General features: G+C 38.4%; 4 protein-coding genes and 2 long non-coding RNA genes across 12 annotated transcripts; 2 read left to right on the top strand and 4 right to left on the bottom strand.

Moving 5' to 3' along the window:
• The first annotated feature begins 3,018 nt into the window (after positions 1-3,018).
• On the top strand, positions 3,019-11,939 carry stk25a (serine/threonine kinase 25a). 5 transcript variants are annotated; one of them, XM_079627906.1, is made up of 13 exons: positions 3,066-3,386; positions 3,832-3,883; positions 5,538-5,707; positions 5,853-6,083; positions 7,945-8,001; positions 8,105-8,213; positions 8,302-8,459; positions 8,640-8,825; positions 8,968-9,113; positions 9,205-9,313; positions 10,525-10,596; positions 10,709-10,845; positions 11,054-11,898. In XM_079627906.1, the coding sequence occupies exons 3-13, from the start codon at positions 5,612-5,614 to the stop codon at positions 11,091-11,093; spliced, it is 1,341 nt and encodes a 446-aa protein (XP_079484032.1). In that variant the 5' UTR covers positions 3,066-3,386; positions 3,832-3,883; positions 5,538-5,611; the 3' UTR covers positions 11,094-11,898. The 5 variants fall into 5 exon arrangements, with proteins under 5 accessions (XP_079484035.1, XP_079484034.1, XP_079484032.1 ...); XM_079627907.1 differs by lacking the exon at positions 3,832-3,883 and having other exon boundaries at positions 10,935-11,939; XM_079627905.1 differs by lacking the exon at positions 3,832-3,883.
• Positions 11,940-14,481: 2,542 nt separating this feature from the next.
• On the bottom strand, positions 14,482-65,392 carry farp2 (FERM, RhoGEF and pleckstrin domain protein 2). Of its 3 annotated transcripts, none has more exons than XM_079627904.1 (28): positions 65,272-65,392; positions 62,609-62,868; positions 45,001-45,105; positions 43,170-43,212; positions 43,003-43,081; positions 42,818-42,915; positions 41,932-42,046; positions 37,569-37,716; positions 37,235-37,330; positions 35,939-36,102; positions 34,731-34,799; positions 34,536-34,593; positions 34,202-34,412; positions 25,596-25,783; positions 24,381-24,470; positions 24,041-24,174; positions 23,836-23,917; positions 23,463-23,700; positions 23,248-23,378; positions 22,601-22,669; positions 22,431-22,520; positions 20,222-20,242; positions 19,865-19,947; positions 18,766-18,884; positions 16,934-17,073; positions 15,466-15,573; positions 15,197-15,348; positions 14,482-14,617 (listed from the first exon to the last, which is right to left on the bottom strand). In XM_079627904.1, exons 2-28 carry the CDS (start codon positions 62,810-62,812, stop codon positions 14,524-14,526), a joined length of 3,129 nt encoding a protein of 1,042 aa, XP_079484030.1. In that variant the 5' UTR covers positions 62,813-62,868; positions 65,272-65,392; the 3' UTR covers positions 14,482-14,523. The 3 variants fall into 3 exon arrangements, with proteins under 3 accessions (XP_079484030.1, XP_079484028.1, XP_079484029.1); XM_079627902.1 differs by lacking the exon at positions 16,934-17,073 and adding an exon at positions 18,445-18,608 and having other exon boundaries at positions 65,272-65,391; XM_079627903.1 differs by lacking the exons at positions 16,934-17,073; positions 20,222-20,242 and adding an exon at positions 18,445-18,608 and having other exon boundaries at positions 65,272-65,390.
• A 164-nt stretch (positions 65,393-65,556) lies between these two features.
• On the bottom strand, positions 65,557-80,128 carry LOC307006996 (rho guanine nucleotide exchange factor 19). The gene is made up of 8 exons (XM_079628547.1): positions 79,997-80,128; positions 75,943-76,030; positions 75,305-75,848; positions 75,012-75,172; positions 67,443-67,610; positions 67,182-67,252; positions 66,378-66,482; positions 65,557-66,272 (listed from the first exon to the last, which is right to left on the bottom strand). The coding sequence occupies exons 3-8, from the start codon at positions 75,482-75,484 to the stop codon at positions 66,079-66,081; spliced, it is 879 nt and encodes a 292-aa protein (XP_079484673.1). The 5' UTR covers positions 75,485-75,848; positions 75,943-76,030; positions 79,997-80,128; the 3' UTR covers positions 65,557-66,078.
• A 2,076-nt stretch (positions 80,129-82,204) lies between these two features.
• Positions 82,205-89,480, bottom strand: LOC307007476. The gene is made up of 3 exons (XR_013799627.1): positions 89,213-89,480; positions 85,245-85,292; positions 82,205-83,591 (listed from the first exon to the last, which is right to left on the bottom strand). It is a non-coding gene; the product is annotated as an uncharacterized lncRNA (long non-coding RNA).
• hdlbpa (high density lipoprotein binding protein a) lies at positions 89,313-108,572 on the top strand. The gene is made up of 29 exons (XM_079629529.1): positions 89,313-89,337; positions 90,036-90,204; positions 91,399-91,470; positions 94,058-94,172; positions 94,261-94,424; positions 94,514-94,729; positions 95,000-95,206; positions 95,313-95,528; positions 95,689-95,895; positions 96,067-96,174; positions 96,771-96,875; positions 96,974-97,052; positions 97,132-97,271; positions 97,598-97,702; positions 97,794-97,907; positions 98,767-98,853; positions 98,936-99,067; positions 100,430-100,648; positions 100,838-101,059; positions 101,160-101,378; positions 101,490-101,628; positions 105,646-105,794; positions 105,882-105,986; positions 106,126-106,260; positions 106,359-106,502; positions 106,589-106,768; positions 106,896-107,012; positions 107,112-107,252; positions 107,378-108,572. Exons 4-29 carry the CDS (start codon positions 94,097-94,099, stop codon positions 107,468-107,470), a joined length of 3,819 nt encoding a protein of 1,272 aa, XP_079485655.1. The 5' UTR covers positions 89,313-89,337; positions 90,036-90,204; positions 91,399-91,470; positions 94,058-94,096; the 3' UTR covers positions 107,471-108,572.
• LOC307007477 lies at positions 107,176-119,061 on the bottom strand. The gene is made up of 3 exons (XR_013799628.1): positions 119,012-119,061; positions 118,848-118,904; positions 107,176-107,282 (listed from the first exon to the last, which is right to left on the bottom strand). It is a non-coding gene; the product is annotated as an uncharacterized lncRNA (long non-coding RNA).
• Positions 119,062-120,557: the final 1,496 nt, after the last annotated feature.

Genomic DNA, 120,557 nt, shown 5'->3' on the forward strand with positions numbered 1-120,557 from the left:
ACTTACCGTAAAACAGTCAGAGTAAAAGGGACTCGTTTTCCTTGGAATAACACAGAACTGATTTCTCTGTTTAAGCGAAGAGATGTTGCTTGTGCCAAATTCCGCCTAAAGCGATTGGGAAATATACAGACAATTACGTAATAGTAGTAAAACTAAAACAAGGAACGAAAAGTCAGAATATTATAAAAATAGCTTAAATAGAAAGTTTAAGAATCCAAGACAATTCTGGAATAAATTTAACACTTTACTTAACCGTAACAAAATAGGGCGGATTAATCAACTGAATATCAATAATGAAATTATACAGAACTCCACAATAATCTCACAAACTCTTAATGAACACTTTGTTGCAGTCTCTCAAGCTAATGAGACCCCAAATTCACATGCAACTTTTAAAAAAACTGCCCCAACATTTTTTTTCTTTTAAACCGATTTCACCTATGTTTATCAAACTATAGGAAAATTGAAGTTGTGTACTGGTGCTGCCTGATGGAATGGAATCCATCCACTGCACGCTCTATGAAAAATTGGACTAACTCCAACCTAAAGAAAGAAGAAGGTATCACTGGTATATGTTTATTTTTAATTGCATTAATTATGCCAATAAATGTCCCCCTTATCTTCAACAATACTTTGTCAGACACATCTCAACCTATCCTATACAACACTTGCTACATTCATTTTTTGCTACACCAATAATCCATCGGGAAATTGGGAGAAGAGCATTTTGTCATTAAGCTCCTACATATTGGAACAACCTCCCATTGTAATTGAAATCTATCACATCTTTACATTTATTTAAATTGGCACTATTTGCATATTTAAAGACACCATGTACATGTTTTAATTGAGGATTCTTTTTTATCAGCTTATATTGTAAATCTTGGGCTCAATAGAATGCTGTAATGTCATGTGAACAGCCTATTCATTTTTATTTTTGTCAATGTAAAATATGTAATTTATTGTATAATTTGGGGAGGGGGCTTAGGGGGGAACATGCTGTGAATGATGTCCTGTTGATTTTGGTCTTTATTTTTGTGCTGTTTTTCTTTTTAAATGTGTTATTGTGTATTGTCATGTTTTGAGCATGTGTGGCTCTTGTTGTTATTCAGTGATTTAAAGGACCCCCTTGAAAATGAGATGGTACATCTCAAGGGGCTATCCAAAATAAAATAATAAGAATTTAATTTCCAGTGAATAATGAGACACTGTGAAGAATCTTCAGTAAGTTTTAACACACCACACCTCTGCTCTGAGGAATAATAGTTTTCTGCGGAACCCATACATGCTCCTACATGCCTGTCACATGACCTCCCATCGCGTTTTTTTTTTTTTAACAATCAAAATACAGGTAAGACAACTGATCTTCATAGATATAAATAGAACCGCATAAGTTTGCAAATCAACAATTACTCTGATCCCTAAATAAATAGGCCTATATTTATTTTGGCTTGGGGCAATATTTTTGTACAATCCTGCCCCCTACAGGGACAAAGAGGAAGCTACATATTAACAAAAAAAAAACTTATTTTTTTGCAGGTGTCAATTTGACAGCTAACATAATATTTGAAACAAGAACATACATAACTTATATGACAACTGAAGGGACTAACAATAAATGAACAGAACAACACAGACTCAAAGAAAAGTATTTCATCAATGTGAAATGCCTCCTGTTCGAGAGCAGCACTTTGACCTCCTTTTACAATTTATGTCAGAAAAAAAAGGACCAATTACCGTATACATACAGCCACAATTTTTATTTTTTTTTCAAAATTGGAATCCTAATAAGAATAATGATTAAAAATATATTTTGGCTACAAATCATTTAAAACATTAACTATAGATTTAGTCAGTTATAACTATGAAATGAAGCCATAATACAAAATGTATAGGCCTTTTTATATAAAAAAAGAAATATATTTAAGATGTCAAACAACTTGAACTAAACAGGCCAAATTGGAATGCTCACTAATAGAGAAGAAAAATGGCAGACTATTTAACCACTGTGACCACTAAGAAAATTCATTCAGACTGAGAGAACATAGACAGGCCAATTCAAACTGACGACCAATGCAAGGGTCATGTTCTGACTGAACACAAAATGAACCGAAAACAGGGATATTTAATTGAACCCCCCCCCCCCCCCCCCCCCACACACACACAAATCCTACTGCATGATATAGTCTTATCATAAGAAAATGACGACAGTGCGACAAAAACCTCTGACCGACACTAACCTGCATTTTGCACATAATGCTCAATAAACTTTTGTGTAGCCTATACAATGTATAGTTTATAATACAATAATTTATAATAGCCTAGAAATTGTTGATGCTCAAAATAACTGAAATGCCCACACAATGAGGGAAAATCTGAAACCTCCTAGTTATTTTCTTAATTCAAAAGGCTTAATTAAAGGAATTCAGTAATATTTCATTAAAATGATGTGAGGGTGCGGTTTAGAGGAAGTGTAAAGTAAGAGCATTGAAAATAGCAATGTTTTGCTCAAAAAGGTCTTCAAGTTAACATACCTGCATGCTATGTTTGTCATAGCCTATTAATAAAACGACCTTGAATTAAAAAAAAAAAAAAGTGAGGAAAGAAGCGGCTTAAAGTGCAACTGTTGTAGAATAAATTAGAAATGTTTAAGCTAAAAATATAGAAGATTTACAAATGAAAGTCCCATTCCTAAATTGTGAATATCTAAGGTCTGGTTTCACAGACATGGTTTAGATTAAGCCAGGATTAGGGCTTCAATTAGGATATTTAAGTAGCTTTTATAAACATGCCTAAGAAAACAAAGCAAAACATTGGTGTAGCCTATGGAGACACAACAATGGAACTGACATAAGTTAAGATTTGTCAGTGCAAGTTACCTTCAGTTAAAACAGATGCATTTATGTATGGGATAGAAGTAAGCCTTGTCTGTGAATCCGGGGGTAAACATTTTATTTATTTCAGAGCATCTATGTGTAGTGTACACAGCCTTGTAGCTCAGAGTGAGCGAAAAACTACGATTCCCAGCAGTCTTTGGGCTTTAAAGGAGATTGTCACGCATGCGCGGAACACAATTCCTCTCTCTTAGTCAAAAATAGTGGGGTTGCACAGGGAGTCTCCTCTGCAGACCATAAACCGCAAAGATTCACACGAAAGACCGATTGTCTGCGCTTATGGATGGACGAGAATACAGATTATAAACCTTATAAACCCTACAGCGGGCCAGTCTGGTACACGGGGATGATTTAGAGAGGCGTGTATTGGGAACAAGCTGTTCCATTGGTGGGTGACTGTTCAAGAAGGAGAGAAAGAGGAAAAATCTGTGAACCCCGAACTGGAGGTATATCTAGTTGGACATGGCACACCTTCATAACATGCGGAACCAGGTAATCCAGAGAGACGAAGATGACACCTGAATACATCCTTGCATTTCTTTCATACTAAGACATAACAGTTGGGCTAACTGTTCTTTTCGGATGATTAACTTTACATTACTGTGTCTTTGTAACGTAGCCTACTATAATATACTATATAATATATTAGGAAGCTTTGTAATTAAATTGGTTAGTTTTACTCAGCATTTATGTAAATACATTAATGTAAATTAGCCTGTGCCTAAAGTGTATGTGATGCTTAGGATGTTCCTCTTAAAAAATAATAGTAATTAAAGGAATAAAGAAAATCCAGTCTCTATTTCTAATAGTTTTTTAGTATGCACGTTTAAATTTTGGCCAATGCAACATATATTCTAATATGTTGATTTATTATCAATGTTTGAAAGAGTTGTGCTGCTTACATTTTGTTTTATAAAATGTGATACTTTTTTTCCAGGAAAAAAGAAAAGAAAAAAAGAACAGCATTTATTTAAAATAGAAGTTCAAAGGTTTGTAATTTCAGTGTTTTTTTCCTTTCTTTTTTTGAAATAAATGAATACGTTTATTCAGCGAGGATGTTAAATTGATAAAAAGTGATAGTAAAGATTTATATAGTTAGAAAATATTTCTATTTTGAATAAATGCTGTTATTTTTAACTCTTCATCAATGAATCCTGAAAAAAATATCACAGTTTCCCAAAAAACTATTAAGCAGCACAACATTTCAACATTGATAATAAATTGGCATATAATAATGATTTCTGAAGGATCACGTGACACTGAAAAAATCAGCTTTGCATCACAGAAATAAAATATATCTTAAAGTATATTAAAATAGAAAACCAATATTATAAATTGTAATAATATTTCATAATATTACTGTTTTTTTCTGTATAATTGTTGATCAAATAAATGCAGGCTTGATGAGACATCTTTCAAAAACAAAATGATTTATGAAATGTAAACCAAGTAGACTTGTTGTTTCTAATTAAAACTATTTTCATATTTTTAAATGATTAACTAATCACTAAAATGATATTATCACTAATATGTAACTAATAACAGTGGTTACTAATAATAGCTAATATTTAGCTGTCCACATTTTGCACACAACCCTGTTACCACATGGTATTTTGAAAAATTGTAACTCCCAAGAAATTAGATAATCATTTTCTCAATTTTTCCACAAATTGTACTGTGTGAACTGCACTTATCAAGTTTTTTTTTTTTTTTTTTTTAAAGTTATGTCAAATATAGGTTTATCACTAAACCAACATTTTATTCTAAACTAGCTGGGACTTTCTGAGAAACATCATAATTTGGGCTAAAATTTGCAACCCTATTACCCATACACATTTGTTTTAATGTGTAAAACAATTTAATTTTTTAAAATGTGCAACCCTATTACCCATACACATTTGTTTTAATGTGTAAAACAATTTAATTTTAACATTGATTTAACATTAATTGCAAGAATATTGCTAAATTAAAGCTTTAAATACTTAAAGCTAAAGTATTTAGGTGTCTCATGTGTTGGTAACAGGGCTGCTAAAATGGCAACGTCCATGGAAAATGACCATGAAATTCAGTCTGAAGATCAACATTTATTCATACTGAACATCCTTCATCACATCGATTTTATTGAGAATCTTAAATGATGAATAGAGGATAAAGTGTAAAAATGTTATATTACATATTAGACAATGTGGGTATTTTGTACAGATTCAGATGATAATGGATGCCGTCTATTCATGATAGTTAACAGGTTTATGTTTTGCAGCCAGTGCGCGTGTTTTGTATGTCAATATGATAATTGCAGCGTATCGTGTGTTTTGATGAGCCTCTCAGAGTATCTTGACGAAAGAGTGGCACACCCACAGATCACGCAGGTGTAGAATAGTTGGCAGAATAATTAACTTTGTTTCTGAGAATGTTTAGAAAGCATATCTGCTGATCTCATATTATGAGGCTTCCAATGGGCGGTACTACCAATAATAGTAAAAGTTCCGTGTTTTGATTGCTCAGTTTTTAAAAAAGGGTCAATGTGAGTGTAATGAATGTGGAAATCGGATTTTGAGCTGATACCAAGAGGAGTTTTTATCTCCTGAACTTTGAGTCTTGTCAAGTGATTGTTGTGTTTTGATAAAACGGTGTCACTTCCAGATGGATTGTCAGTACAAGTCATCTTTATCCCATACTGAACGAGGAAGCAGAGGCTCGGAGTGTTTTCCTAGAAAATGAAAAAAGTGCTTAAAACGCTACATGTGATTTCTAGCAGTTCCCTCGATAGATTCCCATCACCTCCGGACCTTCAGCAGCGGAGCGATGACTGGGTAGATCTTCCTGCATTTGTTAATCTGTTGCTTGATAAAAGGACAACTCCTAGAGTCCGTCTCCTGTGTAAAGAAAATACACTATGCTGGATCTTGCCATTGAGAGCTGGTAAGAATTTTTAAATAAATGTTTTTCTCCCTTCAGAATCCGCGTTTGAATCCTGAGGAATATTTCACCAAATTGGAGAGAATCGGTAAAGGCTCTTTTGGAGAGGTCTACAAGGGAATAAACAACCGCACGAAAGAGGTGGTGGCCATTAAGATTATTGACTTGGAAGAGGCAGAGGATGAGATTGAAGACATCCAGCAGGAGATCACAGTACTCAGCCAGTGCGACAGCCCTTATGTCACCAAATACTACGGCTCCTATCTGACGGTTTGTGGGGATTTCCTTCTTTCAGACGCGGCTTTTAAAACATCACAATATAGTTCTGTATTTTTAAAGGAATAGTTTAAATTCCACCCTTCATAAACATATGACTTCCTCATAACACTTTACAATGGCATTATTTTAGTTCATGCACTAGGTATCGCAAACTAACAATAAACAATATATAAGTGCTATACATGTTAATACTAATACATTTAAAAAAAACTTAAGCCATATAAATGAACATCAGTTCCTGTATTATGAACTAACTTGAATACACAATGTTCATTATTGGTTCCCAATACCTTATTGTAGGTACAATGGTGGCCAAATGTGATGTCTGGCCCTAGGATAATCTCCTTCAAATATTATTAAGAATTTGTGAGCATATTGCGTAGTTGTGCTTGGAGTCAGGAGTCGATCATTTTATTTGTGAGATAATACAATGAAACATTCCAAATTGTGCGGACATCATTTTTTGGCCAGACTGTCATACAAAGAAATTATGAACATATGCAAGTCAAGTCACCTTTATTTATATAGTGTTTTTTACAAAGCAGCTTTACAGAGATAACAGGACAATAATGGGACAATTTCCTATAGATAATGGGACAATTTCCTATAGATCTGTTGTACAGCAGAAACTAACTAGTTTCTGCTGTACAACAGATCTATAGGAAAAGAGTGTCATAGCTTGAGTAATTTCAGTGATGGCTCATTTCTGTCATAAAATTAAGTTCATTTATCTATACAGCCGCTCTGGAGAAAACAGTGATGTCATCGTCCAGCTCAGTTCAGTTCTCACATAATGGTGTCAATGCAGGCAGATCAATAATATTGTTGAATATTAAGTGTCCCCAAAGGCAGTTCTCCTCTGGCCAACGAACGAACAAGTGTATGATTATGATTCAGGCAGCATTACAGGTCAGAAGTCAGATAGGATCGGAACATTCAGAATTATGTATGCTTTTTTCCTGTGAGGGTTTTGTTTTTTATGCTTTTATTGTTTGCATAGTAAAATAAAACCTGTAGCAGTAGTTAGCATTTTTTTTGCCAAATAATTTTGTCAGATTATCACGGAGCTCCAAAAGGAATATGGTGATGGAAAAAAAATATGAGATGCGAGGGGAAAATGATATATCAGTGCTTTTTGCGTTCTATCGCAAATGTTTTGCGTTCCCCCGATAACCTTTCCGTCCGCTTGCAAAAAGGTTTGTGTTCTTCAAGAGCAAATGCAAACTCAGGGGAACACAAATGTTTTCCAGAGAATGCTCAAGGTTTGTGAGCATTTTTTGAGAGACCGCAAAAGTTTTGTGAACAAGAGTTTCTCAGGGGAATGCAAATCTTTTCCATACAATAAAAGTAGACAGTGACCAGTGTGTCTCAAACCAGTGTTGTTATTGTAAACGAAAAACTAATAAAAATGGTTTTCTGTAATTGAAATAAAGCTGAAATTAATTAAAATATAAATATTAGATTTATATTGAACTAATATAATAGAAAAATAACTAATTAGAAATAGTAACTGAAATAAGTTTACATTGAAGTACTAAAACTGAAATAAAAATTGATGAAAGCTATATATATATATATATATATATACATACCGTATATATGAAAAAACGCACATAACAAAACCCAAACTAAAATCAAAATGAAATAATCAAAATAAAAGCTAAATTAAAATATGAATAAATAATTATAAAAATAATACTAAAATAGGTCTCCAACTCCAAAAAGGGCAAAAGTGCATCCTAAATGTGGTCATGCTTTGATGAACTATTCCTTTTAGAAATGATCAAATATCTGTTGATTTTATCAGACAAATGAATGGTAATTTAATTGACTGGTTTATTGTGTTTCTCAGGGCTCTAAACTATGGATCATCATGGAATATTTGGGAGGCGGATCGGCGCTGGACCTGGTGAGTTAGTCTTTTTTTACCATGCTTGCGAGTTCTTTACAGTGAGGCAAAAAAAAAAAACCCTCAAAGGATATTTAACATCCTCTAATATGTGTTTGAACAGTTGAGGCCGGGACCTCTGGAAGAGGCGTATATCGCCACCATCATCAGAGAAATACTGAAAGGACTTGACTACCTCCACTCAGAGAGGAAGATTCACAGAGATATCAAAGGTCAGTATTTAAAACTGGCCTCTGTTTGATTGATTTTAGTCCTGTGAAGTGTCCCCATATGGATAACCCTTCTACTTTTTGGCTACAGCGGCCAATGTGTTACTGTCTGAACACGGAGAAGTCAAACTGGCAGACTTTGGAGTGGCCGGCCAGTTAACGGACACACAAATTAAAAGAAACACATTTGTAGGAACTCCATTTTGGATGGCACCTGAGGTCATCAAACAGTCTGCGTATGACTTCAAGGTACAAGTACTTCCTTGTCTCGTTTGTCATTCAGCTAACAGGTATCATGTTCAAGTCCTCCACGTGGACATCTGTTAACTAGCGAAGATTGCACGATGAAAATAAGCTCAATGAAATATTCAGAGACAGACAGATGGCACAAGCACTAACCACCATTTTTTTGTCTTCCCTATGTTTTAGGCTGACATCTGGTCATTGGGGATCACAGCCATCGAGCTGGCTAAAGGAGAGCCGCCGAACTCAGAACTTCACCCCATGAGAGTCCTGTTCCTCATCCCCAAAAGCAACCCGCCCACCCTGGACGGGTCCTACAGCAGAGCCTTTAAGGACTTTGTTGAATCTTGTCTCAATAAAGAGCCACGATTTGTTAGTAGCTCTCTTTATAATACCTTTATTAAAAAAACAATTCTATTAAGAGATGTATTTTAATTATAAAAATAATAATTAAACTTTAAAACCTGAGGCAAACTGCATTTAATTCTTGTAATATGATGTTTGCACATGACAGAGACCAACAGCCAAAGAGCTGCTGAAACACAAGTTCATCACCCGCTACACCAAGAAAACCTCATACCTGGCAGAGCTCATTGATCGATACCGCCGCTGGAAGACAGAGGGACACGGGGACGAGTCGAGCTCTGACGACTCTGACATGTACGTGTCCGGTCCGCATTCCTGGATGAGCCATCTGCGATACCTGTGATATCAGTGTACGGTGTGTTTACTCTGTTTGTTTTTCACTCAGGGACGGGGAGGGGGATGACAGGGACCAGTGTCCCATGTGGACTTTCCCCACCGTGCGGCCCAGTTCCATGAACAAGTTACAGAGAGGCTTCAATCATTTAGAAAATAAGGTAAATATGTCTTTTAAAGTCTTTACACTGCAACGCCAACACAAACCTGCATCTATAGATGCCATAAAGGAGGTGTTTAAACAGGTAATCACAATTGCGGGTAATGATAAATCGAACAGAACTAAACTTGCATCAGAGCTGCTTCTGATACTAGGGGTGAAATGGGACAGATCTTGCAATGTAAAATGACATTACATATTTGCATAGAATTCAGTAGCAGCTCAGAGCATCCTTTAAAAATGCAGTTAGTATGTTTTTTAGGCACATTTAGGCAAAGAAATGAAGCTTAGTATACTTGATTTTAACACTGTTTTAGTTTAAAATTATGTACAATCGTATAGTCGTTTCATTGGGGCTGCAATTTTGTGATCACATGACTTGCTGAATACTATGGAGTGTAAGAGTGCCCCTTTTTTTCAGCGGCGCTGATTCCGGAAGTACATTTTTCATTAATTTTTCCCATAGGGATTTTGAAATAGTCTTCGTTATAAGCCATGAACCAAGCCAATCAGCTACAAGGTGAATCACAACACTACAAACTTTGTTTTGAAGCAAAAAAGTTTTTGAAAATCGGACAAAAAGACAAAGGTACAGGACTCTGTACTTGACAGTTTTAATGAGGGAAAGAACTACAATCCCATGAAGCATAATCGAATTAAAAATGATGAGAAATGTAAAAGTATACGTCTGTATGGATTATATGTATAACAACAATTTTATTGAAATTGTTTATTGAAAAAAATGCATATATATATATATATATAGCCAACAGTTCAGTATTTTGAGAGCGTAGGGAAATCAACTTTATTACGTCATTCGCAGTGCTTCATGGGAGTGGGTGGAGCTTAAGAGCTTTTTGGAGTGTGTTGCTTTTTTCGACTCTTTGGTGTAATTTTCTGTACAGCACCATGGGTAATGTAGTTTTTCCACAGAATTCCACTGTTAAACATGATTATAAAAACATTTCAAAAAAAATAAGTTATAGTTCACCCGCCAGCTGACGGCTTCAGCAGAAGAAAATACTATGGATTAACAACCTTGTATATCACAGTACGTCTGCCTTATGGAGAAAATGAATGGAGTTTGTACTTCTGGAACCCAACTGTATAATATATATGTATTATGCAAATTGTACTAAGTTCAGCTTACCCATGCCATTTATTCAAAGTGATCCATCAGGTATCAAAAAACCCTTGTTTTTTTTATAACAGACATCAGACGCTATGAAGAGGCAGCCGAAGTCTCCGTCTCTGACAACATTCATCTCACCCATCTTCAGAGAGGTAAGGAATTCAAAAATGTGTTAATGTCAGCGAGCCTCCATCACGGGTGCACCTGTGCTTTAGCGTCGGGTCTCGACACGTGGATTAGCAGACTGGTATGTTCTGAATGCAGCTGAAGGAGAAGCGGCGTGCTAGCGGGAACGGCGTATGCGCCCTGGAAGAGCTGGAAAACGCCTTCAGCCTCGCCGAGGAGTCCAGCCCTGGAATCTCGGACCGTTTACTCAATCACGTCATGGAGAGAGTGTGCAGGTAAACGGGCCTTACATTTAACGGTCTCATCCACGTTTCTGTACACACAGTATCTAATTGTATTTGATGTAATTTTCTGCTTATGCCAGTTTTTCAGGTCATGCAGACTCTTTGCTATAAGATTTTGTACTGCACTGTGGCACTTGCATGCAGCACTGAATCATCCGCAGGAGTGAACTTTGAGACTTCCTGTGTCTCAACCCTGCAGGTTCACACTCAACGGAAACAGCATGCCTTCGAAACGATGAGGTCCATCGGACTGCTGGCCAGCTCCACGGAAAGACTATCCTGATGGCTCACCTGCTCCTTCTGCTGAAGACCACCAGGCTTTCCATTACTGCTTGTATGAGGAGATGTTTTTACAGTTTCCTTTATAGAATTTTAAAAATGTCTAAATCAAATGTAAAATATGAAATGACAAGTCAAGTTTATGTGCGTTCCATTAAATGACAAAGTACATTTAACTATAAATATACTAGTGTAAGAAGAAAACTGCGCTGTTTTCTTACTTTTGCATAAATCACTGTAGGAAATGCAGGAAAGGGCTTAAAGGCATAGTTCACCAAAAACATTTTATTCTTTAAATGTATTACTTTTTTAATTTTTTCAATGAAACCTGTAATCTGAGATTACTGTCCCTACACTCAAAGTCCTTTCCACCAAAACTTTGACGCTCCAAAATAATCATAAATATATTGTAAGATTAATCTACATGAATCAAACGGTTTTATGGTGAACATTTTATGATGAACAGATTTAATTTACCGTTTTATTCACATAAGCATTGATCAACGAGCGTACACTTGTTTGTTTACCATATCTGATGTGCTCTGTTTGTGAATCGATCAATTTTTAAATATGAAAATAAAAGCCTAAATTAAATCTGTTCATCATATAAAATGAACTTGAACTGACTTGGATTAAACCACTTGATACCAAATTATATATATTCATCATATAAAGCAGTAATATTTGTATAATATAAATCATTGTATTTATTCATATTTTGAACTAGCTTTTATTTTTATATTTTCAGTTTTCATTAAAGTCTTAATGTATTTTTTGTCATTTTTATTGGTTTATTTTTAACTCATTCATATTTTAATTAAGTTTTAGCTTTAGTAAGTTAAATACTTGAACTAAAATGAGAAATGTTGCCTCGGCAAATAAACTGAAATAAAATGAGTTTAAGTTTGTCATCTAATATTTTATTTGAATTCAGCTATATTTCAATTAATAAAAAAAGAGTTTTACTAAATAATACATTTATGTAACTGATAAAAAGCGATCATGTCTCATCAGAAGACTTGGAATAAACCGTTCAATTCTTATGTATTTTACAATGTTTATTCACTTTTTGAAATGTGGAAGTTTTGCTGTAATGTTCTTTCAATGGAGGGACAGAAATCTCAGGTTTCATTAAAACTATCTTCATTTATGTTTCAGAGATCAACAAAAGTCATCTCATACAGGGCACTTAATAACAGAATTTTTAGGCGAACAAATGTTTAAATGGGACAAAATGAAGAGAAGGAAATGTTTACACAGTTCAGTTTTATTTGATATCCCTCAATATCATAACATGGAACGTACTACATGCGGTGTGTACAGGAGCAACGCCTCGGCAACATGCTACACAAAATAAATAGTAAAGTCAGAGAGTTAAATATTAAAGTCAGAGAAAAGCGATTTAATCAAAACTCTGTTTAGCGCCTCTGAATGAGAAATGAAACTGAGGACTTTGAGTAAACTCCCTTTTCTCGGCTTTAGCAATCCGGGATGGGCAACAAAAAAAAACGTATTGCCAGATACAGAAAACGAGGAAGAAAATAATTCCAGTCCTTGCATAAAATGTTCAAATGTGTGAAGACCATGATCCCACAGTGCATTATTGAATTAAGAGGGATTTGAAACACATCAGACAAGCTGAGCTCAAGTCGAGATGATGGCTGCTTACAGTATATTGTTGAGTACACAAAGCAACACTGCTTATTGTGTGGCCGACTAACTTTGGCCAACCTTTTCAGGCTTACGCGATAACTTTTCAGGTCTTTGGTTGGACCCTGTACAGCATGTTGAACGGACAAAGCCAAAAGCCTTATAAATACAATCAATAATCCAAAAAGAGCAAGAAAATAATCTCCCAAATCAGATATCTTACAGATCTGTCTTCGTAAAGTGAAGCCGATAAGTAAACGAAACACTGTGGAACTCTTCTTCATCATCATGCTACTAAAATAACAAATAACTCAACTGGTCTTGACAATATATATATATATATATATATATATATATATATATATATATATAGCAAGATATGCATCGCAAAAAATATTGGTAGTTAAAAAGAAAAAGTTCGATTGTTGATCAATGGATCATAGGCAAAGAACTTGTAAATTAATTATTAATATACTTAAAAGAAAGGGGAAAAAAATCACATATACAGTATAATAAAAAAGGGAACTGGCAGTTTTAGGCTGCTGATACTAACTTACATTTTAGCATTTAGAGTCTGACCGAAAACATCTTGACTTGCAATTTTGTTTTTGTTTTTAACTTCCCCAGAACCATTTCCTCTTAAAGTGTGTAAATGGCAGAACGCGAAAGAAAAGTGCAATATTACACTGTGGATGACCCAATTTGCCCTTATGGGGGTCAGTTTAAAACTGTTATCCATCAAGTATCCAAAAATCCAAACTAGTGACATTTGTGAATACATAATTTAAAACATTACATTTAGTTTGGTTAGCAAATGTTTTTTTGGTCAGTCTTCACTTTAAAATAAATAGCCGATTAGTTTTCAGATTTAAACATAAAATCAATGCTGTGAGATCAAAATCAACCGATCAGAACTTAAAATCCCCTAAATAGTAACGGTCACACAATAACGACCTTCAAGACATGCTTTGACCTATGATGAATGAGGAAAAGCCAATACGCGATGCAATGATACAGCTGCCTCATCGTCAACATAATACAGTCCTCTCTCTGATTCCTTCCTGTACCAACATCACACCCTCGGCCGTTCAAAGGGATCAGACATGCTCTCTGACCAACATTACATCAGCGAGACACATTTTATCCTTCATCTCACTTACTGCACCAGCTAGACTTAATACAAACCCTCTGCTTGTCAACACTCCCCTCAGTAGTATTCAGTCATGTTGTCCCAGGACCAACAATTGAAATCATTTTTCTGTTCATGTGGGACAAGATTTCCACTGAATAACTGGCATAACAAAAGTCCGTTCTGACAAGAATATTAAATATCGTCCTAAATGACAGATTCATAGCAAAGACCTTAAAAACCTGAATACAGCAATAATAATTGAAACCTTAGCAAGATCAATATCAAACATAACTTAATTCAATCTAATGTGGTTCTAGAAGAGCAAGATGCCCGCTTTATGTTTCATTAAGGAGAACACCAGATAAAAAGAAAGAAACGTTGGAAGAGAATTACAGAGCGCTGAATCTTTCCTCCCAAGGTTTCAATAAGCTGCTCGAAATCCCGGGATGCAGAGAGCGAACAGTCCAGAGTCAAGAATCAAGTTATGATGATGATGATGATGATGCACCTCTTAGAGCCACAAATCAGAAAAGATCAAGATGATGGTGCGTTTGGTCCTGGCAGACAGTGGGCCCAGCCCTCAGCTCCAGGACATCAGTCTGACACACTCAGCTCCCCCCGTTCATCTCTGCTGGGCCTTTGGGTACGAGAAGACTCATGCGTCCCGTGGAGCTCGCTGCACTTTTGATCACCTCCATCCATCTGCAACGCACCACAGCACATCAAACATTACTTCAAAATAGTGTTCATTTCGTTAACAAAATCTATGACCTTTTTTTGTTCCATGACTAAGACGAGATAACGAGACAACATCAACGTCATTTAACGAAAACTGTGACTATATCAACATTGACGAGAAAAGACGAGACCAAAACCTCTCTTTGTTTTTGTCGGAAAAAAGAGACGACAAAATATTACATAAAGAAAAGTCAAATTCATTGAAAAGAATAAATTGTATTATCTGTTATTATTTCTTAAGGGGAGAAAACGTTTTAAAAAAAATTAAATAATGTGCAAATATTGTCGTGAAAAATATAAATATAAATGTGGTGTAACTAATATATATATATATATATATATATATATATATTAGTATCATGAGTGACAGTTGAAGCATACACTTATTAATATGCATACATTCAATATTATTCGGATGTCTCATGTAAAAAACACAAAACATTTTTTAACAAGCCGCTACGAAATTTCATGCTTGTGTTTGGCAGATGTCAAGATTTTAATTTCTTATAAATTATTTTAAAACATTTATTTAAATAACATTACCTTTCAAATGTATACTCGCTCTCTGCCCTGAAGAAGTAAACATGGGATTTGAACTGCAGCTTGAAGACGTACTCCTTATGGATGCTATCCGATTCCCCTGGGGTGCTGACTGTGTAACCTAGCAACGGGAGACTGGCTAGAGGGAAGTCATCCTGGGACAAAAACAAGAATTCATTATTACCTCTAGTCTAGACCTCCTACAGGAAGTTTAAACTTTCAGAATGAACATCAAATACATGAAATCAAAGGGATGGTGCATAGTTCAATACCTGATGCGTCTTGTAAAAGAACAGGCAGAAGTTGGTAAAGACGACCCAGAGTTTCTGCCAGCCGTTGCTGTTCTTGAACTTCCTTAGAAGGTAACCGGACAGCTGGTTCTGCAATGGAGCGTATCAGGAAGTTAAAACATCAACTGCTACAACAGCGCAAACCCCTCGTTCACAAAGGACCGTTAGTGCTGTATTAGTGTTTCATGAAATGTGCACTGAATGAGTAAGCTAAGGGAGAGTGCCAATTTTCCAAATCAGTAGTAAAAAAAGAAGAATGCAAAATATAAAGTCTCCATTTCCCAGTGGAGCTTGTACTCTATACCAGGGCCATAACCACCATAGACCTTGAGGGAAACAAGTCAAGCACCGCTCTGTGTTGTAAGGATGCCAAAAAGTTTTAAAAGTTGCATTTTGGGCCTTGCCTCAGCGCTAAATGTCAAAATGATTGAGATGGCCGATTAAATCAAAGAAGGCCTTACTGTTCAAAGAAGACGGGTGCGAAATCCAACGTGACTCTTTTTTAAGATACAAGTAGCTAAACATTTAATATTTGACAATGTTTACGCTAGAAATGTTCAGCGATCGACAGTAATATACAGTGATGCAAACTATGAAATTTCACCGTTTTGAATTGAACATATGCTATTATTTACTTCAATCATGTAATTCTTAATTAAATGTGAAGAGATAAAAAATGTTTCGTGTTTTTTACATGAGACATCCGAATAATATTGAATGTATGCATATTTTAATATAAATATTATTAGCAAATAGTTAAATTGATTACTTAACTACGTTCTTATTGCTTTTTCTTTATTCTTTTAAATCCATTTTAATCCTTTAATTATATAATTCCTTTAAATAAAAAGATTTATAGCACTTAAAGATTTGGCGATCCATTGTATGAGCGACAGAGTTCATGAAGCGTAAAGATCTTAATCATAATTATATTTTAAAAGACTAATAATATATATATATATATATATATATATATATATATATATATATATATATATATATAGTTGCACCACATCATTTATATTTTTCACAACAATATTTGCCCATTATTATTTTTTTTAACAGTTTTGTTAAAATATTAGTTTTCTCCCTTAAGAAATAATAATATTAATAACAGATAATACAATTGATTCTTTTCAATAAATTTGACTTATTTAATAAAGACTTTTCTTTATAAGGACAGGTGTATCCTCAATGACGCATCTCCAAAAAAAGAAAAGAAAAAAAGATTACATATTAAGACCATGTTCTTCATTAGAAGAGGCATATTGTTTTTAATGCATTTTTGAATAAATTAATAAAACATGAAGCATGATGTAAAAAGAATGAAAAATGATATAAGATGGATTTTGAATTGAGTAGCCCTCTTTAGAGAAAACTTTTAATTTGTGAAGTTTTCATATTCAGATGACCGTGACTATTACTGGAGGGGTTTTGACCGCACTGGTACCTGGTTCATGCGCAGGTAGTCATTGAGAGAAAGGTTCTGGTTTCTGTACCAGCACACATGTGTGATGGTGTTGGGTCTCTGGCCCTGACCGAGCAGGTACCGAGGGGGGAGCTCTGGAGACACAGCTGGAGAACTGAATACTGAGAGCAGGCAAACAGAGCACAGGCACGGGACAAGACGTAAACAGGAAGAAGGACAGATAATGTGGTGGACAGAGAAAGTGATGAAGAGGAAAAAGTGCAGAAGAGCAAAAGAGAAGAAGAACAGAAGTGTGTTAGAATGTTAGCTTTTAATCCTTGAGTGGGAGAAGAGAAAAAAATGACAGACTGAAAATTCTTCGAAAGGAATCTGTAGAAAGGAAAATGTTAGGAAGCCATGTCCATTAATTCAGTCACTTTCATTCCAAAAGGCAGTTACTGTTAACACAGAAGAGAGATGAACAAATAAAGAGGAAAAAAAATGTTACAGACATAAAAGGAAAAAACATGGAAGGGAGAGGTGGAGAAGCTACTGGATGCGGAAAAACTGGAAAATGAGGGTGAAGAAAGGAGACAGACACGCACAAAAAAGATCCACGAGTCTTTGCCCCTCATCCACAAGCTTGGTTGCAGTCCAGACCTCAACATCCAGGTTCAGAGAAGTGTGTGTGTGTGTGTGTGTGTGTGTGTGTGTTCTTGTATATATATAGTTTATGAGTACATGAATGTGTATAATAATGACATAGTTATTAAACGTAAACATGATTTATGGGCTTAAAAAACAACAACAAAAAAACATACTGCACAGTGATTTTTCATTTAAAAAAATGGCAAACCTTTTCTGTGATAGGTTGGTTTAGGGGTAGGTTTAGTGTAAGGGGATAAAATATACAGTTTGTACAGTATAAACTTTCATTATGTCTTTAGAGAGTCCCTGTAATAAACCACATATTCGTGTGTGTGTGTGTGTGTGTGTGTGTGCGTGTGTGTAAAGCTCTAAACAGGTGAATCTCATAAAACATCTCAATTCAAAGTTTAAAGAATCTCATTATCTAAATTAATTCTTAACATTTTTATTTAAGCTATTCATGATTACTTCAACTTTAAAAAATAATGATAGTATTTGTTGTACTGAATTAGCAAAATGTTTAATTAATTGACAATTCAGGATGAAAATGTGCATAGCTGACAAATAATAATAATAGTAAAAATATGTACTGAATTTGTTTATGATAAAAAGGTAAAAATGTACAATAAACTAAAATAAAACCAAACAAATAAATAAATGCAGGATGAATGCATTCATTCTAAACAGTCCTAAGGTACGCTTCTTTTTTGATTAAATACTTGGTTCTTCTGATTTTGGTGTGAAATATGACCCACACATTTCTTTGTAAGATTGACCCAAACACATGCTAGACTCACATTCCTTAATTTCTACACTGCAGCTGTAGTCAAGACCTTCACAATCAGGCTTCATGAAGATTCACACAAGTGTATGTGTGTGTGTGTGTGTGTGCGTGTGTGTGCTACCTCTACAGCTAGGCTGTGGTCAGACATAGAGACGCTGGTGTTGCGGTGCCAGCACACATGCATGGTGGTGTTGGCCCTGTGGTGGCTCTGCTTGTCCAGAGAGCAGCGGGAGGAGTTCATGTCATCCTCCGACTCCTGCTCCAGAGACATCTCATCGGATGACCCTTATGATTGTGCGGAGGGAGAGGAGGAAAGGAGCAGAGAGGGGAGGGGTGGGGTTTACATCTACTTCAGGACCAGTGATAAGGAGGCTAAGGGATAAAAACACACGTGTGGACAGTGGAAGAGTGTGTCGCAAGCCGGTTTCTTTGAGGTACTTACTGTTGGAGCGATCACACAGGCTTGGGTCCAACAGAAGATCGGATTTCTCCTGACATTTCTTTGACATTTCAATAGCCATGTTTAGATCTTCGATCCATTTGTTCATCTCTACTTTGGAGCTGTGGAGGAGAGAGAGAGAGAGATACTTACTGAAATATGAACAAAAGGCAAATAGTAAAGTATATGTTTGTTTGAATTTAATATAATATACCGGTAATATAATATAATATACAGTTCAAAAGTAGTTTTTTTGCTTATGCTCACCAAGGATGCATTTATTTGACAAATACAGTAAAAACAGTAATATTGTAAAATTACAATTATTACAATATACAAAATAACTATTTTATTTTAATACATTTTAAAATGCAATTTATTTCTGTGATGGAAAAGCTGATTTTTCAGAATCCATTATTCCAATCTTCAGTGTCTCATGATCCTTCAGAAATCAAATATGCGGATTTATTTTATTTTATTCTCATCAACGTTGAAAACAGTTGTGGTGCTTAATATTTATGAGAAAACATGATACTTTTTTCAGGACTCTTTTATGACTAGAAAGTTCAAAATAACAGATTTTTATTTAATAATAATAATAATAATATAATGTAATAAAAGGTTTCATAAAAAGATAAAATATTAAGATACTAGGGTTGTAGATTTACGATAGATCAAAAAACTGGAACTGAATGATTTATGAGGTTTAGTTTTGATGACATTTGCATTATTGTGGTGATGAGGATGGAACAACATACATTATACATGCATCAACTTATAAGATGCATTATACATGCATCAACTTATAGATATAACAACAGGTTTTCCCTAAGATTTTTATAAATACATAAATTAATAAATGGCAAAAGCTAAAAAAGTGCAAATGTATTTGTTATTACTGTACTGTTGAAATATGAAGTGATCTCATTAACCCAACAGTCTGCTAAGAGTAGTGCATTTCCAAAATATTGTAAATGGAACCGTTTATAGAATAATTAAGGAATTAAACCCCAAATCTTTAAATTCATCATGATTCCCAAGGCCTAGTTAAACACATTGTGAAAGCTGTACCGAACTGTCCTTCACACACTCTATGTCTCACCTGGCTGCCACCACAATGGTCCGCTGAGCAGAATATATGGTGAAACAGTGAGGGACAGACCACTCATTCTCACTCTCCTCCACCTGCCAAACATTTAAACACACGGTCAAGAGAGAGGCCTGCCAGTCAAACCAAAGGAATCTGTACGACTAGCATTCTAATGGCATCACGTGACTAATCCCATCCCAATAAATATAAATAATCTACTTGGTAACATCCTGACTACTGGTAATCCTAATTTCTATTGATGCCGGGAAGGGATAGCAGAAGGAGCCGAGAGGGAAGTGCAACTGTTGTGGGCAGACTTTCGAGGTGTTGTTTGGGAGTGGGGGGTTGTGGGATTTTCCTCATACTCACCGGAGCGTCCAGCACAATGAGCTGCGGGTAGGAGCGAAGCACAGACAAGTCCATTGGAACATGTATTGTAAATGTGTTTCTCATTAGGTAATATGCTACCGTAAAAAAGTTTAGGGTTAGTAAAACTTTGTTTTTAAGTCTATTATTCGCACTAATGCTGCATTTATTTGATTAAAAATACAGTAAAAAAAAAAAAAAGTAATATTGTGAAATATTATTACAATTTAACATTTATTTTGAAACGTAATTTATTCCTGTGCTGACAAAGCTGAATTTCAGCAGCCATTACTCTTCAGTGTCACATGATCCTTCAGATACCATGCTGATTTTGTGTTCAAGAAACATTTCTTCTTATTATTATCAATGTAGAAAGTAGTTGTGCTGCTTAATATTTATGTGGAAAGAGTGATACATTTTTTCCCAAGATTATTTTATAAATATAAAGTTCAAAAGAACAGCATTTGTTTGAAATAGTTAAATCATGAACAACTTGACTTTTTGAATAAAGTGGATCTAAGTGAATGATTCAAAAACTCACTATATAGTAATATAAAAAACATAAAAAACTGGTGCAAAGTAAAAAAAAAAACAGAATTTATTTGAAATATAAATATTTTGTAACATTATAAATGTCTTTTACGCTCATTTGATCATTTTAACAGTATTAAAATGTATCCTTTCTAAATAAAGAATAAACATTTCTTTAAAATCAAAACCTTGACTTCAAATTTTTGAATGGTAATATAGTCAATTATTGGCTATGTTAATAGACAGCATGACATAAGGTGGAAAATAACAGAATACTTCTCTCCTCCATATTCCAGTCATTAACACTTGTAAACAGTCCTTGTAAGAGAAACTTTGAGCGTGAGTCTCGTATGAATTGTGGTCCACATTCAAATTCGAGTTAACGGTTGATACTGCAAATAAGGCCTGAAAGATCACTGCTCTACGAAAACAAAGCTAAGATGTGAGACAGAGCAGATGTTTAGAGAAAAATGCCAGTGTAAACGTCATTTATCACCGCCTGCCTGTGTACTTTCATCTGAGAGAAACCCAGCAAGCCACATTAATTCGAACTTCGCTTAAAAACACCATGTTACTGAGAGAGCACTCTTCTCATGTTTAAAGATGGGCAAATCCTCTCAGCATAGCACTTGTGCAGACTGTTTGACAGAGTCATTTATCTTTTCAGGCAAGAGAGAGATGAGACTTATTGATGTGATAAAGATTCAACTGGTTAAAACTAAGTTGAAGTGTGTGTACTTTTTGCAGGGTATGTGGGTAAAAATAGCCATTAAAAAAAAGTCACGTTGATCAGTCGAGTAATTATGATTAATTTAGCTACCATCTCTTTAAACAAGTATATTAAAATTAGTGCAGTTATGTCATGAACTTGACTTTTTAAATAAAAAAAAATCTGTTGAGTGAATTATTAAAAAAACTCACTAATAATATTAAAAAATAACACTTATTAGTCTCCATCTACTGGTGTAATAAATATACAGAAAGAGTCACCAAATTAATCACTGAACAAATCAGTCTTTTTGCTGAACTGAATCAAAAGATTTGAGTAACTGGGATGAATCAAATGAAGGGCACTCACTTCCTCTCAATATGCGTACTTCCCGACTAAATGTGAAAGACTACAGCAAAAGAGTAGTATGACCAAATCTACAGTATTTGAAAAAAAAGTATGCAAAAAGCACCCGGATGACCTACTACTTCTGCTGGAAGTGCACATTCGATGAACACTTTACTATCCCATGAGGCCACAGGAAAGCTCACAACAGATGCAGCAGGTCAACATCACAAAGGCAACATGGAGGATGTGGTATGCATACATACTATATAAGACATACTTTTTTTTTAACGGTCGCAACTTAACCTCAAATGTATTACCTACTCAGACAGTATCTGATTTGGGACACATTCGTTGTCATGTAATGCCCAGATGTGTCAGGCCCTTTAGTGGGGTTGATTCAACTTTTGGAGTTGACTCACGATTCTCAAGGCCTTTGAATCAAATCTTTTTGGGGTAGACTCTCAGCCCTAACTGAACATCACTTGCTGAATTGAACATAACATGAGATCGTGTTTGAAATGTGTATCACTGCATAATGCATACTTTTTTCGCATGCTATAGCCTATTTTATTCAGTATGCAGTTTGAGAATTCCATTCCAAATGTAATTCCTGGGAATACTCACAATCATCCCATGCAGAGGAAGCTGTCCATGAACTTTGAACTGATTGGTTGCAGTCACCCCTTTGCTCGTGTACAGCAGCATATCTGAAAACTTAAGATGCAAATGTTTTGGTCAGCACAGACCGAAGTTAAATTAAAAACCACCAAAACAGACTAAAAGTTCAATCTTACAAGAAAAAACATCCTCTGCTGCAGACCCTTCTTGGTGAGCTTGTAAAGACAACCTTCCCTGACAAATTCCTGGAGAAGAAGCAGAAAAAAAGAAGGGAAAAACAAACAAATCAATCAACTGTCATTCACAGGGCTGCAGATTATCAACTGTACTTTGATATTGTATTCAAACAGTACAGACAATAAATGACTGTAATTAATTATAATGCAGCAAACTGCAACTCCAGTTTCATTGATTCTCAGGAACTCTTCATTTTGTAAGATGGCCATATGTGAGACTGAATCTATGATGTTTGCAGTATTGATTCAGAGCCCTAACCACTACATTACTATCATCCTGCAAGTGGTGCACCACTAATCTTAGGGACGAGCAATGAGACAAAGCAGTGATTGTTTGTATTAAGGTCAATTAGCTTAGCCAGTGATGGACAACATGCATCCAATCATTTAGGTTATTTAACCCTCTTAAATACTTTCCTCTATATTCTGAGCTGAAACAATATCTTCTAGCTTATTGATTCTTCTTTTATCTTATAGATTTCTGCCATTTAAAAAGTGTAAGTCTAACACTGAAGCTACTTACTAAAAATCCACCCGCTGCCTTTGACTAACCAAAACAAAACGCTATGTACAAGGTAACAACTCACTCTTCCTGGAGCCGTGAGGTTCTCAATGCCAATCAGATCCCTCTGAAGTTCTGTCAGCTTCTGAAAGTTCTCCAGTCGAATCAGACTGCTCTGCAGCTGAGCAGCAATCTCTGCAACTTCTTTCAAGGCCTCTGCAGAAATTGAACCAGTATGAGTTTATTGTCATTGTCAGATAAATATATATATATTTTAGATTTATCTGGGAGCAGGCCCACCTCTGCAGTCCTCGAAGTCTCTGTGCTGAGGGGCGTAATGCTTACACAGACGCTCCAGGATGAGTTTGTAGTGCATGAGTCTCTGGATGGGTTTCAGCAGGAAGGTGTTGAGGGGTAGGTAGCACACCTTCTGCAGCTCAAACTCCTTATACACCGTCTCCAACTTCTTCACACGCTTTGTGGCTTTCTCAAGCTCGGTTAACACTTCATCGTGCTTCTGCAGGAAGCCTGTGAACTCCTAAGGATATGAAGGCAACAACCCCATGACATAAGTTATGAATGATCTAAATATGATCATCTTTGAGTTTAAATTCCATTTTTGGTATAAACTCCCAAAGTTGTTCTTGTTTGTAGACCCAAACTATACCCTTACCTTCAGAGCACACATGTTGCGCAGCATTACATCTCCAATTCGTTGGTAATCTCCTTTTACATGAGCGTTAGAGCGCCCCTCCCTGCGAACGTGAAAAATAATCAATAATCATCTAAGGCAAAAATTTTTTCAATCATTAAGCAAATGAACATTTGTATATCATTTGTCAACACGTTACATTGTGATAAATGAGAAGGACAAGTACCAGAGAGCCAGCCTTTGGTCAATCTCTTTGAGAAAGCCTCTGTGGAACTCATATATGGGGTCGATGTTGGAGAACAGGAGAGTCATGAGACCCTCAGGCATTGCGTTTTCTTTAATCACTGCACTGCGGAACCACTGAGACACACACACAAACACACACACCAATGATTAGAAAGTTCAAAGCCAGAAATCATCAAGAACACATCAAAAGAGACACACACACATACAGCCCTCCTAATTGATACAACATACATTGTACAGACTCTACAGCACTCTTCTCCAGACAAGCCTCACACACTAAACTAGTTACAGTCATGAGTCACGAGCGTAGCTCTGCTCACCACTGTGATGACCTCCAGATCCTTCAGGTACGTCCGTTCTGTTGTCAGAATCTCTTTAGCAATGAAGTAGGCTTTGTCCGTGGGATATCTCTGAAAAAGAAAGCATACTTTGGTTAAACCTTAAAAAAAAAAAAAAGACATGTTAAGTCAATTTAACATGACTTCAAATTAAAGTTCTATGAAATAATTGTAAAATGTAGAACTAGAGCATGACTTAAATATAAAATGTAAAATTTCATGTAGAACACAGAATCAAGAAGACTTGGTTCTTACACTTAGATTAACTTAACCTAGAAGTTAATATTATAGACCTCAAACTTAGAACTCAGAAGTTAACAGAAACTAATGTAGAATGTAACCTCAAACACAGAAAGTTTAATTTAACTTAGAAATAAATATGGCTTTGAACTTAAGTTTAATGTAAACCTAGAAAAAAGAACGTATCTTTGAAATTAATGTACATTAATGTAATGACATTAAAGAGTGTAGTTCTTATAATATACAGTAGATTAGAACTTAGAAAATAAACCCAGAAGAGCCTAGACTTTAACTTAAATTAGCAGTTTAGAACTTAGAAGTTTATGTAGAACCTATAAAATATCATTGAAATGAATGTAGAATTGAAAATAGAGAATATACAAATTAATGTTAAAGCTAGCCAAGAACACATTGTACAACCTCAAACACAGAACCTAGAATTTGAACTTAGAACTTAGTAAGTTAATTTAGAACCTAAAACGTATCTTTAAAATGGAATGAAGAACTTGTATAACTTAGAACCTAGAAGTTAATGTAGAACTTAGAACCAAGACGTTTACATAGAAACAAACATATAAGTTAGCCATAAACACATAAAATAGAATTTAACAAAGAAATTAGAAGTTAGAACCAAAACGTTAATACAGAACCTAGAAAAGTAAGGCAGAACCTAGAACTAATTTCAACTTAACAATATTTAAAGTTAGTATTCAAGTAATATTTGAAGAGAAAAATTACTTGAAACTTTAAAATATGTAAAGTTTCAATGTCTGATAAATCTATAAAAGCTGAAGGCACACCAAGGTTAAGCTAAAAAAAACTCCTTAATCATCCCTCAAATCACCTACAATCTACAATCAATGCAAGCTAAATGGTTCTTTCCAATTTCCTCATCCGTGTTAATCAAACCCAAGCATGCCATTGAAGCCTGGGCAGGTCAGCATGCGATCAGTGTACCTTCCTCCTGCCATCTTCGTCTTCCTCTAGTCTGGCGATGCCCACCTCATTCAAGATGGGGCTGTGCAGGGGCGAGGGTGACTGGCCGGGAAGACTGAGGGTGGACATCTGGAAGGAGGGCGACAGACACAGAGCACCCTTGACATTGAAGGGAGACAGCTGTGGGCTGTCAATGGCTGTCAGCGAGTCTATGGGATGGAAAAAGAGAGGGAGATAATGCTGTTAAGATCACAACCATAATGGAAATAATGATACTAATATTAAAGACAATAAAATAAGTTTAGTAAACACCAATCACCCACTCTGAACATGCTAGCAACCACTAAGAACAAGCTAGCAATTGCAAATGCACTAAAAACTACAAAACATTCCTCATGCTTCTTGTCAATTCATGCTAGCCTGTCATCCTGTCCCGAATCTGACAGATCAAACAGACCAAGTGCTAATGACATAATATGGCACATTTGGTCAACATGAGGCTTTTACTTCAGCTATTTGGACAAAGCAGAACAGCAAAAAATATGACACACATGGTCGGTCCAAGACTTTTTTAGCCACTTTTTGTAGTGCAATAAACACGCAGTTAGACAAAAATCACATCGATTTCCTTTATCACAGACTATATTATAAAAAAAAAAAAAATTAAGATAAGAAACCTGAAAACATAAGCAAGATAGCACTGCGCCTATACCAAGAGGGACAAATATGAGAAGGGGGAAATGGTTTCTTCCTCAAAGAGGAGCAGCTCACGGGGGAAAACAAGAATGTAGAGGCTGGGCATAAACAAGGAACTCCACATAGAAAAAGGTGGCTTTACGACCCGGAAATAATTCCTGCAAAGGATTATCAGCAATACTGCAGGGCTGGTGAGCCGGCAGTGGTTTACAGTTTAACTGGAGTGTCCCAGCGGGGATGACATAGGAGAAGAGGGGAGGGAGAGAGGGGGCCTGGAGCCGGGGTTTGGCAGCTAGCCTAAGCAAACAGCGCTCTACACTAGATCGAGGCTGTGGAATGTAGCACAAGAAGTGGATCTGAAACTCTAAAACAATAGAAAGACTCATGCTAGATTGTGCATATTTTCCCATTTTGTATCAAATCCTAATGGTAGTTCATTATAATTATAAACTATAGATGAGAAACAGATGTATCAGAACTATTTGTTAACTAGCAACTTGTAATTATTAGCAACAAACAATATGAATCTTGAGCTACTGCATGATGTACACATAAACAGGGTATTTTATATGCACTTTTGTGTAAAGTATCATCTGTTGTTCAGAAATGAACAGATTAGACCATACTTGTAAATATTTAGACACAAAAGAATAGAACCGACTTCCTATTTAGTAACTTATGTATTACTAAATAGGATAAAAAGACAGACCTTTACAATGAGAGTGAAATCAATTCTCTTATCTGTTAAGCATATATAATGGAGACCAGTGTTGCTATTAAATAAAACTAATAAAAATGTATACTATTACACACACACATACTAATATGAGAAACTTAAATTGTAAATTAAATATATACATTTTAGTTCAAGTCAAAAACTCAAAAAAGACAAAAGCACTTAAAGTACTAAACCTTTGAAATAAAGTGAAAATTTTAAATATAAAAATAAAAAGTAATTTAAATTTAGATGGAGACTATATTTCAGTGTATTTTTACTGAAATGCAACATGAATGTAAATTAAATCACAGGCTCAACAAGGAACACACACAGGAAGGCAAATGGACATCTGATATGGTCTCAGCATTAGCAATGTTTACGGATTTTGCTAATTTATTTCCGGGTGGCTGGTACAATATTAGCAAACACGTTCACTTAAGATTTGTACTAGATTCAATTACTTGAATTAGTATTAAAAGACCAGGGCATTATCCAACACAGAGCTTAGCTTTCAATGCCATACCCCTGATCTTCCAACATCTAACATACAGATAGAAGGATCAGAATGATGCCAGACACGGAGTCTCCCGGCCTCTGCCATTATGGTGCTAGTATTAACATTGTGTTCCTACTCTCCTGCCCATCGGCTGGATTTTCTCTAAGACTTTAGCTGCGAGTTCCACCACAAACTCTCAAAGAAATGAGGATAAATAGGTGTCTCATGTCGTTGACAGTGGCACAGATCCATGCCATTGAGAATAGCTCCTTAAATATAGAACTAATCAAAATAACACTGCAAACCACAAATCCTGAAAAAACGATTAAGGTCAGATCCCCGTAAAAAAAGCATTCCAGCTGTTTAAAAAACTGTATTAGATTTGACACCATAGTTAAAAAAAGAAGAAGTTAGGTATAGACACAGGTTATAAGAGGGGCTAATGTAGCTGATGTTTAAGTCATTCGATTCACAAAAAAGTCTGAAATCCCAGTTACCCAAAAGAAGTTTTTTTTTATTTCAAAGGGGAAATATATGAAATGCACACACACATAAGTACACTATTTTCACATTAGTACATTAAGGACCTTGTATTTGCATTAATAGCTCTTAATTTCAGATTTTAATTTACAAAAATATGTATACTGAGGAAGCAAAAAGCAAAGCACGGCAAATAAAGAAAGGTAAGGTGAATCTGGTTAGGCTCTCTCTTATTAAATCCCCCAAAGCACTTAGAATACCTCATTTACATATATATATATATATAAAAGTTTCTGATGCAGTATTGTGATTACTTGTGACTTCATTTCTATTTGAAATGATTTAAACTTTCATATGAAAAGCCAGATAAACTATATGATTTAATTAAATAAGTCTTTAAGTCTCCTTTAACTCCTCAAAAAAAACAAAATTAATTGGCCCAAATATGTGCAGACGTCACTTAACATCAGGTATGAAACATAAAATAAAAAAAAGTTAGAATAAATACCAAAAAACAAAATAATACTATTTTAATTTGAGACCCCTTCGATAGCCATGGAAGTTTAACAATACTACATTGTAAGAAATGTACCAATAACATGTTTATTCTGCATCTCTTATAAGAAACACTTTTTTTAAGCGCCAAGATTTTAAGCGTGCATGTAAACAAATCATAAATCTATCTCTGGGGAGAAAAAAAATGCTGGACTTCATTAGTTACTAAGGACTGAATCAACCATAAAAAGGGTGTATCATCTGTTTTAAAATGAAGTGCAATGGTATAAACGGTATAAATCATAACGATACATTATAATAATCATGATCCATGATATGGAAAAAGCTCTTCATAGACCGTGTGAAGTTAAAACACTGATAGAGCACATTACGATTACATATTAATCCAAACTCAAGAGTGGCAAATCGGTCATGTAACTGGAACACATCCACAATCGGAGATACTGACGCATTTGATAGGAACAAGACTCGAGTTAAATAAAATAAAAAGAGTTTTCATCAAGATAAAAGAGGTCTCTTATAAAGTGGCTTTATGTGTTAAATGGCCAGTTAAATCAAAACTATAACAGCTCTCATAAAGCAAGAGAGAAGATCACACATGCTAAGATAGGACCAGAAACATTATGGGAATCCATTAGTGCTGGCCTTGTAATGTTTAAGTAAAAACAGCCAAAGTTCCTGAATTATTTGCTTTGTTAAATAAGAAAAGATGTTACTTTTTACTTCATAGGTCACTTTATAAAGTAGGTTTGGCAACACTTAATAATAAAAATGGTCAATACAAAGAGAAAGTCAAAAGTCATTGTGTCCATGATGGGAGATCTGATGTGAAGGAAGCACTGTTAGGTGGATGGCCAAATGGTGCCTTGCCCAGAGTTTAAGAGCAGCCCAGGCCTGCCCTCGCTTGTGGGAGTAGAGAGAGGCTCCTGCACTTTTAAAAATAATAGGAAAAAATAAACGGGCCATGTTTCGCATGCTCTCAAAATGACAATGAGAATGAATTCTTATGGTTAATACTAAAATGGTTGTTCTTTACAACAAAATAGTTGAAAATGAGTTTAGTTTAGAGTGGTATTCAGGATATTCGCCGTTTTGACAGGAGAACAATCTACACTGGGTTTGAGAAAGCGAATGAAATGCATTTGAATCATTAAACGGGACTGCTAAAGAAATGCAAAGGACAGAAGTGAAGCAGAGTAATATGGCAGGATATTAAATGGGATTTCAAGAAAAGAAGTGGAAACGACATCAATATAAAAGACACTGTCTGCATTTCATCTTGGGCTCATAGAACTCAATGTACTCACGGCAATCAGACAGCGTTATTCACTCCAGACCCCAGAACAGAAACCCAAGGCATTTATGTGGTCTGGATGTCATACAAAAACACAACTGCACAGAGCTGATGTTACCTATTAAGGCACTGTGTAATACTTTGTATTATTAGGAGTGCCTTTAATTTGACTGTAGTAGGTGAGGCATTAATAAGCATATAAAGATCAAGTTAAAACCTTCAAAAGAGGCACCCAAAGGTAATAAGCACAGACAAAAGATTCAGGAATACACCTAAGTGCATCGAAAGCAAACCCGCAGTATAAATCATTGAGAGAATATAGCCAGAAGTAGAGACAAAAAAGACAGTTAAAAAACAAAAAATACTTCACTGCATTATAATACCTGAATCATGTTTCTGAGGCTATTTTATAAAAAAAAAGTTCACCAATTTTGTATAAATCAAATAAAAAGGCACAAACAAATCGTTCTTAAAACTTAAGAAATGTTCACTACATTCACAGAAATGTGCCAGAAGCGCTCGTACTAGTAATGATAGAGACGTTTTACATTATCAGACCATAATTATAATAGGGACGATTAACTATGACTCTGGTTTTTATAGTTCCACATGCTCCTACGCGCATACATACTGTGCATGAGGTTAGAAGTTCTACATTACATTCACTTTCTTAGCAGTGGTATTGACAGCACATTACAATACTCAACCACTTACATTCGTTAATGAAAGCAAAAATCTACACTACTGGCCAAAAGTTTGGGGTCAGTAAAAAATCATTTTAAAGAAGAAATTAATTTTATTCAGCAAAGATCTATCAAATTGAATAAAAAGTGTCAGTAAAGACATTTACATATGTTACAAAAGACTTTCAAATAACTATTCACTTTATATTCATCAAAAAATCCTGAAAAAAGCATTACGCTTTCTAATTTTTTTTCTTTTTTCTAAAAAAACGTAAGATAAGATAACATTAAGAAATGTTTCTAGAGCCCCAAATCAGTAATGGCTGCTGGAAATTCATCTTTAGCTTCACAGGAATAAATTACACTTTAGATCAAAACGTACATTTTAAATTGTAATCCAAATTTGAGTTTTTACTCCTAAGTTTTCACTGGTTTTATTCCTAACCAGACGTGAAATGCGACAAAATGTATCTTTTTCATGTCAATCAGAGTTTTTGTCCAAACCAGCTGTGATGTGCGACAATTCGATTTTAGAAACGGTTTCGCGGCTGGAACGACAACATACAAAGTCTGACAATGATAATCTCAGGTACTGTTTATTTGGCTGATTTAATGTTAAAAGCATCTAATATGAGTTTGAATGTCATCTAGCAAGACCTTTATAGCCGTACTGAATCGACAATGGATCATTCACCTCAGATCTTGAAAATAAATGAAAAGAAACAAGAACTTTTAACTGTGAACTCAATATGAACACACAAGTTTATTCTAAGAAAAAGATTGTTTCAGTCACTCAGTATGTATTTTTAATTGTTAAAATGGTGTAAGAGTCGAAAGTGCCGGCCCACGTGCTCTTCTGATAGGCTGTGATTTTGGATTGTTTTTATTGTGTCTCTTTGGATTGTCTCTTATTGTGTCTGATGTGGCCAGATAAATTGCTTGTCACTGGAATCTTATCGCATCGCGTCTGGTTAGGAAACGGTATAGGGGACTTCTTTAAAAAAAAAAATCTTACTGACCCAAACTTTTGAACTTTAGTGCAAGCTTCTACATTTCTTTACATGCAGAACATGGGTTAACGGCTACAATAGTCTACAACTAAAATCGAAAAATAATGAGGCATCAAAGGCTTACACTGCAAAGCAACATGCACAGATCTGAACTTAAGACTCAACCGTTAAAAATATTAAGTCAAAATGCAAAATTTGAAAATGAGACTTAAAAATGGCTCAAATCGGATGCCAAAAGAGTGCTTTTGGCGTTTACACACATGTAACATGGTCCAATCTGTGCCAGTGATCGTGTGTAAATGCAGCCATATAGTCCAATAAGATAAGAGATGCACACATGTCTAAAAGTTAAACAGCAGGGGGCAGAGTGGAGCAAACTATTCTAAAATAACAAACACAAAAATAACTTTGGCTCATTGCTAATTAAATCACAGCCCTGAGTAGAGTGGCTCACTACTGGAATAGACTCATGCAGTTATACTGATACGAAAGTACCTTTATACATGCATGTAAAGCTTATCTTAATGATGTGTATTTTTCCTTATTCATATTCAAATGAGTTTTCCTCTTCAGACAAATCAGTTCAGTGGTTGAATGAATATTTTAACTCTTATTAGGACCCCTTTTAGGTCAAAACATTTAAAGGGACAAGAACTGCAAGAACCCCCCAAAAATAAGCATCAAAAAATATTGCAAATTAACATATGAAGAGCTTAATCAAGTCAAAATTTGACAAGTTAACCTTTGTTTAGATTTCCATTTGATTACCTATAAATGCTAGATAATATATATTTTTTTTATGTTTACAGCATGATATTTTAGTAAAAGATTTTAGCTGGCAAGTTCTTTACTCCGGGAGAAAAAGACCCAGGCATATTGGACGTGTCTGGCTTTAAATCTGCAAGGTAAAACTGACGTGTGCCATTATGTCTTGCAGCCCTAATATGGAGAGAGAAAAAAAGAAAGAAAAAAAAAATCATGGGACGTGATAAAATGTTCTTTTCTAAGCTTCAAATGCTCATAAATTTGAAAATGTATAGTTTTATGTGCATAAAGTGGTATGGATATCACAATTCTAGGTGATATATCCATTTAATTTTACCCTTCAAATAGGTCACAGCGCAACTTGTAGCCATCCAGACTACCAAGATTAAAATGTCAAACTAAACAGTTATAATAATTGAACTATATAATCTGAAAAATATAAATGAATCATACGACCCTACAAGAACTTACAGCACATGATTCAAAAACAATAAAAAAAAGAATGAATTAACACCAAAGAGAGATAGAGAGAGAGAGGAAGTACACTGGAAAGCCACGTGAGAAAAAAAGGGGTAGATTGAAGCGCTAACAGGAAGTGCCAAAACTATAAGAACTGATTACAGGTGAAAATCGAAAAATGTGAATTTCGTGCAAAAGTTCATTTATTTCCGTAATTCAACTTAAAAGATGAAACTAGTATATTATATAGACTCATTACATGCAAAGTGAGATATTTCAAGCCTTATTATATGTTATTATGGCTTACAGCTTATGAAAAGCCCAAATTCCTTATTAGAATATTGTGAAAAGGTTTTCATAGCTGTAAGCCATAATCATCTAAATTATAACACATAAAGGCTTGAAATATCTCACTTTGCAAGTCTATACAATATATTAGTTTCACCTTTTAAGTTGAATTACTGAAATAAATGAACTTTTGCACGATATTCAAATTTTTCGAGTTTCACCTGTGTGTCAGGATGAGGTGGAGAATTAAGTGCTTGGTCATGTTCTGCATTAAAAACCACCAATACTGTTGCCGTTTAATGGGGGTCATGCTACATTTTAAGATGGGTGGGGCCTGGCGGGGTCTCCCCAATGCTTAGAGCCCTGAGATTTTGGCATTCCAGCAAGAAGCTGTCTAAATCTGCCTCACTCACTAGTGGGTTGCTGAAGAAGAGGTTATGATCTGGAGGCAGACCTCCATCCGACCCCCAGTCGGAGTCGGAATCGGAGCTGCCGTCAGCCGAGCCCTCTGTGGCCGTTGGCGGATAGCTGAGCTGCTCCAGCTGCTCCACCAGATCATTAAACTGCATGGCCGAACTGTCTTCCGAACGCACCGAATACGCAGGGAAGTTAACCATCGAACTGGCCTCAGAAAGGTTCTCGGAACCAGGCAGACGCAAGGAGGATGAAGAGTCGGGTCCTCCAAAGCCGAGCGAGAGCGAGTCGCCGGCAGAACCTAGAGGAAGGTTATCCAGCGAGCTACACTCGGAGCGGTTGTTAACCAGGGAACTGGTCTCGGATCGGCCGAAGGCACTCTCCGAGAATGCGTTAGCGTTGCCGTTAAGGTCCTCGAGACCGAGACCGTATGTAGCGGGCGGCACGGAGATTCTATCGCCGTATTCGAATCTCTCAGCACCTTCTTCGTCAAACCCATAACAGTAGGCTTCCGCACCACCGGCGTAAAACGAGATTTCAGCTGGATCATCATCTATATACTCTTCGCTAACATGCAGCTGATTGCAGGCACTCGGGATCTGGTACGACATCTGTTGGACGCGCATTAACTCCGCCTCAAACGCTTCGGGTGTGAAGAAACCCTTTTTCGCTCCAACGCTTACGCCACCCACCCCTACTCCCTCGCTATCCTCATTGCCATTTTGGGAGGGCCGTGCACTAGAGGAACTACTCTCTACACACACAAACGAGGGGCCGCAGTCTCCTGCTGCCTGGATATGAGTGGCACCTGGGAAGGCGTAGGTGGATTGGGTGTTCTGGATGGAGTCCTGCTGAGTTGGGCTGGGGGCTCTTGGAGGCTGCTGCATCTGTTGGAGATTCAGAGGCTGGTTCGGGGTCTCTGTCCGCATGGGTAGGCTGGGGGCATGCAGGGAGTGGAAGGAGGCGGTGACAGAGGAAGGACACACTGGAGCCCTTAGACTGTCGTTAAAAGACAGATTCTGAAATGGATGGGTAAGGTAAAGAGAGTGGATGAAAACAAAGTGAGTTGTTTTTGTTCTTCATATTGGTATTGGTTGTCATGAGTTTGGTTGGATGTGTCCCTGATCTTAGGCTCTACTGACCTGTTTGAGCACATCGGAAGCCAAGGAACGTGTCGACATGCGTATCTTACTGTTCCTCCTGTAGAAACAACATAATCAGTGCAAAGCAGATAACACAGAGAGAGAAGCACCACAACAAAATGGCTTCCGAAAAACGGTACAATATACACTATAAAACAGGTTTCAGGTGAGACTTTGAAAAAAACAAATATTTACCTCTGGTAAGGAGTTCTTCTCAACCCACTGTCCCTCACATACTCAACAAGCTGTTTCTGCGTCCTCCCACTGTTACATATACACAATGCATTTTAACAAACCAAGTCAAACATTCTGTTACCTATAAGTAGGAGTAAGCAGTAAAAGCTACAATTTATATTCTCAATATTCTTAAACAATTCTCTAATGCTCACGAAGGCTGCATTTATTTGAAAAAAATACAGTAAAGAGTAATAATGTGAAATATAATACTTTTTTCTATTTTAACTATTTTCTATTTCTAAGACTATTCCATTTCAAAATGTAATTTAGTCCTGTGATGGCAAAGCTGAATTTTCAGAAACATTTCTTGTTATTATCCATGTGGAAAACAGTACGGATAATTTTGTTTGTGGAAACGGTGATCATATTTTTTTTTAAGGATTCTTTAATGAAAAGAAAGTTCAAAAGAACAGAATTTAAAAAATGACATTTCTTTACGGTCACTTTAGATAAATCTAATACATTTTTGCAGAATAAAAGTTTTTTTTAAATCTAAATTAACCATTAAAAAAATAAAATAATAAAATGGTACTGTACATCAAACCCTAACGGAAAAAAGGTCCTATGACAACTTCCAAACCATTTTTTTCTTTTCTTTTTCTTTTACAGTCAACAAAACAATGCAAACAAAGAAACAACTTTATCAATAAACAAATCATTTAAAAAATGGTTTAAATTATGGATAGCCTTCCATGAAATGATAAAAACCTTTTTGGTGACTTATGCAAGTAACTTGCAGTACCTGTTCAGTGAGGCAGATGTTCAGTAATTCAGATTTAGTGAGTTCAGTGAAGACAGAACTAGTATCTCCGTAAGTCTTTTTCAACAATTTATTAAGATTAGCTCAAATGAATTGGGATACATTGGTTGGGCTGTATGTTTTTGTTTTGTTAGAAACTCCCACGGCCTGTTCACAGGAAGGACATTGACTATAATGATAGCACTACTAACGTCCACACCAGCGCACAATATTGTTCTGTTCATTCTAAGCACGTGCTGCAGTTTTGTTGCCTGCCGCTTTAAATGCTCGAGCTCTGAAAACAGGATGGACTCTGATTGGCTGTCAAATTTTATAAGCAGCAGTGCCAGAAACACTGGCATAATCACAATCGAAGTGATACTCGATCATGAGGTTTTATGTTAAAAAGTATATCGCACATGCGTACCTGTATCTGAAGGAGGATCCTCTGCTGAAGAAGATGGCTTTGGATTTGGGCAGAGGCTGGTCTAACAGACGGAAAAACGAGTGATGTTCCACACAGTTCTTCCAGAAGATCTTACACTGATCTCGACTGCCCATGAGAAATTCCAGCGTGTCCTGATGAGGACCCTGTGGAACGAAATGTTGATCAGTCACTGAGAAAAGATTGATCTTAAGAACTTCCATCTCAGAGGAAAGGCGACATTAGGAAACATGTGGTCTTAATTCTTAGCAACCCATGAAAGTGATCCAGACAGAATAACAAACGTCACTTGGAATACATTTAAAATGTTTACATAAGATGTATAAGATGGCCTCATCCAACTAAACTCCAGAGCTCGAAAACATTACTTCAACATCTTATTATGTGTCAAGTCTCTGTTGATTCTGTATGTCCCAGGAGTTTTTAGACTGATTTCACAGCTTTGTATTTCTCCAAAATTGTGTCTTTTAGTGAGTCAGAATCAGAAAGAGCTTTATTGCCAAGTGTGCTTGCACACACAAGGAATTTACCTTGGTATTTAAGCTTCCAGTACACACATATAAATATAACAAGACACATAATAACATTTAAGTATAAAAAAATATGCATGTATTTTCTCAGTCTTTTCTCATATGAAATTGTTTCCTTGTCATGTTAGACTTATTCCGTTCCTTTTTCTGTGAGTTAGTGTCTACTACATGTTTGCAAATGTACATATACTGTATTTTCCGGACTATAAGTCGCACTATTTTTTCATAGTTTGGTCCTGCGACTTATAGTCAGGTGCGACTTATATATCAAAATTAATTCATACTGACTGAGATGAACCAAGAGAAAACATTACCGTCTACAGCCGCGAGAGGGCGCTCCAGTTAGCGGAGTTGTTCAGCGACACCGAGGAAGAATTCAATGGATTTAGTGATGTGGAATGAGATTGCAGGAGCTTGGTGAATTTGTTTACCGGTAACTTGGACTCACTGGCTTATGTTAATTTAGTCTATTCAGCCTCCCAGGTATATGTTATTTATGCTATTGTGTAGCTGAATAACTTGTCTTTCCAGATTAAATGTCTGTTCTTGGTCTTGTATTTTGTGAAATAAATTTCGAAATGAATGCGACTTATAGTCCAGTGCGACTTATATATGTTTTTTTCCTCTTCATGATGCATTTTTTGACTGATGCGACTTATACTCCGGAGCAACTTATAGTCCGGAAAATATGGTAATAATAATAATATATAACAATATATATATATAATATTATAAACGTGATACCTACATGGACTTCTGGGTGCAGTTTAATTAGAAATCGTTTCCTCTTGAAGCTCAGCTTCCGAATCTTGGACCAGTTGAAGGTGTTGATTTTGGTGTGGCCCTGAAAAATAAAAAGATACATATTTATAATAAATTGGATATAAAACAAATACATGCATATATACACACCTGTGACTACATATCAGCTGAATTCTATATTATTGTACTAAATAACAACGCACTAAAAATGCACAAATATTTGGACAAGACTAAAATAATTTTGGACTAATAATAATATTTTTTTTAGAGCTCTAAGGGAAGCAATTATATAGACTAATATGTTAAAGTTGTACATGTACCTGAAAGACCTGCAGGCCCATGTGTGCTACAGCCAGGTTGATCTTGGTGCCTTCTCGGTCAGCAGCGGGATGAAAGCGTACCCCATACATCTCCAGTTTACGAGCAATCTCCAGGACCTGGAAATCTGATTCTGCTGGGGTCTGCCCCCTACAGGCGAGGGTGCAAAGACAAGTGAAACATATTACCACAGCAAAAATAATGAGTAAAGCATAATTTATTGACTAGAATAAGATTTTATAGCAGAGGTTTTCAACTTTGAAAATAAATAAGCCAAAATATCCTCTATACCCACTTTGCATTAACTTTTATATTTTGTATTGCCAATGTGTATTGCCAGCTTGTAACGACAATTAAAAATGAGACCTTCCCTGACTTCCTAGGTTGTCTATGAAAGCCTGTAGAGTGTAGACTGATTTTTATATGAAGGATTCGGACTGGTTTTGCCAGGATAATCCAAAGGATGGTTACGCGCGCTCCCGAGATCCCCTTTTACGTTCAATGACACATGAAATGAATGCTAATACAATGTTCAGGATAATGTTAAAAGGGTCATTCTGTACTTGTGCGCTAGTTTGAGTAGTCATACGTCATGACTCACGACCAAACGTTAGCGATTGGTTATGGCAGATCCAGAGTGACACTGGGCAGATCCAATAGTTTTAAACTTCAACAGAGTACCTGCCTTCAAGGAAGTTAACGCTTGTCAATGGAGAGAGGCCATACTCTCTGTACAAATTAAATGTATGAGAGTCTGGTAGAACCAGGATAAATAACGAGGGTTTCTGAATTCTTAATATATTGTTAACCATCCAAACTGCTTATCCTCTGTAGGGTCGCTGGAATATTATATTGTATTGTATCGTATCTTACTATATTATCTTATATTTAGAAAAAAAAGTCTCATGCTCATTAAGGCTGCATTTATTTGACTGAAAATACAGCAAAATTGTGAAATATTACAATTTCAAATAAAGGTGTTCAATTTTAAAATGCAGTTTATTCCTGTATGATGGCAAAGCTGAATTTTCAGCAGTCATTACTCCAGTTTCGTTCAGAAATCATTCTAATAATCTGATTTGGTGCTTAAGAAACATTACTTTTTTTTCTCCCATAAAATATTACGCAGCACAACTGTTTTCAACATTGATAATAACTTTTGATGCATCCCACTTTAGATGCATCCTTGCTGAATAAAAAATAAATAAATAAATATATATATATATATATATATATATATATATATATATATATATATATAAAAACCTTACTGCCCCCAAACGGCAGTGTATATACCTCACTACCTTATCTAAACCTGTATATAAACATACCTTTAATCTAAATCTCACAAAACTTATATCCTCCCATTTCGAAGCAAAGTTTGGGGGATGGGCAGATATATTCCATTAATGTTGTATAGCGTTCTGGCTAATCCTGGGCAAATGTTAGAGCAGTGCCAGATCATTTTGAAATTTTGCTCATCCTTTAAGCTGTTCAATCTGCTTAAGCCCCTCCCCTTCCCTTGTGTCCGTATGGCTAATAAAAAGCCTTGAGCCACTGGATTACAACCACAGCCTCACATAGCCGACCTGCAATACTTCTCTCACACCCAAAGCCTCAGATTAAACCCACCGGAAATGCATAATTAAAAGAGCCAAAAACACAGGGCTCATATGCCTGAGATCTTACCAAAAAAACTTTATATTTTGTTTTCATATTACCTCAAATTTCTTGTTTTATGTACATTTACAAAAATTGTCAGCCTGTTTTTAGTCCCCCAAAAAAGTGTGATTACTTACAAAAGTAATAGCACACATGGCACATAGTTTTAAAGGTATTTTTTATTACCCCTATTATGCTATTTTAAAGTTGCCTAATGTTGTTTTGGAGTCTCCTACAACAGGTTTACACGCATCAAAGGTCAAAAAACTGTTTAATTTTCTCATAACATACATTTGCACATCACCAGATTTTCAATGATTCTCAAACGACTCGCCAAATGAATCAATCTCTCTAAATCCCTCCTTTCCGCGAACTACTCTCCTCTGATTGGCCAGACAGCTCAGTTGGTTGTGATTGGTTTACCGCGTTCAGCACGCGTCGAAAACAAAAACTCTCATACATACAGTGCGGATCTAGTCATAGTTGGGGGCGTGGCGAGGGTGGAGTCGGCGGGGGGGAAAACACAGCGAACATCGTGTGTATTTGAATGACAAAAATCTCGTATTGCGAGTCATTGACGCCTGCCGAACAGCAACGGTACATTGCAAAATAACTGCAATAGGTTATGATGGCCCTTATTTAATTAAAATCTGGGTCAATGACCCAACCAAATGGCCGGAGGTGTCGTTTCCAGACATATTTTGTTATCTGGTTGAATCTCCAGGTATGACATGTAGGCTACTGGTAGCTGTAGCGGTAACATTAGCCTATAACTCAATCAACTTTCATATGTTGCATACTATAACTCCATAAAACCTTGTCACTTGTACATATGCTTCACTCCAAACTATTAATCCTTTTGTAAAACGGTGATCAGTATTACAAAGTTTCTGAGGGACTGTGTTGACCGTTATCTCTAACTCACAGACTGCAGTCTGTATTGAGTGTAGACCTCGAACTACTCCATAGGTTCATGGCTCGCGTCATTACGTAGCGATTGGCCTCCTTTCCGGTTCTGTGTGTTTATTAGGAAGGATGTAGAACTTCAATTCATAATTTTTTTTGTTTATTGGCGGTACAGAAAACGACAGCAACTCTTCGGCATGATTGTCCTGTGTATTTCAATTAGCGCCAAGGCAATGTTTTCCCCCACGGGCTAAATTCACATCACGTGACGGGGTGTTCCCGGGGGCGTTCCCAGACCAACCGTCTGTATGTATTGCCATAACAACATCAGCTTTTACCATATCAATGCGAGCGCGAGTCCGATGATGAAACACTAGAACTAGTTATTCAACCCGAACTTCCATCGCAAGGACGACTCGAGCAGGACGTTTCTCAGCGATATGCTAACTCATTAGGAACATTATGCAACTGTAATTCCTTACCATCAGCATTAACAAGTGCATGTCCATCAACCGATTATTTTACTTGAACTCATTTATTTACCGAGTATGTTTCTAATATATTGCGGTGAACACATGGAAACTGCATCAATAACAGTGCATGTAAGTTATGCAATACATTAGCCGAGCTCAAGCGTGAATGACTGATGTAACAAATGTTGGTAAAACAAATCTTGCTCCATGCTTAATCTTTACTCATAGTGAGAATGACAGATAATCTGCATAGACACAGTTTTAGGTAATAGTGGCCCACAGCTGATTAGCAGAAGTATTTCAGTAAGACAGTGATAATGTGAGTTAGCAGGAGACCTACACAATATAAAACTCAAAACTAAGTATTTTGAACACTATCTTTCAAGAGCAAGCGATTTGTGAATCCTGCATTGAACGCCGATGTTTGAGAAGCAGTCATCAGTAAAATAAAGGGAACACAGCAAAATTTTAGGATTATACTGCTGTGCTGAAGATGAGCATTCTTCTCATGCTCGTCCTTGGGCAGTGGAAAAAATGGCTTTACCTTCACATTGTAGAGCACTTCTGATGCTGTCCAGTATCCACAGGAATCAGCTGCCAGTTTGATGTTTAAGTTTCCCTGGTGTCTGCGCGTGCAATAAGTGCTAATGTTTCGTCTTAATGTCACGACGTAACGGCTTATGACTCGTTTGAAAAACAATTAATTTCATTGACTCAAGAGTCGACTCTTACTTTTAACTTTATATACGGTGCACTTTCAGATTTAAAACTTTGCAGGATGTTTTCATTCACTTAGAGCTGTGTTACACACTACATGAACGGTCATTTTCAAAAATCCATAATAGGGGCCCTTTAAGCAGATACCTCTTCTTTATTATATTGTCTAATAGTGTCTGTAAGCTCTTAAAATAGTGTCTTTCTAAAGTTCAAGCAGATAGAGAATCTGCAGTCCACCTTTAACTGCCTCTAAATCTCTTAAACTGCCACACACAACAATCACTTACACACTATCAGATGTCTTTTCACCAAATAAACTCAGCACCAAATGGAAACACACTGTCATTCAAGATATCCAGGGGAGTTTGTATTGAAAGTTCAGTTAGATGTTCCACTTGAAACAAATGGCTTCTCATTGCACACAAATGCTTCCAACTAAACTGGACATGTCAAAGATAAAAATGACTTTTGTGCCATATATTCTCTCAACTGATTCCCAGCGGTCAGCTCAGTAAACTTACAAACGCAAAGCTTGACAGTCTAAGATAAATTTAAGAGGAACAATGCGCAAACCTACACCTTCAGGCCAAAACAATAAATGTCTTACGTGTGTCTGCGGTGGAGCTCCATGATCTTTTCTTGCACACGTTCCTGATATGGCAGCACTTTATTAATCTTCAGAAACTCCCTGTCTGTTATGTCATCATAGTCACCGATCTCAGCTGTGTGAGGGGGGAGAGAAAAGTAAATGTTAAAAGACAAATAAGAGCGTCCAAGAAAAAAAAAAGGATCTAGTTTTAAAGTTCTAGTTGTGACTTCAAGTTTGCATTCATGTTGGTTTCGAAAAACGTTTACAACATTTACAGCTGTTTAAATTTAATGACTCTAAAAATTTAATGTGGTGTAAAAAGTAATAAATTCAAAAATAGTAAATTTTCACAAATATCATGAAATTATAATACATCTAATAATATGTCCAAGTATTACTGTTTTTTTAAACAAATAAATGCAGCCTTGGAGAGCACAAGAGACTTTTCAAAAACATCTTACCAACCCCAAACTTTGGAACGATAGAGTAAATATTACATTTTTGGGGGGTTGTACCAGAAGACATTTTACTACCTGAAAATAACCTAGCAATGTATAACAAATTTAATTATTTGACATTTCAAAAGACTTATTGACCTTGACATACAGTCATGAGGCTCTGCTGATCCTCATCTCTATGACAGCATGTCTGTTTTATGTTTTCCCCCTGTATGTTTCTGAACGTTGTCATTTTCTACTTTATGCACCCCTATTCATAAATACACATTGAAGTCACTGAATTTATGCATTCCATTTGTAATGCATTTTTGAATAAATGGGGGAAAATAATCATGTCAATGACCGACATTACAAAGCAGAGACACAACGTAATTAGTAAAACACAACAAATTTAAAACATTATGGAGAACTTGGGTCAGGAAACTAACGAATAAAAAATAACATACATTGCACCAAATGAGAGGCAAGCAAGGCGGCAGTGTTTTCTGTACAGTTCAGTCGACCATCTATTAGATCCCTCTTGATTTGCAGAGAAAACAAGTACCTGGAAAAAAAGGGCAGATAATTACAAGCACTGTTCAGCTTGTCAGTATATAAAGTATGAATGGATGGTGATTTCTAAACATCCCACCTAGAAAACTCCTCCTGGAGCTGACCAGGATCTGGAGGAAAGAACTTCACCGACAGCCGAAAGAGTGTGTTCATCGGCCCTGTGGATAGTAAGCACAAACACACAGGCTCAAAGACCCCAAGATCCTCTGATCTCTAAACACAACACGAAGCAGAAAGTGTACTTACGTCTCACTTGTTTCATTATGAGCTTGGTGGGATCCAGCCAAACCTGTAGAAGTAAAACAGTCCAAAGTAATAAGACTGGCATTTCAGCTTTTAACCACCTTATAAACTCTAAGCAATAAATAATACAAATAATCTCTCACTCTTTCAAACTACATCTGTTTTTGGTCTTTGAAGCAAACACTAAAACTGAAGAACATCATGGTCACAGAGGCCACAGATGAGATCTCGAGATGGTGACCACACCAAAAACATATTTCAGGGATTTATGGAAGTTATTATCTGCTCCTATTCAAATGGGCCGGGATATGCGCGCTTCTAGCATATATGTGGATGATCAGTTTTAATTGCATGTGTCTGTAGAGTTTGTAGACACACTGCTCCTCACAGCACATCTGGAGTTGATTGTGGGAAGAATGTACCTTTTCTCACTCCACCTCCAGCTCCTTCCACTCCGCTGACCTCTCAACTTTTGCGGAATCATCACAACAACCCTATACACACATTCCACACCTGATTCTATCCTCTCCAAATAAGCTAGCTTGGCAAACTCAAAAACAGATGGCCAACAGACCGTCTACAGTGTTTATATCAGAATTACTCATGAAAAGTCTGTTGACAAAGTTTTTTTTTTTTTTTAACTGAGTCAATATTAAAGAAACCAAGATGAAAAAGATGAATTATGGCGATAATTAAACTGCTAACTTTCCCCATTTATTTTCTCCATAGTGATTTTATAAATATTTTTTAAAAATTAGAAACCAGAAAAAGAGAAAAAAAACACACACTTACTTATTAACACAAAGGATTAGTCTACCCAAAATTATATAATTTACTCATGTCATTCGAAACATTTCTTTCTTCTTTCAAACACAAAATATATTTTGAAGAACGTTGGTAACCAAAACGTTTCAGTTACTTTTGACTTCCATTGTATTTTTTTTTTTTCATTGACTACAATTGGAAACAAAACTTAGTCACCAACATTCTTCAAAATATCTACTTTTGTGTTCCACAGAAAAAAAATAAGTTTGGAATGACATGAAGGTGAGTAAGTGATGACAGAATATTCATTTTTTGTGTGGACTATCCCTTTAAGCTTATTCGTTATGAAAAAAAAAAAAACGAACTTCCTTCACTGGCTTATAAAACAACTTACATTTCCTTTGAAAAGCACGCAACCAAAAACAATTAGCCAGAAAATTAAAAATATATTGACTATGTAATTAATTTCGAGGCTTGCAACACCAAACACAAGCAAAATTTTAAAAATAACCACTGTTTTCAAGCTGGTATTCTGAACACTCCTCTCATCCGTCACTGGTCAAAAAAAAAAGAAGAAGAAGAGTCTCATTCCTAACACACACCACTGGCTAAGCTGAATCAACCTACCAATGATTACTTATTTTATATCCTTATTAAGCAAGGGTAAGTATTTTAAAATTAAAAAAATTACACACTTCAGCTTTAACGTTTTGTTTCTTGATCACGCAATCCTTTAAATACATCAAATTTAGTCTGGCACAGCACACAGAACTGTTTGATCAACTAAAGTCTTCCAGTGTGACGTAATTCTCTATTAATGTATTCTTTTAATGACGCCCATTTATAGATATGTTATAAAATATAAAGCTTGCGTTCTTTAAGTTTGAGTGTCTGTATCAGGCTGGTTTAAAGGGAACAGCAAACCTCTGGGGCCCAGAGAAAGGCAGCACAAATAACAGAATACACCTCCTCGTCTTTTAAGAGCTTAGCCGGGTTTTCAGGAGAGCGGGGCCGTTCACAATCCCGTCTTTGTGTGAGCAGGGGGACTGTTTGTCAAGTGGCCACTTACCCAGTTCATATGCAGGTTCTGGAACTCCAGACCAAAGTAATCGCTCTCAATGAGATTGATCCGTCTGAACACCTCAGAGAAAAGAGCTTGCCCATCTGCTTTTGACTACAAGAAAAAGAAGGGAAAACAAGACATTCAATTAATATACATTATAGGCTATATATATATATATTTTTTTTTTTTAATTGTCCATTTTGTTCACCACTTAAAAACACATTCATCAGCTCAAAATTGGAATCACACAATAAATGTATGATTTCCGTTAAAGATATGTTAATACATTTTTCACACTCGGGTGAAAAGAATACTATTTTAAATACTAAATTATTTAAAATATATATATTGCATTATACAATGAGATAAAATAATCACATCAAGTTTAACTTGTTCCAAGTACAATGTTATAGTTCATTTCAAATAATGGTCTTATTAATGGGGTTGTGAGGGGTACAATGTTTCTGTGGAAAAGCAGCTGTGTCTGTTACGAATTCGCTGGATATTTGAGGTTAATGGGTGTCAGTGGGAAATATCTGTGGGCTATCTGAGAAATTCTCCACAGCATGCAGCCAGGCCTAAACCAGACGCAAGGCCAAAACACATTCAGTCTCTGAGATCAGCTGGACTGTCTGATGTAAACATATAGCTGTGAAAGGCTAGGAGAACATCTGAGGACATTACAGGCGGTTAAACCTGCTTAAAGGGAAAAGGGGTTTCCCTGTAAACAGACTCAGGGGTTTGTCATTACAAAATGAAGGACTAATTACTATGTACCCAGAACACACTGCACTTAGGTTTTGCCATTCAAGCCTGTGACTTTTTGGGGAAAATTATACAGCAGACAGCTGTTTGTAATGTGAAATGTATTTTTAAAGACCATAAAAACAGCCCGAATTGGGCTGACCAGATTGTTACCCTTGAGTTCTGTGGTACCTTCTCAACTTGACTGATTCTTTAATACAGATTTAATACAGTTTCTTAAGTAAAGAATATACTCTCTGTGCCAAGCAGGGCAGGTAAGCACCTTCTGAATGGCTTCCTCTAAACTCTGCCAACCTGCATCAACATGCACAGCAGTGTAAAGGGGAGACGGACCACTAAAAGAGAAAGGAATGAGAAATCATAATACTTGATACGGGAGCTGTGAATGGATTGGAAGAATCAACAAATTAAAAAAAATGCTTTTTTTGATGGAAACATTGCTTGTGTGTTAGAATGCACAATGTTAGTTGGACCGGCCTGGAAAATAGTTTACCGGTAATAGCGTTTATTTGATCTGAAGAAAAAATTATGATAAAATTGTTGTTAGAATTGAATGAAATGCATCAGGGCTGGGTAGATTTCCAGATCTGATTTGATTCATAAGATCTCAATTTAATACAAATTAAGGATCAAGTTAATTTGGGTATATTTCAGTTATAAATGTAATTTATAATCTTACAAGCATATGAAAGAAACCTACTGTTTATCTACCAAATGCTATTAATTTCACAGTGTAAAAAGGGTTATTCTTCTTTTAAAAACTATTATTTAAAATAACTGGCTTATAAGGGTCATTCATTTCGGGAATCAGACTACACTGGTTGTGCTAGATTTTCTTTATTCCCTAAAAACAACTTTGGTTTGGTAAAAATATGATATCAGCGTCATTCATTGGATTTTTTTATTTATTTGCAAATCAATATTTTTTTCCCAGCCCTAAAATATATTACTGAAAGGAAGTTGTGCCTTTTCCCATTAAAGTAGATGCAATAAGCAAGGACGCAATAAGTTGATCAAAAGTGACCAGTAAAGACATTTACAATGATATAAAGATTTCTGATAAGAAATAAATGCTGTTCTTTGTACTTTCTATTCAAACAATCCTGAAAAAAGTATGACCGTTTACACAAAATTCATGAAAATAATAAGAAATGTTTCTGAGAACCAAATCAGCATATTAGAAGGATTTCTGAATGATCATGTGACATTTACATTAGGTTTCAATTTGAATAACATTTCACTCTTTTGAATAATAGTGTAAGAGTTACTTGCTTCATTTGACTAGACATTTGCTTTCAATTATTTTACCAGTCCAAAAACTGTGTCTGTTATGCTGCTTGATATTGCAAACTGGTATTTGTTATCCGATTATTTTAAATGATTATCATAATCCTGAAAACATTGGTTTATATCACATATTGATTTATTGTTTACTGCACTTTATCCTTCGAGTTATTTACCTATAGCGGCTCATGGATCAGAAGTCTTGCATGTAAAAAAGAAAAAAGAAAAAGTAGCTTCTGCTCTGCAAAAGATGGATAATCTACAAATAGGTAAAAAAAAAAATGGTTGCCAATTGAGAGACTTTGGTGTAAAATCACTCACACTGCTATAAAAAAAAGGAAAAGAAACAGTACTGCTCGTCTGAACGCATCTTTGACGTTCCCATGTGTGAGGTGTGTCTTATGCTTGGAAGAGAATTCTAGACTGTCAGTTCACATACTTCAGCAATAATTGGATTAAGTCTCTTTTCTGCAGCTTCCTCAAGCACCCTAAACTAAAAGCCCATTAGAAGTAACAGCATAACAAAACTAAGCTATGGATCAACTCGGGGTGTTGACTGCAACAAGGAAGTACCACCCGTAACATATTTTCCATGCGTCACAGTGCAGTGTCTGCAGAACCCTCGAAGCACAGACGCTATCCAGCGAGCAGGAGTTTCCTTATTACAGTTGTAGCGTCAGTCGGGCGGGTTTATGGGTCAACAGTGGCTGGGATTACTGAGCAGCAGATGTTCACCGTCTGGGGAATCTTTCTCGTATTCACCAAGCCAATTTGTCAGACTACATTGGCAACTGCTGAATCCAAACTAACACTAACATGTACGCTTTTTCCCCCATTTAGTCTGTCTGTACAGAATCTGTGATCATGTGTTTGAGTGATGTGTTGGGACATGTTGCGATCTCAGCAGGAGGCATCTCTTTCTCACACTCCAAGCAGGTAGCAGGGTTTGCTATGTTGCAAGTTGCAACAATTCCAGCCATACCTTGACACCAAATAAGAAACGCCGTAAATCATTAACTTTAAGTAAATGCATGGCAGTTACATGAATGAATTACAGGTGTTTATTGTTGCACGGCTGCTGAATCTTGAGCACCACATGCTCAGAGCAAAATAAATTATATTGAATGAATAGAATGTGACAAAATAAATGAAAGACAATACACAAACATACAGGACGAGCGCTTCTGTCTGAATGACAAGCAAATAAATGTTCTCAATAGTTATTTTGATGAATTGTTCAATCAGTCAAGAGTGGTATGAAGCAACATCTGATTCGCAGTAGCGACAGTTTTTTCTTTTTTCAGATCGTGACGTAGCCTACATCCAAATGTAAAGGGTCATCCAAAAAAAAAAAAAAACGTAGGGCTGGGACTAGGCCTTGCATGGACTAGTCGGGTAGTCAGGTAGTTGACTACTTCAACCACTAGTGAGCGCTGTCGGAAGCCAAAGTACTCGAGCACGCAATAACCATATACAGAGTAAAACAATTGTTTCCTTGGCCGGTATCAGGAGACGCTTGAATTCCTTAACGCAAGCAAACCGCGACCAAGGAGAATATATGGGAGGGGGAAAAGACAGCAAATAAACTGCATGAATTTTGTCTTATTCTATTATAAACTATTTTAAACGAGTTGAGTAAAGATCTAAGTGATGCGAGTAATGATCCATTATTGTTTTAACTGTTGAAGACATGTGAAATGTTATATGACGAGGCTATTGTTGTATAATGAGTTGTTCGATGTCAAAGACTCTAATGTTTTGGTTATAATGTCATTTTGCCAATGTTAAATACAAATCAAACCCATTATTTTAATGTTTTTACAACACATGTAAGAGACGTAATGGTTACATACATTAAGCTGTCAATTAACAAACACGTTGACACTTACTTTTTTGTGTCTTTTTTAAAAATGGTTATATCAACCACGAGTACTCGATTAACTCGGCTATTGCTTTGACTAGTAACAGACTAGGAGAAATCAGTAGTCGTGCAACCCCTAGCTGGGACATGGTTCTATGTATCAGTTGTACTAAAAAATAATGAAAGCTTTAAGTAAATTATGGAAGGGCGGGTTTATGCAGACTAAATGGTGGGGGGGGATTAATCTTTTGATGAATCTTTGAATGAATGACTTTAAACTAAAATGTCATTACTTTCAATGATATCCATCTTAAAATCCACTTAAAATTTGTGGAATGTTGATCATATGAATCAACTCAAATCACACAAAGCAAAAAGAAAAATTAAGCAGGCCCAGCCAAATGATTTTATGAACGTAACAGTCAACACGTGACTGTATTAGATTACCTATTCAGTTCAATATTTATCTGAATGAAGTAAAAGGGTAAAGTTCTCAGGAAATGTGCCGCAGACGGCTACATTTTCCTGACTTTCATCACAGTGGTAAGAACATACATGACAAGAACAAAAAAGTAATTGTAGCTAACCCTACTCTCAAGTTTGACCATTGACTTATTTAAGTGCAAAGATTAACACACTCCCTCACTCAATACACTCGCTGTTACAGGCATCAACTAAATGCTTCAGGAATCTGACCCTTAAAATAAACAGAGCAGGGAGATTTCATTCAAATAGTACACAAATGATACATTTTATTCCTTATTGTATGCATCAAAGCAACTGGCTCCTGCAAGAGACCTGTGAACACCACCTGTGGCTAGGACAGCTGGACATAAAGAGTTTGTCAGCACTTAAAATGGGAGTTAATAAGGATCAGAGTAGGGTTTTAATGTACCTGGCATTACTGACCAAGTGCTCCAGTGTGCTGCGTCACCCAGATGGTTATATCGCTAAAGCCAGCCTTATGAACTAAACTCCCAGAGTGCAGTTAAACAGGAATAGTACGTATTCAACATGCACAGCACAAAGCAACACATTATCTAGTTGTAGGTGTAATGGGATTTAATCAAATCTCTCGTGTGTAGATGAGTTGTAAGGTCCGGTTCACACGGAATGCATTTTTTCCATTCAACCGTGTTACTTTTCCACTGTTTTTCAATGTAAATAAGTGCTAGATGGACATATTTGACTGTTGCGCTTGCGTCTTTTGCAGTGTTTCGTGCATGACAAAGCATTCGAAAAAAGCTGCGCTCAATTAAAAAAAAAAACGTGTCTCTAGATCTTACTTTTTTTTTACTGCATCGCTGGCCTGTTTCACGTTTATAACCGGAAAAACGTGTTTTGTATGAATGACCACTAACATTGTAAAATTGATTGGACATTATTCTTGCATGTGCTGGGATTAATTGTGAATTGTGAAAGCATATTTCTGTTGTTTTCTATAAAGAAGTTCTAAATTACGCAATAACATAAGCACTACTTGCTTTATTTTAGTTTTGTAATGTGCTTTATGTGCTCAGATCACTCGCACATGCACAGGTGACACCACACAAGTTTATACAACGAAACAAAAATGCACATGGAATTTATTCTGAACCATCTCGATTGCATACCAGTTTAGTACTGCCATTGTTTAAATTAAACCAATATATTAACATATTAAGTCTCTTTGGAAAGGCTCTGTAGTGAACTTGATTTGTGCTTGAGCAAATCCCGACTTAAGGTCAAAGTCAGTGACGGCCGCCAACAGGGCCAAACCAATGAAAAGCCAAATCTGTCACGCTTCAACACCCTTAAATTACATCAGAGTGAGAGATGGGAAAAGTTGTCATCTGAGTTGGGGGTGGCGGGGACTTGAAGCAATCAAGAGATGCTGGCCTCTAGGATTTTCCTCATGGCCAGCTCTCTCAAAGCAGTCACTAATTTGTTCCACTAATTGCATCGTATGGAGGACGTTAAGCAGGCCAAATGAGGGAGTGTGTGCGAGGCTTCCTAAAGCTGACTGTACTGATGTGGTAGATTGTGCATCTTGTGACTTACTATTAGAAAGCCGTTTTGTCATTGTTGCTATGCTGCACAAGAAAAAGCAACAATACATTTTTAATAATCAAAACAAACTGACTATTTTGAGATGATTGGCATAGACCCCATAGCTGATTAACATAAGCATTTAATTTAAGTAAATGCTTGTCTAATTTCAGCATGTGTGTACATCTCAATCATTATAATTAAAATGTATCAGCTTTGATAGAACCTTGAGAACCAGACCATAAAAAAGTTGTGCATCCCTGCTTATAAAGCACATATTCATACCTTTTTCTACATCACTCAATCCTACACAACACCTAAAAAAATAAATTTCTAAATATATATAAGCAGTAATTCTGACCTTATCGTGTGTAGTTAAGTCATGTGACCAAAACATTTGGCCGATAACCGATATATCGGCACTGAAATATAGTAGATCCCTAGTATTCTTCCATCTTAATTGAACATTTTTAGTATTGGAACTTTTGGCATCCCTAATATCAAATGCATCTCAAATTATCAACCATCTTGCCCTCTAGTTATTGGTATCACACACACTGAAAAATCTATATCTGTTGATCACTACTAAAGGACCTCAGTGTTGTTAAACAATTAAACAACTGAACTCTTGGTGTAAAAAAAAATATATATATTATAGCAACAAAACTGAATCTTAGGTCATTCCAAGCAACTACAAAATAAATAGTGACATTTGCCATTATTTTTGAGGATTCTCGTTTTAAAGTTGTCAGACACAAAGAAACTCACAACCGGAGACCCTAAAGAATAAAAATCATCTAAAAAGTCTTTAACGTTTAAAGACTTGTCCAAAGGCTAAGGTTGTACTACTTGCTATACTGGTTATGCCAAACCAACACAATCTGCCCAATACACACAACATGCCTACTCCCACCCACCCCATTCCTCCCACTCACTACTCTTTAGTCTGTCAACTGAACTATTTATGAGCTTGTTTGCTCATGCTGGACAAGTCCTGCTCCACTCCCTCCTCCGAAATCCCATCAGCAAGCCCGTCTCCACTGTTCCGCATTCCCAATGATCGAAGCAGCCCCCTCACTGCACTGACCCCTCCACAAAGACTCATCTGTGCCTCACACAAACAAAACGCATTCATATATATTCATTAAAGCACACACACACATTTTCATCGCTCTGCAGGTCTCTTAAACACAAAGCAGGGAGTGAATGCCAGTGCTTCTTTCCTCTGTTGTTACAGGATGAATAAAAAGGCCCAGTGTTCCTGGGCTTCCTGGTGCTGAGGTGTGGGCGGAGCCCCGAGCCTACTGACCAATCCCAATTAACCCTCTCTTTGTAGAGCCGCCCATTTACCTGCTGTCACTGCTGCTCCCTCACTGTCAGTTACAGTTGTTTTGAGTCTGAAAGCACATTCAAAAACTGCTCCAACATTAACAAAGGAAAGAATCTGGGTACAGCGTCTACATAAACACAGAGGGAATGTCTACTTTGGGCCTCTGCACAGTCTTACACAACACACATTGTTTTATTAAAAAAGAAAAACACAGACATTATAAGGTAGGAATTTCGCCAATACGGATTAACGTTGGCACATGGAGCCAACGTTTTTGAAAGGCATGTTTTACTTTCTGTTATGCCATTAAAGCCATTGAAGAACAGGAAATGTCTTTTAATGTGAATGTTTCCAGGTCTGTGTAGGATCAAAAACCATTTCTGGCCACTGGACATTCTCAGCTTTTAAAAGACAGGCTGTTTTTTCAAGGCCTGAGCCAGTTCAAACATCCAATGCAGCAATTAGTGTCTATTTTTACTTGAACATCAATGGAGAGCAAGCCCAAGATTGAATTACAAGTGTGTAAAGTCAGGACAGATCAGTTTTATGACCTACATGAATCATGGAGTAATGTTTATCGAAAGTTCTTGCAAATATTCACAAAGAAAATGATAAAAGTGTGCACAATAAAGAAAAAGAAAATACTTTCAAATAGTTTAAAATATTGATTTAAAAAAAAAACTTTATACTATTTTTCCTCCCATAAACTGTGAAAAAAAAAAAAAAAAAAATATGTTGGATTGTACTGTGAAGGGTCATAGCACTTACATACGGTTGTCCTACTGCTAGTTTAATTGCTTCTATTGTTTCTCATTTGTAAGTCGCTTTGGATAAAAGCGTCTGCTAAATGAATAAATGTAAATGTAAAATTAATGACTCTAAAAACAACAACCCAACTATCAAGTAGAGCTGCACGATACTGGATAAATTGAGAATCACACGATTTTCCCATGATTCTGAAAAGACAATAAATACTTCACTTGTTTCTTTACTGGATGAATCAGCTTTTTGAACGGATCTCTTGAATGATTCAATGACAAATAGATTTTTAATTGTCACTTGTTGCCACTTAATGGTGTAACAATATAATTGGTATTTGAAGCGTCAATTTACTTTCAAAAGGCGATTTACTCTGTGATCGCTTCTGTAGACATCAGTTTATATCCAAAATATAAACTTTATTACAGTACTTGTGTGTACTTATTTATACCAACGTATTCTAACCCTATCAGTCTTCTAATACTCTACTAGCACTCTAATGACAGTTAGTAGACACGTAGGTGCAACGTTACTTAGTCAACAGCATGTGTTAAAGGGACTATCAAAATAAAGTGAAACCAAAATTTTTTCTTGAACAATTCTCTCTGATATCAGGACAAAGGATTAAGTTGACTTAATACCGCCCAAAAAATAATCAAAATTATTTTTAATTCAGAAATTAAAAACATGTTAATTCATTCAAGAGGTTTATTCAAAATAGTGTAGTCTATGCACGAATTGCGTTTGTAATGTAGGTTTTTTACAGATCTGTACAGAAAAAAATATAATAATGTCATTGACCCAAAAGTCAGTGTAGCAAGTATAAATGTAACATTTTGATGCATCATCACCAAAACTCGCAGACCGGCGATAAATTTGTAGAGTTTCATAAAAAGTATTTGTCCAGACAAAGAGGACATTATTACATGGCTAAGGTGTATTTATATCTGTTGCATAGTGTCATTGAGCAGATAAAGGGGGCTCTCTACCCTCTCTCTCCGCAAGCAGCTGTGAACAGACCCTCATTGGAGAGTATTTGGCAAGGTTCCTGGTCCTGGCACAGAGTCAGCTCAGTAAGAGAACTAGTGTGACATGCTACCACACACACAACCTCTTCTGCCTCTCTTCAGGACTGAAAGCAGGGGATCTCCTAAAATGCAGCATGCTCTGGCCCTGGGTTGTGCGAGAGTTCTCTGCAGTCTCCGTTTAATGCTGTCTATTTCTGCCGTTCCCCCCGCAGAGCCCCAGCTCTCCAATAGATTCCTCAGAAGGTCACAGTAGGGCTTGAATGGCGTGCTGCGTGCACTGGTCAAATTCCATGCAAATGTGTATGCGTGCATGTTCTCTCTTTGTTTCAAGAGCTGAGAAAACATATGGCGAAACTAAATTATAAAAACCGATGTTCTAAGACGAGCCCACACCATCACAGCTGCCGGAGTCCTTGTTATGACAACAAATTCAATGTTGTAGTTTTGTATGCACTCGAATGGCAATTTATCGAATAGATTTGACTCCTGTAGAAATAGGGTTTTTATAGTTAACTAAAACCACTTGTTACATAAGTAATATCATAAAATGAAAGTTAAAGCAGCTCTAGGTAACTTTTCAACCTTAATAATCTATTTCCAAGTCTCTTGTGATGGTACATCGACTTACAATAGGTTGAATGACACGTCTGCCATAGCCTGACGGGGTCTGTAGCGTTTTTAACCGTACTTTTAAACTTCGGGTTTCGGGTAGTAACCGGCGAACAAAGAGAACTACAAAATTCGACTGCTTTACGGCATATACGTCACTTCCACCACCACCCCCACTTCCTTAAAATCGGACGTGCGAGCCAAACTAGCGTTTGTTTGCCAAATGTTATAGTCATGGCCGAAGCAGCACAGAAAAGCAAGAAAGCAAAGGTTTTGTCGGAGGAAAGCAAAAAGAGGAAACGAGAAAGTGATCGCATTAAAGGCAGAATGAGGATCAACAGCGTTTTCTCGCTGGCGTGAGCTGAAGGAGGAGGACGGAGGAGGAGTGCCCGATGCCACCCGTCCCGGTTTTCCAGGGATTGTTCTCTTTTTTTGAGCGACAGTCCCAGAAAATTAATATTCTTTCCCGGGACACGAATTGTCCCGTTTTTTTGTGAAAATATACTTCTAAAGTAGAATTTCCTGGTTTCAAATTAAACCGTTTCCGTCTACTGTTACTGTGTTTTCTTCATAGTTGTGTACAGTACATCCAATCCTGTGTCCGTAAACGGGTAAAAACCATGGTAAAAACGGGTAAAACAGTGGATTGGCCAATAATGCCAGGCTTTTACTTTTATTTGATTGGAAGCTCAACTTATCGCCTAGCAACTGCCTGTGCTGTCGGTTGGTCGGTCGGTCGCGCGCGCATCAACACACATCCAAGATGATGCAGTGTGAGTTTAGTTGCTAGCTAGCTTTTTAAAAACTGTCTATTTACATCTATTGTGTGAAATGGGGGGAGAGACGGACGAGGAGGATAACACAACAAAATCGGATGAGCTACCAGTGTCAAAGAAAATACTATTTACAACCTACAACTCAGACTCAGACCCCCAAAAATAATAATAATCTGAGTGTCCCGGTTTTTCACAAATCAAAGGTGGCAACCCTATGCCCGACCGATGCGGACTTTCAAATATCAAATGAAAGCCTATGTCTAAAGGGTGTGTACAAGTTTGGTAGGGGCTACATTCTTGCAAGTAAATATATAAGATGTACAAAATCATATTTTAGGATACCTAACATGTCTGTGATATTTGTTTATTTGTCTTGCCTCAAGCTATAATGCAAATCGATTTGTAAAATTTGCAGATTCATCTATGGTAGCTTGATATTATAATATGGACGATATATGGTTATTATATCTACCACTCAAACATTGCATTGAAGTATCATATAGATTCAGTAAAACGCTATAATGACGCTGGCTTGTAAACGTGAGCATCGCGATCATTTGTCGTTTGAAAAAAATAAAACCCATAAAAATAATTATACTCATATCATGACATGCTGAAATATATGCCACTGTACCTGGATGAAGACATTTCACACGCGATGCAAGCAGAACACCTGCATGTGAACTCCTCCTACAGTGTTCTGGGCTATCATGGTTGTCAACAAATGCACGTGCATGTAGGATGACAGAGTTTACGACAGTAGTAGAGGACAATACTGTTTCCCAACTCTAGGGGGACCCCGAGAGCAAAAGTTACCTGGTGTTACTTTAACTGTTGTAATATTTTATATATTTATATGTAGACGCACACACACACACACACTTTTTATTTTCATTTAGTTTAACTTGATGTACTAAAATAACTCAAACTAAAATAAAAATTATTAAACTATATAGACTGTTTTTTAACTAAAAAAATAACACACAAAAAACCTAACCCATTACAAAAATCCTTTAACCGAAAGTAAAAAAAAAAAAAAACAATACCGTAGTATCTCATTGATACTAAAATAACACTTGTGTAGAACTAATATGCACACACAGACACGCACACACATAAACTAAGGCAAAAAGCCTGTCTGTGACTTTGACTGACAGCTTGGGTGATTATCTGGGAGAGCGAGCAGAGGCCTGTGTCGTCCCATGGGTGTGGATGGAACAGGAAGTTTGGGCTGTTGTAGCGGCTTCCTCATCACTTCCTATTGGCCTATTGAACAAAAACACACAGGGAGCCAGACGTCTGACAGTCAGAGTGTCTCAAGCCTGTTTATACTGGAAATATCAAGGCAACAAATCATCTCAGGATAAGCACTGCCACCAACCAATCAGCTGTAAGCTTGAAAATAGACTAGACAAAAAGGGGTGATTGACTATCATGATTGACCAAATATGCGCATCTCCCTAGTATGTAATATGCAAAAAACATGTCATATTGGTAGCATTTCAGAATATACAGCATGAATCATGATACAGTAGGCAAACAATAACCAGAGATTCTGAAGTATGGAGCCAGTGGACACTTCACTTTCCCATTATGCAATGGGAGCTGTAGAGCCACGAAATTCGAAATGTAAAAAACTAAGAGAGAGCATGTGCAAGCGCTATAGGTACCAAGAAAGTTGTTCCTCTGTGGTTATTGTACTTTAACAACAGCCAAGTAAATTATTTTTGTGGCTGTTATATGTCATAGATCAAAGAAAAGGCGGGTCAAAGGATAGCGGCAGATGAAGTGTGTCCAGGAATGTATTTACAGCCCATATCTAAAGAACAGTTCTTCTTCGCATACTTTCAGACACAGCTTATCTATCCTACTTTAATTTCAACAGAAATCCATCATATAATAATTGACTATGATCATTATATTACTACTATAACCACATACATTACCGTTCAAAAGTTTGGGGTCAGCAAGACTTGCAAAAAGTAATACTTTTATTAAGCAAGGATGCATTAAATTGTTTAAAAGTGACAGTAAAGACATTATAAATGTTACAAAAGAGTTCTATTTCAAATAAAGCTTTTAAAAACTTTCTATTTATATAATAATCCTTTAAAAAGTATCACAGTTTTTTCTGGATTTCACAGGATTTCAACATTAATAAGAATGATTTTTTTAGCACCATGATCTGAAGGATCATGTGACACTGAAGACTGGAGTAATGACTACAGAAAATTCAGCTTTGCCATAACAGGAATACACTACATTTTAAAATATATTAAAATAGAAATCAGTTATTGTAAATTGTATTAATATTTCACAATATTACCATTTATACTGTATTATTTCACTGGATCAAATAAATGCAGTCTTGGTGTGCATAAGAAAAAAAAATATTACTAACACCAAACTTTTGAACAGTAATAGGATTTAAATTAGTAGACCAAAAACAAGAAACATTACACAATCTGTATTTGATTGTTATACGTTTAAATTAAACATGATGTAACTAATACAATTAATAGCTGTACTTTTCCAGGAAAAACACTGTATTTCAGACAAATAAAGTGTCTCTGGTATAGTTCATTAACGTGTCAAAAATAGAAATGAGGTGTTGACGCATCACCATAACGGACACTTCTACTGTAGCGTGCAAAGTGTCAGCACTGGTGAAACAATATAGCGCAATTTAGACCATTTTCCTTGATCAAATATTAGTATCAAATGAGTTTCATTTACACCTAGCACAAATATTCACAAAATTGGTTACAAAGCCCAAAAAGCAAAATAAAGATTACATCCAACTAAGGAATAAAAGTCCATATATAGGTTTTCCCTGATTTCAAAGTTGGAGAAAATTATTACTCGGGCAGACGCTGTGGAGGAGAGAACAAACCCATATCCAGAAATACATGCTGAGGCTGGGATTGCTGCAAGCCTTCAGCGTTTAGATGGCAACACAAATTACAAGTTGGCGATGCAGAGGAGCGGCTCACAGACGAGAAGAGCAGGTCAGTGGGTTTCCGGGTGAACTGGGAATGAGGTTTGAGTCAGAAAAAACAGACTAGTGCCCAATATGCACACGCCCTTATGACAAATCATTACAGACTATATGGACCTGTCAGTTTCTAAAATCAAACAGCTGTAAGTAACAGCTGCCAATTTATGTTTAAAACCATTAAAAAAAAATGAAGTACAGATTAGAACGGACGAACACTAATACCAAACAAACAGTCTGTCCGTGAGACTGACTAGTTTTCTAATTTATATTTCCGCTTTAATACTTTTTATTGGCCTTTAAAGTATTGAACAATTAGTACCTACATGCATAGCCGTTTATCAATATGGCCTGGGTCTCACAGACAGGGATTAGATTAAGAGAGGATTAGGCCTTAGTTAAATTAGGACATTTAAGTAGCCTTTTTAAACATGGCTTAGAAAAAAAACATTACTGGTGTGCATCTTGAGACAAACAATGACACTGACATATTTTAAGATACGTCAGTGCAAGTTGCTTTAATAGCTCTATTTGGAAAGAGTTAATCATTCTATAATGACGGGGTGATTTTGTAGGGGAGTGCATCTGCATAGAAAATGCTTTTTTATGCTTTTCAGGTAAAAGTCTTACAGTATTCAGGTACAAAAATTCAGGTAAAGTCAAATATAAAACACTGCATAGTCTGCACTGTATAAATTAAGGGCGTTTTAACACCTGAAAGGCCGCACCAAGGTCCGAACCAAAGTTAATGTTTTTATACATTTTATTTATTCGATAAGTTTTGGTTTGGTTTTACATTGCAATTATGCGAGCGTACTAAAGAACTTTACACAACATACTTGCGTCCTGTAGTCATCATCTATGTCTGCTGCATCTTGATATTGATTTGTTTGTAAAAGAACGTGCATCTGACGTCAGCGTGTTGTCAATTCAGCGGGTTACTTTGACAACAATGAATGAACAGACGAAGGGGAAGACTGCAAGAGTTTTTTCCAGTTGACTTATTATGGTTCATTTTTCCTGCTATCTTCCGTCTTCTTCGGCTACGCGGGAGCCACCGGAACTTCCTGTAAATGGTCTGAAAGTCCGGACCATACAGAAAATGCTTTCACACTAGAAACGAACCAAACCTTTGTTCAGTTTGATCCGGACCGAGACTACCTCTTTTGGTCCGAGGGAGGTTTCACACCTGTAATTTTGATTCGGATCAAACTAAAAGTCAGAAAATCTGGACCAAACAAGGTAGGTGTGAAAGGGCCCTAAATTAATCTTTGTTAAGGGGGATTTTCTCTTTGTCTTCTGTTGTTCGACAAACATGATCCAATAATGATACTTTCTCAATTGTTTACGTTCACATAAGTGACTGTGCTTACGAAGATACTCGCCAAGATGGGCATAAAGAGAACTGAATTCGGTGTTCGCATGACGTCTGCGTGAAAACAGCACGAGTTCTGAATTAAATTCTTTTGCGTCTTTTCTCGCTTGAATTAAATTGACAAGCCTTAAAAACACGCTCAAAAGATAAACTTTCACTCTATGATGGTTAAGCTTTGCAATGAATCTGCTAATCACATGAGTTCAGAATCTTGGGGCCTGGTCCGATCGTATCACAGATCAACTACGATGCCTACTTACTTGACATCGCACATCTTGCAATGTGACTATCGCGGATGCACACATCGCGATGTCGATGCTGAAGCGGTGTATATCATTTAGCCCTAGAACAAATCTGGCGTTTCAAACTTGTACATTTGAAAAAAGTGAATCAAAAACAGTCTCATTACAACCATCATCACCAGACAATGCATACTTTGTTTGTTTAGACTAACATGAACAGAAGTTCAGCACATCTGTCTTTATTTCTTTGGTCTGGTAGCTCTTTCCCACAGCTCTCACACTCGAGTACCTGGGTGTGCTTACGAGAACACAGTCCCATCTTGGAAACAGATGTGGCAACATGACATCAGACCCACAATACGGTGAGCACACACGTGCACGTGCACACACACTCCTGCCGAGAATAAACAAAACCCTTTCATGAGCAACACCAGACTGCGTTATCGCCGGTTTGTGCATCATGGAACAGATCACGAAGCCGTGTTGCCTTATGAATCATTAAACACAATCTGCCTAATAAAACATCCACATCATCCGACAACAGATCAATCAATACCGCAATTCATAAGCACTTGGCAGTGCTAAATAAAGAGTAATGGAAAACAAGTCCCAATGCACTCCTGGGGAACACTAGAAATGGTAATAAATCTTTGAACCAGAGCTGACCCCATTGTTCTTCCATTATCTAGACATAATATGAACAGTCATTTACCTCCAGCAGGGTCTCTCTGCTTCAGTACAGCATGTTTGGTGGCACCACCACATTCCAGAGTCCTGTAGCCTAATAAAGCTGGATAATGACCATTTTCCACTCTCCCGTGTTTGATCTTTGTAACAGGGGAATTCAAAGCATACTGTTATCTGATCTAATTATGGGAAGTTTCATCCTCAGTCCACTAAAACAGTTAGGCTGTCTTATAACACCACATTTAACATAATCTAGATAATCTTCCGTGTCACTGTCAGCCCAGCAAAATATAAGGAGAGGTTAAGATAAATTCAGGTGTTGCCGCAGTAAAGCCAGTGAAATGTTTCCAAGTCCTTGACTGAGCAGAGGCAATAGTAAAAGTGTTTTAAAAGCCACACTGCTAATCTCAAAAGTGCACAAACCCACAAACAAGACCTTAAATCTTGCCCCGCTCATGTAATTTTGCAGTCAAATGCTGGTGTCATATTGTAGGAAATTCAAGCAACACATTTTACCCAAAGACTTTTGCTTTTTCAGATCATTTCACCCATTGTGATTAATAAACAACATCAAAGGAGACAATACATTTGTAAGATGTGTAACTACACCCAGGCTAGCACTTAGAAAGTGACTTCAGGCCTTGGGTGTAAAACAGACTTAAAGACGAAGGATTTAAGAGCTAAAGCCATGTGGCAGCTGTCACCCACCACAACCGGCACGCAAAAGCAAGACTGCCAGCGGTCTCCGGAGAGACGGTCGTTTACATTCTCCAGCACAGCCGCAAATGGACAAAACCAAACACAGTTGCTACAGTGCGCTTATTTTTAAATAAACTTTGGGTAGCTTTGCAAACACAATAGCAAACGTACAATATTTGTGCAGTGGAAAAATCAAACAAACAAAAGAACCAGGCAAACAATTAACCAGACAACTATAAAAAAGTATGATCAGGGTGTAAGTTAACAATACATGATATGCATCACTTCAGAAGTTCCAACAACAGCCATTGTAGTCAAGAAGAACCAAAGAGTAGCCTAAGCTATAGAAATAAAGATTTATATTTAATTATACTTATTTTTGTCTACTAACAATTTATAAGCAATATAAAGCACTATTTTCTTACACGTATTATAACTAAAACATTTCAGCACATGAAAAATGTCACGTGATTCAAATGTGTGGGGTTAGTAAGCCTTTTTTTTTTATTAGGCTAATACTTCTATTCAGCCAAGATGCATTAAATTGACCATAATGACCAAAAATTACAAAAGATTTTGTTTAAAATAAATGCTATTCTACTGAAATCTATTCATCAAAAAAATCCTGAAAATATGTATCATTATCACAAAAAATAAACCAGTACTGTTTTTAACATGAATAATATAATAATATAAGAAACGTTTGAGCACAAATCAGCATGTTTGAATGATTTCTGAAGGATCATCTGACACTGAAATCTGGAGTAATGGCTTTTGAACGGTCAAATTAAAAATACAGGTGAAACTCGAAAAATTTGAATATCGTGCAATAAGCCATTTGATGATTATGGCTTACAGCTATAAAAACCTTTTCACAATATTCTAATTTTGAATTTGGGGTTTTCATATACTGTAGGCTAAGCCAAAATTATAACAAATAAAGGCTTGAAATATCTCACTTTGCATGTAATGAGTCTATATAATATATTAGTTTCACCTTTGAAGTTGAATTACTGAAATAAATTAAATTTTTTGAGTTTCACCTGTACATATTTTATATTGGTGAACATTTTTTTTTATTACAAATAAAATATTCAGGAAGTCTCACCCAGGCCGATAAGATGATGAACAGACATGGATGAACAGAAACAAAAAGAAATTGATGAAGTGTCTCACCTCAAGCTCATAGAACTCCTGAGCATCGTCCAGGCCCTGGACGCGGATCTGAAGGCCCTTGTTGAGGCCTTTCCCTCCCGCTCCCATAGCCGCACTGAGGCTCTGCCCGGGCTCCAGGGTGCTGATGCCGGTGTTGTTCTGAGCTCCGAGCCGTGTCCCTGCAGGGGTCTGCAAGGTGCGGTAGGTGCCCTCGATCTCACCCATAGCTGCTCCCGATGCAGCCTACCCCCTCTCTCACACATATATATACACACCCCAGCCTGGAGACAACACAACAATCAAAGAAATGACACAATGAAATTAAATATCACGCTAGTTATACAGGAATTGATATCATGGCAGATTATAAAAGGACTACACCAGGATTCAAAGAAGATAATATTATGAAAACAGATGAAACTGGATCTACAAAGATAGTAATTATTCCCACCACTGAACATAATGACCTAAATCATTCATCATTAAAGGGATAGTTCACCCAAAAATTTAAATTCTCTCATCAATTACTCACCCTCATGTCATTCTAAACATGTAAAACTTTCATTCATCTTCGAAACAAATAAAAAAATAATTGGGGATGAAATCTGAGAGATTTTTTGTCCCTCCATTGACAGCTACGCAACTGACACTTTGACGCTTCAAAAAGTTTATAAAGAGATCATAAAACTAATCCATATGAATTGAGTGGTTTAGTCCAAATTTTCTTTTAAGGCTTTTATTCACAGCGAATATACAGTCAATCACACGTCAAGCAAACATGCTTGAGTTCCGTTTATCATAACTGATGTGAGAGTTGATGAATGTATATATGTGAATAAAAACCTAAATTAAATCTGTTCATCATATAGCCTAAAGCGATCGTGTCTCTTCAGAAAATTTGGACTAAATAACTCAATTAATATGAGTATCTAGTTTTACAATCTCTTTGTGAACTTTTTGAAGTGTAGTTGAGTAGGTGTCTATGGAGAGAACAGAAAGCTCTCTTCATAAAAAAATATGTTAATTTGTGTTCTGAAGATGAACAAATGTCTTACGGGTTTGGAACGACATGAAAGTGGGTAATTAATAACAGAAATTTAATTTTTGGGTGAACTAACCATTTAACAATCTGAAGGTGAACATCATCCTTTAAAAGACAAATATTGCACAGTTCAAATCATTCTACTACAATTTAAAATCTTATCTAAATTAAAATACTTTACACTTGTACACTTTCCACCTGGCAAGTTCATCTTTGTTTTGACTTGTTTCTAACTAGTAAACTATTATCTATTCTAAGTGTTGAACAAGCAAACTATTCTGTTATTATGTAAAGTATCAATGTAGTCAGATATTTTCTACTGTATTGTGGCATATATCCGTGTAAAATGGATTATTGAAGAAGAAGAAAAATGTATAGCAGGGACTTTCCATCAGTTGTTAATTGGATGGAACTGGAAGCAAGATCTGAATGCAAGCTTGAGGATGAGTTTAAGAAAGCAGCAGGACTTAGACTAAATGTTTCGAGAAGTCCAACCGATGTTACGATATTGATTCAAAATTAGCTAAAAAAAAACACAAATGGATGAATCGTTCAAAATAAGATAAAAAAGATACATTTAGAAAAAAGAAGAATTTCCATTTCATCCCAACTTTATATGATAGGCATGAGCCAATCTGAGCTGATGCATTTATTGTCAGCTCTACACATTCAAAATATCTTTAATTACACGATTCATACTTTAAGAAAAAATAATTATGACCCAGCTCACTTTCTTTCACATGCCACTTCATTCAGTTCCTGTCACATTTGGCCAGCACAACAGCAGTGACATGAACACAAGACAAGCTCACATGAGCCCTTACAAAATACTAAAATACTGTCACATTTAGCACAGTGACTTGCATGATGTCTGATTAATAAAGGGAAACACTAACGCATCAATGTAACACGACCAACTACAACATCCTAAATAAACAAGCTCCACTGTTTTTACGAGAATCACATTCCCTCGGCATTAAATCCAAAATCATTCTTGATTCTGGCTCTTTAATGCAACAGGTTGGTTTAAACAATTTGACTGGAATGCCTTCAAAGCACAGACTCATTTACAAGCTGTGATCCAAATTGACCCATTTCCCCTCATAGGAATGAAGTGAACATATTTGAGAATGAATACTTCATCCAAGATTTGGACCAATTCCTACCGCTGTATTAAACAATAATGGGCGACCATTTATCGTTTTGTTTTAGCAATTATCATGCACTTGATAATGCAACAATGTTTTAAAAGCTATTAAATGAAAAGACGAAATAAATGAGCTGTGTAATGTTGAGTTATGAGTTAAAGCTGCATGCACCCAATTCACCTACGATAAAAAAAAAAATCTCTGCAATCTTAACCTCTCACGACAAACTCATTCTACTTCTCGTGTGAGAGTATTTCACAAACACCGACAACAATATCCTCAACTGCAACGAAAAATAAAAGTGCACAATTCACTGTTTGTTATTACAGAGATGAAACAAAGACTGAGAAAGTTTAGTCAAACCACAAAAACATGCGAAGAGATCATACAACTCTACCGTGCGCTTCACTGAGACACGTTTGAATAAACTATTGCCAATATTACTGGTTCGCATTTTCTTTAAATCTCTATTTCGTGATAAATCGACATCATACCTTTTCTTTTTCGCCTGGTATTTCTTCAACTCTAAATGAGTTACACGTCCGACCGTCGTTGTAGGCGAACTGTGGCCAAAGCTGTGTTCTGATTGGACGACTTCGGAGAGATCTTGCCTTCTTATTGGTTTAGTTTCGTACTGAAATCGTCGACAGCTATTGGCTGAGAGGTGTACCTGCGGATTGATTTGATTGGTTTCGAAATGCCATGTCGTTTGTTGATGATATAGTTATGGAAACATTTACATTTAATAGTTTTCAATAGGCTAATACATAAGAAACCAAATTTAAACTATTGACTTGTGTTGAGTTGTCTAAAATACTGTTTAATTTTGTTGCAGCAATAAAAAAAACCTAGTTGTGTCTGCATTATCCTCTTTCCAAGAATTGCAGGAATGCCAAATAATGCCATACATAGCCTACTCTATGATCAAAATTTACTCTATGATCACATGCAATCTATTTCAACATAATATAAGGGAAAAGAACATAATAAGCATTACCTACACAGTACATTACATAAAAAGAAACAAAAACAGCAACCCCACATTTGCTGACAGTAGTGACCAGGTTATTTGTCATAATAGAAAGTAGCTTTCTATTAGCATAAGGAAATTTGGAGTTCTGTAAAACCAGACATTAAACATGGTGAAAATAGGCATATACATACATAGGCTACACATAGCACATACAAAATATAAACTAAGACCAAATCACAAAGTAAAACTAAATTATATATTCAAATCAGTAGCCTAAGTGAAAAATATGCAGTCAACGTCTCAATAGACTGTCTAGCAAAGCAGTCTCTCATTTGAAGCATGTTGTGGTTCGTTGTTCAAGGCCTCCACTGCGTTGTTTCAGCAGGCGTGTGGCTGTCTGTAGGACATGATACCGCTGACGAAGGTGACGTCTCTGCACATGTTCATTGGTGATCTCTACCACACATGCAGCAGAGAACCAGCCCGGCTGTCCACCCTGTATCCTACGGCCCTCCAGGAACCCTAAAAAACAGCAGAGTAGAGAATGAACATGCAAGTTTTGTTAATTTTAGACTAATTTCAGGGCACTTCAGGAATAGCAGGGTTGTGTTGCAACAGTAGGCCTACCATCGGTAGTGTTCTGTATGATGTTGATCATATCTCCTAGCTGTAGACTAAGCTCCCCTTGTTGTTGTCCATTGTACACCTCAATATATCGCACCTGAGGAAAGTCTAAGGCACAGTTCCTTTTTGATTACAATTTGAAGATTATTTATTTATTCATAAATGTTTTTTAATTCTAAAGAACATATGAACTAAAGTGAATGGTTTGCTCTGATTAAGAACAGATGTTTTCCATTTTATGGAAAGACAATCTTGAAGCCATTGACACTTTTGCCCCCTAGTGGCCAATGTGTAAAAGCACACGATTTAGGAATAGGCCTATGAATAGTTCACTCAAAAATGAAAACGTTTATTTATTTGTATTTTTTATGTGAACAGAACACGGTGTATAAAGCTATTATAATATAGGCTTCTGTATATTGTATAATTTATAGAGGTGCCGAGGTCAAAATGTTTTACTGTCATTGAATCTCTGAAATAACACCTTAATTTGAAATAACACATATACTGAGTGAAACAGATCAAATGTAAAAAATCATAAAAATACAGAGAAGATAAGCATTATAATACCTTATTATAATACATCATACATGGGAATAGGTTGTAGACTTCTGTAGTTTAAATTATAAAACTGAAACATTTCACCTGAGCGATGATTTAAATGATTAAAGACAGTGATAGTGATTACTAAAGATAGTGTCAATATGTAATTTAGTAGTATTAGTAGTAATAATGGTTTTGTTTTCTGTTAAACTGACTCAAACAAAAACACTTGGACTGATATTGCATTCAGTGATTCATTCCTACCCCACTCCTCATACACTGTGTCCTGTCCATCTCTCCGCCCACCTAGATCCACCCATAAGTCCTTCTCAGCTCTAAGAAAACAAACAAAGACATATCTTTGTTATTATATTAAGAGGAACATCATATTTTATACTATTAAATGCTTTGACCTTGTTATGCCATCTTGTGTCCTTTATAGAGAGTTTGACACTGTCAAGTTGACAGTTCACTGTTTAGTTATTGTGGTGGTATATGGAACATATTATGGGTACTGACTCTTAATTTGTTTGCAGCAGAAGTTGAGAGGTGGTGCTCCGGTGATTATGCAAAAGGTCCAGCTGAAAAATCCGGTTCAGCTCACAACCCTCCAGCTCCTCCTCCAGGTCTGTACCCTCGGTCACCTCTATCAGAGAGCGGTGCACGTAGTCCTGAACTACAAACTGGTCCAACCTGCAGCACAGGAAAAGAGTATTAGTTGTTTTATATATATAGAGAGAGAGAAATTAAGACGTTTTACATTAAATAAATGCTATTTCTTTATTATTATTATTATTTTATTTTTTTACAATAGTACTGTTTTTACTGTATTTTTTATCAAATGAATTCAGCCTTGGTAAGCATAAGATGATTAAAGTTTAATAAAAAACAGTTACACTTTACAATAAGGTTTCATTTGTTCACATTTACAAGATTTTAATTATCTTTCTTAATGTTAGTTAAAAAAATACAGTCATTCATTGTTTGTTCATGTTAGTTCACAGTGCATTAAGTACTGTTAACAAATAGGCCAACAATATTTGATTTTAATAATGTATGAGTACATTTTTAAATTAACATGAGTAAATGCTGTAGAAGTATTGTTCATTCCTTAACTTAAGTCGTTAACTAATGAAACTTTAATGTAAAGTGTTACCAAAAAATATTATAGTTTATCCATAAGGAATATCTATAAAATAGGTTTTAATAATAGAACCTACACATAATATGTAACATATCAGTTTTTGGCCAGTTTAAGAGGTTTCTTTATTCATGTCTGTCAATATTTATTGTGCACACACATCCCCTATTTTAACATTTAGATGACCTTTTCCATCATCTAATGCTCGTTAAAGTAACTTTTTGAAAACACTAATATTTACCAAATCTTTACTAGGGTTACAGTGGAACAATGATGACTGGAGTGTGATATACAGACACACCTCTTCACAGAATTATGGTGAGTTGACAGGTACATACAATATACCAAAGAGTAGTTTACAGGGGATTGCTGGAGTATCAAAGGGAGATCCAATAGTAGGGAAGTAGAGCAGATAGTAGTCTGTTATCCATAGTTGAGACCAGACCAAGATTGACTGTGAGGTGTGTGCTCTTATCCTGGTGCAGATTAGAATACCGATGAGAAACAGGTGCGGGATGGCCGAGTGAGTGCAGGTTAGGGACAGTTGTATCTTATTAGATGACTGGGCAGATGGAGAGCATGTGACATTACTACCCCCCATCCATCCTGATGCCCACAAAAATGTAATGGTCCTTGAACAACATAGTTTGGTGTAGTTCTCGAGGGCCTTGGGAGGGAGGGTCTGAGGCATTGACAGTGAGTCAATGAGTGACTCACTCAACAGTGAGTTAGAGAGCAGTGGAGGAGTTGGTGAAGGTAAACATCACAGAGCGAGTCAGACTAGAGCCAGGACAAAGACCCACGGCAGAACAAGGATGGAGTCAGAGATCTGACTGACAGAGGTGGAGCCATGGTAGGTGAAGACCCAGCTTAAGCTGAAGGGCTGATGAGACCGGGTGACACAGTAAATCCTGGAGGCCAAGGTGGAGCCGTGGTGACAAGAAGACGAGGTAGAGCCAAGGTGCCTGATGGAGCCGAAGGGGTGGTGGGACGAAGCGTAGGTGAAGGCAGGGAAGTTCTGGGTGCAGGCAGAGCCACGACTGACCAAGGCAGAGCCGGAAAGACAAGGGACCCCGGTGAAGCCATAATCAGAATCAGAAAGAGCTTTATTGCCAAGTGTGCTTGCACACAGACACAAGGAATTTACCTTGGAAGCTTCCAGTCCACACATAAGTATAACAAGACACATTTAAGAATAAAAAAAATCTTAAATGAAAAAGAATTTCATTCAGTTCTTAAATGAAGAAAAAAAAAGAATAAAATAAATAAATAAAAAATATAAAGACACAGACAGGGCAATTCTCTCAGCAGTCCGGACGGTTCGTTGTCTCTCCTGATTTGGTGGCTAGACAGTTATTGATGAACATAGGACAGACTCAATGACGGCTGAGCAGAACTGTATCAGCAGGTCCTGCAGCAGGTTGAACTTCCTCAGCTGGTGAAGGAAGTACAACCTCTGCTGGGCTTTTTTCACAAAGTCAATGTGATTGTCCCACTTCAAGTCCTGAGAGATGGTGGTGCCCAGGAACCTGAATGACTCCACTGCTTCCACAGTTCTGTCCATGATGGTGAGTCGGGGGAGTGTCTGTGGTCTGGTCTGCAAACTCCAGGAGGTTAACAAATGTCTTTTGAAGTGCAGTCATTTGTGTCATTAGTCATTGTGAGAAGACCAGTGGGAGAGGACGCAACCCTGAGGAGCACCAGTGCTGATAGTGAGAGTCCTGGATGTGAGTTTTCCCAGCCTCACTAGTTGCTGCCTATCTGTCAGAAAGCTTGTGATCCACTGACAGATTGAGGTGGTCAAGTGGGCACAAAAAGCTGGGTCAGTTTGTATAATAGGAGATCTGGCCTGATGGTATAGAAAGCTGAACTGAAGTCTGCAAATAAGATCCTTGCATACATCCCAGGTCTGTCGAGATGTTGCAGAATATAATGCAGTCTCATGTTGAGTTGCTCTTACGGCAAACTGAAGAGAAGACGGCGGTCACAGGTGGAGCTGAGGGGTTTTTGCGGAGCCAGGATGGAGCAGACTAGTTGACAGTCTAATGTGGAGTTATGGGCTCGGTAGCCCGAGGTGAACCCAGGGGATCATTGTGCCAAGGCTGAGCTGAAGACTGGAAGACCCGAGGAGGATCAGAGTTGCTGGTTGGAGCCATCTGAGGTGGAGCCAAGTGTCTGATGGGAGCCAACATTTATCTTTTTTGAAAATTATTAGTAAACAGCAGACACTTTATTCATATTATCCTTGTCTCTAAAGAATATCTCTATAGAATACAGTGCCGGATTTTATGCTAAGATCCATGATAAATAAACATCAAGCACTACTCTTTTACCGAAGGTTGAGCAATGTCTGCTCCTGATAGGGTATGTCAAGTCAAGTCAAGTCACCTTTATTTATATAGCGCTTTTTACAATACAGATTGTATCAAAGCAGCTTCACAGTGATAACATGCAAATAATACAAAAAACAATTTCATCATCGTCCACCTTTAAGGCAAAACCTTGGGAGAACCCAGGCTCAGTCGGGGGCCAGTTCTCCTCTGGCCAATGAGTGAACAGTGTATGAAGTTCAGAATGAATCAGAGTATTTGTCCAGTTCCGGTTGGTTGAAGTCGGAGTGGAGAGGAGGAGAGACTAGTTGACACTTCAGGTCAGCGTCGTCGTCGTGTCCTGGCGCTGGTCCTTCATCAGATCTGGATACGGCCTGGTTCCGGTGGACAGCGGTAAACCTCGGGATAGACAGAGAGCCTAATATTAGCGTAGACGCCATCCTTCTTATGATGTACCAAGTACATCAGGATTTACGGGAAGTGTTCCCGGTCCCAGCTGTTCTAAACTATGCAGCCTAACATTGAATTATATAAGTCTATAATGTGTTATGTGTATGCTAGGCCGAAGAGATGTGTTTTTAGTCTAGATTTGAACTGACAGAGTGTGTCTGCTTCCCGGACAATGGTAGGAAGACTGTTCCAAAGTTTTGGTGCTAAATAGGAAAAGGATCTACCGCCAGCAGTCGATTTTGATATTCTAGGTATTATTAACTGGCCGGAATTTTGAGATTGCAGTAGACGTGAAGGACTATAATGCGTTAAGAGCTCGCTCAAGTACTGCGGAGCTAAACCATTTAGTGCTTTGTAAGTGATCTTAAAGTGATGTAAAATTTATACGATGTTTAATAGGCAGCCAATGCAGTGTTGACAGAACGGGGCTAATATGGTCATACTTCCTGGTTCTAGTAAGAACTCGAGCTGCTGCGTTTTGAACTAGCTGTATTTTGTTTATTAAGCGTGCAGGGCAACCACCCAGTAGAGCATTACAATAATCTAGCCTTGAGGTCATAAACGCATGAACTAATTGTTCTGCATTATTCATTGAGAGCATATGACGTAATTTAGATATATTTTTAAGATGGAAGAAAGCGGTTTTACAGATACTAGACACATGACTTTCAAATGAAAGATTGGTATCAAAGAACACACCCAGGTTCCTAACCGACGACGAAGACTTAACAGAGCAGCCATCAAGTGTTAGACAGTACTCTAGGTTATTACGTGTGGAAGTTTTTTGTCCAATAATTAGAATCTCCTTAGATATCTCCTAATGGTAGCATATACAGAGTGAACAGCAGCGGTCCTAACACTGAGCCTTGTGGTACGCCATACTGAACTTGTGATTGATAAGACATCTCTTCATTTACTGCTACAAACTGATAACGGTCAGATAAGTATGATTTAAACCATGCTAGTGCAATTCCACTAATGCCAACATAATGTTCGAGTCTATTTAAAAGGATGTTGTGGTCAATGGTGTCAAATGCAGCCCTAAGATCAAGTAATACTAATAGAGAGATACAGCCACGATCGGATGATAAGAGAAAATCATTTGTGACTCTAACGAGAGCTGTCTCGGTACTATGGTACGGTCTAAATCCGGACTGAAAATCCTCGCAGATATCATTTCTTTCAAGAAAGGAACACAGTTGTGAGGATACTGCTTTTTCTAATATCTTTGACAGAAATGGCAGATTAGAGATCGGCCTGTAATTGACTAGTTTTGTAGGATCAAGTTGCTTTTTTTTAACAAGCGGTTTAATCATAGCTAGCTTAAAGGTTTTTGGTACGTAGAGACAAAGATGAATTAATGATATTAAGAAGAGGATCTATGACATCTGGGAGCATCTCTTTCAGCAGCTTAGTTGGTATAGGGTCTAACATGCACGTTGTCGATTTAGATGATTTGACGAGTTTGCAAAATTCTTCCTCTCCTATAGCAATGAATGAATCAAATTTTCCCTCAGGGAGACTACAATGCACTTCCTGATGCGATACTGTATTAGACGGTTGCATAGTTATAATGTTGTCCCTGATATTATCAATCTTATAAGTGAAGAAGTTCATAAAGTCATTACTGCTGTGTTGCTTGGAAACTTCTGGGCTTGAAGCTTTCTTTTTCGTTAGTTTAGCCACTGTTTCAAATAAATACCTAGGATTATGTTTATTTTCTTCTAATAGGGTTGAAAAATAAGCAGATCTAGCAGCTTTTAAAGCCTCTCTGTAAGCAATCGAGCTCTCCTTCCATGAAATCCGAAATACCTCTAGTTTTGTTTTCTTCCAGTTGCGCTCCATTTTTCTGGCTGCTCTCTTAAGGGCCTGAGTGTGCTCGTTGTGCCGCGGCGTTGGACTGTGTTCTTTAATCTTCTTTAAGCGCAGCGGAGCAACTGTGTCTAAAGTGCTGGAAAAGAGAGTTAAAAGTTTCTGTTGCAATATCAAGTTCTTCTAAGCTATCTGGGATGCTGAGATGATGAAACTGATTAGGAAGATTATTGATAAAGCAATCTTTAGTAGCAGAAGTGATCGGTCTAACATATTTATAACACGGAGCCGGCTTTACAGCCTTGGCTAAATGTAATTTACACGAGACTAGATAGTGATCTGAGATGTCATCGCTCTGCTGCAGTATTTCAACGGCATCAACATCTATTCCATGTGATAGTATTAGATCTAGAGTATGATTACGACAATGAGTCGGTCCTGACACGTGTTGTCTAACTCCAATTGAGTTTATAATGTCTTTAAATGCCAATCCCAATGCATCTTTTTCATTATCTATGTGTATATTAAAGTCACCAACAATTAGTACTTTATCTGCAGCCAATACTAATTCTGATAGAAAGTCCGCAAATTCTTTGATAAAGTCTATATGGTGCCCTGGTGGCCTGTATACAGTAGCCAGCACAATTTTCAAACGTGATTTATCGTTTACACTAGATATTTTTACATTAAGCACCAACACTTCAAAAGAATTATATTTACAACTAGATTTCTTAGTGGTTTTGAAAATATTACTATAAATTACAGCAACACCTCCTCCTTTGCGTTTCAGACGAGGTTCATGTTTATAACCGTAATCTTGTGGGGTTGACTCATTTAAAGCAATGTAATCGTTTGGTTTTAGCCAGGTTTCTGTTAAACACAGCACATCTAGGTTATAATCTGTAATCATATCATTAACTATTAGCGCTTTTGAAGTAAGAGATCGAATATTCAGCAACCCAAGCTTTATCATTTGCTCATCCGTATTATATCTGTTTTTTATTTGTTGAACATCAATTACATTTTTAACCGTAGATGGGTTTGAACGTTTTTTGGATTTCCAAGTTCGGGGAACAGACACAGTCTCTATATGATGATATCTAGGTGAAAGAGGCTCTATGTGATGGGATTTATCTGACCTTGGTGACGTGAGGCCGCTAGCAGACGGTCGGTTAAGCCAGTCTGTCTGCTTCCTGACCTGAGGCCCAGATTGTCATGTTTTATCTCTAAGACTATGAGCCAAATTACTAGAGAGAAGAGCAGCACCATCCCAGGAGGGATGAATACCATCTCTTTTCAACAGGTCAGGTTTGCCCCAAAAACTTTTCCAATTGTCTATGAATTCTATATTATTCTGCGGACACCACCCAGACAGCCAGCCATTGAGTGAACACAATCTACTAACTATCTCATCACTCCTGCGAACAGGAAGGGGGCCAGAGCAGATTACAGTGCTTGACATCGTACTTGCAAGTTCACACACCTCTTTAATATTAATTTTGGTGATGTAACGGATGTAATTCATATACGCCCCAAAGGGTCCAAGAGTATATTGGTGAACAACATCACAGATTACATCACAGAAAACACTTGAAGCCAGCTCCAACAGCATTTAATCCATGAAGCTAAGGTACGAGTTTGAATAAATACATTCTTAGAAGGAAAAAGGTTACATTATTTCATACATTTTAGAAATATTCACTACCATTTGAAAGCTTGGGGTCTGTAAGATTTTTTAAAATGTTTTTGAAAAAAGTATCTTATGCTCACTATAAGGCTTAATTTATTTTATGCAGTAAAACAGTAATATTGTGAAATATTATTACAATTTAAAATATATCTTTTTATTTTCTAATAATTTAATAATGTAATTTATTCTCGTTGACAATGCTGAATATTATTCAGCCACCATGACTGCAATCTTCAGTGTCACATGATCCTTCAGAAATCATTCTAATATGCTGATTTGGTGCTCAAGAAACATGTCTTATTGTTGTTAATGTTGCAAACAGTTGTTTTGCTTGATATTTTTAAAATATTTTTGTGGAAACTGTGATACATTTTTTCAGGATTATTTAATAAATAGAAAAAAAATACAAAAAGTATTTGCTGTCCCTTCTTCCCACTTTTTAATGCACCCTTGCTGAATAATAGTATTAATATCTTAAATAAAAAGAACAATCTTACAGGACCCAAACTTTGTTTGAACAGGAAGAAATAATTTAATTATATGCAGGACCAACATGATTAATTCCTGAACATGACAATTAACAGGAAAGAATCAGATCTGAATGTTTTCTATTCTGAATTGTATTTAATGTACAATCTTGTTCAACAGACTATACACACCCTGGTTCTTACCTTTGACTGATCTCTTTGATCTTTGCAATGCTAGAAAACAATGACTTTCTATCTCTTGGTGCCAGAGCCTCTTTCAGCACTGGAGATTCCTGAAAATGTTCTACAGCCACTGACAAGCTCTGATGATATGTCTGGTCAGATGTGACAACCTCATACAGATGCTGGTGAAGGGGTGTGAAGATGGGCAAGAGCAAATAATGTTGGGAGAAAATCAGAAAACAAAGTAGAGGTTATACAAAGGTCATGTAAATGAAAAACAGGCATTACCATAACCTTTATTAACTTTCGAGTACCTCCTGAAGCTTTAGCTTTTCCTTTCTGAGCCGGCTCAGAATTCCACTGTCTCTTACAATGTTTCGATCCTGCCATAAGTTCTCTGGTGACTTTTTCTTAGTATCAACACACATGCAATTGGAGTTTTTCTTAGAGGGGCTATCTATCAGTTTGTCCACCAAACCAGGAAGAGGCAACATTGTTGGTGTCCTCTGAGAAGTTTCAAGCAAGTGCTCAAAGAGATTCTCCTCATCTGTTTTTTGGTATTTTATCTTAGAAGGAACATCTACTGGACTCTCTTCATTGGAAACATCTACGATGAATACGTTTTTGAGTAGACTTTCTACTTTTGGCTTTTTGGTGCTAAAATCTTTCTCTTTAATTGTTCGTGAGAATATTTTGTGTAGCTCAGAAACCAAATTTTCCCTGATAATATTGCTGACCGATCCAACTTCATTGTTGTGCTCAAGGGTTACTTTGCTTTTATCCTGGATCCTGCGAGCAGGAATTGATTTTTCAGAGAGAGATGTGGAAGAGGTCTGTCACTTGGACAAATGTCAGAACCTGGGGAAAACAGGAGAGTCACTGCAAGGGTTAGGATCAAATATGAAATATTACTACACAGTGAGTGAATAATGGTGGATTTCAAGTAGCCTACCCGATTGTCTGTGGTGCAGCACCGGTGAGCTAGAGCATTCAGATTGGGCTGGTGTTGTGGACATATCCATATCATCAATACAATTTAGCTGCTTTTTCAACCAAAATGAACAACACAAGACAGATTGTTGACAAACTGATTCTCATACAGAACCTTGAAAGTGCATATGCATACTGTCTAAATGTTTGGCTTCCAAGAGTGATTTATGTGTAACAATAATAAGACATTTATGCATTTGGCAGACATTTTTTAATCCAAAGTGAATTGCATTTGCATTTAAGTTTTTCTCAGTTCGTGCATCAGTTCATAACTTTTCTCAGTTCATGCATTTTCCAGGAATTGAACCCATGACCTTGAGATTGCTAGCTCCATGTTATACTGATTGAGCTAAAACTTATTTTAATATTATGAATTTCTTTTAGTGTTTCTCCGTAACGTTTAAGTTTTTTATGGACTTTTAGTTGGCCCTTTTCGGTTTTCCCCCATTTCTAGTTTGCTCCTTTGGTTACTGATTATATTCACCTGCCCCATGTTAAAAATCAGTTAAAAGCCTTGTGTTTGTTTCTGTAATGTTGGGTGAAACTGACAGATAAGGGAGAGCATGCTCAAAAGGCAGGAGGCTTGATTAAAGCTGCAGTAGGGAGTTTTTAGAAAACGTTGACTTAGCCTGAAAATTTGAAAAAGCACAACTTACAGGTCACTCCCCCTTGCTCTCTGCTGCGCTACAGCCAGTGTTGCCAGATTGGGCGGGTTCCCGCCCAATTGGGCGGTTTTGAATTTGATTGTGCGGGTAAAAAAGGGTTTGGGCGGGTGGACAAAATTTGGGCTGGTTTGGGGTCAGTTCGGCGGTTTTCAAACATCTACATTTTAAAGTATAATTGGTTAAAAAACTAAACTAAAGTGTGCATGTAGTGCATAAAATCGGTCATCATGACATTACAACACACACACACGTGCAGCGCAGAGTCAGCTGGCGTTGGTGTTGACGTCACCGGCGAGCACGCACTTTCAGCCAATCAACGAGGGATCAGCAGGAAGACGCGATTTAGCGCGATAACTTGTAGCTGTATATTCAAGTGATCGTTAATGACAAAGTGACATGCAGTAAATTGCATCTACAGTAAAAATTTAGATAGTGAGCAATAAACGTACACATGTGGGGGTTGATGACTTGATGGTGAATAACTGAGAGGAGAGCACAGTAGAATTACTTGAATTGAAACTGAATATGGGACGACACAGAGTCATTTCCATTGTCATGTCATGTGCACACTAGCCTAACCAGACATCTGCCATTTTTACACCGTCCAGACTGCATGCACTCTTGTCCCTGAAAGCTGCTGAAAAAGGTTTGAATCAACGATGAATCAGTTTTGACTGCTAAATTCTGCGTTATGTTCTGCAATGTGTTCTTCCGAGGGCTAAGTCATTGTTCATTTCTTGATGCCGTTTTGACAGTGTCCACCTGGACATTTAAAGTCATATTTGCTAATTCTCCTTAATTATTGCCCTGGTTTGATGCGTTTTCCTTGGAAATTTGTTTATTTTTAAAAATGTTTATTTTATTTTTTTACCATCGTTATTTTGTTTTAAGGAGATACAAATTGTGCTTATCAACCTTGAATGACATGGCCATAAAATTATATCACATTATTTTGGTAGTCAAATTTTGGGCGGTTTTTTCTTGGAGTGGGCGGGTTTTGGTGAGCTGTTGGGCTGGAAATCACCGTCCCAATCTGGCAACACTGGCTACAGCCCTCCCTCCACAGCTCCTCCATGAACGCGCACGCTAGTAAGCACTTACTAAGCAGGCCTGATGACGGCGGATAAACAGTTATGCACATTACATTGACTATGGCCTGCCCATACTTTGACTACAAACTTGGTCCTCAAATCATTACGTATTTTGCAATACATGTAATGTAACTTTATAACGTTGCACTCTTACTATAAATAGCTAGTAAGATAATAAAACAGTAACAAACGTTACAGTATGTAAGTAATTATTCTAGCGATATGTAATGCTAGATAAGGTTTGCTAGTACATTATTTCAGCAACATGACAAGCCAGTGAATTAGCAGGTTTCAAATGTTGCTTTGCACAGTGCGTGACATTTTATCTGTAGCCTATGTTATGCGGCTAGAGATTTGACACCGAGTCAATGGGCTCCGATGAGGAATTCACCCCCACAGCGTGTAGTTCTTATAAAATCAAACAGGGATACATACTTGTCAAGCAGAAATGTGGCTAACTCTGCATCGGTTTTTAATCCTTTCAGGACACGTAACGTTAGCTCCCTCCACCTCTGAAAAGCTGCTCCGATGTTTACCTTCGTTTTATTTCGGCTCTGTCTAATTCTTTATTTTTCGCTTGTCTATCGTCATCGGTCTTTTTCCGTTTACCCGTCTTTGTTGTATGAGTAGGTGCCACTCGAGAAATTGGCAGTTTTGGTTGTTTGTCCGCCATTAGCACAGCTGCGGCACACCGGCAATCTTGATTTTGAACGACAGTAACGTTACGCGCTGTGCGTACACGAGCTTGATTGACAATGCTAAGACATTCCTCCTGGCTCTGATTGGTTGTTTCTGACGGGAGCGGTGCATTTCTGCAAATGGCAATAGGACCACTGGGAGGAGCCAGAAGAGCTTGATTTTTTCACAGATCATCTGTCTCATATTCTACTGTCAGGACATAATGACAGTTTTAACAAATATGTAAAAAATATATTGTTTCAAGTTACCTACTGAAGCTTTAATATAATAACAAAACAAATCAAACACAGGAACCAGAACTATTAATATGTGCTTTGGGTCCTTTTTTATCTGTTCTTGTTTGCCTGTGTTCCCTGTCATTGTTAGTTGCCTTGGTTACGGAGTTGAGTTCCACACCTGATCACTGTTACATTGATTACTCCCTGAGTATTTAAGCCCTGGCTGAATCCGATATCGCCCCCTATACCCTCAAATAGGGCTTTATTTGAGGGGACAGCCATTTGTAGTGGTGTCCGAAACCATAGTGGACGTTATTGAGTAGCCTACACTTATTCAATCCCACATTGCACTGTATTAATAAGTGTACCTACAACGATGTAGCTCAACCGCTGTCTGAATTCACTCTCACCTTTTCATTCAGTCCTTCAAGTGAACAGTATTAGTCGACTAATGTAGGGAATAGTGAATGAGGGTTTAGGGGGCGATTTTGTATTTAGCCCCTGTGTGGTTGTGCTTTATTTCCTGCCTGTGTATTGGTGATTGTATTCTCTACCCATCCGTGACAGTACTTAAGTGTATTCAGTTTTTACTAAATATATTCTTATTTTGTAAGTATACTTATTTCAGAAATAAGCACATTCTTAAATAATAATTCTTACAATTCAATTTAAAGTATGCTTCTTTTTCACAAAAAAATGTTAATTAAATTTTTTGTATATGATCAATTCTCATAAGATTATGAAAAGTCATTAATCCGCTACTTAAAGGTAGGGTAGGTAGGATTTATATAAAAACTTTTTACCAAATTTGATTAAACTTTCTATATATATCAATGCATAATTAAAATGTAAGTACTCTGATAAAAAGAGTATAAAAATCGAGTGACTCTAGACCGTTTAATCTTCATTAAACACAGCTCATTATTTCCATTCGGGACGAATCACAGGATTGGCTTGCGCGACTGTCACTCGACGTCGCCATGACTACCGCCGTTATTACTGGCTCTGCCCACGTGCGCGCAGTCGCGCACCCGTTTTTAGGTGGGAGTGAATGGAATTAATGAGCTGTGTTTAATGAAGATTAAACGGTCTAGAGTCACTCGATTTTTATACTCTTTTTATCAGAGTACTTACATTTTAATTATGCATTGGTATATAAAGACAGTTTAAACAAATTTGAATAAAAGTTTTTTTTAGACAATTCTGACCTACCCTACCTTTAAGGGTTAAAAAAGGCTGAGTATCTGAAAGTTGTTAGATTTTTGGCTCTGAATATGCTGTCAGTCACAAAAGTAATGAGAAATAAATTCAAATCATTATGGCAAAGATAAATGACCACTCACACGGCATTGAGATCAGTTGCTCTGGCTCTTTGGGAAGGGGTCTGGCAGGTACAGGTATGCTCGGAGGGAGTCGTTTTGATTTATGTGAAGTCGTTTTTGGATGAATGTGCCAGTTTTCCAAATGGGTGTCATTATTCTTTCCATCTGTGGAAACAGATAGGTGAATGTTTGCCAGTGGTTCACAGATTTACTCACATCTGCTATTATGACAGTATAGGATGCAGTCCATACTGGTTTTGCTCAATCTACTCATGAGTTTGTTCATAAATTGAAATTAGACATTCACTAAAAAGTAGCAATATGGGAATTTATGATTTAAACATTCCAACCTGAACAAGTTGAGTCTGATGCAAATACGACATAATCCACATTTCTATAAATGACAGACTGAGGATGGTCAGCATTGAAATGTGCTTTCAGTAGAAAAGGTTTTGGGATTGGTTTTATCCGTGTGGCAGCGACGAGACCTTGAGTGGCAGTTGCTTGGTGGGGGTTTTGTGCTGCTGTTGTGGAGTGCTGGCTGGCCCAGCGATGGTGGTCCTTTTCCTGGGCATCACTCCTCAAAATAAAGTATGTCGCTCCGCACCACTTCTCACCCTTAAGCGGTGGTTCAGGGGGACAGTGAGTTTTAGACGCAGGAAAGTTTTGGCAAGAACACAGTTCTTTGTATCCATCTGGCCCTGGCATGGCTTTCGGACGCCTGCAAGGAGGAGCAGATGGGAGCAGAGCACTATACTTATTAGTTGACAGTGTGAATTTTGGCAGATGACTCTAAAAATTGGTCTATCTAAGACGGAAATATCCTTTCCAGCAACTTCCTTTTTGTGGAAACAGCTGGATCATACTTTAAAAAAAGCTGATTTTGGGATTTCCCACCTTTCTGGTAAGTACGATCACACGTGTCTCTGCTTGCTGCCAGCTCAGCTAAATCATCGAAGACATTCCTACTAAATTGTGTCAAGCAGGTAATACCTTTCAACTAAGGCACCTTTGTGATGGAATTTGGAAATTTCCCACATTCCATAAGTCTACCAATGACTGAAAACGGGAAAGGCAAGATGAGCTTGTGTTAAGCCATCACCTGAATAAAAAAAAAATGCAAATTTGTTTTTTTATTAAGATAGCCTGTGTCAAGGTAGTGGGACACCTGGCCCACTTTTTACTCGCCTTTTATCCCCATCACATATTTTAGTAATCATCATAAATTAGGTACCATTTGAAAGCTTAAACACTCAAAATTCATTCTGTTAAAGTTTGAAATTGGCTAAATATTTATCAAATCAACTTCAAATTTGGAACCCAACTTGATTAGACCATTAGACATTTTTGATCTTCTAGCTGTTTTAAAGTCCAAACTATTTTGTTATATATATATATATATATATATATATATATATATATATATATATATATATATAAAATATAAAATAAAACAAATGTTTAGTTCATTACATTTGCTTAAACTTCTAAAACTTTTTTTACTCTTTCATTTTTTTTAAAGTACTTTCACTTTGCAATTATCTGCTTAAAAAAGTGTAGCAGTCTTCTTTAGGTTTGTATTCCAAAGCATTTTTTCTTCATTCATTTCTTAACTGAGTTACAAGAACCTTAAGGTAACTTTAGTCCACTTTCCCTTATTATGAAATTATCTCGAGAAAACAATGCAGTCAGTATGCCCAAAGCAATCCCAGTCAAAACTCTTTTTCAACAATTTAAAGACACAACAGATGGAAGATAAGAGAGATGCATCTTGAATGTGAACATGGGAATGAAATGCCAGATGATTTTATAAGCTCACACAAATGTGCTTGTTTCATTTTTATGAACAACACATATCCCATTTACAGTATTGTCTTTTAATGTTAAAACATGTCTGAAACACATGACAAAGTTTAGACAGGACTGTACTGTTCAGAGTTTCAGTATTTGCACTTGCAATAGGGTAACATAATATTCTATTAATATATTAACCTATTTGCTGAAATTGATATTAGGAATAAAGCTTATGTACCTACATTCTTTGTAGATACAGAGCTTTATATTTCAGAGCTTTGGGGCTTTTTTTTGCTTTTATGTAATGTTGTATTTAAAAAAAAGAAGAAGCCTCGATTCACAATTGTATTCCACACAACTTTTTCGTCAGGACAAATCAAGGCATTTTATACGACACACACATCACATGGCAAGTAAACAAAAACTTCCACTCACCTCAGTTTTGTATTCCCTGCTTTTAATTCTGGAATTGTATCCACCTCCTACACTTAGCAAAATCCACAAATTTATATCCTCAGCTCACACTAACTGATTCTTCCCAAGACTAGGGATGCCAAGTGAATCCATCACACAACTCTCTCCCTGTAATTGTTGACTTTAGCCTCAACTTCACATGTGAGGGGAGGAAAAAAAGAAAAAGAAAAGAGGATTGGTCCTGACATGCCAGTAGAGTCAATCAGTTAAAGATTGGCATCCACATGCATCCTTAGTGTAATTTACACAGATTATTCAAGCAAAATTCTGATTTTGTTATAGAAATATAAAATATCACACCAGAGCGGTATCACAATAGGATTTTACACATCTCTTTCATTGTGTTGCAGGAAACACTATGCTCTTCAAAAACTGTATGCCATCAACCAAGTTTGCATGATGGTATTTGTGATGAAGCTTTAGAATTCGTTCCCTAATTATTTATGACTGAACAACCCAGAAGTCATTAAAACATACAGAATAGCAGAGAAAAGTGCACAACTGTACTGTATTTTGTCTCACTATTTAGAACATTTTTTTTTCTTAATTGCTGTACCCATGAGCAACAAATAAAATGACGCACAAAACACCAACAAAAACAGGATGAACTACCTAAATATACACAAGTTGCACAATTTGTTTTGAGTATTGAATAAAATAATATTAGGTTAAGTCAAATGTATTTATACAGCACTTTTCACAATGGACATTGGTTTAGTTTTACAGAAAATTTTTGCAGTAATGTCTTACATTTCTTAAGGTCCTCATGTAGTAGTTAATTTAAAGAAATATGCCTTAATATATTTTTGTGCAAACCCTAATAAGAAAACAAAGGTGGTAGCAAGGAGAGTGTGTGTTTTCTTAACAATGCCCCATACAGCAAATGATATAGGCCTAGGCCTACACTTTTTGCCATGTGTATAAGGCCATTTTCATGTTAAATCTTTAAAATCAACATTGCATGACAATGGATAAAAATGAAACAGTTACGAGGAGCTAAAGACAACAATAAATATGGGCAATAAATACAAACAATAGTACCACAAAATCAGAATTGTAGGTATACATGGTGTAGGAACAGTGGGAATGATTTATGAGTCTTAGGTCAGTCAGTCCGTAGTGCACTATTGTCTTGCACTGTATGGTAGATGTTTGGCTTTTGAAACACTGAGAAAGAGGTTCTCATTCTATATGTAGCCCAAAAAATTAGTGTTTTAAAGAACTGAAAGAATTAACAGCGGTAGTTTTCTCTATCATTGGTTCAATGAAAAGGATCTGTCCCCATCTGCTGGACAACGTTGTGGATAATGTTGCACTACTGCAGCTTGAACTTCTTCACGTTGTAAATCTGCAACAAAATATAGATCTTAAATCATAAGGCCAAAAACATGACTACAGTCTCATATGAATACCAAAAATACAACAAAAGATCAGATCCATCTGAAAGACCATATACCTCTAAATTAAGGAATAAATAAGGAGTATTTTATTGTAATCTATAGCCTATAACTCTGTTTTTTCTTTTGGAGAGCTGATGTTACAGCTACAGACAAACAGAGTTGTATAGGCCTATGTGAGCCAAGCAAATATGTATAATCTTAAAAACAATCACTTATGATCTGATGGCAGATAAGTTATGCTTGCTGGTAAGCATACATAAAGACAAAGGAGATTTAATTAGACAGTCAAAATTTTTTAGTGTTCAGCAGAGTGGTCCAAGACCTTATAGACTTTTGTCGCACTTGAACCACGAATACACACAAAAAATGTATTTGACTGGATTCAAGGAGTTGTGGTTTTAATAAAATAAAAAACGAATAAATAAAGTAATAAATCCTTCCCTCACGAGTTAATGTGACCCCCTTAGGAATTAATTGAGAGAAATCCTTCAGTATACGTAGACAAACCTAAAAATGCTCAAAAATAAAAGCAGCTAAAACTTTACCAAAAATGTAATATATAATGTCTACATGTGTATCTGACTGCATACTGAAGAGAACGCCTGAACTAACTTTAGGACCCACCCAGCGGAACAGCTCATTTGCTCCATATAGACTATATTATAGAGCTATAAGACCATCTAGTGGCAAGAGCATGAGCAAGACAGAGTCATGAAAAATATTGCATTGCATTGTGGAATTGAATGAGTGCACTCTCGATAAAGTCCACTATGGTTTCGGACACCAAATGGCTGTCTCTTCAAATAGTGCCCCATTTAAGGGTATAGGGGGCGATTTCAGATCCAGTTCAAATCCAGCGTTGAATTGGACCTCGTTTAGAAAACATTTGTAACCAAAATGCCGGGAACAAACAAACACACTTGCTCAACTCCGTTGCTCCCCCAGCAAAACTAACTGCATCCACTGTTCCCCTAACGCTGGGTTCTTTGGGAAGCTGAACACAGTTATCTTTCCCTCACAACCGAAAACACACTTCTTTAGTGACATTGTTGATTTCGTGGTCAAAAAACAAAATTACAGCACTGTCAAAAGCCTCCATAACCCGATCAAAGCCTGTTAATGGGCATCATTAACTTTTCTCTTGCTTTTGCTCCTAGCTCCAATGGGGTGCGATTAGTCCAGCTCCTCTTCTCTGGAGCTCTAAGAGGGTGGAGGGATAGAGTTGTGGTTAAGGTGTGGTTGGATATTCTAGCTCCACCCACATTAGGCCCAAATTACATTCGCTAGCTAGCTAACTAGACATAAGCTCCACCCATTTGCTCTGCAGTGAGCAGCTTCTCCCACTTGTTGATGTGTACATGTGCTCTTCTGGGAGAAGTGCACATAAAAGGAATTTTGCCCTTTATGACGTCATATATAGCTACTCGAAAAACAAAAAAAAACAAAGACAGAGTTACGGCATGCACGGACTTATCTAACTCTGGGGGATACGGTAAGCTAAAGTCCCAAAAAGTCGGCGTGTTCCTTTAATACGTGTTGTTTCTCATTCCTCAGAGACCAATTAACTCGCTCAAAGTAAAATACACAAAGTAAAAACAAACCAAATTCAACGGCGATTCGGCGAGGAAAACCTTGGTCATGCAATCAACCTAGAAACATAAAACAGAATAAAAAATTATCGTAAAACCCCCAAAACAGGCAAATGGCTCATACATACCAGTAGTGCAGGTGAAAATTATGTTAACTTTTTCATAAAAGGATGGAACTTGCTGTAGCCTACAGTTTGCGGCCCTGGACATTTCCAGAAATCGAGCCATCGCAAAAACATCTTGTGGCGACCACTTTGCTTTCCGCCGTAACTGCATTATGCATTTTGTATTATATGCCGATCTCCTGAACCAAACATGATAACATGGAAAGTGTGACGTCTACCCCTATGCTTTGATGGTCAAGGATTACAATGATGCACATACAACATCATAAAATGTTCAGGTGAATAGTTTATGGTGAATTCAGTGACATTGTGAGAATGATTACAATGAAATCGCAGTATCTGAGAATGTCTTCTGAAGCTGGGGCACACTAAAATATTCCATTCACGGACAACAGAGTGCCACCTGTGAACACGGGAAATCCTGCAAAATCTCTTGCATCAAACGTGACTTTAAAGTAGAGGATGGGCCAAGACAAGAGCAGTACAAACTGTTTGTTGCAGAGAGGATGCAGGGCACAAAACGCATCACTTCTTCAAAAAACTTCCTTCAAAAAATGGAAATCAGGCCTACCCTCCATCACTCTCACTTCATGGTATACGTTTGGGAAACAAGGCTGATCTGCCTAGTATTTTCCAGCAAGATCTTCATATCTTATATTAAAGAGAAACTTGAAATGGTCAACAGAGTGGATGTTGAATGGGACTGCTATGAAGTTACCAGCTTAAAGGGATACTTCACCTCTGGAAAGATTAATGCGTATTTAAAATGGGTAATTTATGTAGTAGAAATGTGAAATTATTTTTGAATTTGGAGCCTTCTAGACTGAGAAAAGCCAGAAAATGTATTTGTGGCTCATGTGGATGAAAGACAACAACTCCCAAAATGCACTTGCTTCGCTGCCCTAGGAGGCCACTCTCAAGCCACGGCTACCGGTAAGAGCGCAGTTAAACAACAAGGCTATAGGCTATTACTAGTGAGTCTCCGTGACAAGCCTGCCCGGGATTTCGAGATCGCCAAAAATGTCCGGGATTCGGCTTTTGTGTTCTACAGTCGCCATTCATTATGTTTACTGTGGCGAGCAGGACGAGACTGACGGCCGCAGGAGAACGACGCGAGGCCGGTGGCGTGATTACTGATGAGCGGCACCTGTGAGACGCACCGGTCTCGTATCTCTCACGGAGGAGCGGGAATTTTCTGCAATGTTAAAATGCACATTAACCCATCACTTGTTTAGCGTTCATGTAAACACTACATTCAGATTCACCAATTCAGTTAGATTGAAACAAAAGGTGTGCATGTAAACAATGAATGGCGACTGCAGAAAGCAAAAGCCGAATCCCGGACATTTTGGAAGATCTCGACGGCTGGACATGTTCTGGAAAAAGAGGATGGTAACCCCTACTACTCAGCTTTCTCCACAGAATAAGAACCTGTTAGCTTAGCTTCCAAATAAAAGATGGCTGACACTATTTGTACATTCTGTGAGTGAGATCCCACCCTCTATGGGTGGGTTGAAAACACGCTGATCTAACACCTTCTACTGGCTGTAGTTTTTAGCCTCTGGCAGAAAAAGCCTCCAATGAGGCAAAAATTAAGATTTCTGAGATTTTTTTACAGACAAAAAAAAATACATAAATCTCTTGTCTCAGGGGGATATGAGGGAGGGAAGCATGGTAATTTGAAAATACTACAGGTTTTCTACTGATACAAAGCTTAATGCTAAATCCTGAAGTATCCCTTTAAAGTCCCAGAAGTGGGGAAAGGGGACAAGAACAAGAGTGGATGGAAAAAGACAAGTTAACAAACTAACAGAAAAAGCTTCCTGAGAGTGGATATTATATATTATATATATATATATATATATATATATATATATATATATATATATATATATATATAAATATATATATATATATAAAGAGCTCTTTTACTTTCTGGCCAGGAACCTTGCGGAAATATCGACCCACAAGAATCAGATCAGATTACACCTTGCACACATGAAGAGGCACATACAAGGATGCTACTCCATGAGGTGGATGCTTCAAGAAAAGAATTAAAAAAGATCACCCTGGGCACTGTGGACCAACTGTTGTGGTTCTAGCCATATCACATGTGTCAGAGCTGAACATTGAGGAGTTGTGGGTGGCATTTAGGACTGGCAAGAACTTCAGATACATACATGCCCATGAGATTGCCAAGTCTCTGGGTCCTAACAAATCCAATGCCTTTCCTGTGTTCCATACCTTCCCTGGCTGTGATAGTCTCTAGATTTGCAATCAGGGGCATGACGACAGTACCTGGAATGCAGATGAAATGGCAATATAGGCCTTCATGGCTCTGTCAAAGGCTCCAAAAAGCATTCCAGGAGGTCATTTCCATTGTTGAGCTCTTCACAAGTCTCCTCTACGATCACATCAGCAGCAAATTCAGCATCGATCAAGCTCGTCTTGAGTTATTCCCAAAGGAAGGAAGGAGGAATGGAGCAAATCCCCCCCCCAACTAAGGATGCACTGGTGCAGTCAAGTAACCTTCATTTATATAACGGTTTTTACAATAGACAGATTTAAAGCAGCTTTACAGTGATAATAGGAAATTCATTCAACAAAGATTGTTTTAGCCGTACAGCAGCTCTAAAAGAAAATCATTGTCAAGCCCGAGAACGCAAACCCCGAAATAGGTTTCAAAATGCAAGCTCTTGAAAACGAGTTTTGAAAATGTTTTACCGTTCAGCCTAGACTTCAAAAACGTGAATCTGTGAAAACAGCGATGGTATGCACATGCAAATTATGTGTTCTGTTCGGTCCACATGCATGCACGTTTGAATGCGTATGTGCACAGATGCATAGTCTTTGTTTACAAAGTGCATCACCTCAAAAGAGCAGTGTAGCAAGGAGGACACTGTTGGGGAAAATCACTTGAGGTGGCACCAAATATGCCATCTCACTCCAACAGACTGATTGGATGGACCCAAGCGATTGGAGGCCATTGTGGTCAACTCTTCCACAGACAAGTTAGTCCATCCTTAAACTCTTAAGTTGTGGCTGCAAGAAAGGCTCCCGTTGGCATTGCAAATGCAAAAAAGCTCTGTGTCAATGTGGAGGAGAGTGTAAAGGAGATATTGAAGAATTGGTTCAACGTCAAAACAACAATCAAACAAACAGGTTTCTAAAATAGATTTTTTAAAAGTAAATCTTTGTGTTTGACATTCTTTTTAAGCTATGTTGCAAAGGTCATAATATTGAATATTCTACTCTTTACAGTCCCTGTATTGTTAAGGTTAATTAACAAAAGTATTAAGCTTTTTAAACTCTACACAACATGCATGCAACAGACATATTATAAAGTGTTCTCAGATACTGCGATTTCCTTCTCACAACCCTGAATTCACCAACTATTCACATGAACAGTTTATGATTTTGTATATGGTAGCCTATCATTGTAATCCTTGATCCAATTGATTAATCAAAACATAGGGGTAGACAAGATAATTTTATGTGTTCATGTTTGATTCAGGAGATATGATACAAAATCTAAAATTTGACTATGGCGGAAAGTAAAATGGCTTTTGGAAAGTAAAAAAGGAAAGTAAAATGTTTTTTTGCGATGGCTCCATTTCTGAAAATGTCCAGGGCCCCAAACTGTGCAATAGTACAGTTTCATGCTTTTATGAAAAAGTGAACATATCACCTCAAATGTTGCCCATATCACATGAACTAGGTATGAGATGTAGCCTACATAGTGCGGTACATGCGTGGTCGCTGGCCAGCCCATAGCGTTGTTCGAAAACAAACAACACAAAAACTCAATGAGTAAACACTTAATTGACAAAAGCCTTCTTAAAACAAAATACAAACCTGAAACTCGATCGGGAGAGCCTGCTCAGCCGCATGACGCGGAGGCAGCACCAAATTACCGGTATTCCTTTCATAAATGGAATCGAACTCCCGCAAATGGGGCGGCACGGATGACAACATCCCAGGTAACCAAAGCCCTCCCATTTTATACCATGACACCTCACTGAACAGCTTTTTTTCATGACTGCCAGTGCCAACGACACCCGGCTACTGCTACATAGCATTTTGGTATGTTTGTATTATGGCAGAGTTGTTTTGCCTTCGATCCGTTTAGTAACGAATGATTCAATCTTTCAATCATACACAAATTAGCCTACTGGCTGAATCCGAAATCGCCCCCTATACCTAAAAACTAGGGCATTATTTGAGGCCATTGGTATCCGAAACCATGAACGTTATTGAACACAGTCATTCAATCCCACTTATGCACTGCAATAACAACCGTAAGCTCGGCTGTCCCAATTCTCTCGCTCTTTTTCATTCATTCTTTCGAGTTAACTGATCTAACGTAGGGAATAGTGAATGAGGGTTTAGGGAGCGATTTCGGATCCAGCCACTGACCTACTGCTGATGTAAGTAACCTGCATAAAATTCGTTCACTCGTTATTTTCTGATGAAAATATTCTTACTGAGAAGAATCCACAAAAAACCCACCACTATTTGAACACCGTTTTTTCTCTCCAGAGAGATTTTTTATTTTTATTTAGCAAAAAAAGAAACAGCACTGACTACGTTAACGTAAAATCAGAAGGGAAGAGAAAGAGAAAAAAATACAGATAAATAACAATGACACCTCAACCAGTAAGAAAAATATGATCTTCAGAAATCTTCTCCAGAGAGAAATGCATGATCTGCACGGGCAGTGACGTGAGGGAATGTGATTGGAGGAGACTTGAGCTATATAACTCACAGGCTGCTGCTCCTCCCTTTCGCCAGTGGAGTTTCACTACAAGCTTCTGCACCACACAGGGCAGACGGGAACACAAACACAAGTAAGTCACTATTCATTCTGCAAATCAATCAGTAAATGTTATACATCCGAACGTCTGCTTTACGACTTCTAGACTTCTGATACACGTACATCGTTAGGGGGACGTTCTGCCGTGCAAACGTGCTCTGACTCGACTCCATGTCAATTTCTCCCCACTGTTTCACCCTTTGATCTAATGCCTACGTGGACTTTGTGTGGACAGTCACTAATGCTGATCTTGAATAAACATTCACACTCGGCCGTCAGCAAAGGTCGTGTTTTTAGTGCATACTTGTTAGGCGTTGTCAATCTCGGAGTATTAGGTTATAATGGATCAAAAAGAGTAAAGTTTTCCTAATCCAGTGTGTTAGCGCTTGCGCTAGCTGGTGTACGTGTCACTATCGCGCACGCGCAGCTCAAAGTTTACTGGAGTTGGTGTCTAGCCAGGACAAGTTTTTCATCTCCGCAAACCAAAAAAACTGGCGTATCTTAAAACGACAGACACCACTAATTCCATTAAATGTATACCCAGCAACCTCTCCCGGGATTTAAATGTTTCTAGATGTGAATTGTTGAGAAATTAAGTGTTAAAGAGAAATCCGTCTTTCCTACTCAGTTAGCTGTTAGCATGGCGTGTCATCATGTGTTGACGTAGCGCGCATGTAGCAACGCTGTGAATATTTTACATACAAAAGTCGTTTTTTATACACCCAAAACACTGTCTTTAATAAACATACGTTGAGCTATCATCACATTTCCCCTTTTTGTGTCATTCTGAGAGAAATTCGGATGTAAATCCGCCATATTTAAATCTGACATACGCAGGAATGGCCACGTTAGCAAGACGCGAGAGGGCCATTTCAACACTTAAAGACATGCATTTGTTTTTTGGTTGGTTTTGCGTGTTTTAAGTATTTATGCACATGTTTGCGAGTATATTCAATGTATCTTTAAGCATGGTTATACTTAATAATTTTAAACTAGTGAACGAGGATCACAAGTAGGTGACTGAACAGGATTGATCAGTCTTTTAGTTCCCATTTCCACCTTTAATGAGTCACATTTGCATACATTTAAATAAGAATTATGCAAGGTCAAATGAAATGCAAACAAATAATGCCACGTGTAACTAAGTTCTGGCAAACTAAAGTGGTTTTGCATCATAAGTGACAGTCTGATTTCCCCCCCATTTCCCCTTGATTCTGTTTTGTCTTAGGCAAAAGCTGGCAGGCTGACACGAACGGGCAGCTTTACAGGACGGATTATCTGGTAACTGACCATTTAGCTGGTAAGATCATTGACCACCGCCTTTGTTTCTACTAGATTAATTTGCGGACAGGGCTAATGTTTGCTTTGAACGGCAAGATCCTTGTTTGTCTTGTTTGTAGCCATGGAATCACAAGTTGTGCTGTGATCATTAAGATCAAATCTTATGAGTGGTCATATGATTAAAGGGTAACTAAACACTAAACCAACTTTTTTTAGTTAATGATCTGTACGAATGGAGCTTCATAAATGCTGTTCATTGATTCGAGTACTTTTTTTAACATTTGAGTATAAAGTGTTTTAATTTTTAAATATATGGTGTAAAAACGTCTGAGTGCTGCCCTCTTCAGGTTAAACGGAATCTCCTGAAGCAGGGGTACTCTCTGACGTAGGGTACTCTCTGACGCTGCGAGCTCACCACGCCCCTGGCAGCCCCTGGTATAAAACCATCTGGTTCCGTCAACACCAGAGCGAGTCAGGAGCTGGAAATTGGAATTACGAGTTTTGAAAACGATCAGGATAGCGTATTTTAGCATAGCATTTATAGTTATTTAGATTATTTTGTGTAGCCTAGGTAGTTATTTAGCATAGTTGTTAGTGTTGTTAGAAGCATAGTCAGTTAGTAGCATAGTATTGCATCAGTTAGGATAGTGTAGATTTTTAGCATTAGCTTTATCTGTATTTAGTACAGTGGTTAGGCTGGTATAGGTGTATTAGGCGCCAGTGTTTACATGCACTTGTGTGCCAAACGCTGCTCTTCCTGCATGGACTCCACAACCGCCGGCGCGTTTTGCTGGATATTTTTTTTCACATAGCGGCAAAATATGCTTAACGTAGGTAAATAGTAATAATAATCCACTCAGATACTGGACCCATTCTCTCTAGCGCGGCTGCTTCGCTAGCATCGTCGGATGCCGATCGCGAGGCGGGAGTTAATGCGATGCGACACCGCAGTTTGAGCTAGCGGCTCGAATTGATATGATTTTAGCTCTGTGTCCACAGACAATTCCTCCACTTCAGGTGAGAAAAGTCCTCAACTTTAAATGACCGCTCTGTTGCAAAGCTACTTGCGTCACTCTCCATCTTAGCGAGTCTGACAGCAGCTGTCAGTCACTGCGTGTCTGTCAATCACCCGCTCAGCCCCGCCCTCGGTTCGTCCGTTGGGCTCTGCCCACTTTTCCAGCATTTTTCAAATATTGCCAGTGGGTGGAGTCAGGCTCTGACCAGGGGTTTAGTTACCCTTTAAATGTAATTTGAGCATCTGAAGGTTTTTTTTTTTAGTGTTCGGTTTGTGGATCAGCTCCCCTGGAGTGCTTTTGATCTGCCTTGAGGAGCTGTATGTATGTGTTTAGCCTCTGGGTCCAAGTCTTTAGGAGGCCTGTAGAGGAAGAGGCCCTGAAAGGGGTATGCAGAGAGAAGCGCATTAAAACAGCCTTGTACTGTGTAGAGGGGTTTGGAGTTTGCATTTGGGGAGGGGGTTGAGGTTGAGGGGCCAGATTATCACAGTGAACTGGAAGGAATGTTGTATGACTTAATACAAGAGTGATTAGCCAATTATCCCAACAGGGTTAGTCCATCTATAGTCTTCCATTTTACTGTATAATTTCTGCACACCATATTCGCTACCTATTCTTGAAGAGCCGTGCAAGTCTTTGACTGGAATTTCAGCAGCGAATATAAGTGGTCTTTCATGACTCAAGGCTGCATGGCTGTAACAGTAGCCTCAGCTTTTATGTTCTTGTCTTTTTAGTTTCCTTACAGTCCTGTGCGGCGAGTAGGAGAGCAGTCTGCCAAGTAGGCCTTGACTTTTCACTGAGGTGTGGCGTGCATGTTTTCAATTAAATGCGTGCATGCTTTGAGGAACTTTTATTTACGAAGTAGAAAAAAAAAGCTCTTTTTGCTGCCCTGCATGCTAGGGGTACAGCAAATAAGGGTTAGTGGGGAAATCCTCTTAGCTTTAGAGCTCGTTCATCTAACTCCATGGCTTAGAATTAGCCCTTGTCCAAGGTAACAGACGGGCAACTTTGACCTTCCACAGAATGGATAAGTCCTTAAACAGTGTTTTAAATTTGCTCCTACAGTGTTCACTTATTTTGCTCTGATCAAACCACATTATTTTGTGAAATCATGAAGTTATTTTCCAAAATATAGCCTAGGTTTTTCTTCTTTCTATAAAGTTGCGATGAAATCGGAAGTAGCTAGTGACAGATCTTTTTTCTGTATTGTTTTTGAGTGAAAATGATTATCGAAAAAGATTTGAGTGGTGATTTGGTTCTATCATTTGTTTTTGATTGGATGGAGGCTGAATGGAAGAAAGGGGCAGGGTTTAAGTCGAGTAAATGATTGGACAAGTCTGTCATTTCACTGGAAGATCGAGTTATGAAATAAGATTGAATCATTCACAATAAAATCAATAACATGCATTTACATTTTGGTGTGAATATGTCATGTTGCTGACTTTAATCTGTAATCGTGAAAAGGTATAAGCTTCACCCATGTTGACAAATGGTTCATATCTTAACTACCAGGTTGTATTTTGTTTTATCTTGGTCGTAACTTCAGCCAGGCACTGTTCCTTGTAGTAATCACCTGAGCTCTTCCTCTCCTAGTGGCACACTCGGACTCCGTGTAAACGTGGGATTTCGACCATGAGCTCAGTCGCTGTACTTACGCAAGAAAGCTTTAATGAGCACCGCAGTGGCCTTCTACCAGAGCAGGTCAAAGGTAAATGGTGGTTTTGGTCATTTTGTCTTGTCCGTAACCATTCTCTGGCACCATGAATGCTAAACGTTGTACCTCTCTTCTCCGTTAGCTGCTGTGGCGGGCTCTAGCGGTGTTGAGGAGGAGGATAGCCTCCCCACCTACAAGGATGCCTTTCCCCCTCTGCCTGAAAAGCCTTTGCCAGAGGGGGTACAGGAGACTGGAAATGCCTGGACGTCTAAACTCAAACCTCTCAAGTCCTCAATAATTACCCAGGTATGGCTGTCGAGCTACTAGTTAGTCACTATCTTACCTGGGGAATGGTTATTCATTGGTTTGACTGTTTTCTGCTTGGATAAATGCAGGTTTTCCATGTGCCTCTGGAAGAGCGCAAGTACAAGGACATAAACCAGTTTGGAGAAGGAGACCAGGCTAAAGTGTGTCTTGACATCATGCACAAGACTGGAGCCCACCTGGAACTCTCCATGGCTAAAGACCAAGGCCTCTCCATAATGGTCTCTGGGAAACATGACGCTGTCATGAAAGCCCGCAAAGAGATTGTGTCCCGACTGCAGACTCAGGTAATATAATTGTTATGCTTATAACATGTTTTGGGCAGCTTGTAGAAAGGCATGAGATATTGGCATTATATTGGTTATCAGCCAGTATTAGATTATTTTTTTAATGTATAAAAAAAAAAACATACTATGTAATTGTGTGCTAATTTGCTCTGTTTTTAAATTTAAGTTACTGTTATCATATGATTGTCAGCTTGTCGGTATCTCTCAGAATTATAATAGTTGTATATCCCTAGTAATAGTTGTATAACTCCTGTAAATACTTTACAACAGGCTTCAGCTACTGTGGCCATCCCCAAAGAACATCATCGCTTTGTCATCGGCAAGAATGGGGAGAAGCTGCAGGAGCTCGAGCTGAAGACTGCCACCAAGATCCAGATCCCTAGACCCGAAGACCCCAGTAACCTGATCAAGATCTCTGGAACCAAGGAAGGCTTGGAGAAGGCCAAGCACGAGATCCTGCTCATCTCTGCTGAGCAGGTCTTGAACTCTTTCCGTTTTTTGTTTAACTGTTATCACACAGTTATGTTTCAGATTCAATCTAGAAGATGGTGGTGGTGATGATGATGTTTTCAATAAATTGCAGGATAAGCGTGCTGTGGAGAGAATTAACATTGAAAAGGTGTACCACCCCTTCCTCACTGGAGCTTATAGCAAGCTGGTGGGGGAATTGATGCAGGAGACGGGAGCCCGCATTAATGTCCCTCCACCCAGTGTGAACAAAACTGAGATTGTCATCACTGGGGAAAAAGAGCAGGTGGCCCTGGCCTTGGCCAAGATCAAGAAGATTTATGAGGAGAAGGTAAGCAATGACAGAATAATTAATGGACTTTTATTGACTTTTCCAAATCAATAGTATACTTCTGAAACTCACTGGACTGCATATACATGTGAAATAAGTAATGATAAACCTGAAAGCGACTGAGGAAGATGTTTAAAATGTGGCCTTTTGCTTCTTTCAGAAGAAGAATGCAACCACTATTGCAGTGGAGGTGAAGAAGTCTCAGCATAAGTATGTGATTGGGCCTAAGGGTAACACCCTGCAAGAGATCCTGGACAGGACCGGCGTCTCGGTCGAGATCCCACCCCTCGACAGCAACTCGGAGACAGTAATCCTGCGTGGGGAGCCAGACCGGCTGGGCCAGGCACTCACTGAAGTGTATGCCAAGGTAAACAAGCCTGTTTTCCTTCCCCCATGTTTCCGTACAAGAATTCTTTCCCTGAAGCTCCTTTTGCGCTTTTCTCTCTTCACTTTAATTTAGGAAATGTATTAAAAATGTAACGGTAGAAGGGCTATCAATTTGACTGTGTAACCTTTGACCCTTACTCTCTTTTCACAGGCTAACAGCTACACTGTGTCCTCAGTCTCTGCTCCCTCTTGGCTTCATCGTTTCATTATTGGCAAGAAAGGACAGAATCTGGCAAAGATCACGCAGCAAATGCCCAAGGCGAGTCAACTTTTCCCTAATCACATCAGAGTGCTTGGCCTGAATATCCATCCTTTTGCTCCGTGAGGGTCATGTGTTGATGTTGATCATTTTCAACAGATGTTTTTGACCAGTTACATGTCAAAGTGACTGTTCAAAGGTTGCAGTAATTGCATCAACCAGCACAGGTAGTTCAGAATGACATGGGGCTTGAGCCAAAAAGTACACAATAGTTGCAGATACATTAATCATTCCATACAAACCTTAATAGTTCATGCGTCTAGCAAGCAGCCTTGAACATATTTGATGTGCTCTATGTATGTGAATTGATCTGTTGATTATGTGATTAAAAGCCTAGATTAAATAATCGATTGCATCTCTTCAGAAGACTTGGCTTAAACCGGCTTGATTTATGTGGATTACTTTTACGATGTTAGGTCTTTATGAACTTTTTGAAGCGTCAAAGTTTTGGTGGAATGGATTTTCAGTAATTTCACAGGTTTTATTAAAATATTGTCATGTGTTCTGCAGATGAACAAATATATTATCTTATGGGTTTGGAATGACATGATGGCATTTTGGGTGAACTAACCCAGTAGTGCTCGGTTTATTAACAGGTGCACATTGAGTTCACCGAGGGTGAGGACAAGATCACGCTGGAGGGTCCCACTAAAGACGTACAGATAGTACAGGGCCAGATTCAAGAAATCGTTACAGATCTGGTAAGAAGACTAATCTCCCTATTACATAAACACTTGCTTTATCGTTTGGCCTCAATGTGTCCTAAACAGTTTGGTTGGTTTTCATGTGTTCTTTATAGGTTAGTCGAATGGACTACACTGAGATAAGTGTGGACCCCAAGTTCCACCGACACTTAATTGGGAAAAGCGGTGCAAACAGTGAGTATATAGCTGTTGTGAAATTTAAATGACATATTATGCAAACACATAACGCATGTGCTTTTCTCTCCACACCTAGTTAACCGCATAAAGGAACTGCACAAAGTGTCAGTCCGCATTCCACCTGACCATGAGAAGAGTAACCTTATCCGTATCGAGGGTGACCCCCAGGGCGTGCAGGAGGCCAAGAAGGAGCTGCTGGAGCTAGCGTCACGCATGGCAAGTTGGATGGATTTGTAATTGAATAAAGAAGGCTCTGTTTACCGTTCTCTCTTTGGTGTTCTTTTGGTTAGGGTTTACTACTTGTTATATGTGTGTGACGGTTGCGTTTGTCCTAAAGTTTGTCTTAAATTGTTTACTCTATAATGTCTGTCTGCTTTAAATTGGTTTGCATAATTCTTAAAGTGGAGTCAGATGCATGTCGCTGGGAAAAAACCCCATCTGTAGGCTCTAAAGCCTCAGAGTATAAAGTCCTCTGGGTTATTTGCAGGGGTTGCCTGGCAACTCTTGACTTAAAGTCTCTAAGAATGTCATGATTTCAACAGGAGAATGAGCGTACAAAGGACATGATCATTGAACAGCGTTTACATCGAGCCATCATCGGACAGAAAGGGGAGAAAATTAAGGAAGTTCGGGATAAGTTCCCTGAGGTAAGTGTTTTAGGATGCAGGGTTTATTTTTCCAATCATGTTTTTGTTTACATATAAGGGAGAAATAACCTTTCTTCCCCCTTGCTTTCAGGTCATCATCAACTTCCCTGACCCAGCGCAGAAAAGTGACATTGTACAACTGCGTGGGCCTCGCACTGAGGTGGAAAAATGCTCAAAGTTTATGCAGAAAGTGGTGGCTGAAATGGTAAACACATTTGTGTACATTTTTCCTGAATTTTCTCTTGCTGTCTTTTTACTCATTTGCTGATATTGTGAATCAATATATCAGGAACACAAAGGCAATGGTTTTGATCTACTTAACATTTAAACATTGATTGGTTTTATTTACTGTCTATCTAAATTAAAAGTCCTGGAAATCCCTTGTCACTTACTACTTAACAATGGAGCTGATTGGTACACCCCATGTCTGTCATGTTCTAAGCACAGTATACTATATTAGGTCCACACAATGTACAATTACATAGTTTATTATATTGGTTATCTTTATATTATATAGCACAGGCAGCAGGTCTGTTGTTTGTCACTTTAAAGTTGGGTGTGTATTTTGATTGGCCGGTTTTGTCTAGCTTTTTTGTTAATCAGCTGAAAAAGTTATTCTGAAAATTTCCAAATATTTTGTTATTGCTGTGGTGTGGTCTTCCCTATTCCTTATTGTAATTAAAGTTAACAATATTGTTAAGATGTAAATGGGCCTGTAGTATGCTTGTGTTTTTACACACCAGTGTATGCGTACAGCATGCAACATGAATTTTGGCTGCAGCTGCAAGACTCACGCATTGACGAGTGCTTGTGTGACTGGATTAAGAAATGCATGGAGCTCTAGATTAAATGAATACAAAGGCAATTTTATCTGTCAACTTCTATAGAGATGTAACAGACACTGGACAAGAATGAAACTTTGTAGTGCCTATGTTGACCGCCTGTGCTAGTGTGCACAATCCATTGGAGTTTGAAAGGCTCTGTTTTGGGCTTAACAATCTCTGAAATAACACTGTCCATTTTTAGCCCTTTCTTAAACTAGCCTACTTTTGTTATTTTTCCAGGTTGAGAACAGCTTTTCTGTCTCAGTTCCCATTTTCAAGCAATTCCACAAAAACATAATTGGCAAAGGAGGAGCAAATATAAAGAAGGTGAGTAGTTACTTTTTAGACTTGCTTGCCCGTTCATCCATTCACAGATGGTTTACTTTACTGACGCTTTTTTCTTTATTAGATTCGTGAAGAGACTAACACTAAGATTGACCTGCCTGCGGAAAACAGCAACTCTGAAATGATTGTCATCACTGGGAAGAAGGCAAACTGTGAGGCAGCAAAAATCAGAATCCTTGCCATTCAGAAAGAACTGGTTAGTTTTTTGAAAGTTTCAAACCCATCATGCTGTGTGTAATATAGCGGTTTGTGAATTGAAAAGGTCTGCAAAGATTTAAAAATCAAAGTGCAAATCAAATAGTTATTGTCTCCTAAAACAATCATTCTGAACTGCCTTAACGACTCGTCAATAATTCTTATGTAGGTGTGTAACATATTTGCATATTGCTAGACTATGGTCTAGTGTTAATTTCGTTGGAATCTATGATGAAAAAATTATTTGACCTTTTCTTCCATGACTAAGACGAGACAATAAGACTACACCAACGTCATTAAAGCATATCTGTGACTATATTAACATGCAATATCGTTGACGAGAATGTAGTTAAACATAGAGGTTTAAGTAATGCTGTTATATTTTTTTGTATAACACTGTTTTTAACAAGCCGCTACGAGCTTTCATGCCTGTGCTTGCCAGATTTCAAGAATTTAAAAAGATTGTTGTTTTTTATAATTGTAATCAAAATAATCGTTAGCCTACCCATTATGCAGAATGATGAAAATAATTTTTTTTTCATTGACGAAAACTAGACTAAAATGCCCAGGCTTTTAGTCTACTAAAACTTGAATGAAAAACGGGGCACGGTTAACTAAATATGATAAAAAGTAGATTTGTCACAGGACTAAAAATAGCTGACAAAATGAACACTACTATGGTCTTCATTGGCTGCCCGCAAACATCTACTTAAACCCAACCTCAAACACTGTGGTTGTAGCTGAGGCTTGGAAGTGTTTAGTTTGTGTTGACCTGTCGAGAAGACAAATATTTCTGTACTTCAAAAGGAAAAGGATTCTGTCTCGAATTGATAGTTAAACAGACGCCATTGTCACTGTTTGTATCACTGTGTATACAAGTGCTGAGGAAGCCTCTGGGAGCTGAAATTTAGATATGATAAAGGGCGTTTCGTTTCTGACTCACGCTGTAAGCGGTAGAACATACTTGGGCCATCTGATTAATCGGAGCATATTTGGCTCTCCGAGGCGAGTGTTTAGAGACAGAACCTTCGAACGAACAGTTTTCAGACACTTAAAGAGGTGCTGTGCAGTGTATATTATGAGAAAATGAAAGTGTTTTGACCTTGGATGCATGAAAATCTATTGTAGAAGAACTCCCAAATAAAATGAGGAACCTTTAAAATACCACAATAGTGGCATTTTAAAAGTTTGGCCTCTGTAATCATTTTGTATTTTTGAAAAAGGTTAATATAGTTTACTTTTTTACTCAAAAAAATGCAACCTTGGTGAACACTAGACTTCTTTTTAAAAACATTACACACCTCAAACATTTTAGTATGTGGATTGAAGATAATTTATTAATTGTTCTCAAATATCTGTGCAGGCGAATATTACAGAGATGGAGGTGTCCATCCCCTCAAAACTGCACAATTCCCTAATTGGTTCTAAGGGGCGTTTTGTGCGTTCCATCATGGAGGAGTGTGGTGGTGTGCATATCCATTTCCCAACGGAGGGCTCTGGCATCGATGCAGTGACAATCAGAGGCCCTGCGGAAGAGGTCGAGAAAGCCAAGAAACAGCTGCTGTCCCTGGCAGAAGAGAAGGTTTGTTTGAAGGGATGGGTTTCCTTGAAGAACTTGAAACTTAAAGCCGGTAATACTGGTGCTATGCTTGGAATGTTATTTGGGCACAGGCTTTGTTAGTACAAGTATCCAAACTGCTTTTAACACAAGCCCAGTGATTGCTGCTCTTAAAACAATTTAATGTACTTTAATCAACTTGTTTTTTAATAGCAAACTAAAAGCCACACAGTTGAGCTTCGTGCCAAACCTGAATACCACAAGTTCCTTATCGGAAAAGGAGGTGCAAATATCCGCAAAGTACGGGACAGCACAGGCGCCAGGATCATCTTCCCTACTGCTGAAGATAAGGATCAGGAGCTGATCACTGTCATCGGTACAGAGGAAGCTGTAGCAGAAGCACAGAAGGAGCTGGAGGCACTCATTAAGAGCTTGGTTAGTCCCAATGTTCATCTATTTTAACCCCAACACTGATGATCAGTAAAATGTTAGTCTTCTGACTGGTTTCCTTTTGCTCTCATTTTTCTAATATCAGGATAATGTTGTTGAGGATTCCATGATCGTCGATCCCAAGCACCATCGTTTCTTTGTGGCACGTCGTGGCCAAGTCCTGAGGGACATCGCTGATGAGTATGGTGGTGTTATAGTCAGTTTCCCCCGAACTGGCTCACAGAGTGAAAAGGTCACCCTGAAGGGAGCCAAAGATTGTGTGGAGGCTGCCAAGAAACGCATGCTGGAGTTGATCGATGATTTGGTGAGTAGATGTAGTAATCTGCAATAAATTAATGCAGTTCCCATCTCGGACAACTGCAGTTATTGTGCCGTTTTAAAGAGGTAATGGACTGAACATTCCCTAAATCTGCAGGATGCGCAAGTGACCATAGAGTGTGTGATCACTCAGAAGTTCCACCGCTCCATAATGGGTCCGAAGGGCTCTCGCATACAGCAGATTACTAAAGACCACAATGTGCAGATCAAGTTTCCAGACAGAGAGGACCAGCAAGGTAAATACCACAGTGACTGTCGATAATTAAAAGGCCATATCAGGGGAAAATCAAATGTTTCTAGATCTTTTGAAATAAGTCTCAACTCTCCCTCGTTCAATAAGACACCAAAATAGCTCATCTTGAAATCTTCATTGTTGTGATATCACATTGACACTTACATTTACTAGAGATGTTCCGATACCCTTTGTCCCTTCCCGATACCTGATACTCCGATACCTGGACTAAGGGTATCGGCCGATACCGAGTAGTGATCCGATACCTGGGTGTGTATCTAGACAGCTGCAATTCATACTAGCCCTGTATGAATTTATATAATTATTTTATGGTGTGCTTCAGACTTATCCCTTAATAAAACATAAACAAATACACAGTGAACTAGAATATTTTTTATTATCTGACATTTCACAGTAGTATATTTATTTTTAAATGAAAAAGAACTTCAAATGCAGCCACACATCTCATACTGTAAACTGAAAAAGGTATTTTAGTTTTACAATATAACTGTAAAAAAAAAAACAGTACAACAAATAAATCTAGGAATCAAAAAAATTATATATTAATAATTTAAGAAAATAATCTCTGTAAAACTTAGATGATGGCGTCACTGTGCCCACCCAGTGTGCTTGTCAAACTCCGTAAAGACAGTGGGGTCGCGTCGCAGCTCCAGATGTCGATAGTAAAGCTGATTGTTTGCACATCTTTTAGTTTACATGAAATGTGTTCACGCACTGTCTCGAATAGCTAAGGGAGCGCCGTTTCAGAGATGTATTTGCGACCAGGCAAACTGTACCTGGGCACCAAATGTTCAATTAAACGTTTTTGACGACTGACAGTGGCTGGTCATCCAGAACAATAAACTTGATAATTTTGTCGGTTATATTGACAAACAGCGGACATACTGCTAGCGCGTGCATTTTAATTTCTTCTTCACTGCTCTAAACAGTGGTTACTTGTGGCAACACAGCACAACTTTGCCGTGGGCAACCACTGTTTAGAGCAGCGAAGAAGACTTGATCTCTGATTTGCAGCGTTAAGCAAAGCTAGCGTGCAATAACTAGGTATTGTTTATGGAAATGGTATCGGATCGGTACATGGGTACAAGTACTCGCCGATACCGATGCCAGAAATTTTATTGGTATCGGCGGCATTTCCGATACTAGTATCGGAATCGGAACATCTCTAACATTTACACATCAGTGATTGCAATTCGGTGTAACTAACAAGGGTAAGATGTGGGGAAGCTTCTTTTCCGTGCTTTATTAAATTAACCATGATTTGTTTTGTGAGGTATGTTCTGTATTCCAGAAGTGTGTTCTTCAAAAAAAAATGTTTACTTATTGATTTTGTGTGGTTTAAGCATCTGAAGTTAGATTTGAATGTTAAGTTATTAATTTCAATGCTTGAAGGTGGCATGACTCATGAACAGTGTTAATTTTGTTGATTAATTTTCATCATTATTGAATGAATAAATTTTATTAAGTTTTTAATAAAATAAAAAAAATCTATTGATCCCTCCCTAACATTTTCGTCTAGTTTTTATTCAACGAAAAGGTTGGGAAGGGACGATTTGGGATGAGATCTAGACAGAACTGATGCCCAGCGTTTGTGGTAGATGCGCACATTTGAATTGTAACATGCTGATCTACCCGGCGGGACATAAGTTGGCATGTGCTGGATGCATGTCTCAAAAACGTAAAAAAATTTAAACATCTGGGAGAAAGAAGAACAGACATATGGATAGATCTGAATAAGAGTAATGACGCAACAGAAAGCTGTATTCGGTACGGTTTTCTGTGCACACATACCCGAAGCGTGCTGCCATGCACATGGAGAGCTGTACAGAGTGCGAGTCCTGAATTGAGCTCTTTCGCGTTTGAATGGACAGATACACACAACATTGTCTAAATGAGATTATCGGTTCTGCATCAGTGCAATTGGATCCGCGCACATTCGGTCTTAAAGTGACCGTGCGTAATAAACCTAATGCAGTCTGTCACCTTGATATTAATCAAACAACAAAAGAAAAAGAGAAAAGCATTCACTGCTCTTTAATAAGGGTTAATTATATTTAATTTATACAAATAAATGTCTGCTTGAAAGAATAAAGAATGATGTATGCAAGTTGTTTTAAAGAGTGCTTGTATCATTCATTGAAAAGAAGACAGTGTTCTACTTTAGGAGAAGTGGTTTTATATAATTAAGATATTGATTTTTTTTAATGTCACGACTAAAAGTTGACTAAAATCTAATTGGTTTAGTTAAATTGTAATGCATTCATGTTGAATTTCTCAAATTTCCAAACCCATTATATATTTCTGGAGAAAATACCTGATAATATGAATAATTTTCAAGTTTGAACATCCAATAAAGACACAGAATAAGACTAAAATCGTGTTGTATTTCGTCGACAAACTAAAACAATTCAGGTGACTAAAATGAGTAAAACTAAATGGCATTTTAGTCAAAAGATGACAAACTAAATAAAAATTTGCTGTCAAAATTAACACTGCTCATGAACTTAATTATTATTATTTTATTTTTCTCTGAGGTGCACTTGTTATCAAGATTTTTACATCAAAAACATCCTAATTTAGAAGTAATAAGCTATTTTCTACCCTGTTTTTGACCCTCTCTTTGAAACACCGTTTTGATGGGCGTGCCGCATTCAAGACTTGGAAGTAAACTGCTATGATTGGGTAACAGTTTTGCATATTAAAATTAATTTCAATGTCCCCAACATTAAACGTTGGGAGTAGTTTTGAAGACTTCCGTTGTTGAAAAATATCTTATTACAAAGGATGACTTGCTGCGTTTTGTGTAAACGGAATTATGAATGAACTGTCATTCTTATAGGCTATTCATAGTTCATCCTTTTAGATAAAGCAAAATAAATATATACATTGTCATTTGCAGTGTCGAGTTTTAAATGAAACGTTTGAACGTCTCACTGATGCCAAAACGGATGTCGTTCATTTAAGCGCTTGTTCAGGATTACAGTGAATGGTTTGGATCAAAATAATAGCAAAACCTTCTTCCCTATCCGGGAATCCCCTGCATTAACCCCGTAAATGTCAAAGGAAGCAAATCACAACTATCACTATTCAGTTTGACTCTGAGAATATAAATACTCAGGACATATCAAACGATCTGTATCATACAAAGCAATAGGGACACATGGTTAAATTTCTGTCTCTCTGAAAAGCCTTCGTCGAGTCAAATTTCCATTTTACTTCGCAGTAAAATGAAGCGAACAAACAAAGTGTCAAACTGACGCGATCTGACGAACTTCATTAAAAATAGTTCATCCACGCTTGCTTAATGTTAAGGGTCACAAGGATGCCAATGCAAAGACTTTTTTTCCCCACAGCTTGTCACTATAAAACGCTGGAGTAATCCAGTGTTTGCACCGTCTCATTTACTACTACTTGATGTGTGAATCAATGGGCAGGGCTAAAAGATGATGTTGTAGGCGTTAGTGATCTTCTGCAGAGGCGGTCTTTCAACGCATGACCAATGAGACACATCTGAAACGAGTCGTTTTCTGAGCTTGGTTTCAATGAAAGCTTTTAAGTTTTTTGCCAACAAGGAAGTTTTGAGTTCTGAAACTTAAAGGATATTTTTATAGTACAATGACCTCTTATGTCAAAAGATCAAGGACAATTTGATGTCTCAATCTCCGTTCATGATCCTTGAAGTCATTCTGTGGCCCTTGGAACATTTATGCATGCAGCAGACACTTATCCAAAGTTTGTTTTGTGGTCATGAACTACTAAATGGCAAGCAAAAATTTCATCTCTTAACATGTTTACAAGAAGTTAAAGGGTAATGTTTTCCCCCTTAAAGTACTCAAGTAACTTTTTTTTATTATATATACATATATCTTTGCATTCATCTTCATATTCAATGCCCCCTATGACCCAGTCTTTTTCTGCAGAACATGCAAATAGAATCACATGCCTGTTATTAATTTCTATGGCAAGCCTAAGGTTAAATCTGTGGCCTTTGTTTATTCAGCTCCATCAGCTGATGCTCCAGTTCAGGAGAATGGAGAAGCCAATGGAGAGGTGAAAGAACCTGTTGATCCTTTGGCCCCAAAGAAGTGTGATGTCATTGTGCTCTCTGGCCGCAAAGAGAGGTGTGAAGCTGCTGTTGAGGCGCTAAAGGTGCGATTGCCATGTCCATTGTACACACTTCTGATTCGTGTATTCGGGTGCATTTTGGTGATCGTTTAAACTATATTTGTCGTTTAGGCTTTGGTTCCTGTGACCACTGTGGTGGAAGTGCCTTTTGAGCTTCATCGTTACATCATTGGCCAAAAAGGAAGTGGAATCCGCAAGATGATGGATGAGTTTGAGGTTGGTGTCTTTACAGCTGATTTTAGTTGAATTATAAACCTAGAGAAGTGTTAAGAGATGCATTGCATTTAAGTTTATATTTTTATACAGCATATAATTTTTTTTGTCCTGTCACTTCTGACAATGTATTTTCTTACAGGTTAATATTCAAGTGCCTGCTCATGAGTTACAGTCTCACATTATCTCCATTACTGGCCTGGCCTCCCACCTTGACCGCGCTAAAGAGGGTCTTCTTGAGCGTGTCAAAGAGCTACAGGCTGAACAGGAGGATCGAGTGAGTTTGAAATCTGAGTTGCAAAGAAACGCAGTTTAAATTTTTCACTCTATAATTACTCATTATATAATAACTAAATTATATTGCTTTGTCTGCAGGCTCTCAGGAGCTTCAAGCTGACCATCACTGTGGATCCCAAGTATCACCCCAAGATTATTGGACGCAAAGGCGCCGTTATAACCCAAATCCGCAATGAGCATGAGGTCAACATTCAGTTTCCAGAGAAAAATGATGAGAACCAGGTAACAGGCTGGAGCCTAAAAACGGATAAAAGCAAAAGCTTGTTTCTTTAAAAACATGCCATTTATTTATTTTTGGTCTTTTATAGGATCAGATTACCATTACTGGCTATGAGCAAAATGCTGTGGCGGCACGTGATGCCATTCAGGCTATAGTGGGTGAACTGGAGGAAATGATCTCTGAAGACATCACCCTGGACAGCAGAGTCCACGCTCGCATCATAGGGGCACGTGGCAAGGGAATCCGCAAGATCATGGATGAGTTTAAGGTGAGATGTTGGTGTCATCTTTTTAGGACCAAGTATTTGACTTCTATTTTGAATGCTTTTTTCTTTTTATATAGGCACTTTTAATAAATGTTTGTACATATTCTATATATTGTTTTGTATTTTCCAGGTTGATGTTCGGTTCCCTCAGAGTGGAGCTGCAGATCCAAATTTAGTGACTGTGACTGGCCGTCCAGAGCAGGTTGATGAAGCCATTGATCACCTTCTGAACCTGGAGGAGGAATATGTAAGATTATGCCATACTTTAAAATTAACAACTTTTAATAAAGTTTTCTTCTGCCAAAATACTAAATTTGTAAATGTATATATTTTTCTTTAACCATAGCTGGCCGACGTAGTTGAAAATGAATCCAAAATGGCCTATGTGAGGCCTTCTGGTTCCTCTGCCTCCAGCATGGATGAACCTCGTGGCCCATCCAAGGGCTTTGTTGTGCGGGAGGCTCCTTGGACCACTGGCAGTGCACCGGTAAACCAATATTATGTCTTGAGTGAGAATCTGCTGCAGAGTAAATGACTGAAATTGAGCCATAGATTTGTGCATAATACTAATAGAGGAATTTAACCTGTTGTCATTTGTGTTTTTGGCTTTAGGCTCCGGATATGAGCAGCTCTGAGGAATTCCCCAGTTTTGGTGCACCTGTGGCTACTGCAAGATCATCTCCATGGGGACCTAAACGTTTTTAAATGTGTGTCCTTCAATGGTTATGTTGCAACCTCCTGGTTCCCCCTTACTATTATCCCTCATTTGACCCATTTGGATGTGGATTGACCACTTCCTCTGACCCAGTATATCAGCACAGTTCCGCTGCTCAAATTACTTCTTCTAGTAAGGGTCTTGATTTAGTCTCTCAGTGACCCTTAAAAACAAAACCGGTGGTAAAAATTGTTGTCTTTATGAGGGGGGATCTCTACCAGGTTCACCTGAATTGGTATGAAATGAGACGACCTGTTTGCATTTTTAGAGCGAAATCACAAATTGAAGGAAAACAAAAGTACTCCTGACCATGCTTCAGATATGTAATGATCCAGGTTTAAGTGATTTTTGATATGACTTAATTACAAAAACATTATTTCATTACAAAGGTTATTTTTTTGGTTTATTAAGCTGCTCTGTTTCATAGTTGCCTTTGCAATGGGGTTTGGGAAAAATATACTGTATACCTCTGAAAGATGTTGCTTCTGGTTGAAGTCAGATTCATTCATAGGAAATGGGTAACCAGCTGTACTTTTGCCTCGTTCCCTAGGGTAGCCATTTTGTTGCAGACATTTCACTCGTCTCTGTCCCCACCCCTGATTCTCTGACTCTGGGAAAGGATTCCATGCAGCCTTTAAAACTTTTCTGACTTAAAAAGAGGGACTTTCACTACAAAAGTATTTTCAAACTGCCATTTGCTTTGGAAGTCCCAGGGATGTAGTTGCTTGTGCAATAGAAGTCCCAAGGTTCCCAAAGTCTCTAAAACGTACACTAAACTGTTTATTCTTTTTAATTTCAGTTTTTGATATTCAGAATTCATGTTTATTAAAGATTCTAATATTTGGATGGGTGAAAGAGACCATTTTGTGCCAATGAAATGTCAAGTCATGTTTTACTCATTCTTGCTAATGGGTCAGTGTCAGCCCCTTTTTTTTGTCTTCCAATTGCTATGCAGGTTGGTCTGAAACCATAGCAATGGCCCTCGTAATAGCCTTATAAGAATTATGCAAAAATGACAAAGGAAATGATTATGGATAACACTGGAAAATAAACTGTCCAAAAAGGAAAATAAAAATCGAAAATGTATCTGGACTTGTTGGGGTGAGACTGATTATTTTTTTTCACATGCACAATAACCAATAAGAACATAGGAAGTGTGTATAGAAGTTACAATTGCCCACATGGAAGGATCCATTAAACTCTCCAGCCATAACCTTTTGGGTGTTGCTTAAAATTAGCAGTGATCACTTGTTTTCTCTCATTTTTCAAAAATGCTTGTCAATTTGCTAACAGTAATAATTTCACCTTGTATATTTTTAGATTTATATAGTGTATGTTAAGTCAAAGTCAGACCTTTGTAAATCTATATGGAACAGACTAGAATTGGATTATTTGGTATAGTTAAGAGTACACGCTTAAATTCTCTAGAATTAAGAAAGAGCTATTCAATTGTGCTGTTTTTATTTATATATATATATATATATGGGTTTCGGGTCAGGGAACTTATCTGTGGTCAGTGAACTGTTCGGTTCATTTTGAGATGTGATTTGGATCCATGTCGTGCTAGAAGATCTATCCACAGCCAAATTTGAGCTTCCTGACAAATTCAATCAGGTGTTGATTAATATCAGTTGGTACTGTTTATGATGACGTGCATGTTTCTGTCTGCCATAATTATTGCAACCTTCCCAAACAAGTTGTGGTTATATAAATGAGGTCTGATCATATTTTTGGACACTTTCTGACCAAGCCCCAACCAACATTGCAATTCTCAATCCTCCTTAGTGCGTGGGGGCCAATATAGACACATCCTCCACCATCACCAGTTGATTTTAACTTCTTAATTATTGCTCACATAGTGTAAATGAGAAAATTCCAACAAATAAACTATTATCTTAGCCATTTCATAATTTGTGCTGTTCAAAAACCTTTTCTCACACATCATAACTGTATTCTTACTAGGTCTTATCTGATGGATTTACAGTTCTCTTACGTAGAGTTCTCTCGTACTGCGTCGAAAGAACGCTACGGGAAAGTATTTCTTTGTCGAGATTGAAGCCTAAAAATTAATACTTAATTTTGTAAACATGTAAAACGCTTTTCTGTAGCATACAACCCTAGGCGGAGCAATATCGCTCACCCATTGGCTGCTCCGCCAGAAAAGCACAGCCTATGCGAGGCCAGAGACGCTGACCAATGAGGGCGCTTCGCGCCCATTCTGCGTCATCTCCCGCCGAAACAGGCGTGGCCTAGGTCTATAAATACGAGCATAGCTGTCTAACACACCGATTTTTCTTAATTCACGAAGCTGCACGCATCGTTGGATTGGATTCGAGCCGCCACAGCCGTCTGAAACAAGCACCTCAGCAGGACGCGCCTCTTACCTGAAGCCGCTGGTCATCGCCGCCTTCAGCCGCCGTTCCCTGCTGCGCTTCTCCGGCGTGGAATATCCTTTACATTATGTGTGTGTGTTTTGTGTGTGTGTTCGCCGTCGCGACACACAGTTTTTCCACCACTAAAAGAGCCGAGCGTTCTTTTCAAGATGCCTCGCACCTCCTGTGGCTCGTGTAGAGCCCCGCTCAGCGACGGGGACCACGTGCTTGTGTTTCCTGCCTGTAAGGATCACGCAGCTTCAGCTCTCGTCGATGGCGGCTGCCATCACTGTGATTGGATGCCTACGGTGACTCTGCGGACTCGCCTGGGGTTCATTACTGAAGCTGCATCTTTCCGCCCGCTGCAGTGCCGCGCCGTGAAAAGCGCCGTGCTCAGCGGAGCCCGGAACCTCCCTCCACCACGAGGTGCTCGCCGCTGCTGCCGCCAGCTTCTCCGCCCGCTTCGCTGGACTCTCTGACCGACGGACAAGGGCCGCTGTGTGCCGCCGCGTCCGTCATGGACGAGGAAGATGAAGCCGTGTCTGTGGAGGACGACTGCTGTTCTCTCCTCGCTTCGGGTAGCAAGGGATGGGCGAGCTCCGAGGATCTCCCCTCCCCCGCCGCTCGTGAGCGTCGACGGAGAAAGACCAGCATCGATGCGCTTACCGGCTGGATGGCTGCTTTTCTGCAGAGGAACGTACGTTACCGTCCTCACGACCCGCGCCTTTTTCTTCCTGAATTCACGAAGAAATCGCGGAGTCCCGGAAAGCCCCGTTTTCAGCCAGGATGCGCACTTCTGCTTCGAGGAAAGCTAACGTTACAGTGTTAAAATCCCGCCGCGGCCGGATTTCACTAAAATGTCTCGCTCGCACAGTCCCAACATACGCGACCGTGCCAGTGTATTTTGCAGTCACCAAATCGGCATCATGGCCCGTTTGCCTGCACACAAACGCCGTTTTCACGACGCCCCAGGTAAATCTGAAAATGTATTTTCTGGTGTCCCGGCCACGGCCGATGGTGTAATGTGTGTATCCGTAATGCCCACGACTCAGTGCCCATTCATACACACAAGCACAGCCCTACACAACAGGGCTTGCACACATAAAATCGACTCTGTCGATTGTGCGTCACATGTAAGTTAGTGAACGTGCCCGCTTTTCAGTGCCCACAATCACTACACACTCTATGTCCCGTGGTTTCTGTAAAAACGAAACGAATGCACGGTCAGTCGGTTCTGATAGACAGTACTCTCTGTGCTACACGGTGTCCCGGCCACAGCCGATTATGTAATGTGTGTAACTGTATGCCCACGACCAGTGCCCATTCGTACACACAATACAGGGCTTGCACACATAAAATCGACTCTTTCGATTGTGCATCATATGTAGTGAGCGTGCCCGCTTTCAAGTGCCCACAATCACTACAAGCTACATGTCACACGTTTTCTATGAAACGAAACCGATGCACGGTCAGTCAGTTCTAATAGACAGTACTCCCCAGTGCTATAAATGTACCCGCGTTCACGCACCCACATTTATTCTCAAACATGCCGAGCCGTACGGGGCTCGCACCGCGCTCTCTCTCTCTCAGCTGAGAGAGCTGAGCGCGCGCGGGCTGCCCGCTCGATTAAGCGCGCCCCCGCATCACGCTGCAATGGCGCCCATGTTACAGCACACGACTGCTCTCGTGTCGCCGCCATTTCGCGACCAGAGCCCGGTTTTTCAACCCGTGCAAGCACAGCCCCGTACAACACAGGGTCTGCACACATAAAATCGACTCATGCCGATTGTGCTTTACATGTAGTGAGCGTGCCCACTGTCCAGTGCCCACAACCACTACACACTGCACGTTCCGCGTTTTCTGTAAAAACGAAACTAACGAACGGTCAGTCAGTACACAAACACAGTGTCCCCGGTGTTATAAATGTGCCCGCCACCAAGCGCCCACGTTTATTCACAATTATAACGAGCCCTACGGGGCTCGCCCCGCGCGCTCTCTCTCAACTCAGAGAGCCGAGCGCGCGCGGGATGCATACTGTGTTAAACATGCCCCCCGCCTCACACGCCACGGCGTCCATGTTACAGCACACGGTTGCTCTCGTGTCGCCGCCATTTCGCGACCAGGGCCCAGATTACATTCAACCCCTAGTCACACGTGCAGATGCATGGGAAAGACTTCCCGGGGTCTCAGAATGGGTGCTAGAGACTATAAAAAGAGGCTATTCGCTACAGTTTCATCGACGCCCTCCCCGTTTCACGGAGAAAGTCGAAACCACGGTAAAAACAGAAGTAGCACACCTACTTCGAGCCGAAATAGCGAAGCTATTGAGCAAAGGGGCCATAGAGCCTTTATCTCAAGCTCAAAGCGAAGGGGGGTTGGTACAGCAGATATTTCCTGGTACCCAAGAAAGACGGGGGTCTCAGACCCATTTTGGATCTAAGACGTCTGAACAAAGCGCTAGCAAGGCGAAAGTTCAGAATGCTCACGACCAGAAAAATCCTCGCGCAGATTCGCCGAGGAGACTGGTTTATGGCAATAGATCTGAAAGACGCGTATTTTCACATACAAATTGCGTCACGTCACAGGCGATTTTTGAGATTCGCCTTCGAGGGCCGGGCATATCAGTACACAGTCCTGCCATTCGGCCTATCCCTAGCACCTCGTACATTTACAGTGTGCATGGACGCGGCGCTGGCACCCCTGAGACTCCGAGGCATTCGAATTCTGAACTATTTGGACGATTGGCTGATTCTGGCTCAATCGCCTTCAGAACTCGCTCACCACAAGACACTAATACTCGATCACCTCGAGTGCTTAGGTCTGAGAGTCAATTGGGAGAAAAGTTCACTGTTTCCCAGTCAAAGGGTCTCCTTTTTAGGACTGGATCTGAACTCGCTGTCTATGACAGCACAGCTGTCATCACAGCGCAGGCAAAATACCCTGCAAATGGCGAAATCCTTCTGCAGCGGCCATTTAGTGCCGCTCAAGAGATTTCAGAAAATGCTAGGCCTCATGGCCTTAGCCTCAGCGGTACTGCAGCTGGGCCTGCTGCGCATGCGCCCACTGCAGTTCTGGTTGAAAGCGCGCGTACCGCGCCGAGCATGGTTGCACGGTCGTTATCGCCTCAAGGTCAATCAGGAATGCATTTCAGCCCTGACACCATGGAGAGCGTCAGACTGGTACCGGTCAGGTGTAAGCCTGGGGACTTCCTCGAGCCTGAAGGTGGTGTCCACGGACGCGTCCACCTCAGGCTGGGGAGCACTGCTCGACGGCAGACCGTTCTTTGGCCAGTGGCCAGAACGAGCCAAACTACCGCACATAAACTGCCTGGAAATGATGGCGGTGGACTTTGCGCTGAGGCGTTTTTGTCCCCGGATAAAAGGGCACCACGTCCTGGTCCGTTCGGACAACATGTCGGTAGTAGCCTACATAAACCGCCAGGGGGGCGTGAAATCCCGAAACCTATTCAGGTTAGCGGAACGCATACTGGTATGGGCCCAGCACAACCTGCGCTCGTTGAGAGCAATGCATGTGCCAGGCCACCTGAATGTAGGCCCAGACAGACTCTCACGGAACAATGTTCCGACGGGAGAGTGGTCTCTACACACACAGACAGTGCGTCTGCTGTGGAAAACGTTCGGCAGAGCGGAAATAGACCTGTTTGCAAACCAGGAAAACGCTCACTGCCCAGAATTTTTTTCGAAGAGCACGAACGCGCTGGCCAGTGTCTGGCCCCGCCGTCCGCTCTATGCTTTTCCCCCTGTCTCACTCCTGCCTCAAGTGCTGGAGCGGATCAAGGAAAGCGGATGCTCGGTGCTACTAGTCGCTCCATACTGGACGAATCAACCCAGGTTCCCAGTTTTGATGCGACTGAAGAGTACTGCCCCGTGGCCGGTTCCAGTGAGGAGAGACCTCCTCTCGCAGGCCAAGGGCTCGATTTTGCATCCTCGCCCGGAGCTCTGGTCCCTACACGTATGGGCCATAAACGGGTACCCGCTAACCTCCCAAAGGGAGTGTTAGACACGATCGAACAGGCTAGGGCTCCGTTCTACTAGACGGCTCTACGCTTCCAAATGGTCGGTGTTCTCTGGCTGGTGTTCAGACCAAGGTCTGTCACCGCTTCAGTGCGGGGAAACGGAGATTCTCTCCTTCCTCCAAGAACTGTTGGATAAGGGAAGAACCCCATCCACGCTCAAAGTCTATGTGGCTGCCATATCAGCGTTCGTTAATCCAACGCTTGGCCATTCACTGGGCAGAAACGACCTGGTGGTCCGTTTCCTTAGAGGAGCCAGGAGGTTAAACCCTCCAAGGCCTCCTTCAGTCCCCGTTTGGGACCTTTCTACAGTGTTGAACGCTATGAAAGGGGCCCCTTTCGAGCCTATTCACTCAGTTGACATGAAACACCTGTCTTTCAAGACCGTGTTTCTTCTGGCTCTCGCTTCAGTGAAGCGTGTGGGGGATTTGCAAGCGCTCTCAGTTAGAGCTTCTTGTATGGAGTTCGGGCCAAACGACTCTGTAGTCGTGTTGAAACCGAAGCATGGGTACGTACCTAAGTCCCTCAACACACCCTTCAGGGCTCAGGTCATCTCCCTGTCGGCCCTGCCGGCCTCGGAGGACGGAAATAGCTCCCTTTGCCCGGTCAGGGCATTGAGAGCTTATGTGTCCCGCTCTGCTGTTTTTCGACAGACAGAGCAGTTCTTTGTTTCGTTCAGTGGGCGCTCTAAAGGGCGAGCCGCGACGAAACAGAGTCTATCTCGATGGGTAGTGGATGCCATTGCGCTAGCCTACGCATCTAGAGGTTTGGAATGCCCCCTGGGCATCAGAGCACATTCTACGAGAGGCATGGCCTCTTCGTGGGCTTGGTATAGTGGAATCTCGCTACAAGATATCTGTATGGCGGCAGGCTGGGCCTCCCCGTCTACATTTATACGGTTCTATAACCTAGAGGTTCCTGCGCTGCAGGCTAAACTGCTCTCGGTCTAGAAGACTATGTTTTAGTGTTCCTGCCCCGCGTTGCGGCCCAGGTCACTTCAATGTTTAAGCATCACTCACTGACATGGTGTCCCATGAGCATGCTATTACCCCTCATATATATATTTAATATTTTCATATATATGTTATTATGCCCTTAGAGGCACTACTATAAAGGGATGATGCTATTTTAGCCGCTCTCCCTATACTTCTTGGGGTAGGCACTTGTATGCCAGGGCGCGCGCGCCCTTAGGTGTCTGTGTCGGTCCAAGAGCACGCACAGCGTTTTACATGGGGTTCCCGTAGCGTTCTTTCGACGCAGTACGAGAGAACTCTACGTAAGAGAACGTACTCGGTTACTAACGTAACCTCGGTTCTCTCTAGGAGAGGGAACGAGTACTGCGTCTCATGCCGTGCGTGCCCACGCTGCGTCGCTTTCGTGACGAAAATCGGTGTGTTAGACAGCTATGCCTGTATTTATAGACCTAGGCCACGCCTGTTTCGGCGGGAGATGACGCAGAATGGGCGCGAAGCGCCCTCATTGGTCAGCGTCTCTGGCCTCGCATAGGCTGTGCTTTTCTGGCGGAGCAGCCAATGGGTGAGCGATATTGCTCCGCCTAGGGTTGTATGCTACAGAAAAGCGTTTTACATGTTTACAAAATTAAGGATTAATTTTTAGGCTTCAATCTCGACAAAGAAATACTTTCCCGTAGCGTTCTTTCGACGCAGTACTCGTTCCCTCTCCTAGAGAGAACCGAGGTTACGTTAGTAACCGAGTACGTTTTCTTGATCATTAAGGTGAACTTAAAAACATACCATGGCCTGGTTTCACAGATGGGGTTTAGATTAAGCCATTTGGTAGCTTCAATAAACATGCCTTAAAAAACATTACTGTTGTGAATCTTGATACTAAACAATGGCACTGACATATTTTAATATATGTCGGTACAAGTTGCTTTCAGTTAAAACAGCTCCAACCTGCATTGTAGTCTGGGACTAAGGTTTATGCCTTGTCTGAAACTGGGGGCAAATGAATGGGAATATATTTCAGATAGATTTACTTCATTCAACATTATCCATCAAATGTGAATGTTGAATGAAAGACTGGAGGATAAATTGCAAAAACTAATGGTCGTTATTTTAAACGACCTAGTCCCCTAGACAATCTAGGTACTTGAACATGTGAAAGAAAAGACATGTTGGCCAGTACGGGGATCGAACCCGCGACCTTGGCGTTATTAGCACCACGCTCTAACCAACTGAGCTAACCGGCCGTAACTATCACGGACGGAATGAGTTGTTTAGACAGACTATAGACGACTTACTTTTCGTCGATGTGATTGTGCGTTAACAGTCTTTTGGTTCGTTATACTGTCATGTTTTTTTTTTTTTTATAAAAATATGACATCAAAAACTAATCAGATCTTTTGGACAGCCGGTACACTACATGAATACAGATCATTCATAAACTTTCACAAATATAAAAATGGTATGGCTCGTTGGTCTAGGGGTATGATTCTCGCTTTGGGTGCGAGAGGTCCCGGGTTCAAATCCCGGACGAGCCCACGGCTTTTTAAAAGTTTATTCAGAACCTGAAAAAAAATGTCCACGGCTTTACTTTATTTGAGTTTCCACGTTCAGATTACTCTATAAGAAACGCAGATAAGAAAACTAAGATTTTTAGATTTTTTTCTCAAGACTAAGCCGCAGTCCAATTACTGACTGCCAGTTCCGTCACTGCACATGCGTTGGTGGTATAGTGGTGAGCATAGCTGCCTTCCAAGCAGTTGACCCGGGTTCGATTCCCGGCCAACGCAAAGACTCTTTTTTTAATGCTTTCATTTTATTTGGATAAGTTATCTATCGCGCAGAACGCAATCCGCGGGTCGGCGGGCCAAGTAATAAAAACATAACGTTACAATTAATCGAGGGTGGATGACAGATAAATCATTATAATGTGTTGAGTTTAATAAAGACACGGATCTCTCATCACGGTAAAACGCAATGAACGTGCGTCACTCTTTTACTTTCAACAACGTAATTCTCTTCAGGGAAAACCAATCAAGGAAAACATATCAGGGCTCGACATTTACGCTTGTCCGGGACACGCGTGTGTGTGTTTTTTAAAGGAACAAGTGAAAGAGAATTGTAGCCTTCTTGCCCAACCGGACAAATGCCCTGATTAAAAAAAATGTCAATATCAAAAAAATAAAATAAATAAAATAACTAGGGAATCACTGAAACTGCAAGGATGAGTCTGATTTAGGCGATTGTAGCCTATAGTTGATAATAATACACTGACGGTAACAAAGTTTCAATTTGAAATGTAAGATGGAGCATACATTTATTAAAATTAGGGACAGTGATGTAATGAAACATTGACAATTTAAGCTTGAGGGAGCCTCTGTTTAGGCTATTAAGGAAATGTAATTTTGCCAAAAGAAGAACTTTTATTTTAAATCATTGTTATTTTTAAAGCAGCCTACTTCAGTGTGATATGTTGCCATATTATCATGCTTAACACTGATAATTTGAATAATTGTAATGTGATGATCATATGCAGATATCTAAATCAGACAATATCATTGATTTGGGCGGTTGGCGGGTGGATTACTTATTTTTAACAGTGGATTCGGTGGACTCAAAGTGCACCAGATTAATGAATTTTACTTTAAAATGTACAAAAAAAAAAAAACTATGGAAGTCAATGGGTACAGTCAACTGTTTGGTTACCGACATTCATCAAAATATCTTCCTTTGTGTTCAGCAGAAGAGATAAATTAATACAGGTTTGAAACAACTTGAGGGTGAGTAAATGATGACAGAATTTACTATCCCTTTAAGCCCCTATAGATGGCGCCAGGACATAGTCAAAAGATAATTTAAGAAATGAATTGGCCAGTAGATGGCGCCAAAACATAGTCAAAGGAGAATTTTAGAAATGAATTGATGAAAAATGCAACTAGAATTGCCTGTGAGCTGTGACAGACTGTTTAAGTGTCTTTTGTAACTAGTGACTCAGTGTTAAATCCTGAAGCAGGACAGTCATTAACAAAAAGCCACATTTGTGTGGCGGTGTCCGGGTTTTACACTGGATATTAATAAAGCAGTAGTGAAGACACATAACTTGGCAAGTATCTCACTCACCAACTTGCAACACAAGACCGTCTTGCTAAAACACACATGTGGGAGATGAGGAACAAAATAATAGACTTGAATAAGCCCATTAATGGCATGTTTGAGTCATGCTCTTAACAAACTGTTTTATTTCCTCTTTCCATATTGTGAATAATACAATTTTTATTTGCTTGAATGGAGCATAACTTATTGTAGCCTATTAATTATTTGACGTAGCCTACTTACACTCAAAATTATTAATTGACATCCTCTAAACGGCATTTTTAAAAATGGCGTGCTGGAGCCAGGTAACTTAATGTTACGTTACGCTTTTACGTCGTGTGAGTGATGTTAGCATTTAAACTAGCTGGTGAGAAATGGCACTACCAAGGAGTCTAAAGAGGAAAGTTGTCAGCGGACAAAAAGGGACATTTAGAAGAAGAATGTGTGTACCCTACCTAGTTTTGTGAATGCAAAGCCGTATTATCTGCAACGAAACGATCCACAGACTCTTTTGAATGTCTTTTCAAATTAAAAGCTCTCAATTAATATAAAAATAAAACATTGCTGCAACAAAATGGAAAAAATCACTAAAGACGAAATTATTGTGAATAACGTTCACTGTTGCTGTCATGACAGATCTATTTCAGAACCAGCTGCTATCAAAATAATCTGGCTGCGGGCATGGGCCTGTTGCCGACCACTCTCGTTTTTGCTTAACTGCTAATGCTATACATATCCAATCTTTGGTGGTTCTGCACGCTAGATTACTTTTCAAAATAAAATCAATAATAAGTGGTCTAAATATAAAAGCATGCAGGCCTAACGATATATTTTATGTTGAAGTCACAGGACCAAAAAATGTTCGGCCAACTGCATTCAGTCTGATGCACACTTGTCAACATACCTCTGCGCACCGGCGTGCTTGCGTAGACATCACACGTCACCAGCGCATTCTGTAGGGCTATGCTATGCAGAGTTGTAGACAGTCATCAAGCCGCCGTTTAATGTTCCTCCTGGCTCCTGAACAAAAAGAAGCTAATGCTGCGCCATGGATGGCATGTCACTAACCGTAAGATGGCAACCGGTGAAATTCTAACCGGAGCTGTTCACGTCCTCAGACTCTTCATGCGTTTCTCTGGTAACACCATCAACTCCGAAATGAAACTGCAGCAGTGAGGTGGTACTCTGTTAGTTGTTTACGTTCATTATCGTTTTAATGGTTTGTGCTTTGAGAGATGAGGTGATTTAACACACAGGGAGGGTGGTATCCTAAAATTGCCTACCTTAAAGGGTTAACGTTAGTTCACCCAAAAATTAACATTCTGTCAGTAATTACTCACCCTGTTAATTCCAAGGGGGTAATCCATCCGCCGGAAACTGAAGCCTCCGCGGGCGCCGCCATTGTAGCAGAACTTCACCTGCTGTTAGCATTCCATTGACTCCCATTCATTTTTACGTCACTTTGACAGCGAATAACTTTACATCTGAGGCGTCCAAAGACTCCATTTGTCCATTATTTATTTCTAAAGAAACTCGACAATGTATAAAAGGCTCCATTACCTTGTACCTTACGTTATGGCCCCGTAGAAGCCGTTTTTGTAAAAATAGGCTAACGATTGCGTCATAACTCACGCGACTCTCTGTCGCACTGTAGAGAAATTACCGTATAGACCGGCGGAGAAGCTCGCAGGCAATCGGGGGGACGTGGAGGCATTAAGTCCGATAAAGTGAAGGGAGAAGCCCACAGAGAGTGATAAAGTTGATCCTACTGCTAGCTCATGGACAGCTAATGCTCACGCTCTCCGTCTCTGCGAGATTCGGAAGGGATTCTCTCCCCACAGCTACTAGAAGACTGACAGCTGTCAGACACGTTGCTCACGTGTTCAAGCTCAGTCTGAGCCTGTGCAGTTCGCCTGGCGATCAGGAAGTGAGTGCTTCAAATGGGCTTCACTTTTCTCCGTTGAAGTCTATGGGGTCGCTGTGTCCATCTTATATACTGTCTATGGTTAATTCCAACCTCATGTAATTTGGGCCTTTGAGTGAATTCAGCGCAGAGCTTCCGGGTTGTATGTCAGAACGTAGGCTCACTATTGGCCGACACTGGTCATGTGTGTGATGCTGGCCAATAGTGAGCCTACTTTCTGACGTACAACCCGGAAGCTCTGCGCTGAATTCACTCAGAGGCCAATAGAGAGCCTAAGTCCCGCCCCTCCGCTTCCGGCTCATGGGACCTTATTTCGGAAAAAATATGTATGGAAGTCAATGGCGAGAGATAACTTATCTTTTTATTCCGTCTGAACTGTCCCCTGAACTACACATATGATGTTTGTCAATTTAAAAGGTAAATATGAAAGTCAAGAAAGTTGCAGTTTGTCATAAAACAGAAGAGTAACGTTTAGTTGTATGTGAAAATCGCTCGATGAACTACATCTCTCGTCTCGCACTATGTAGCCTACGTCACAAGATCCGTTGCTCGTATGTGTGTATTCTGGCTCAAAACACGAGTCAGGCATGACGGCGTAACGTTAGGATTATAATGTAAGACTATAGAAAAAATGACAGACGTTAGCTTCAGTAAAGTTAGCTTCATTCATTGAGAGAAAAGGTATGACGT

This window comes from Phoxinus phoxinus, assembly GCF_949152265.1.
Source record: "Phoxinus phoxinus genome assembly, chromosome: 11".
Taxonomy (NCBI): Eukaryota; Metazoa; Chordata; class Actinopteri; order Cypriniformes; family Leuciscidae; genus Phoxinus; species Phoxinus phoxinus.

Excerpts from the sequence above, each read along its gene's own strand:
- stk25a (XM_079627906.1), top strand. The coding sequence starts at position 5,612 with ATGAAAAAAGTGCTTAAAACGCTACATGTGATTTCTAGCAGTTCCCTC. Across the intron at positions 8,002-8,104 it reads GCGGATCGGCGCTGGACCTG|TTGAGGCCGGGACCTCTGGA; the intron begins GTGAGTTAGTCT and ends GTGTTTGAACAG. Across the intron at positions 8,460-8,639 it reads AGTCTGCGTATGACTTCAAG|GCTGACATCTGGTCATTGGG; the intron begins GTACAAGTACTT and ends CCTATGTTTTAG.
- farp2 (XM_079627902.1), bottom strand. The coding sequence starts at position 62,812 with ATGGGTGAGATCGAGGGCACCTACCGCACCTTGCAGACCCCTGCAGGG. Across the intron at positions 19,948-20,221 it reads TCATTGTGCTGGACGCTCCG|GTGGAGGAGAGTGAGAATGA; the intron begins GTGAGTATGAGG and ends AATGTTTGGCAG. Across the intron at positions 18,609-18,765 it reads CCTGTGTGATCGCTCCAACA|GGTCATCCGATGAGATGTCT; the intron begins GTAAGTACCTCA and ends CACAATCATAAG.
- LOC307006996 (XM_079628547.1), bottom strand. The coding sequence starts at position 75,484 with ATGTTGCCTCTTCCTGGTTTGGTGGACAAACTGATAGATAGCCCCTCT. Across the intron at positions 75,173-75,304 it reads AAAAGCTAAAGCTTCAGGAG|CATCTGTATGAGGTTGTCAC; the intron begins GTACTCGAAAGT and ends CCCCTTCACCAG. Across the intron at positions 66,483-67,181 it reads CACAGTGTATGAGGAGTGGG|ACTTTCCTCAGGTGCGATAT; the intron begins GTAGGAATGAAT and ends ACTGTGCCTTAG.
- hdlbpa (XM_079629529.1), top strand. The coding sequence starts at position 94,097 with ATGAGCTCAGTCGCTGTACTTACGCAAGAAAGCTTTAATGAGCACCGC. Across the intron at positions 95,529-95,688 it reads AGAAGATTTATGAGGAGAAG|AAGAAGAATGCAACCACTAT; the intron begins GTAAGCAATGAC and ends TGCTTCTTTCAG. Across the intron at positions 105,987-106,125 it reads AGATGATGGATGAGTTTGAG|GTTAATATTCAAGTGCCTGC; the intron begins GTTGGTGTCTTT and ends ATTTTCTTACAG.